The sequence below is a fragment of the Dicentrarchus labrax genome, unplaced genomic scaffold (assembly GCF_905237075.1).
Source record: "Dicentrarchus labrax unplaced genomic scaffold, dlabrax2021, whole genome shotgun sequence".
Classification (NCBI taxonomy): Eukaryota; Metazoa; Chordata; class Actinopteri; family Moronidae; genus Dicentrarchus; species Dicentrarchus labrax.
The window spans coordinates 29,429,108-29,573,286 of NW_026136706.1; the positions used below are offsets into that span (position 1 = coordinate 29,429,108).

General features: G+C 41.0%; 5 protein-coding genes and 1 long non-coding RNA gene across 12 annotated transcripts in view; 3 read left to right on the forward strand and 3 right to left on the reverse strand.

The window, feature by feature from the left end:
- Positions 1–3,543, forward strand: part of lcmt2 (leucine carboxyl methyltransferase 2) — an 11,697-nt gene extending 8,154 nt beyond the window's left edge. Inside the window, exons 12-14 of the mRNA XM_051403278.1 lie at positions 1,490–1,677; positions 1,769–1,904; positions 3,195–3,543. Of these exons, the coding sequence (XP_051259238.1) occupies positions 1,490–1,677; positions 1,769–1,904; positions 3,195–3,359 (489 nt within the window). The 3' untranslated portion in view covers positions 3,360–3,543. The remainder of the gene's footprint in view (positions 1–1,489; positions 1,678–1,768; positions 1,905–3,194) is intronic.
- A 26-nt stretch (positions 3,544–3,569) lies between these two features.
- crygs2 (crystallin, gamma S2) lies at positions 3,570–6,482 on the reverse strand. The gene is made up of 3 exons (XM_051403429.1): positions 6,361–6,482; positions 5,453–5,695; positions 3,570–3,941 (listed from the first exon to the last, which is right to left on the reverse strand). The coding sequence occupies exons 1-3, from the start codon at positions 6,469–6,471 to the stop codon at positions 3,669–3,671; spliced, it is 627 nt and encodes a 208-aa protein (XP_051259389.1). The 5' UTR covers positions 6,472–6,482; the 3' UTR covers positions 3,570–3,668.
- A 2,615-nt stretch (positions 6,483–9,097) lies between these two features.
- On the reverse strand, positions 9,098–17,016 carry tbccd1 (TBCC domain containing 1). Of its 2 annotated transcripts, none has more exons than XM_051403288.1 (9): positions 16,802–17,016; positions 15,439–15,503; positions 15,082–15,363; positions 14,669–14,827; positions 14,371–14,487; positions 13,673–13,922; positions 12,751–12,937; positions 12,140–12,670; positions 9,098–11,320 (listed from the first exon to the last, which is right to left on the reverse strand). In XM_051403288.1, exons 3-9 carry the CDS (start codon positions 15,304–15,306, stop codon positions 11,104–11,106), a joined length of 1,686 nt encoding a protein of 561 aa, XP_051259248.1. In that variant the 5' UTR covers positions 15,307–15,363; positions 15,439–15,503; positions 16,802–17,016; the 3' UTR covers positions 9,098–11,103. The 2 variants fall into 2 exon arrangements, with proteins under 2 accessions (XP_051259248.1, XP_051259247.1); XM_051403287.1 differs by having other exon boundaries at positions 15,082–15,348; positions 16,802–17,015.
- Positions 17,017–19,458: 2,442 nt separating this feature from the next.
- Positions 19,459–27,102, forward strand: dnajb11 (DnaJ heat shock protein family (Hsp40) member B11). Its single transcript, XM_051403324.1, has 10 exons — positions 19,459–19,652; positions 20,108–20,264; positions 20,987–21,084; positions 22,204–22,336; positions 22,446–22,588; positions 23,463–23,545; positions 23,634–23,691; positions 23,797–23,908; positions 24,070–24,229; positions 25,995–27,102. The coding sequence occupies exons 1-10, from the start codon at positions 19,579–19,581 to the stop codon at positions 26,057–26,059; spliced, it is 1,083 nt and encodes a 360-aa protein (XP_051259284.1). The 5' UTR covers positions 19,459–19,578; the 3' UTR covers positions 26,060–27,102.
- Positions 27,103–44,318: 17,216 nt separating this feature from the next.
- Positions 44,319–109,558, forward strand: satb2 (SATB homeobox 2). Of its 6 annotated transcripts, none has more exons than XM_051403745.1 (15): positions 44,319–44,340; positions 53,779–53,917; positions 66,434–66,649; positions 72,581–72,766; positions 83,704–83,830; positions 85,360–85,483; positions 86,153–86,255; positions 87,620–87,670; positions 87,757–88,343; positions 90,167–90,379; positions 91,941–92,027; positions 92,803–92,955; positions 95,100–95,294; positions 106,757–106,963; positions 107,094–109,558. In XM_051403745.1, exons 1-15 carry the CDS (start codon positions 44,338–44,340, stop codon positions 107,580–107,582), a joined length of 2,880 nt encoding a protein of 959 aa, XP_051259705.1. In that variant the 5' UTR covers positions 44,319–44,337; the 3' UTR covers positions 107,583–109,558. The 6 variants fall into 6 exon arrangements, with proteins under 6 accessions (XP_051259705.1, XP_051259707.1, XP_051259708.1 ...); XM_051403747.1 differs by having other exon boundaries at positions 106,778–106,963; XM_051403748.1 differs by having other exon boundaries at positions 87,757–88,271.
- On the reverse strand, positions 89,917–95,190 carry LOC127365565 (uncharacterized). The gene is made up of 3 exons (XR_007885231.1): positions 95,086–95,190; positions 92,768–94,469; positions 89,917–90,431 (listed from the first exon to the last, which is right to left on the reverse strand). It is a non-coding gene; the product is annotated as an uncharacterized LOC127365565 (long non-coding RNA).
- Positions 109,559–144,179: the final 34,621 nt, after the last annotated feature.

Here is a 144,179-nt window from a genome sequence, read left to right on the forward strand (position 1 = left end):
ACCCACGGACTGGACCTTTAAGAGTTTAAATGTGAACCAAACAAACAAAAAAAAATTTAATGAATATTCTGTTAACCGTACTATCAGCATGGCATGACCATTTTACAGAGAGGTCTTTTTTTTTTTGTGGCATATTTCAGTACAGCCACTTGTACATATGAGTTGTTGTTACACTCAGCTGCCTCTTTATGCAGGTCTCTGAGCAGTATCGTCTGTTGTTATGACAGGGCGTCAAAACAAATCTATTTACAAAAATGATATACTGTAAAATCTATTAATAAGTCTTAAAAAAAATGTAAACACACCTGACAGTGTAACAGCACCTACCGTATGCTAGATGTTACAGGGTGTCCGCTAGGCATAGGCCCATATGAAAATGTCAGGTCATGATTACATGGTCAAAATAATTGCAATTCATGATATTATTGCAGTTATTGTCAAGATTTACTTAAAAGTCTTAAAATGCCACAAAAACATACTGGAAGCACGTAACCTTACATTTTGTTAAGAACAAATTGCACCTCAGATAGGAACCTCATCTCCCTGTTCTTTAGTTTGAAATCTACACTATTTCCACACATATGCTTTAACCTTTTTTGTGGTCAATACAACGAGCAAGACAAGCCTTCAGCCATGGTGACAGGATTAGGATTTTGGAATAAGTGAAGATGTGGATTCCCCATTGTGCCCTTGTTCAAAATAAATCAAAGAAATTAATATAGGACTGTACGTTAGAGAGCTAGACAGCTTTTTCAAGTCACTTGTGATGATATTCACAATTATCCCAGGAAGGAAAATTCCCCACGACATACTTATCTCGGTGCTCTTTATCGTGATACCTGACAATATTGTACATCATCCCATCCCTAGTAGGGCTGTGTATTGGCAGGAATCTGGCGATTCGATACATATCACAATACAGGGGTTACAATTCAATATATTGTGATACTGAAAGTGAGGTGATATATTGCAATTTTTAAATGCATTTTAGGAAAACTATCCTAAAAAGGTCTTAAAAAGTCAGTTGAACCTACAGAACCTTTGTATTCTAATATCTCCATCATCCATTATATTAGTCATATAAACTGCTTATAAACCATTATCTCTCTCTGTCTCTGAGTACATGTTGTTGGCAGCTGCACTGTTAATATTTTCTGACTGTGGATCCTCTAATACGAGTACTGACTCAGTTTGACTTGTTATTTTCACGTCTGCTGATTTCTGACAGCAGGATATTCTTCCTTATGAAACTTGCCCACAAACCGAGGCAGCTTTATATGGTCATTTTAGGGTTGTAGATTATGCTAATGATGGTTGCAGAAATTAGCAATCTACAACAAATTAAGAGAATTTGTAAATCCAACTTTGAACACTTGTACGAGCTAACCTGGCAGGAAAAAGTATGAAAGGGTTTTCAGAGAAAGAAAATGTTCTTGTATTGAGACCCTGTGTGTGTGTGTGTGTGTGTGTGTGTGTGTGTTATTTACAGATCCCAGTAGAGGGCGCAGCTCCAACGGCCCGCCATTCCCACTCAGCGTGTTCACATCAGGGAGGTGTGGTGGTGTTTGGGGGACTAGATGGACGGGGAGTGCCACTGGGGGACACAGTGGTGTTAAGGCCAAGTGAGAGAGGCTTCTGCTGGGATAGAATAGAGGTGCAGCCCCCTCCTGTTCCCAGGTCTGTTGTTTTTCATTGCTGTCACATTCACACACCATCAGTTCAAATAAAACCCTCCACTAAAGAGCTGAAATGACTGGCTTGGTTTCAGGTATTCTCATACTGCCCATGTGATTGGTGGAAGGCTGGTTGTGGTTGGTGGAGTCTGGCTGCATTCAGACGGTGTACCAGGTGGTGTCATTATCAACCTCACCACGTGCAGCAGTGTGGAGTTCAGGCTGGACACGGTCAGTTAACATTTATTGGACCTAAGTGTCATAGATATATATACTGACTAGATGTCGCCTTGACTACCGCTGTTCATTGGAACGAATGCGTCAATAGAGACGCCATCTTGCAGCGGGGATCCACCCACCTTTAATGCATTAGCGTCAATCTAGGCAAAGATCTAACGAAAATAAAATCACAATAAATCGTCAAAATCTCGAACGATTTTTTAGTTTTTTTTGTTTGTTCCAACTGACAGACATGTATTTATGATCGAGTCCAGAGAAAATGTAAGCTTTTGATATTAATATAATCTACTTCAAAATGTAATGCCTAGTACTAGTAGGCGTAGGTTTATTATTCTTCCACTTAATAGTATGTGTATTTGCTTTTACACCTGTATTGTACTCATATCTAATGACATTCACAAAAAATCCGACCTAAAGGCTTCACAGCTCAATATTTCATGCAGTACCTTTTTGACGGTCGTGCTTTTATTTTGAAAACGTCACCGAACCAACCATAGCTATATATATACTGAAACATGAGACTGAAACAATATAATTTCATCACCAGAAATATACTTTCGTAACATTCAATATCATAAAACACATCATCACCTGTGAAATGTTATCCCTTGCTGTTGGTTTTTCATTTCTTTTGTTCGAACATCCATAAGCAGCACAACAGTCCGGCATCTTTACAGCTGATCTGAATGCAGGAAAACTAATTTGGCGCTTCAGATCCACGCTCCAAGATGGCGGCGGTTTTGACGTTTGCTTAGAAGCCCAAGGCGACATCTAGTCAGTATATATATCTATGCCTAAGTGTGACGTCACCCATTTGTTTGGGGTCTGGCATTATGGTCATTGCAATGACAGTTAGACAGAGCCAGCGGAGGTGACATTGGCATGTTCTAGTATTACAGATAAACATTGTTGAGGTGTATGAAGTGCAGCCTGGAGTCTCTGTAACAACGACAGAATTGCAGCTGTCTCATCTGAACAAACCAGTTGAATGTCGTGCAGCATTTAGTATAGTTTAGACATCATTCTATAGACTGACTTTCTCTCAGCACCACCATCTGTGACTTCCAAGTTTTTATCAGATAGGTTTGTGACTCTAATCCCAAAGAATATCCAAGTTTTTTTCTGGTGAATTTGCGGCTTTCATTTCAGAATAATTTATATTCAGTGCCACATACTCTACTGATGCATCAAGTGCTTTATATCAAGTCATTTGCTCATCTTGTGTAGATCTGTTAGACAAGATACTGAATAATACATCTCTCTGTGTTCTTCCATCTCTAGACCTCGGTACCCTGGCCTCTGATGCTCCACTCGTTCTGCTCTGAGCTTACGGACCCAGAGGGACCAGAGCTGCTTCTGATGGGCGGGGGAGGAAACTGTTTCTCTTTTGGGACTCACTTCAACCTTCAGCCTATCACTGTGGACCTCACACCTGTGCTGGGATGAAGTGGCCTCAAGTGTTTGTATGGAACTGTTATGCAGCTGAAATCAATGACTTAAACTAAGGACCCAAACTCTCACCATCAGACATCTCAGACAGGATGAAATGGATAAACCTGGATTATTTAGGACAGTTTCAATAATTCAAACCTGTTGAAAGTCTACTGTAGACATAAAATATCCAAAGAAATGCCTCATGTCTGCTTACTGGACAGGATTTTATTTGTGAGACCTCAGTTCAAAATTACAAAATAGTCAATCAAAATTATAGTCATAGCAGGTCGTTTTCTTTGAAGGTTTTGGATGAAGGTTAAATCATTCAGTGAAGCGCCTGAAGGACTGGACCGTGGGACAGACGGCACCCCAGTCGCCGGGCTGGCGGTACTCCCCCTTCTCCAGGAAGTACTGGCGCCCACGGTAGTTGGAGTGCTCATAGAAAACCCACCAGCCGTCGAAGACTTTGCAGGAGTTGACCTCCCTCCAGCTGTACTTCTCCAGAAGTGAGGGGCAGTCCTCTGTGGCCTCGAAGACCTGGCCCCCGAAGTCTGCCTTCTCATACAGCTGCATCTTGTACTGGGTCCCGCTGGTCTGGAAGGTGACGGGAAGGAGATGTTTGGGGGTATGGGAGTAGATGGCGGGGTTAAAGTGGAGGATAGGTGGAGAGCGGTGGTTAGTGCAGGGGGTTGGGGAAGAATGGTGAGGGGATGTGGGGTAAGAGAAACGGGGAAGGGGGGATATGTAGAGGGATTAGATTTGCATCTAATAAAAGGAAAATATGTTCGCAGTGCCCCATGTTTAATTGAGCCTTCTTAAGTCCCGCCCCTTTTTCTATATAATAATAACAGCTGAGGAAGCCTCAGAACCTCAGTCAACTTTTTTTTTTTTTTTTTTTGGATATGCTATGTGCTAGGCTAATCTGTGTTGAAAAGACAACCACATTCTGAAGATGATTAAAAGATAAAAGCAACATACATAGTCACATCCTAGGTAAGCTAGTGTTAGCAAAATGCTAGCTAATCTAAATCAATTGGTTGCTAGCTAATTAGGTAAGGTTTTGCTAACGTTACCTGTCAGATGGAACTAGTTAGATTCCCATGAGAGCAGCCCCTCCAGGTACTTTGGGATTGCATCAAGTCCCCGCCCCCTTTTAGGTGAAAGCAGTCCCTCTAATTTGACTGATGCTTAATGGAAACTCTAAGCTCTTTGCCAGTTTTTTTTATGTCATTGCCGCTCAACTCTGTTGTTATAAAGAAACAATGCAGAAACGCGATGACTTAGTCCTTTGAGTCTGCCTCCATCACAGTGGACGGACCTGACACATACATATTTCTGACATCTGACACTTTTCCTGCAGTTTCAATGTGACGTTACTGTAAACTAATTACATCGCTGTGGCGAAGCCAAACTGCCATTTGTGTTTATTCGACCATTTACTATGAAAACCAAACCAAACTCCATTCTCAAAGCGGGTGTTTTATGGTAGACCCATATTGTGGGTAGACCCACAGTGAAAAGTTTAGTTCCACCATCACTACTGATCACTCTCTGATTCTCTTCAATCCACAGACACACTCGGCACACGTCATTTACTCAGTAACATCATTAACTAACCTGTGATGAAGTGTTTGCCACAGACGGACACATGCTGTGATACCCACAGTTTAAGTTCCCATCACGGTGATCTGGCTCGATCTACCACATCAATGAGATAACTGACTTTAATCAAACACCGTCCCTCGTTGTTTGCTCACTGTTTCATGCCTTTCTAAATAGTACAAAACTGTACCATGCAGCTTGTACCAACTATATTGATTTTAGTACGAGTGGTGCCCCTGAATGTGCCTGCAGGCTGTGGGACGTTTGATCATACAAATAGTATGACCCTGACCCAGGTATTGGTCTACATTGACAAAGCCCTACAGTCACTGGTAGCATAAGCATGACCTCTTTAATGTGTCCATAAGTTTTACCCCCCCGCGCCTGCATACACTGTGGCTTTTAAATAAACTAACTTCTGAGTCATAAACCTCAACATCACAAAGTCAGCCCCTGTGCTCCTCAGCTGAGGGAAAACCCTCGGCATCATCAGCGGAGCTTACAAAGTGGATCATCTTGCAGGAGCTGAGACGGTCGTTGAGGCCCATCCAGCGCTGGTACTCTGGGTACTCCCCCCTGGTCAGGACATACTGGTAGCCCATGTAGTTGGGCCTCTCGTACACCACCCAGGCCCCGCTCTCCACCCGGATGGAGTTGCAGCGGCTCAGGTAGGTGTGGAAGTCAGAGCAGTCGCTGTCGCATTCATAGCGGCGGCCCTGGAAGTTCTTGTCCTCGTAGAAAACGATCTGGGGGAGAAAACACGGGAGTCTCAGCTCTCATCCAGATTTCACATGATCTGTGTTTGGTTCTCTTTCCTGGGTGGTTCATCTTAGAAAGGTCAAAGTGGTTGTGTTTGTCACTCACACTTTACAAAAAGCTTTTCTGACTTTGGAAAGCATCCTTTTGGCAATGTTTTCTCAACAGGTGGTGCAGCTTTAACTTCTAGCCATCAGGAAACTAGCCTGTCGAGTCAACAACCCAGAGACTCACCTGCAAACTAGGGCTGCAACTAGCGATTATTTTCATTATCATCATCAGTACATCAGTTTCTCAATCAATTTAGTTAGTCATTTGGTACATAAAATGTCAGAAAAATGTTGATCAGTATTCCCCAAAGCTCAAGGTGGCGTTCTCAAGTGTCTTGTTTTGCCCACAACCCAAAGATATCTAGTTCAGCAGGAAAAAAAATCACATTTTAGATCAGAGAATTTTGACTTTTCTCTTTAAAAGAATGTCTCAAAACAATAAATCGATTATCATAATAGTTGACTAATTGTCCTTCACTTGCAAACCAAGTTGAAATAGGTTCAAACTCCCCACAGAGAGGGTCATATACAGCCTTGTCCACTGCTTAAAGCCACACATTCAAACTTAGCATACATGCCACACTGATATCTGACTCTCAACTCACCCTGCCCATCCTGGATATAATGTGTGGTGTTAAGTGATGGTGGTTCCCCTGAGGTCTCGATGTTGCACTGGCCCCCTCATCGGTCCCTTTTATATCCCTGCTTTCCAACATTTATAAACAGCAACAGCAGAGGCGACAGGAGAACAATCGCTTTGTCATGAAAATGAGATCCAAAAATTGAGTCAGTGATTCTAGTGCTATTCAGTTTTTCCAGAAAAGCGAGGAAGGATTACGGCATAATGGCCAGGCATGGTAAGCGTCCATTGAACCCCACTTCTCTACTGGCTGGGTCCAGTGCCCAATCCCCCACCACTCACTCACCCCCACTCCAGCTCTCGCACCATGTTATACATGCCAGCTCCACCAGTTTGCTCCCACCTGGTGAGGACCTGCCAACTCATGACTTATCCCTGCCTTGTGGAAGAATCCAGATAGAGCAGTGTGCAGTGGGGAGAAGTATTCAGATCCTTTACTTAAGTAAAACTAGCAATACCGTATAGATATACTATCTATTATAAATACACTTCTTCCATCCAATATCTCACTGGAATAAAAGTACAGAAATATTATCAGCAAAATATATGTATGGGTCAAAAGAAGAAAAAAAAGGGCTCTGGTTGGTATATTCTTATATATTGTGATATATATTGCTATATTTAAGTGTGTTGGACTTAATGGCATCTAGTGGTGAATTTGCAGATTGCAACCAACTGAATAAAGCTCGTCTTTCAAGTGTGTAGGAGAAACTACAGTGGCTGCGGCTATTCACAGCCAGTGTTTTTTGTTTGTTTTTTTAGTGTGTCCGACTCAATGAAGAAAAGCATCCGCACACTCAAATCTGTGCAAAAATCTTACTTATTCTTCAAGGCAAAAACAGGCTGCAAGTGAATGCAGCAGTGCAGAGAGCATTACTTGATTAGCCTTAATGCAGAACAATCAGTTGAGCTTCTGTGGCTGGACATCAAGGGAACTGTAGTCCTGGGTATGATGGACTACAAGTTAAACAAAGTGTTGTTGTGCTGTGAATAATCTATGACAGACTATGTGCTATGTTTGATGATGGCTGAAACCTGGTGTGTACATAGCATCTATCGCTTTTGTTGCATATCGATGTACTTGTGTTTCTTGACTGTCTCTTGTAGTCCATCATTCCCAGGACTACAATTCCCTTGATGTCTAGCCACACATGTTCGACGGAGTGTTCTGCAGAAAGCTGACAGAATAACTAAGACGTTTGCACAGATTAGATCTGACACCAGATGAGCGATTTATTTTTCTGTGTGTAACATGAGTAACAGCCAGTGTTGGGCAGTAACTCATTATTAGTAACAATATTACAGTAATAATATTACGTTCCTCAGCAACTAGTAGTGTAACTAATTACTAATACACCCAAAAACGAATTACTAATACACCAAAAAATCATTAATTACAATATTACTTTTGTTGTCACAACATACTAATTTGAAATCCAACAATCCAATCACATCCTTGGATTCCTTTTTGTAATCATGGAGGAAATTAGTTTGGAAGATAGAATCACTGACATTCAGCAGCTGGAAATATTCCATTATTCAGATTTTTGTCGTAAGTCTGAATTTTGGGGAGAAAGGACACAAATACTGATTTGTGCGGAGCAGCAGAAAATGTATAGAACTAGTAGTGTAACTAATTACTGTTGGCAGGGAGTAATAACTAAAGTAATAATATTACTTTTGAAAAAATTAATGAACTTTTTTGAGTAACTATCCCAACACGTGTATAGTGTATATTATTTTAAATTATTTAAAAATAATTTAATACATTCTTGACACGCACCATTTTATTATATGAAACATATTTAGTTTGAATACAGTTTAAGTACATTCAAATCATTTCTACTATTGAAGTTTTGGAAGCTCAAATCCCCAAAATGTCAGGCGATGCAGCCGTTCGTACAAGTCAACACACTAAGAAATGTATTAAAAATCCTATTTTAATGGTAATAAGTTCAATAGTAAAATACCATTGCATGATTCTATGTTTGAAACCTTTCAAATAAACCAAATTTTACAAATACCAATCATTTTAAAGCTGTTTAGACAACTGAAAAACTTTAATCCAGCAGTTTGTATGTTATCAAATGTCAGGGTGGCATAACCTTACCATATTATTTTGAAGTCAACAGGTTGTAACCATTAACAGGATATTGCATCAACCAGACCCCAAGTGCCCTTTATGGCTGAGAGAAAAAGTTTGTAGATCTCTCTCAAATTGTGACAGAAATAGCTACTTTCAACTCATCGGTTGGCCGGTACCATGTCAGGTGGTACAACCAAGTTCACAATTTAAAATGTATACGTATGAACTTGTTAGCAAAGCCAAAACCTAACACAAGTGTCAAAGTGTTTAATTTGAAATGAGTTGCAAAAGTCAGTGGTGCAACTGCAGACTGTCACTGTGTGATCTGTAGTGGCAAACACATGTAGTGGGGTAACAAGTATTTCCTTGTGAAATGTAACAGAGCATGAAGTGGCTTCAAATGGGAATATTAAAGTAAAATACACAAATAAGTCATGGTTTTACTAAAGTGTAGTAAGTTGTGCTAGTCACATTCCACAACTGTCAGTGTTGCATAACCACAGTTACAACAAATAGTAGTCTGTATTATGATTGGAATTCATGCCTTTCAGTGTAAAGTTGATGTGTCCAAGGGTAAAGACAGAATATCTGAATATCCAAAACAATAAGCAAGAGCTTTATAGTCAAAACCTTTAATTCATTTGAATTTTTTTAATAATCCATACAAACTATATTGTGCTCTTCATATGGTAGCTGCATAGAGGTGCATGTGTTCAGATCAGAAGGTATGTTTTTCCAAGTAAACAACAGCAGTAAGACATTTTACAGTGTAATCAGTAATAAGGCTACGTTCACACTGCTCGCACAAGTAACACAAATCAGTTTTTTTGCTCATGTGTGACTCAGATCTGTTCTTTCATGACAGTGTGAACGGCACAAATCACATGGAATCTGATCTTTTCAATTCTGATTCAGGTCACTTTCATATGTGGTCCAAATCAGATACAGGTCGGATTTTTAGCAAAGTGATTCATGTAACTTTTATGTCACTCTAGATTGAAGAATGTGGGCCACACTTAACAAATAATGTCAACAGCCAAACAAAAGAAATCTGAACTGAGTTTTAAGGCTTGCAGTGTGAAAGTAGCCTTACACCTTGAAAATGAAGAGACACATCCCAGCATATTGAAAGCTTTTACAGTAAGTTCATCTTCCCTTAACTTCCTAAAACCAATAAATGCTGCCCTGAAGACACGTGCAGCGGTTCTGTTGTATGTAATGTATATCCCCGTCTGTGAAAATATAGCACGCTGTAATGAGTCTGAAGTACACTTTGGAGGTATTCAATTCTAAAAATTGTAATGGAGAAAAATAATCTTCATATAATTATACATATTCATACAGGTGAGTTCATACAAAAACAGAAATACATTTAGGCAACATCTGGCCACAAACTCACCAAAAGTTTGTTAAATTTGACCTTGTTTGGCACCTCAGCAAATCAGCTCTTTCGGCTGTAATGAAGAAATTAAAGGATAAGTGCAATATTAATTGTTGCTACACTCATGTTGACTCACTGTCAGAGCAGATATTTCACTTTGACAGCTAGTAAAAAACACATACAGTGATAACAATAATTGGGGAGAGGCAAAACAAACAACATGCATTAAGAGACAGCCCGTGGAGAGGGGCGTAGCAACAGGTACTGCTGCCCCCTTATAAAATGTGACAGGTAAGCTTGAGCGGTGCAATCACACACCTACAATAAATGATGTCCTTCCTTTTCTTCCTAATGGAAAACGCTTGATTGCTATTTTTTAAACATTAGGAATTCTATAACCTGAGCAAGTAACTGTAGGTGTACTAACATGTCCTTAATACCCAAAGTGCTCAATTGATCAACTACACTGTCCATCTTTAGATGCATGTGTCAGCATCGCTTACTGAGAATATACTTTTTAAAAATAGCGTGTAGTTTACATATGTGGGAAGAAATGGTACTCCATACTTTATGGGGATCACGGTTTTCTGAGCCAGTCTCCATGTTTAATATTTTTCGCAAGAACGTAAGCAGATTGTAGCCCTCAAACTGCATATCTTAATGTAGGTTTTAGAAATTATTATTACATTGAAGAGCTATTTAGGCTTCAAGAGAACACTGACACTTTTCTTCTTCTACTTTTATTCAACTTCATTTGTATTTCCTGTCTCCAAAAGATGACATTCGGCAGTAAACCCAAATCCAAGCTTTTTTTGTCCCTTTAAAACCCTGTGGTTACTTCACAATGCTACACCCGTGTCAAGTCAAAAGAGCAGTGTTTGGGATGTCGTTTTACAACATACCAATCCACTCCCTCCTCGGCTAAGACAGGTTAATGACTTAGCCTTCTCTTAAGAAGGACCAGTAAAGCAGCCTGTACTGGCCTTCCACTCAAGAATGAGTGGGACATAAGTTGCTATAAATGCTGCATCAACAGCTCTAGACTGGCTAGAGTAAGGTGTAAATAACCACAAACATACCGCACAATAATACTTCCAGCAATCAAACTCGTCTGTTCGTTAAGAACTAACAGGAGTTTCAAAGGTCAGTATGACCATAAGTTACCTGTATGTGTGCACTGTCACACTACGTTCATTTACGAGCACAATCATCCCGCTGGCTAACAAGTGTAAGCCAACAATTCAACAAGCCATAGGTGACTTTCCAACTGTCCGTCCAGTCCTCATATGTTTGCTATCGTTAACTTGGGGCCTGTCTGTTGCAGGACCATCAGTAGAGTCCTTTAAGGAGGCTATTGTGGGTGGGATAAGGCTGTCGAGTTCCTGCCTGTGCCCCGTTTCCAGAAGCCACTCATGGAACTTGACCTCCACCAGCTCCTGGAACTGCCGCTTCTGCTCCCTGGAGAACACAGACATGAGAAATCAGTTAGAACAGAAACAGTACAGAGGCGGGATGTGGATGAGATTAGTGTTAAAGCACTGTAATGTAGAAATCAATCTACGATGAGTTCCCTGTGCTGTCAGGGTCAGGTAGAGAGTAGAGCCCCCTCGAGCAAGTTTTCTGACACCAATGCCATCACTGAACTCCATAATATCTCTCCAGCTGAGCAGCTAACTCACATTCTAATTGATTTTTGGAATGGCTGTTCCATTCTAACTTTCCACTGATTAAAATAGCACACTGGACAATGGAACGGTAAAACTTATTTTCATACATGTAAGCATGGGATGATATGACAATATCACACGATTATCTTGGCCATAATAAGTGAGATTCACAATATTATCGTGATAATCATCAAAATATGCTTTAAATGCCCCAAAAACATACTGTAAACTTAAACTAGGTCCAAAATGAACTTGAATGTTCAAACTTTTACCAGCCGCTCGATATTTAACCATTGTTTTTTTGGCTGGTGAGCGAAGCAACCGGCCACTTTTTGCCCTGAAATGTCCTTATGTCGGTAGAAATGTCCTTCAGAGAAACCAAGAGAGTTGTACTCTTATAGTCTGGCTGCGTTCAGGCTGCAGGCACAAAATCACATGGAATCTGATTTTGTCAGTTCTGATTTGGTCCACTTTCACAATACGTAGGTTTTTTTTTTTTTTTTTTTTTACACAATTATCTGTTCTTCTACTTGAGTAAAGAATGTGTGCACTTGTCACCTCTTTATTTATTATGAATTATTAATAATGGTGTGAAGAGGGCCGGACTCACTTGTTCAGCCGGGCCTCCATCACAGTCTTCTGCCAGTTCTGAATCCTCTTCTGCTGGTCATCCAGTGCTGCCTGATACGCAGGAGGCAATCCCCCTGGCACCTCACACGTGTCCCCTTCCATCTGGAAAGGCACGAGCAGCGTGTGAAACTCAGCCGGGGGCAGCAGGCGGTAGCAGGCGGCGTCTGGGTTGGACGTCACGTTGAGGGAGGGGTTGACGAGGCCCTCGCTCCCCAGAAGCAAGGGTCGGTCCCAGGCATTGGGGACCACAGCCAGCCCCGCACTGGCCATATGATCCTCCATGGAGGGGTAGAACGTGTGGAAGGGCCCCAGTGTTATGTCTGTGTTTCCAGGTAGAAGCAAGGGGCGGGTGGGTGTCAAGGCGTGGATGGTGCAACATGAGGAGGCTCCAACAGCGACCCTGCCAGCCACGCACACCACCCGCACATTCTGACAGCTGTGGATGTGGATGCTGGTCTCAACAGGACCCAGGACCACTGTGCTGTCACGGCATTTGTCAACACTGACCGATCTGAAGGAGCATAAATGACAAAATCCATGACAGATGAACTGAGTCTACAGCACAGCTTATACTAATGGATGCTACCCTACCTGAGAGGTGAGAGAAGGTATATGAAGGCGTCTGAGCATCTGTGGATTTTGATGTTGGCACCGGTCAGTTTGTCTGAGGTTTTAGCCAGGGTCTGTTTGAAGACTTGCGACATCAGCACCATCTTACTGCCGGGTGGAGCCATGTGGGTGTTACGAGCTATTTTGGCTCTCTTCATGGCCCCCTCCACTGGAATGCAGAGAACAAGTAGTCAAATAAATGTAAACAGACAAAGTTGGAAACAGAACTGAACCACATTTGCATATTTATAGATTCCAGGATTTTTAATGAGGGAGAAGTAAAAGTAAATAACTTTAAGATTTTTTTGCAAAAATAAAAACATATCAGACACACATTATTGTCCCAAGCAGATTATTTGTATAAATGTCTTAATACATGTCTGAGGAGATCTTTAACACCCATACATCGCTGATAATTCCTCTGAGACAACGTCTCAAAATCACAGTACAGATTCATGATAAACTGCAATATACAACCTAATTCCAAAGCCAGTAGTGACTACAGACTACATTTAGTATGTTAAGGAAAAGCACCACAGATTTGATTCTGTTAGAGGTAGAAACACAACACTTGCTGTGGAAATGACATGACAAAATCAAAACTTTTGATTTCACATATTGATCATGCCTTAATTGGGTGGCAAACTTGATTTTCTTGTAAAAATGCAATCTAAAACAAATCTCAAAATTACGTTTAACATTCATTTGACATGTTAAATATCTGATCTACACTGGATCAAAGCATATATTATTGAAATTGAAGTTGTTCTGAATCCAATGGTGTGAGAATGTGATGTAACTCCTTACAGATTTTGAGATACACCCATTTATGTAACATACTATATTTTGTCACTTAAGGTTAAATGATGAAATTCCACTGTGGACATTAATGAGTTAAGGATACCTTGTTGAGCCCAGGCTAGTTTCTTGCCTGAGCGCAGGCAGGCGGTTATCCCAAAGGGGTTGAGTGTGAGGTTGTGGTGGAGACAGGACAGCAGCTTGTGCAAGGGGAAGGAGTGGCTGAGCGTGGAGTAGCCAGCTTGTGTCTGGAGTGGACCTTTGGTCAGCAGCCTGTGGACGGGCTGAACAGCCCTGCCTTGGCAAACCGAACCCTCCAGGAGCAGGCCCAAGCTCCGCACAGCCTCCAGGGATATCTGGCAAAACAAAGTGTAACATCTGCTACAATGCATCATAACATGTGAATGGTCATTTGTATTAAAGGTCGATTCAGTCAAAAAAATAAAAAAAAAAATATAAAAATCCAAGATCACATCAGCTAAACATACAGTAGCTATTCCATAGGCAAAGATCAAAAAGTAATATGTGTCATCACCCTAAAACAAGTTAAAAATCCTCAAACTAAATCCACTATTTGAATAAATTGTTTCTGAGTCATGGCGGTTATGTTCTAAAGCACAAATAAACATGGCCACAACTCTGCACAACCCTGTGAGAAGGAGTCAAATTCCTGAATTCTTGTTACCTACACAGCATTCAGTAGGTTGATTTAGAACTGTCAACATTTTGAACACAGCTTTAAACTATTTTTTACAGCCCTAGAAATGAAATGTGACACTTTAAGTGTGCTGACTGTCCACAGACCTGGCAATCTCTAAGGGCCTGTCCAGATTGTGACAGTTGACCTGGCTCCACCAGCAGCTCCAGAATCTCAGCTAGATGGCTTTGCACAAACGACAGGTGGGCCTGATCGTCCCAGTTCTGCTGAAGCAAACAGAAACAGCAGCAGAACTGTGAGCGGCACATCACAAAGGACGGAGCGATGAACATTTAAACTTAATAATGTAGATGCTTTGCACTGGGCAATAGGAAGTAATCAGAATAGAATATTGCAAAAAATAATGTTATCAGGCTGTATTTTGTCCTTCACAGGAACAAGGACCTTGTTCTGCGAGCTAGTCTTAGCCTCTCGGTCTGATGGAGAGGGGGAGCGAGTACGATGACTGGGCCACTCTTCACCAATCAGAGAGGTGCGCAGAGACACACGGTTCAGCTGCTGGATGTAGAGGAAGAGGAGGAACTGCAGTGTGTCCACAGACAACTGGAATGAACAGGAGAAAAAGAACAAGGGGTGAATATCAATGTCTAGTCAAATGTGAGAGCAGGGTTGCAGTAACATTAACCCCAGCCTGGGGCAAAACACAACAACAGAGCAGCACACCCTCATGAAAGAGTCAGACCTGACAGTTATCTGAGACGATGAGCTAGTATTACATTCTTAGGTAAACTGAGCCGTTTGCACACATATTCTTTAAATACATTTTACTCCATACTGTCTCTTTTTTTTTTTTTTACCTTGTTCCTTTGTTGGTCCAGCTCGCTTTTGGAAGAGCACTGGGAAAGACACTCTGCCCACTCCAGCCTCTCCTCTGGAGTGTGGCCTATGAGAAGGTCAAAGGTCTCGAAGTAGAGCCACGCAATGTCCTCTGGAAGCTGTAGCTTTCCACAGGCAATATGCCTCCACATGGGCCAGCCCAAGATGGGGAAGCAGCCATCCCGTGTTCTCACATAGATCGCCATCTTGCGAAGATAGTGCAGGCTGAGCTTGGAGGGGGGAGCCACCTATAATTGTATCGACTCCAAATTATTTTACAGCATTCACATCCACGGGAGAATATCTTTACATTAAATAGATGGGAAGAGTGTATTCACCTGCAGTGCACCCAGTAAGAAGGGTTCCATGCGCGGCCATATGCTCACACTGTCTGACTCCATGTCTAGAGAGAAAGGAAACATGTCGGACACATGATACACTGATACACAGTTCAACTGCAATTCAAATATGTGAAATTGAAATGAAGAATAAATCAATACTTTCTACTTTTAACTTTGCTTGTTTGACGTCCTACATCAATCGCGTCAGTAGATGTATCAAGGTGCAAAGACATCAGTTTCACTTTTACAGAGAAAAGGAAATACCATGAAACTTCAATTAAAAGCAGGATCCCAATTAAAGGCAGGTCTGCTTATCAGCCTGGTGTGGCTACCCATTTTGAAAAATGAAGGCACGTCTCAATTAGAGGACTGGTCTGGATTTCATAGAAGCTCTTTGGATGTATAAACCCCTTCAAAGCCCACCGGGTCGCCCGTTTAGGTAAGTTCTAAGCAGCTTAGTTCGCCTACACAAATATAAAATATTTTGTCAATATGGACATGCTACACATCGGTACATTGGTTAGATTCTCCACAATTTAATCATTCATTTCATTTTACAGAAACCATGACAAAATGATCACATTAAATATTTTTACAAGTTATATTAATATTGGTTTAAATAAACCATTAGATAGTATTTCCTATCTTTGCTGAACAAGAGTTTTGTGCAAAAGGAATTAAAGGCCTGTTCCAAATAAAGACAGGTTGTGTTCAATGACTGAAGCAAAATGAAAGCCCAGGATTTTAAAGCTGCAGTAGGTAATTTTTTGTCATATTCACTGAAACTTTCACTATATCCTGACAGTAGTACATGAGACAGATCATCTGTGATGATGTTAAACTTAGCATACTAAGTATTGCATTAAACCCAGCATTGCATTATAATGTTAAATGTTACATTTAGAGATGAACTGGGGGCGGGGGCAGTTGTAGTAAGGCTGACCATACAAGTGCACAACCATGATGATAACAAAAAGCTCATTGAAAATAAGCGTTTAACGTCGTGGCCAATATCTCCTGCAATGCCTCCATGACGCTTTGCTGCTGCCATGACAACCGGCAACCTGCTCGTGTCACCAACACCTGACTTGGCATCATAACATCAAGCTTGGCACGCTACCAGAGCGGACTCTGAGCTAAAACAGGTAGACAGCACACAAATATGCACAAAACTCACTGTGAAGGAATGTGAACGACAACAATGGCAGCCAGAGCAACCAGCGAGCTGCTGTTTATGCTCAAAAGTTAACTCCCCCAAAGTAGGACTCACCAGCCTAACGTTAGCTACCGTTAGCTAGCGAGGCTAGCGAGGTAAAGGCAGAGGGAGAGGGAGAGGGAGAGGGAGATAACCTTCTCTTACCTTCAGCCTTTGTCCTCCTGCAGACAACGCGATGTTCCGTCTCGATAGGTCCGGTCACTCATAAGTGAACGTACAGGTGAGACCGAGTCCTGAAGCGGTTCGCTGTGATTAGACGGAGAGTCTCTCCGGAACACAACTGTCGTTCTTCCTATTTGGCGCCCTCCTCTCCACCCAGACCTCAACTGACATCTGTTGCGCGCAGCTCGCGGGGGCGCGCTTCACCGTGCACTGAGGTACGTTTTCACTCAGTCATCAACTCTACTGTTTGTGCTGTCGTTGAATTCACGCATACATTTTAAACATTTTCAAGCAAACCAGTGCACAGTCAAGTAACGGGTGCTGTATTTGAAGGGAGAATAATTTAGCGATGTGTCGTTCGTGAACGAGTCGGCTCTTTGAGTCGGCTCCTTTAGGGCAGGAGTTGCATTCACTTTTTGTGAATTGCAAAGGTGCATTTCATTTATTTTATTGGCCTTTTAAAGGTATTTCAACAGGTACAAGTTGGTGGGTGAGCTATAATCTTTAAGATACAATCCCCATGGTGAATCAAGTCATTTTGAAGCAGAAAAAAAAACGTTCAGTGACAAGGTAGGAGCTGTAATCACTTTTTGGCAGTGAAGTTACACAAACAATTTAATTACTAATTACTATTACTCGTTACACTTAAAAAGTAATATTGTTACTTTAATTATTACTCCCTACCAAGAGTAATTTGTTTTATTACTTTTCGGCTACTTCCTACAAAAGTGGTAATTGTGCCCCTTCTCCACAGCTTAGGACAATAAATATACAGTTTTGTTTGTTAAAATCAAAGTAGTGCCGCTAAATGTGAGCATTTCCATCTTTCAAGCTATTTTCTTTTACAATTACAATAATCCAAGGGTCAGAAAATTAATTTACAGTGACAAAGGAACAGTTGTTATTACTTTCTGGCAAGTGAAAACTGCATTTCTTGGGTTTATAGGTATTTCTGGTAATAAGGAATGGACTGGTTATAATGCAGGGTCATATGGATAATTGTGAAAGAGATGAATTTATTTAACCCATGTAACCCATCCATAAATCATGTTAATTACAGCCTAGTTTTTAAATTTAAAGTGTCTCCTCTTTACACATTAATTTCATCCTCCCTGCAAACAATTTCATTTTTGTGGGATGTGTTTGAACCTTTTTGGGTTTTGTAATTTAGGACTCTTTTGAAGTCACAGTATTAAGACTAAGATTAAGATGTACTGTATTAATCCCGTATCTGAGAAATTATTTTTTTCACTCTTTTTTATTTTATACACACACAGGCTGAAATGCACACTCATGCACATGCAGGGCTTGTGGACATGCAAACATGGAGAGAGATGGTGGAGTGATGGGCCACGTTAGCAGCGCCCCATGAGCAGTTTTTGGGGTTAGGTGCCTCGCTCAAGGGCACCTCGGCAGTGCACAGGAGGTGAAACTAGCACCTCACCAGCTACCAGTCCACATCCCTAAACAAGCATATGAGATGCATCAAACATACAGGAAACCTCTATACCTACTGCTATTGCTCATGTAAATGTCATGCCGGATTAGTTACACTATAAACTGCAAATGCTTCTTTGGCCATCATTTTGATTCCTCGGTTAATACCACAGACATAAAGTTATGTGTTTATGCACGTTATGACTGTTTGTTCCAGATAAAAGCAGTTGATGTATTGGAGCTGCAGCTTTAACAGGCTGTGCATGCTCCTGCAGGCAGGAATAATTTTTTGACTGAAAATCCCTTTTTGGCATGACACTTGGTCCCGTTTGTGAACTGATTTTTTTTTTCTTCTGATCTTTAAAAAATAAATTAATCTAGAATTAAAGCTGCAGTAGGTAACTTTTATAGAAAAACATTTTTTTTTATATTTGCTGAAACTTTAACTATATCCTGACAGTAAAACATGAGACAGATAATTTGTGAAAAAATCAGGTTCCTCTGGTGATGTATGTGTATACATACCAATAGGTCAAAACACTGCTGAATTTGGCTGAATTTTAAGCCAGCGGTGGAACTAAATGAAGAGTCGTTTAAGAGCCTAAAGCAGCAGTAACCAACCTGGGCGTCGGGACTCCCACCAGGAGATGCCAGAGCTTCACAGTGGGTTGCGAGGCCTTACTGATTTTAACAAGTGTAAGGAAGCATAAAAAATACACATTCTAGGTCCATATCTCAGCATTATTATATTGTATGAAGGAAACTAAATGAAATTGTTTGCTTAGATAGTATTTATGATTGACACAATACAGTCAGAGAATTGTATGAAAAGTTCCTAAAACTATAAGAAAACATACTTTAGTTTAATATTAACTGGAAATAATCTGCTCAAAATTCAGCCAAATCTCTTGTTTTACACAAACGTCCTGCAGTGTTTGAGTTCATTGTACAGTCCATCAGTTGTTCTGTATTGTTAATATCCATAAAATATGTCACTTAGTCAGGGGTTGTCAGTTGACTCAGTGACAGAAAAAAAGCTATCCCTTAAGAAAAAAGGTTGGGAACCACTGCCCCAAAGATCCGGCTCTTATTGCCGGGCTGAGTGAAAAGATGTGGCTCACTGAAAAGTGCCGGACTTCCCATCACTAGAATGATGAATGTGTCTTTAATGGTGGGCGGAGTTTTGACCGAGAGGCGGATTTGCCGACGTCCAGTGGGTGGGCTCTCTCTGACAGGAGGAAGAAGCCTTGTGACTGGCAGCGGGATCCAACCTTCAAAAGCCGGCTGTTCGTTTTCTACTTCTTTTACAAACACTGGGATCTATGGCTCACAAAGGGATGAATCTGTGCAATGTATGCTGCCTGCTCCTGTACATGATCTCGGCGGTGCTTGCGGGGTGAGTCGGCTGTGCTGTGATCGGCGGTGAAACAGCATCGCCAGGTGGTACACATGTTTCACTGTGATTGGTCCAGACCGGCTCTACATGTGTGGAGAGGACTGGAGCAGGCTGACACACGGAGCTAACTTGCTAATAAGTGTGTCCTTGTGTTTTCTCCTATCTAACGTTAGCTGAGCATTTACACTCAGCGGCTACCACTTAGCATCGTAACTGCCTGTTTTAGTCCACTAGCTAGCTTGGTTAGCTAGGAGCTAGCCTTCATAGCAGGGAAACTAAACCGGCTTCCTTCTCAGTGACTGCAGCTGGCTGGCTGTTTATCTGAGTAATTCAGTCTGTAAAGGTAACAGCAGTGTTATCTAGCTACAGCTCCTCTTGTGTCTCTGTGTGTCTCTGTGTGTCTCTGTGTGTCTCTGTGTCACCCCTAACCGCCGGTACTTCCCTCTCTCCCGTAGGCGAGATTTTTATAAGATCTTGGGGGTGACCAAGAGTGCATCAATCAGGGACATCAAGAAGGCCTACAGAAAGCTGGCTCTCCAGTTACACCCCGACAGAAACCCGGACGACCCCAAAGCTCAAGACAAATTCGCAGACTTGGGGGCAGCTTATGAGGTCAGTGTTTTACCGTTGCTGTGTGCTTGATGCCATGTGATAGCTGAAGAGAGACACAGTTAGCTTATTTGGACTGTAAAGATAGTTCTGCTCCTGTAACTGTCAGTAGTGTTTTGTAGATTTTGTATGGGAATGTGTAATTGTGTGCGGAAGCGCCTGGGGAGCCGATACAAAAGTCTTTTGTAAGCTAGCTATTTGGTTGTTGTTGGAAACTGTACGCTCACTGTGATTGGTCGACTGTACCGTGTGGCTGCATTTCATTGGCTGTTGGTTAGCACAGCTGGCATTGAGGAAGAACAGACGTGGATAGGTGGGAGGGGATTCAGATAAACTCAGCAGGTGTTTCCGGATCACATTTTCACATTTGCAGTTCTGTGATTAAAGATAGAGGGAGTGGATGTATTCTGTATGCAAACACTACTGCTCTTGTAACTATTCTAATATTTATGGAACATATGGAAATATTTTGACTCAGTGGCTCAAAATAAATAATAAATATTTTGAGATGCTAAGTCAGTATTTTGAGAAAGTTTCTAATTATAATGACGTAACACAATCCTTTTTGTTTATCACCTTGGCAGGAATGGGCTTGCATAAATGTTCTGTTTTGTATTGTTGTTGTATTGGATTACATTGTATTGTGTTACTGGTTCCACATCTGTTTGTGAATAAAACAATGTAGAATTAGTTCGCTCTGTGACTGACAGGCTGTTTATTTCTAGGTTCTCTCAGATGAGGAGAAAAGGAAACAGTACGACGCTTACGGGGAAGATGGACTCAAAGAGGGTCACCATGGCTCACACAACGATATCTTCTCCAGGTTGGTTTCATGGGCTCAGATGATTTTATACAGGACAAAAAAACAATGAGATACTTAATGTAAGGTCAACTTAAAGGGATGCTGCTCCTAAAAGACAAAAAAAAAACCCTCACCTGACCGGTACTGTCCAGCTATGCAGATAATTTGAGAGATCCTTGTCTGAGATGTCATTCTCCACCTATATAAAATTGAGGTGAATAGAATTTTGTGTGTGGTGCTCACAGCCTTGAAAAACTGTTGACATTGTGTTCTGTGGATTATGGAGTACTGGGTCACACTGACTCCTGATTCAGAAAACCAATGTTCCTGTTCAGTTGTTTTTAAATGTGAGTCATCAATCCTTTGAGCAAGACAAACTAAGTTCCATCCCACCTCTATTGTATCGGCTTGGTAGAGAACCAAAATTAATTTCGACAAATGAAACCAAAACTAAATAGATCTAGATCAGGATAAAGCTAGACACCCTTTGTGATAACAGATTTTGTTGCAGTTTGGGTTTTTGTTTGTTGGGGGTTGTTTTGTAATTAGGGAGAACCAACCCTTCAGGGAAATTGCTCTACATGATTACGATTGTTTTTGGACAGCGTTCCCACGCATCCTGTAAAACTTGGAAAATGAAAGGGTTTGTTTTTTAGTCATGGTGAGACCTGGAAATTGATTTAAATTACAGATATCCTCAAAATAATCTATGCTGTCCTGGAAATTAGGTTTTTGTATTTTAGCCCAGGTCGTCTATGTAAACCTAGGTGCATATTCTGTTTGATACCCGACAGTTTGTAGAATAGGAAGCGCTGTGTGACATTTAACACAAAGTGTGTTTCCCAGACGTGAAGTGGAAAAAATTCTACTTGTGTCGCACTGCCACTTATGGACTGCGGCCAAATAATGGTTACGGTTAGAGGGAAACTGCTCCAGAAGTGCTCCACTGAGACCGCAGTGGAACAATGGGCTACAAACATGCTCCAACAAACAAGGATATTAAATGAACTGGCATTCAGTTGTGGCCAGATGTTTTAAGAAATAGATTCTAAGTCAAATCACAGATGAAACTGTGTTATTACCCATATGTGTACTTCTAAAAGAAAGTCTACTCATGCTACTCCTCCTCTTCCTCCGTAGCTTCTTTGGTGACTTTGGGTTCATGTTTGGAGGCAACCGGCAGCAACAGGACAGGAACATCCCCAGAGGAAATGACATTGTACTAGACCTGGAGGTCACACTTGAAGAGGTGTACTCTGGGAACTTTGTTGAGGTGCGGAGTAAAGCCTACGCTCATGATCCTGATTTTAAAGTTTGTAACACAAAGTGGAAATGGCAGTTTTTTTTAAAATAATCTTTTCTAAAATGGCTTTGTCTCACAGGTTGTACGTAACAAACCTGTAGCCAAAGAAGCCCCCGGTAAGAGGAAGTGTAACTGCAGGCAGGAGATGAGGACAACGCAGCTCGGACCTGGCCGCTTCCAGATGACTCAGGAGATGGTGTGTGATGAGTGTCCTAATGTAAAGTAAGTCCCTGCTTGTGGTAAAACTCTTATTGCCCTTAGTGTCCTCAATAATGCTGGGAGCATTGCTGATCATAGCAACTGATTTTTTTTAATACCCCAAATTTAACCCAGAATCTCCATCCTAGGAGAGCGATCCGTCCTGGAGAATCTACATTACTTGATTTCAAGGGTCCTCTTACTTCCCAGAAACTGAGATCTAGTGCTGCAGATCTCAAGTCCCTGTGTGTGTGTGTGTGTGTGTGTGTGTGTGTGTGTGTGTGTGTGTGTGTGTGTGTGTGTGTGTGTGTGTGTGTGTGTGTGTGTGTGTGTGTGTGTGTGTGTGTGTGTGTGTGTGTGTGTGTATATGTCTAGTGTATATTGCTTCTCTTTTCAACTACGGCTGCTCGTTAATTGGTGGTGCATCATGGTGCCGCCAGTGCTGGTGCTCTGTTTGTTCATGCTGACCAAAACGTTGGGACTTTATGGAATGAGATTGGGCTAACAAGCTAACTAATGATTTATGTAGATTAGCTAGCTAGTTAGCTACTGTTTTGCAAACATTAGCTAGCTAACTTGTTACCATATATATGTGTGTGTGGCTTTTGTCTTTTCAACATAGAGAGCCTAGCACATAGCATGTCTTAAGTACAGGGAAGGAGAGGGTTACCCAGGCTTGCTCAGTTGTTATTGGAGCACAGACCAAAAATGGGCGGGACTTAGGAAGGGTCAATTCAACAGCACCACAAACTGCAGCCTCCAAAAAGACCATACAGTTAAATCAACACCTCTCTAAAACAGCAAAAACTGAACTTTCAGAGTTGTAGTAACACTCATGAAAGAAGTTGTACAAACCTAATATCACAACATGTTTTCCATTATGTGTTGTTAACTACAGGCTGGTAAATGAAGAGAGGACCTTGGAGGTTGAAATCGAACAGGGAGTGAGAGATGAAATGGAGTACCCTTTCATTGGAGAAGGTAAATCTAGATAAAACTTAAAATAAATCTTTTTTTTCTTCTTTCTTTCTTATATTACCTGCTGCTAACATCTTATATGTGACCACAGGGGAACCTCACATCGATGGAGAACCTGGAGATCTACGTTTCCGCATCAAAGTGTTGAAGTATGAATAAGATTTACTCACTGTGACTTGTACTTTCTTGTGCTACAAAACAATATTAAATTAGTGACATACAGTAACATGATGTGGGGCTGCTTTTCTTTGTAGACATCCTGTGTTTGAACGCAGAGGAGATGACCTGTACACCAACGTCACAATATCCCTGGTGGAGGCACTGGTCGGCTTTGAGATGGACATTGTACATCTGGACGGACACAAGGTTCTGTACATGCTTGGTATTTTTACAGAACTGCATTTGTTATCCACTGTGACTCTTTTAGAACTCTGACTATTAAAAGTTGGTAAAGAGCCATAGTATGAGGAGCTCTGGGTTAACTGTGGCAGTCATATTGAACGGTTGGGTCTGTCTCTGCCTGACAGGTCCATATAGTGAGAGATAAGGTCACTAAGCCCAGTGCTCGAATGTGGAAGAAAGGAGAGGGTCTGCCAAACTTTGACAACATCAACATCCGAGGTTCCCTCATCATCACCTTCGATGTGGAGTTTCCTCAGACACAGCTCGACGACCAGCAGAAAGATGGTGAGAATGAAGTGTTCAAAGGACAGAACACCCCAAAACAGCCCCTGTTTTTCCTCTTCCCTATAGTGCTATTTTCTCCTCCATCTAGATTGTTCTGGTGTGGGTGGCTGTGCTTTATTGGCCTTCTCTTTAAGATAATGGAATCAGATGGCTACTGGTTACTCAAGATAATCCACAGACCTTGTTGTGAGCAGTTTCATGTAGGAACTGTTTTCTTTCTATGTAATGGTAAATGGACCTGTACTTGTATAGCGACTTTCTAGTCTTCCGACCACTCAAAGCGCTTTTACTCTACGGGCCACATTCACCCTTTCACACACATTCACAAACAGAAACCAACGCATTCATACACATTCATGCACATCATCGGGATTAATTCGTGGTTCAGTATCTTGCTCAAATATACTTTTTGTGGCGGGAGGAGCCGGGGATCTAACCAACAACCTTCCGATTAGTGGACGACCCGCTCTTCCTCTGAGCTATAGCCACACTGAAGGAAGTGTGTATCTAAATGCACAAATCCTTCTGCAGGGTGATACTGTTGGTGGGTGTAGTTCGGTAATAAGAAAATAATTCCTACGTGAAACTGCTCTCTGAACTGTCTCTTTAAGGACCGCATTTGAGAAAGTTTGCAGTTCCTTAATGACCAGTTATTTTACTTCACAGCTTATCTTAAAGAGAAAATCCCAACAGTTTGAAAGACATCGGCATTAACCAGGCAGATGCTATTGCAGTATTTAAAATGTAGGACTAATAGTTGTGATAACTAAGTGTTACTCACTTAAATAAATTAGTTAGCATCTGTTTTTAAAGTCGCTCATTTAAATACTTTGAAGTAGTTTGCCAGAAAGAAATGCTAAAAAAAAGATGTAGATTCTAACTTCTCTAATGTGAGAATTTACTCATTTTCTCTGACTTTGAATCTTTTGGGGGTTTTTAAATGTTCAGACAAATGGAGAAAATGTCTGTTTTTTACTGAAGTTTAACAGACTAAATAATTGATGAGACATACCCTCATAACAATAAGGTCATTAAGTCCAGGTGAAATAAAAAAGGTCATTTTAGCCCCTTAAGATTGTATTCTCAGTCATATTGTACCCCTGTTTAACAATGTATGCCAAAGAATTTACAAAAAACTCTATCGTTGTATATTTATATCAAAATCAATTTCAATCAATCAAAATCAGTGAATCCGTATTAGCCTACAGTCTCACTTTGATACCTCTTGTTTTAATGTCTTTCTCTGTCATCTGTGATGTGAAAACATCCAATTTCCACACAGTCTGTGTGTCCTGCTCATAGTTCACAGTTAGAGCTTTGTGGTCATTTTGAGGCTCGGTTTATGTGTATTAATGCAGCAGTCACCATTACGGAGGAGTTCTCCTCCTCCTGCACGCTCTGAACACTCTGAACCAACCATTCCAACATGTGAGAACACGTCTGACTCCTGCTGTGTGCTACGTGTGTAGAGGGACACATTTGGACAATGTCCCAACCTGATTTTGAGGTTGTTCGAAGTTCATATGTGAAAATAGTTTCACTTTTCGATGAGTCGGGGCGGAGCTGCAGCCGCCATTGTTAACACGTGGTAGTTCTTCTGTGCTGGTCGGCGTTTTTCTTCCTGTGACATTTAATGGCAGACTAGAATGTCCTTGGTATCGAAATATTGTTTCTTGTGACATCCCTACTTATATGATATTTGAAAATGTATATTTTTTAATTTGCTATGTTGCTGTTGTTAACAGTTGTTGTTCTGTCGTTGCAGGTATTCTGAGTCTCCTGAAGCAGGGCTCTGTGCAGAAGGTTTACAATGGGCTACAAGGATACTAACACACTGATGGACACAGCCTGGACTGAGTTATCTGCCACACACACACACGCACGCACACACACATCTTCAATCAACGGGAGGGTGCTCTGTAATTCTGGCCAGGGTGTATTTATTATTTTCAGACTGTTCTCAGGATGGCTTGAATCCAATTAGTTTTTATTGTTCTACGTTTTGACAGCAGATGTTTGATTTGAAGTGTATAAAACGGAAAGGATGCCATGTCTTTTGTTGTATGTTTTTTGTCCCTGCATTATGTTGTAATAAGCCTTTGGTTATTTTAAAATTCACCTATTTCTACTCAGTGTCTGTCTACTAATGTGTGGACCACTGTACCTCTCTGGAGACACTCATTCACTACATCTGCTGATGGTGCAGTAGCTCATCTACTGACAAACTGGACATCTGAAGAAGAAAATCCCCTACCAACTTTTGATCAACTCTCAGCCTGTGAGACCACCTGCTATTTTTATTAGTTTTCTGAATGTAACAGCTCCAACCTGTTGACTGATGAAACTGGTTTTTTTTGCTCTGGTCAGACTCCTGTTCAATAATACTTTGTAAATAGGGAAGAACAAAGCTCATCTGTTTGTTGTGTTTTAGTTTTCCTAATTTATGTTGCCTCTTACTTGTCTGTTTGCATTTGACACATTGTGACAGGAGCGCTGTGGGCACATTGCACAGCCCCCAGGTTCACTGTGACAAGAGTTGACCTCTTGGGTGAAACAGTGAAGTTTTATTGTTTTGGAGGAGTGGGGGGCAGTTTATACATCCTCCGCACCACTGTAGAAAAGATTTAGTTTCACACACCTTTGACACTCAAAGGGACTTCAGACAGCATCCCTCTTGCTGTTCCCGACTGGCGAAACTTTTTTCTTTTTTTATTTCCCCCATGTGTCTGTTTTTACAGTCGACTGCAAACGCTGCCTCCCAATTTTATGAGTATCATGGCCTTAAATGTGAATTATTTGGCCATTTTTACTGAGTGCGCCAGGGGTTAATGTACTTTTGACTGACTCTTAATAAAGATTTCTACAAATTCTGATGGCATGTCATACCCCAAATTTGCCAGCAGATGGCATCCGAGTCTAGTTAATGGCCATTAGTAAAACCTGACCTCCAGGGAGTGATGCAGCTGTTGGGTGAACAATTCTACCCCGAGATAAGCCTGTCAGGTTGCGATCAGGGGCATCTTAAAAAGTCAACAATCATTTAATTTAAAATGTTTTAAATTTAAAAACACATTTTAGGCCTTAAAAATGTCTTAAATAGGAATTTAACAGGTCTTAAAAATGTATTTGATTGAAGTTCTAATTGTGTAAAGTTGCATTTTCTGTCTGAATTTTAAATTTTTTATTGATCATACTGTAACAACTACAAGACCGAACTGACATGGAGCCAATACCAGATCCTTTGCACTTTTTTTGCCTGTATGGATGTAAAATAGGTCTTAAATTGCTCTCAGTATGGTCTTAAAAAGTCTTCAATTTAGCCCGTAGACACCTGCAGGAACCTGGATGTAGCCGTGCAGAAAGGGCTCCCTGAAATGTTGATCTAAGAGCTAAATATTCCCTCAAACATTTGAAATTACTGAATGACAGTTGTTGTCTTTGATCTGTCAACAGTTTGGGGGAATTGATTTGCTGCTGATATGAATATCAGTCCATATGCTGTTGTAATGTTGTACCAATGGCTCTGCAAAGGCTATGGATTGGATTAGTATAAACAAACAATTTGAATTTGTCATTTATATATATATATATATATAGTGCTTGTCAAGTGAAACACATGAAGGAAACACACAAGAATACATTCCCCATAGTTTGTAATAGGAAAGGAAATAAGGCATCTTGTGATATCTGTGATTGAGTTTAAAACCTGTGTGTGTGAGCTCTTGTACTTCATGTTTATGAGAACTAATTTTATATTTAGACCTGCAAATTGACAGAACATTTTTAGGGAAGTACATCTCATAAGGGTTAAGACAGTATCATGTGCTGACCCCAACAGCCTTTAACTTGAATTGATGTGTTTAGCCATTTGGGGGCAGTGCAGCATGGTGGAAACACAACATTGACAGATTATCACTGTATAGAGCTTAAGTTAACCGCCTGCTTACACATCCAGAAGACACAGAGCATTAAAATCATTCATTTCGGGCTGTGTCTCTGCCACATGCTGGTTATAGGTCAGATTAAATATCTGTCTCTCTAAAGCAGTGGGTATATCAGAGCTGCAAATGCTGCCTGGGGATTAAAAGCTGCAAAGTTGTGGGCCATAAAACTAAAAACAATGAGGTGAAAAACACTCCACAGAGGGGAAATTCCAAGTGGTACCATAATTCTCTGTGGCTTTGTTACCACAGGTGAACCATTTCACATTCCATTTCTCTTTTTCAGCAAAAAGAAATCTCTAATAAACCCACTATACACTACCTGCGCAGCACTGAACTGCAGACGGACACAGTTAGCGGTAAACATAGTGATTAATGCAGCCTCCAGTCAGAAACCAGTGTTTGTCCTTGTTCCTACAGTGTGCTGTTTGAATGCTGTCTGTGCAGAGTTTGACACTAGAAGGATGTTTTCACATTCATCTGCTGAAAGTGGAAAGTTTCTCTGTGCTCATTGAAAATCTGATTTTATGCCTACAAACACAATTTGTGACATGACAGTTTTTAATTAACAAACAGCAGGTAAACACACACAGGACATGAACAGACAATGGCAGGGGACACCGACAGAAAGCACGTATAACATAACAATGTTGTACCAGGTAAATACATTTAAAGTTTGCATAGCTTTCTTATGTTTAGATTGAGAACATTTTGGTTAATCAGTGTAAGTAGGATCAAATTGATGATGTAGTATTGATTTCTTTTGGCAGAAGAGTAAGAAACAATCTTCATAAGAAAAGCAATTCATTATTTTAAAAGTCACTTCCTTGACCACATTTAAAACAAAATATTTAGAAGGTAAACTTTGAATTAAAATTTGAAGCCACCAGTGCACATCCACTGAGAATGGACTTTACAGTGAAGTAGGAGACATCTTGTGTCCAGCAGGAAAACTTAAGAAACCAACAACATTTGTATATTCAGAGATTCTGGAAGGTTTAATGAGGCAGAAGGAGGAGATTACTGTTAAAGGATTTTAATGTGAAAGTTATACATGGTGGCGCTGTCTAAAACTAACTGTGTTTTTCTTTGTCCTGTGGCCTAAATTTGTTTTAGAGATGTTCTGCTGCTAACTAACAGACAAACCAAAAACATAGCCTCCTTCGCATTAGCAATAATCTAGTACTGAAAAGATTAGTCGATTAATGGCAGCAACTGACTATTCATTTATTAATCAGTCATCAATCTAGCAAAAACAATGACGCTCAGACTAAATTGCTTTTTTGTTTAACTTCATTCATTCATTCTGTATTTCTCAACAAATCTGAGGTGTTGCTGGTGATTCAGGGGTCTTGAACTCATTTAGACATTTTATAGACAGTTATTCGAAAGAATGATTGAGAGAGTAATCATAATGAAAAATGTATTATTATGTCTTAAGATTTGCATATTCACAGATTCTGACATTTTTAATGAGGTAGGAGTAGATGACACCAAGCAGATTACCTGTAGCCTGTATATATCTTAACACGTGTGTGGAGGGGGTCTTTCAGGTTAGGAGCAAGAGAATGCTTTATATCAATGATGGCTGTGTAACGTATCCTGACCCTATGTGTGACCCCTCAGTGGTATTAGTCTGTTTTACTGTAACATCTGTCATCTGAACACAAGTAACTCAGTTTCACAGACTCACTACTACTCTATCCTTGGCCCCAACACACACACACACACAACCCACACCTTGTGGGTGGAGGAGGGACTGTGGGTGGAAGGTTGTCGGGGAGTCTGTCTGCATGGGTGGAGCAGGGGATGTCCACAGAAACATATTCTCAATGGTTAGTTTATAGTGCGGTGAATGGTGTACACATCTGCCCACCAGTGTGTGTGTGTAATAATCTCCCACAATAGATATTGCATGTGTGCGTATTGTACATACAATATGTGCTCATGAATGTGTATGCATTCATGTGTGTGGCCAGTCTGTGTGTATAATGAACTCCCACAGAGATAGCAGGGCTGTGGTAAAGGGAGTTTCCTCCCTGGGTCCGCCGCACATCCCGTAGTCATTTTTTTTAGACTGAAGAGGCTCCGGAAAGGAGAAGAGAAGCTTTGTGATCCGGCTCAGATAAAACATCTCACTGTTCCACCTCACCGCTGAAGGCTCCAGCTATTACACCCTAATAGGACCAGTGAGACTCAGACCTTCTGAGACCACCAGAACACACTGTAACATAAATAACGTTATTTTAACTAAACAAAACTGTTACATCAAACATTTTAAGTAACACAAGCTCAATTTTTTAAGTTTAAAACATTCTTGATTACACAGCTTTTACTAGTCTTTTTAAGTGACACTAGCTTAGTTTTGTAAGTTACAGAAACATTTTCTTAAAACTACTAGTAAAAGCAACTTGATCAACAATGTTTTTCGATGTAATCAGTTTCAACATTTTTTTCAGTTAAATTAACTTTTACAGTCCACTGTAAGTTTCACAGTGCACATAAAGCATAAAGACCCACACATATGTCAGACTGCTCCAATTCTTATTTATTACACAAAAACAGGATGTGTTTTATTCACATTTAGAATTTTAGGATTCAGCACCTGACCTCCATGTGCTTCCACGTTGTTCAGCTCATATAAGTTGGCATGTGGATGTAAGGGTTAGAAACAGTATCTGAGGCGACTGTGTGTGACCCTGTGTATGAGATGTGGTTCCGGGAAGAGAGGGCAGGGTGAGTTATGTTGGGGATTTACCAATCATCCACAAATAATATCTTTTGACCGCTTGTAATTACAAATTGCAGAGCACACGAGGGCAGCATTGCCTCTTCAATCACATCCCTCCCTAAATCACTTTTTATTACCCACAACACTTACCAGAGGTCTGTGTGTGTGTGTACTTGTCTGTGTGTGTGTATGTGTGCAAAAGAACGCCTACACTTGCCAGTTGTTGATGCAGATAAGCACAGGGATCACACTTGACCCTGAGTGTAATGACTTATAAGCGTAGCTGCGGGGTTAAGAGACGCACAGGCTACAGGAGGGCTAATTGAGCAATCTGTGTGTGTGTGTGTGTGTGTGTGTGTGTGTGTGTGTGTGTATGTGTGTGGTGGCGCCAATGGGGTGTTTTGACCTACTCTGACTCGGCAGTGTGCTCGGTTAATGGTGCCTGACCTGTCAAACGTAGAGTATGCAAAGAGTACGGCTCGGAAAAAGACACCGGAGCATTACTCAGAGCAGAACGTTCAAATGTTAGTCGTTTCCCAATAAACTATGTTGTAATAAAATAGCCAGAAATCCAGGGGATCCTAGGGAGATTTGAAGCAGTTCTAAGCATGGGTGGATCTAGAGAAATATTCATGGGGGGTCCAGAGGGTGTCCTGGAGACTTTAATGGGGTGGCAGAAATATCTGCTGATTTAATCACAATCACATATATCATTATTTTCTTGGAAAATCCCTCAAATGAAGATATTTAAACTCAGAAACATTATTGTGGCACATTAGTAAAACACTGAATAGAAATATCTAAAGGTGGCATTAGAGATCAATGAACTCTTTTATTTCCAAATCTTCTGACATGTTTTTATTCATTGAACACTTAGTCTAAAATGTGTCCATAACATATCATTCAAATAATTTCTATGTTTTAACACATTATTTTTAAAATTAAAGTTAAATTTTACACCATTTGACACCAAGCAGCTGGGGTGGCCAGGCATTTTTTGCCGCCCCTCTAGATTTGCCCCTGGATGCCAGTATTAATGCCTCTGTGAAGATTCAACACTTCAGTAATGCTCTGATGAGGGGGTGTTTTCTTTCGACCTGAAAGACTGCATTTAAGTGAATCGTATCTTCCAAAACCTGCATGAGAATTTTGATGACAGTCAATGTTATGTATAGAGATTGTCTACAAATTATGTACCTTTAGTGCTTTGCTCTTGTTATCGAGACAAAATGGCGTATTATTGTAATGCTGTGCAGTGTATAAAAGGGCTTTTATTCTATTTAGAACTTTCACAGAAAAGGTGATCCTTTTTCCTGTTTGATTGTATATATTCCATGAATTTTCTTTTGGCCGCCAAACTAAATTCTCTTTCTATTTCTCCAAATAAACAAAAACAAATATTTACATTTTTCTTTCCGGACACATCAGTGTGTGTGAATTTAAAGCCCCCCTCCAGTCAGAAACCAGTGTTTGTTGTAGTTCCTACAGCGTGCTGTTTGAATGATGTCTGTGCAGAGTTTGACACTAGAAGGATGTTTTCACATTCATCTGCTGAAAGTGGAAAGTTTCTCTGAGCTCATTGAAAATCTGATTTTAAGGGGCGGGGCCTACCAGCAGGATTTGTGACATCACAAATAGTCAGGAAGTCAGTCCTGGTCCAGTATCAACTTGTACAGTGTGATGTAGAAACTTGAAGCCACCAGTGCACATCCACTGAGAATGGACTTTACAGTGAAGTAGGAGACATCTTGTGTCCAGCAGGGAAACTTTAGAAACCAACAACATTTGAATATTCAGAGATTCTGGAAGTTTTAATGAGGCAGAAGGAGGAGATTACTGTTTAAGGATTTTAATGTGAAAATTAGACTTTATTTGCATCAGATACACATTATTGTTCTAAGCAGGCTATTGTATATATGTCTCAATGCACATCTGTAGGGGATAGGGGACGGCAGTAGGTAACTTTTATAAAAACAACTTTTTGTCATGTTTTCTGAAACTTTGAGTATATGCTAACAAGAATTAAAGCTTTCGGAGCCAGACTGTTCATATTTGACCCCCTGGGAATGAGACACAATGATAAAATCTTCTTTCTTGGCTCTGATTGGTTGTTTTTGTTAAGGCCCAGTGGATTCTTGCAAATGCCATTAGGAGCACTAGGAGGAGCCAGAGGAACCTGATTTTTTCACAGATTATCTGTCTAATGTACTACTGTCAGGATATAGTATAAGTTTCTGCAAAAAGTTATTTTTATAAAAGTTGCCTACTGCAGCTTTAATGCTAAGATATTCCTATTACAAGACAATGAGTGACGCAGAAGTTAGCAGCTTATTTTCACTTGTATTGGTGACGTAATCAACCAGATATTAAATAATGAATAGATTTTAAAAGAGAATTCCAGAAAAAGTAGAACTCCGAGAACAAGCTCCTGTAATGAAATTGAGACCTTTCATAGAGAGATATGAAATTGGAAATGTCACCTTCACGAAGTTCATAAAAATCTGAAATCTGGGTTGAATTTGACCTCTCTGCAGGGAGGATGAATCCGACAGTCAACAATAAAACTAACCTGACTGTTTACAATGTATGTGTGTAGTTATCGGTGGCATTAAGCACCAACACATGCCAAGGCCAGGGAGGACAGCAGGAGAGCGAGAAGGAGGGGGGGCTCGAGCAGTGGAGAAAAAAGGACTCTGCCCGAAATAAGAAATGTTGATGGACAAAGCCTACAATTTGTGGGATTTGAGCATAAAGCAAACAAAGGGCAGCTTTTGTAAGGAATAATGCATGTCAGCCGTGTCCTTATCCCGCCACGGCTTTGAACACTGTTGGGGACGTCCATTGCTCCACTGTGTATGTCGTGTTGCTATATTAAAGCCAGTCACCTCAAAGGGAAAAGCCTCAACTATTCAACAATTGAATGGCGGGGCTCTCATTATGGCCAATGTGGGCAGGAAAAAGTGGCTTTGGGGGTTTTCAATTCAGCGACTTAAAGCCCTCCTGTTAGCCAGGACGAGCTGCTGTTTATCCCAATGCCTTTCTGGGGGCTAAACATAGTCAACTGTCATTATGGATCTCACTCTCTCTCCTCTTCTGTCTCTCTCTCTCTGTCCTCCCCCTCGCTGACATTTATTTATTTCTCTCCCAATTTTGTCATCTAATGACCCGTGTTGTGTTGTTGTTTGAAGGGGCTGATGGCTCTCCGGTCTCCCACATCCTGAGGAAGAAAAAAGGGGTGGCTGGGATAGTGGAGGGCGAGCACAGGACAAACAGTGCTGCAGACCACCTATATGGATGAAAGCCACAAGTCTATGGACAGCATTCCAGAGGCAATATAAAGCCGACGAGGCAGCGGCATACATGCCTTGGTGTGTATGTATGTTACTGCAGTCTGTATATGTATATGCCCCCCACCCCCTTTACCAGTAATCCTTCATAAGAGAACCACCTTCACAGTTGTCCTTTACAAAAGCATTTTTATTCTGCCCATCAGTGTCAGGGGTTTGGACGGTTGGCAGAGCAGCTTCCCAGCAGTTCCAGGCCCACATGAATAGGGGCATATTAGAAAAACTGTGCGCACAGTATGTTGAGATGATGTAAATATGTATTAGCTGGCGTGGGGGGGGGGGGGGGTACATGGTGGAGACTGCAAAGCGAGGTGAAAGCGGTCTTTGTGTTTAGAGCAGAGCCCTCTGGTGGACCCTCCCCTCAGCGCGGGGTTGCCCAGGCCCTGTGGTGGCGGATCACAGTTAATAACTGTGCGGTGGGCTGTCAGAGGCACTTAGCCTGACGCTGGGCAGGCCGGGCCAGGCTGGGCCCTCGTACACAGCCGCCTCTGCCTCCTGAGCCTGGACCAAAGCACTCAGCCATGAAGGAGAAGAGACACAGAGAAATGAGAGAGAGAGAGAGAGAGAGAGAGAGAGAGAGAGAGAGAGAGAGAGAGAGAGAGATGGAGACTTATACATGGATAGAGGCTGGAGAGGATGGACATATGAGGGAGGCAAAACAAATATGAATATTATAGAAAAACATTCACTTTGTGTGGATTCTTTCTGCAATGTCTAATGGGCATGAAGAGGGTAAATAACCGGGACAAGGCCGAGCTCTCCAGACTCAGCTCAGGTGTCTTTCCCTTAAGAGTTGTGTGCCAACCTTAATGCAGGACGAGAACTCAGTCCAGGATCAAGCGGAGAGGATAGGTTCCTCTGAAAACAATACTCACATCATGCACATGTGTACATCGTAACATCTGTGGTTGCTGTAAATGTTCCTCCTCATGGCCATGAAGAGATCCCTTCCATACATAGTAACAGAGTGAGAGACGGGGTACAAAATCCACAACACTTGTTTTGTACAAAAATGTATTCTAAAGCTAGGAGCTAGTATGAGGCTTCCTCAGTCTGGGTTAACCAGTCAAGTTGGTATCTTCCAAAGTTAAAGTGTTTTTAGTGCATCTCAGGGGGAAATCACAGTCCAAATAATACACAAAGAGGACCTAAAAAGACTTGATCATTGGAGAATATCTGCTTTCACACTGCTGAAGCCTCATATGAGCTCTGACTGAACTTTTTAAATCTGGTTTATAATGGCGGTGTGAGCCCAAAAAAACAGATTTTGCCAAGATTTAATTGCAATAACTAGATCAAAATGATGCAGAAAATACTACATCATGATGCCGATTAGTAAAAAGTCTGAATTCATACTTTGTTGGGCCTGTCCACAAGATGATAAGCAAAAAACCTTTAAAATGCTTGTTTTCTGAATGGAATTCTGAATGATCAGGGCTATACTAACTTAGTTCATAGTAAAGAACAACTGTTAGCTGGAATCGAGTAACAGACACATATTTCAAAGTTCAAAGTTGAATTTGTTTCTATTTGTGTCTTTGCACAGATCTAGTCAGGGCCAGTATGAACAGGAGGTACAACTGCAGCAACCAAAAACAGTTTTACTGTACTTGTGGGCATGTAAGTATTATTTTAAGATCATTTTAAGAAAATGTGAACCTGTCCTTCATACCTCACTTTGTCCTAACATGCTGGTTCCCAACATGGGGGTTCTGACCCCCACTAGGGGTCACCAAAGCTTTACAGCCCCCTGCCAGACCTTGATTTTAAGGGGTGAAAGAAAAGTTAAAAATATACATATATGTGTATATATACACAGCAAGTTTATAGCTCAGCATTTAAATAATTTATGTGTTAAACTTATATACAGATACAGATACTGACAGAGAATTGTATAGAAAGTTACTAAAAATATACGGATACCTCATCAATATTTACAGGAAATAATAACAATAAAGAAATCTGCTCAGAATTCATCCAAACTTCCTGCAGTTATTGTGTTCACTGTTTGGGTTCATTGCATAGTTTATCAGCTGTTCTCTACTGTTATTGTTATACTTTGAATATTATATGAAATATCCATAAAATATGTCACTGTCAGTTCACTCAATGATAGAAAAGAGTTAATGAAAACGGTTGGGAACCAGTGTCCTAATACAAGAGCCAATTGGTTAATGCTACAAAACACAGCCTGTGAAACAAGCTTCCACTGAACTACATCTAGTTCAGTTGCTTGAGAGGGACCACAGCACCATCTCCAATGATCAGCACCAGACGTTATCTGACCCTCAACAAAGTACCTCCACAAACTCTTATCTGATCCGTGCTCATAAAGCTCATACTCCAAATGAGGACCGTCATGGCGTCAACCAATGAAGACTCGTCTGATCTCGAGTGACGTTTTATTCCTTTGCCAAACAATACTTGTGGACAAACTGCCCTGTCTGTCAGTCTGTCTTGTCTGTGAACTCCAAAGTCCAGCTCATCCCTGTTGACTAGATTAGATAACCCGGTTTTAAAGGCAGGGACGCTGTTTGCTCAGTGACTCCTCTCTGGCCTAATAGCGTCTGATCTAATGAGAGATTGCAGGCTGCTTGTTGACAGTGGAGAACCACACAGCGTCATGGCAATGGCCAAACAGCACAGGGAAACAATGCAGGGCTGAGCTTTAGTACCTGTAATTACCAGATAAATATCAGCTTCTTTGCTTGAAAAAGGCAGCAATAAATATTATATACTGCCTTAATTACAGCTATTATATTGTCTGTATTGGTTAAATATGAAGGGTTCATGGAGACTGGACTAAAGTGGGTTGTTATCTTTATGTTTTTGGGTCCATTCATTCATTAATTACATGTAGAAAAATACGCTCAGCTCCCAGTTTATTAGGTAGGGTGCCTGTTTATTAAAGTGGATACACCCAGCTAAAGCTAAGGCAGTTTTATATAACTATGAACCCTGCCTTTATGAAGGTTTAAATGTTCAGTTTTGCTGAAACTGTTTTAGAGAAGTGTATATGATCACTCTGGACGATCTGTTATTTAGCCTAACCTCACTAATATAAATGGGGTGGACAAAATAATATAAATACCTGAGATACAGTATCAGCTAATACCTACGCCACTTTTAGCTCTGTTTTTGGTCTCTACCAACTCTTGAGAAAAATAAATGCTCCACTATGTTCACCAGCTAATAGCTAACTTTATCTGTCCGTCTGCAGCAGCTAGACAAGGACAATAGCTTCTTTTTTTTCTTTTTTTTGTTGTTTACATTTTTTTTGTTTTTTTGCTTCTGAAATTGATGAAAGCTGCAAGGGTGACCCAAAACAGCACAGTTGTGGGGTGGAAAATTCACACAATGAGCTGAAAATGCTAAAAATACTCTTTAGAGCAGAGGGGAACTGCAGTCAGGCGATAATTCTCTGTAGGCTCATCACTACGAGCAATGCTTTTCACATACACATAGTCATGTGATTCATTGTTGATCCAATGAAATATTGATTACAGCCTCTTTAAATTAGGCCTAAATGACTTAGTACTGGCGACGTGAATGTGAAACATAATTCAAAGCTTACCTGTTCCCCCCACTGCGTATATAGTCTCAGTGTGAGCGAGAGGGAGGGTAAGTAGTTCTGTTGCTGGCGTCTCTGGCGCTCTGTTTAAATCATCACTTCCTGTTCTCAATCCCCACGTCTGCTTATCCATCATTTCATAAGCATGCATGTGTATGTGGTGTGTTGATACGCTCGGGGTCCTATTGCACCTACTCCAGCCTCCCATGGGTGGTGGCGGTGGTGGTGGGCAAAAAGGGGGCTGCTCCCTCAAGACACCCCTCAAATTATGGCCTAATCAGTTAGCCCCAGGAGCAGACCTTCTACAGCTCCCAGACAGACTGACAGACCCCCAGACCTACAGCAACCTCATCTTACCCCCCCCTCCCGCCCCCCCGTCTCCCAGCCACACAACGCAGAGCCTGGCCTTGTCCCTGCAAAGACCTCTCTCCCTCTCTCTGTCCTCCCAGTGAGATAAAACAGGTCCAGCTTCGGTTTAAGGAAAGTGTCGGTTGCTCCTGTCCCTCACTTATCCACTCCTCTTGTCTAGTCTACTTTCACCTCTTGTATGCACACACACTTTGACATGCATGTACACACAGTCATTTGCAGACTTAGCCATGTTTCCATTCCATTCTGTGTGTATATTTTAACCAAATTTCAAGTTATTCGTAACAAAATGCAATTGAATGCTTGTTTCCATCTGCTACCGTTATGCGATTATTAGGAATGGGTTCACAAGATAATCAGTAGGTGGCACCAATTCTTCAGTCTGAAAACCAGAAAAAGTAGGCGCAACAAGTGTGGTTAAAAAGAGTGCCAGTTTAAGCTCAAATGGTGAAAATGCAGAAACAGGATGGAAATAACACATTGCTGTTTCATGTATTAATGTGAGGAAGGTTCCATTAGATCGGTGAGGAGGTATCCATGAGCTTGTGACACAGGCACTGGCGGTCAGAGAACTGTATAAAAAGTAACAGCTGACCAGTCATGTGAGTTAAGTATTAGCTACATCAGAACTTATTCAGATCATATTAAGAGCATTAAAAAAAAAGAAAGCTTTTTTTCTGATCTTAAAGTTAAAGTAAGAAAAGTCTAGATATTGCGAAGGTTATTGATATTTGTGGGTGATGGCAAGAATATCATGCATGCTGATATGTCTATTAAAGTAAATTAGAATCTTCATCCAAGATGATGAAATTGCAGAAAAATAGAAATGTATGGCAAAAAAATAATATTTTAATAAGTAATACTTATAAGTTATCCGTTTCAACAATTTTAGGGTTAAAATACTGCTTAAGAGTTAACCGTATTTACCGGCATAGTAAATGGAAATGGCATAATTTGAATTGATTGCCTTTGTGGGCCAAGTGTGACATTGATGAGAGGTGTGACTCCCCGCCTTGCACTGAAATGTTGAACATATATTTAAACGTTTATGCACATCTAAAAACTACCAGAAAGCTGTGGCGCATAAGAGGGGCACAGCCAGGCGTATTAGAGGAAAGCAATGGTTTTGCAGGCAATGAGTGTCTGTGTGATTGCCCCCTTAGACTTTAAGACTGATTATCACCCAGTTTTCAACTAGAAATCAATATTAAAATGTTTGTGCTCACTGGGAACCAGCACATTGGATCCAGAAAATAAATCCAATGATGTTGTGATCTCTGCCGCCAACTTAAATCCTCATTAGTGGTGCTTTTCACCTTTTTCTGATTTGAATGGTTTTACGCTCTTTTATGAGTTGAGTGAGCTCTGTGAATTTAACGTCCGTGAAACCAATTTGAAACCCACTGTATCATTTCAAAAAGTCTGGAAAGTAGAGCACTTTGTCATTCCTATTCCTGACACTAAAACTCAAAGGTTTCACTCCATTGAGTTTTATATATAGCATGAAATTAACAATGGCCAAACAACTGCTGTCCTGTTTTTCTGTTTTAATATTTACTGTTGCTGTAAAGTGTGTTGCATGAATCATTTTGCAAGCAGCAGTTCCAAGAAAGCATTGCAGTCATACTCAATAATCTCTCGGTAATAAAAGAAAAATAGCACCGTGAGAAATAAAACAATGTCATGATACCACTTTGGCACCTCGGTTTATGTCAACAAGTATCTGGCTTTTCCCCGGATCATTAATCTACACACACAAACGCACACACACACACACACACACACACACACACACACACACACACACACACACACACACACACACTTGGATCCACTGCACTAATGTGATGCTTTGTCAACTAAATCATTGCAACTCTACCCGGTTAATCAATGGCACATGGCAGGTTCTGGCAATGTCAGACCTTCACTGACTCCACCATTCCCCTCATCTGCGTTGTCATTCCCATTCCTCTATTACTACCACCCACCCCCCTCACACACACACACACACACACCATGTGGCAAACCAGACCACTCGCCATATACACTAATGCTTCTGTTCCCTCCAAGCAGCTCCATCCGTCATGTTCACCACGCTTAGGATTCCCATTTGTTTTCATCTCACAGCTTTTGCACAACACCACACACACACACACACACACACACCACACACACACACACACACACACACACACACACAGGCAAGTATCTGCATATGTGTGTTGTGTGTGTAAACTCAGACATACACACTATCACCTTCCCCGATCATTTTCATTACATTAGCAAAGTAGTATTCCCGTCAAATGCCAAAAGCAGCAAAGAAAAAATGCAGAGGAGAGCAAACAGGTGCTGTGTCACCTCAGAAAGAGAATGAAATACTGGGATTTATCACTAAAATGGGACATAGAGCCTTAGGATATTAGAGAAGAACCTGAGGACTGAGATGGAGGAAAGGATGGAAGGATGTGAAGGAGCTGTGGTGATCAATATCTGCACCGTGATTATTTGTACAGCAGTTATAAAACCATAAGGCCTGGCCCTGGTTCCTGAACATGTTGTCTTGAAGCCTATAAATAATGACTGATTAAGTGGATACTCTCCTCTTCTTTCTTCCCTTCGCTCTTTGTCTGTCTTACATGTCCAGCGTTCTGGCCTTCTCCGTCCCCCAATATGTTCTGTATTAGTGGATCTTTGTTGAGTGTTTGAAGTATGAAAATTAAGGAGGTGGGTGGGCATCCGACCACGATACTCAGAGGAGACCTGTGACGCACACAGAACTATCCTCTGACTCCATTAGCATACCTCTGCTGGCCCAGCTACAGTCAGCACAACTGCCTCTACAGCCCTCTTATGTGGCTGCTATTATATTTGTATGGAGGCTACACCACAGACGTATCTGGAGGCTAAGGCCTGTCAATTAAACACATCAAACCCAGTGAGATCTCTGACTGCGCTTTAAGGATGTCCAGATATAAGAGGCTTATCACTGGGAGAATCTTACACAACTCAATAGGTTGACGGAAAATAATCCATTCACCAAATTGTGGCTTAAATATTGTCCCCCTCCAGTCATAATCAGTGTTTATTATTGTTCCTACAGTGTGCTGTTTGAATGCTGTCTGTACAGAGTTTGACACTAGAAGGATGTTTTCACATTCATCTGCTGAAAGTAGAAAGTTTCTCTGTGCTCATTAAAAATCAGATTTTAAGGGGCGGGGCCTACCAGTAGGATTTGTGACATCACAAATACCATTGAAAGTCCATTCTTTTCCAGCCCTATTAGACCCTTCAGGATTCTGCAGGGTTTTGGGGGATTGTTGCAGTCTAAAATGCTTTTTAACAATTTTTCAAAAAAATTGCAATGCATGTTGTAATTTGCATATTCAGAGATTCTGGACGTTTTAATGAGCAAGAAAGAGGAGATGACTGTTTAGGGATTTTAATGTGGAAATTCTACTTTTTTGTGGAAAATGTTGATGATGTTTCCTTGTGTGATTACTTAAAATGTAAGGTTTGTTTCATAAGTGATAAATTCACACAAACTTTCTTTGCAAAATATTTTTTTTAATGTTTTTGTCTTTTTGGGAATATTTGTGCTTTTTGCTCTAACGTTTGTAAAGCAGAATTACCATATATTTTAACATATTTTCTTTGCAGGAAGATAGCTTACAGTGTTGCATGCAAGATTTAAAGGTCCAGTATTTCCATCTTTTCATATTTATCAAATCTCAAAAAGAGGACCAGATAAATGAAAACATTTGACCAGACAGGTGGTTCAAGGTAAAATAGAATCTCCATAAATGACATGAATACTAAACAGTTAGATAACCAGAGAATCAGTGATCAGAAAAAAAAAAGAAATACAAGTTTATTCATGAAAGGAGGAAATTAGGATTTGGGCTAAAATGTACAAAATAAATAACATTTTACATTTTTGTAAACTTGTAGGGACTGTTCATCAGCTTGACTCTCATCTGGTAGCTTCATTCTTCTCAATAATCTTTTAAACCAGTGGTTCCCAACCGTTTTCCTTAAGGGCCCATTTTTTATTATTTAGTAAACTGATGACCCCTGACTAAGTTACATATTTATGTTGTATTATGTTCAAAACTGTACAACTTACCAAAATAGTGAACTCAGTAACTGCAGGAAGGTTGTCTAAAACAAGTGATTTGGATAAGTTTTGGGCAGATTATTTCCTGTTTTGGGAACTTTTAATAAAATTCTTTGTCTGTATCTGTATTTTTTTAATCATTTCTCACAATCATACTTAATAGGCTTCTTTTTGACAATATTTTGTATTTATTTGTCCCTGACATTTGGCCATTGTTCTATTAGATAATTTACAATAAATGTACTCTTTTTCACAGAAGCAAACCAAATGCTGAGACATAGCACTACTGTATATTTTCTTACACGCCATAAAATTAAGAAGGCCTTGTGACCCCCCCATGAAGCTTTGGGGACCCCTGGTGGGGATCCTGAACGCCAGGTAGAGAACAACTGTTTTAAACTCTTCCACTGCTGGCAAACTCATGGCATTCGAACCCACAGAAACCGTATGCTTAATTCTAGCAATGATTTCAAAATGTTCTGAAAAAATAAAGCAAACAAAAAACAAATAAATAAATAAATACAATATTTTTTATATATATATTACCGTTGGTATAATGATGCAGCTGTAAAAGCAGGGCATCTTATTTGAATAGATTTCACTCACTTTCAACATCATACCTTCAATAAAGTGTTTGAAAAATCAAACACAGAATGTATGAGATGCTGTTGTTAAACACACTTTTTGTGCAGTATTTTCTTACCTAAAGGTCCAGTGTGTAGGATTTAGTGCGATCTAGCAGTGTGGTTGTGGATTGCAACTATGTTGCTTCACCCTCCAAGTGCGAGGGAGAAATTACAGTGGCCGCGAAATGCGCGGTTGGTTTGTCCGTTCCGGGCTACAGTAGAAACATGGCGGTTTAACATTGCAGCCTCCATAGAAGAGGAACTGTTCCTGCTCCCGCTAGATAAAAACAGCTCATTCTAAGGTAACAATAATGCAATGATTCTCATATTCAGGAGATTACGGTATACATTAATGAAAACATATCTATGAATATTATATTCCATTACTAACAATAGATCCTCCTCAATGTTACACACTAAACGGAAAACTGAAAGGCAATCGGAACCATTATGCTTCCCATTACCACTAAGCTCATTGTGCTGGGAAGATAAGTGTTGAGGTGGTTAAATTGAAACACTTTAGAAAATGTTATGTGAAAATTTTAAGAAAATTACAAATAAACCCTTGCAACTAATACTTTTTACCTCAACCTCGAAAGCCTCAAGCCATCTGAGCTTCACACCAACATGTTCATGCTGGCTCCCCTGAACATTAGAGGATAAAGAGCGCAGTAGTGGGGCCATTTGGGCTCCTGTCCTCCCTGCAGTGGGATAACATTTCACCAGTTTAGATTAGTTCACTCAGGGGCCCATCAACACATGTGGAAGTGACCCTCAGACGCCGCTCACAGGCCCGGTGACTGAGCTGTGTCTGTGTGTGTGTGTGTGTGTTGTGTGTGTGTCAGAGGAAGTGCACAGACCAGCTGATGCAGTGTGTGCTATGTTAACCCGTTCAAGGGCAGCATAGCAATAACAAACACAAGATCACAGCAGTGAGGTCACCTCTGACCCTGCACCCTCCGCACAGCCGGCCAGATCATTATCGCTCTGACAGCCACTCAGGAACTGGCCAACACACACACACACACACACACACACACACACACACACACACACACACACACACACACACACAGACTAAATAGTTGACAGGCCAATAGGCTGTCCCTCAATGCATGTTTTTAATCATTGACTCCCTTTAGAGAAATCACAGGGATTTACTTTGGGAGACAAAAGCTTCCTCATTGGTGTCTGACAGTAAATGATTGACATTTACTTTGAGTGCACAGGCTCCGCCCACCCAGGGGGGGACCTGCAAAGTGAAACCGTCCACTATCCTGCACCCTTGTTTACCCACAAGGCCGTTTGCTCGTCTGCGTCTTGGAGTTAGAGATGTTTGGGAAGTCAGTGACGCCGGCGTCAACCGTGGACGGCACGTTTCCAGAAGCCTCTTGGGACCAGCATGCTTCATGGTAGGAGCTGTATGAGTGTGTGTGTTGGGGGGGGGCTTATTGTTTTGCTCTTGTCCTGGTTTTCAGACTCAATCATTTGGAGCCCTTGCATAAATCGTTTTTTCCTGCTGACAAGAGCATCTGCAGCTCCACCTGCAATCTCCCTTTCTCATTCCCTCCTCTTTTATATATTCAATTTGTCCTCCCCTTCTCCACCTCCTCCACCACTTTCAAACCGTATCAGTTTCCGTTTCCTCCGAACATCAGCCTGCTCTTGACACGAGGCACTCAGGTACAAGAGGCCCGGCTGCCTGGTTATTAGTACAGACAGCTTGACGTGGGGAGTGCACGGGTTTGCCAGGGCGATTGTGTCAGCCGTGAAGCAATGTGAGCAGCAGGAGCAGAACGGAGGTGAATTTGGAGTGACTTTATGGTGTGTGTGTCAGCGTGTAGCCTGGATGATCATTTTATTTTACTGGCAAGCTTTGTAAGTGCTTTACTTGGTGTTTTTGGGAGAGAAACGAGAATCCATCAAGGGAAGCTTTCATGCTGTAAACAGTGGACTGGCAGAGAGAGTTGATTTCATTGGGGCTGAATATTAAGGGCCAAACTGCAGGATGAATCAGGCTCACCTTTTTGATGAGTTGACCCCAGTCGTCTGGGGCACTTTGAGAAACTCCTAACAGATTTAATACAACGCAGGTAGTCAGTGGTGAGTGCCTGGACAGCTCAGCTCAGCTTCTGGCACGCTGTCCGTTTGGAAGACAATCCCTCTGGAAGGTCAAGTAAACCCGCGGCCCCCAAACACTGAACACGCTTTCCAAACCTCATTACAGAGACCTCCGCTGTTTTGTTGCTCATGGGCCCCAATCACCCCCCCGTCCCCCTTCTTCTACAATTCTTTTCAAATGAGAATTGAATTTCTTTTTTTTTTCCTTTTTCAAAGTGTTTATGTTATCATTTGTAAATCTTACCAGAAGTGGACCATGAGGCACAAGAGGGGAACTCATACACAGTTTAATGAAGTATTTACAGATAATTCCAACTGTCAAATACTTGTGCCCAATGACATAGTGCAGAGTGCTGACGCTCACAACCGCCTCTCTCCCTGCAGCCTGCTCCCTCCTCGTTAAGCAGGCGGATTTGATTTCAGGTAAGAACTTATTGGGAGGGAAGGAGGCTGCAGAGGGTTGCCAGCGAGGGCCGCGGCTCCCACCAGAAGGAAAACAATCCTCAGTGTCGCGGAGCAGAGCTCAAAGGGCCCAGACGCTGAGAGGCTGAGATAGGCGTAAGGGCTTTATGGCTGCTGCAGAAAACACAACTTCTGCAGTTTGAGAGGAAAAGAAATGAATATAAAATCATTATTTTTCTCTTAATCAAACCTTGTTAAACAGCAGTGGTGGAAAAACAAAAATGAAATGTAGAAAGATTGCTCCACTTTCTATTAAGGCACCTTATCAACATAACTTGGCTTCATTAATTGTTAATAACTCAGTTACTACTGCTTTACAGATCAGTTATACGTCACCAAAAAGAACACATTTCCAGCTTGTGAAAAACCCCTTTGGCCAATTATAATTAAGTTCATAATCCAATCAATAAATGCTTAATAACTTGCTAATTAATGGATTTTGGTCTAGATCCTCAGTCAGAGATTATTCACAACCTGCACTGTAAAGAATTTAAATAAGTATAGTACTATTACAGTAAAAGGACATTAGTACTGTTGATTTTAAGCTGTTTTTACCATCAACAGAAGAAGTTTTGCCATGAGATGTTATTTTTTCCTTTACAGTCTGTAATATATAAAAAGAACTGCTCTGTATATAATCCTTTAAAATGCTGTAGAAATAAGGAAGGAGTAAGGTTTTGCCATGAGATATGACACTCTTTTACTGTTACAGAAACTGCATTTAGAGTTTACACTATTTTACTGTAATGGTTTGACAGTTTTTCACAGTAAAATCATATTTTTTTTACAGTCTGCCAACCCAAAGGTTTTATTATTAATGTCCTGTATAATAATAAAACTGATCAGTGAATCCTTTCTTAACCATTTCTTTTTTTTAAAGCCATTTCTTACAACTTTTTATTAATAGTTTCTTATTATTAATTGCTACCGGAGAAAGGTCAATATGTTGAACATTTCAGGTCAACATTTGCACACACACAAACCTTTGTTTGCTTTATAGATTCTACAAAACCTTCAATATGTACTGACATATTTCAATTAGAATCAGAATATCAGAATTCAAATAATGAAAACTATTTTATAATAATATATACAATATTAATACTTATTGACAAAATAATTAATACTCCTACTATAGAATAATAATAATAATAATGATAATAATAATAATAATAATAATAATAATAATAATAATAATAATAATAATAATAATGATAATAATAATAATAATAATAATAATAATAATAATAATAATAATAATAATTCGATTAGAGGCAGTGATCTCCTATAAATGAAGTTGGGTAGTGTGTGGATGTTGCCGGCGGTGTGGGAGTGAAGGATTGTGTGAAGGAGCAGTAATGGACTGTGAGTGCTGACCTCTGTATGGAAGCAATTTGGAAACGGGTTGAAAGTGCGGCAAAAGACAAATTAATCCTCGACGGAAACGAGATACATCCTTTAAAAACAAGCCATTTGAGCGCTTTGACCCGCCAATTACAGTCTTTAATCCAGCCGGTGGGATATTAGAGCACAGGCGCAGTAAAACCCATGAGGAGGATCCTGTGTGTGCTGCGTATGGGCCCTTCGATCTGTGTATTAACGCAGAGGAAAGTGAGCGCTAAGTTCTCCAATCAGGGAAACGACTGCAACAATCTGACATAGGTGTTCTGCAAAATATGTATTTATTTGTGCTCGGGTTTTTTGTTTAATAGTCTGTTTTGTGTCCCGCACCTGTTGTTCGTTATCCGTTAAGTTACTTTCCTTTTCAATTAAAGCTGAGTGTAACCATCAGCGCCTCATTACAGCGGAGAGCTGCGGGACGCACCAATTCAGTTCACCTCAGTAACAATAATAATAATAATAATAATAATAATAATAATAATAATAATAATAATATGTTTCGAAATTAAACAGTAGGGTAACAAGGAACACTTTATTCAAATTAAATGTTTATTGCATTATTATTATTATTATTATTATTATTATTATTATTATTATTATTATTAGCACAAACTGCCTTATTATTATTATTATTATTAGTAATATATAACCGAATTCTGTGGGGTTGCATTGTGTTTATTGATGTTATTAATTCAACAATACTACATCATTATGATGTTTCATTCTTTTGATGTTCCATGATCTATTTGAGTTGAGCTGAATATCCGTGCTCAGATCAGATCAGTGTCTCTCTCCACTTCCCTGGCTCACTTTCTATCTTAGCCTTGAAGGCCTCTCTTTTTATTTAAACACGACTTGTGTCACTCATCCTCTGCCCCCCACCAGTCCAACGCATCGCTCATATACGACCATGATTCAGTTATGGAGTGAAATGGCCATGTGAGGAGGTTCAAGACAATCCAATCTGGCTGATTTTCGTTGCGTTTCTGAAGCATCTGAACAGTTGGATTTATTAAGAAATACCTGATCTGCTATCAGCTCAGAGATCGGCTCAGACATCGGCTCCTGCTGTGTGTGCGGGTTCTTATCCTAAAGAATGAATCAGCATGTTTTAGTATCCCAGTAGAACATTTCTTCTTACCTGTGTTTCTGGTTTCTTACAAACAACAAACTGATTAAAATATGGGTATATGTGTATTGTATTTGTATCAAGAAGGCTTCCAGCGACCTAAAACCTGTCTGATGTGACGGATGTTGTCTCTGCTAAACGTCTGCCCCAGATGGACAGTCCTCTCTGGGGTTCATTTGGATCTGTCACTGGAGGGACTTAAAGCCCACACTCTGCTCCAATAGAACGGGTAGAGCCATTCTGAGAGGCTCCATCCGGCTCCTGCGTTAGTCTTTCCGATGAAGACTTTGGTGCCTCTGGCCTCGTCTTTCCTGTCCCCTCTGTTGGTTCTGTGTCTTCCTCTTCACCACACAGCCGCGCTGTTTGCACCAAACGATGCGTCCGGGTTCCTCAACAGATGTTCTGACAAATCACACGGAACCAAATAACAGACACATGATGTGACCTACAGTGGTATATAGGCTACAGGAACAGGTGAGTGGCAGAGCTCCTGATGGGGATTCCACAGGGACGGTTCAGAGACGCACTTTTGTTTTTTTTTTATCATCAGGATAAAAGTTGCAGGAGTTAAATTGTGGGTTTCTGTGAGTGCGTGTCCTGCATCCTTTGGAATTCGAGGTTATTTATTAAATGTTTGGTTTTGTCTGATCCAAGCCAGATACATTCTTCTCTAAATGATTCTGCTGACTTTTTGAATTTGAAATGAGCTTTGTGCCGGAGGCCGGCTCTGCTTAAACTCACACCATCACTGTGCGTAAACGGCCCGCTGCCTGCATGTGAAATATACAGAGGACTGTTATTATTGTCTTTCTTTGCTTTTAAAAAAAATGGGAGCGGAGGTGGGGTGGCGTATGCACACACACGCGCGCGCAGACACACACACACACACACACACACACACACACACACACACACACACACACACACACACACACACACACACACACACACACGCACACACTTACATTCATTTCCTGGAGACTTTCCCTAACCTTAAGCAGTGACACCAAAATCAGCTTTTTCCTACTTGGGGACACTTTTTATCCCCACTTGTCCCCAATTAACTGGTCTTTAGTCAGGTCAGATCTAAAGGGGTAGCAGTTTCCTCCTAAAAAATGCCTGGCCACCCCAGTTTGGTGTAGAATACTGTCACATTTAACACATTCATTTAGACTGATTTTAAAAATAATGTTAAAAACGGAAATTGGTTTAATGATGTGTCATGGCCACATTTTAGACTCATCGATGGGTTAAGTTAAATTTAAAAAAAGAAATGTATTTGGAAATAAAACAACTTTAAATGTTTCTATTTAAAATGTGCCAAAATAATGTAATATTCTTCATTTGGGGGATTTTCCAAGCAAATATTAAAATATGTTGTTTGTGATTAAATCAGCAGATATTTCTGCCACCCCTTAAAGGCCCCAATGCCCCCTCATTTCTCGAGATCCGCCCCTGCTTTTATTCTGAAATGTGTCCTCGAAGTCCCACACAGACACACTCCACTTACCTGTGCGGAAAATGTGCACACGGTAACCCTATCTGGCCCACATCACTCTCCATTCACTATCATGTTCTACTAGCAGAATCAATGATCAATAATTCACACCCGTCCTCTGGATTTGTTTTCCGTCGGGGCTATTTCAGGGATCAATATTTCATTCCGCCCCACGGTTTGATTTTTACGCCTGTTTGGAGCTCGTTCCTAGACTCCTAGTTGCCCAAGAAATGGAAAATAGAGAGACAGAGAGAGGGGGGAAGGAGTTTGGTAAGTGATGCAGCGGAGGAGCTCTGCAAGCAAACGATTCCCTACCGGGGCTTCAATAATTCAGCGCTCCTGCTGCGACCCAGAGTCTCCGCATGATGAGTTGAGATACGCATGATGCGGTTAGTTAACAGAACATTTCTCTGAGTAAATACAGAGCAGTGCATGTTCACAGCGCTCCCCGCTTCATTCTCCTCTCACCGGGTTTCAGACAAAACTCTGAATTCAACCTGACACAATAAGGCTGTGTTATACATGTTATCCTGATCTGAGACAAATCATTTAAATACTTACATATAGAGGAGAACATATGTCTGTAATTTATTTTATTTTTCCTGTTATTTTAGTTCATTTTTCTTGATCAGTGTAAACTTGATTCAATCGTCATAACTGCAGTGATTTTAGATTTCATCCAAAATACATTTTCATGGAATACACTGGATTAAGCAGAAATAAATGCATGACAGTTACAACATCTTCACACATTTAAAGCATCTTGTGAGGCAGCAACAGAACGAAATATTTATGGGAATCCAACAAGTTTCAAACACTGACAGGGGTGGATCTAGAGAAATATTCAGGGGGGGTCCAGAGGGTGGCATGGAGACTGAAATATCTGCTGATTGAATCACAATCACATATATCATTATTTGCTTGGAAAAGCCGCCAAATGAAGATATTTGAACTCAAAACATTATTGTGGCACATTAGATATAAATATCTATTAGAAATCAATACATTGTTTTATCATTTATGTTTTATTTATTCATTTCGGGTTTTAGCACATTTTTTTTTTAAATTAATCTAAATTTGTGTGTTAAATTTGACAAACTGGGGTGTTTAGGGCTGCCACCCATCTAGATCCGCCCCTGATTACTCCACTTCATCTCAAAATAATTGTCTATTATAAATCAAAATCAACTACAGATCACGTGGCTGTCGGTAAAGAGCGTTCTTCCCCTCCGCCAGAGGGGAAAGTTTGGAGCTGAATATCCCAAACAACCGCAGACACTTTGGGCTCCCCAGCCTGCGTGGTGAGAAATAAAGCTTTAAATCGACTTTAACGCTGTCTAACGAGCCCTTTACGGTGGAATTAAAATAACTGAGAGAATTCAGCAGACTTGTAAACGCCACCAACCCTCACTCCAATCCCAATCTGTTCATTTTACTGTACAGAAATTCTTTAATAAGATCTCTCACGCACAAACACACTCGGTTTGCCACATCGGTCCTTTTAGGCCTGCGTTTAATGCACACGTCTCTCTCACGCTGCTGCCTCGCGCACCGACATCATCATCACCGTCATTATCATATTTAATAATATTGACGAATGAGCAGAGAGAAGCGGACTGGCTCTCAGCCACCGTCTGCTTCCACTTAATCCTGACTTCACAGCAGCAGAGCAGCCAGGTGTCCTAACGCTGATAAACAGGCTTCATTAAAAGGTGGGTTAAGGCTGTTTTTTACGGTGTTGGTGGTGATCACGCTCCTGATGTAGTGCGCGAGACTCATGCCTTAATGTGACTGTAAATGTAAAGTGGTAAAGAGTCTTTAATCCTGACAGCAGAGCGCTTCTCTCCAAAGCAGGTTTTAATTAAGCCTCCGCAGCTTTCACCTCAGTCTGTTCAGTGTTTGTACCAGTAAACTTTATGATGGTTTTCATTTGCTTTAAGTCACACAGATTGTGTTAAGTTCTACCTGCTCTTGACCACGAGCTCCAAAAAGCAGGCCTTGAATCTCGTTCCTGGAAAGCTGCGCGCACGACTGGCGACGCACACACGCGGAACATGCTCTGTTAGCGGACCCCGCTAGCTGAACACCCAGAGGCCAGGACTAATCCGTCCGCGGTTACTCTCACAGCAACATACCGCTCCGAACTGCTGCCAGCGTGCCTGTGCGCATTTTCGGCACAGTTCACGGTGTCGCAGATGTGACAAACCTGTGGCTTCATTTGAGTTGCTCAACTCGGTTGCGCATGCTACTGTTAAAAATGTGCATGAAGGGCTCCCTTCTTGCAGTTTACTTTAAGGCCATAGACAGGCCTACAGTGGTACATGCAATCTGAGCCTCGGTACGTCCACTGAGACACAGGAGGAAGCTGCGTAAAAATCTTTCGAACAACATCAAATATTCATACACTGTGGTCAATCACAGCAATTCTGTCTCATTTTTGTTCAAATAAGTTTACATTTCTCACCCCCGTTAGTGGGTTAAACAAATACTGATGTGGCAAAAAGTGAAATAATCTCATCTGCATTTTATAAATATATAAATGATCCATGCCAATCTGGATCCAAATGCGCACAGGCCTGACGCACAGCTGGCAGCCGATATTGTGTAAAAACGAGCGAACATTATTACAGTAATCTGTATTTTCAGTATTAACTCTCAAAGCAGCTGCTATGTGTAGGATGTTCAGAGAGACACAGAGGGGGCCGCTCAGACAATGCGCACTGGCTGCGGCGCGCAGGACTCTGACCACAATGATGACCTCCTCACAGCTGCTGCTGGCCGACATGTAAACCAACATCCAGTGGGTTTAACACTGAATACTGAGGGCAGAACATTAGCTTGCTTTTTTCCATTTCTCATATACTGTGTGGAGGGTGAGGAGGGGGGGGCGGGTTTATCATTAACAGGCATCCCGCAACAGCGCGCACTGCTGCCATTGTCTAATGAGGACAGACTGAGAATGCAGAGAGAGAGAGAGAGAGAGAGAGAGAGAGAGAGATCATATCTGTCTTATTATTAGGCTACTTATTAACATGTATCAGCCGTGGACTTCAGCTTGGGCGGATTATCTGTGGGATGATACCGACGCGTGAAAGTATTAGAGGGGGGCTGATAGCAGCACGATAAGTTAGTGCTGCGTGAGGCAGAAATGTCCCACTCTGGAAAAGTATCAACAGAGCGCTCTATCTTTTTTTTTTTTAATGTCAAGGTCTTTCTGATAGTATGCTGGCCCCGGGAGGAAGATTTCGGTAACATATGGTTAGAAAATGATTACACTGTTTAAAAGTTAAAACAGACATTCTTTAAACATGTGAAGAGAAAAGAACTGAGTCTGCACAGCCCACGGACCAACTGTGGGTGCCCCCCCCCCGACGTGGAGGTGTTTAGAATAGCGATTTCTGAAAAAACAAAAACAAAAAAAACTTCTGATGGACACTTTTATATCACTCTCTGTGTCCTACAAGCGAGATCCGTCCCACCAAACGCTTCCATGGGTCAGATCCGTTCTTTTGGACGCCCCCTCTAAACTCCCTCCCCTCCCCTCTCTCTCTCTCTCTTTGTCTCTCCTCCCTTCTCTCCTCCCTCTATCAGTCAGTCAGTGCGCCCGTTGGCACAGGGAAGATTGAAAGTGACACAGTCTGATTGGAACCTGGTCCTCTGCACCGACAAAAGCCCGCTATCTCTGTAACTCACACACCGCCGCGCGCCTTTCGGTCAGCTTTATGTCCTTTTCTTCCGGGTTGTCTCACGTCTGAGCGTTTCCCCCGCGGCGTCGCGTTATTTTTGTGCTTTTCCCCCCTCTCTCTCTCTTCTTTCGAGGATGAAGCCACGAGTTAAGAGGACAGATTTGTGCCACTGAGCCGCGTTTCCAGCTGAGAGGCGGACAGACGCGGAAAGAAAAGGAGGACGGGAAAAAGTGCATCTGAAATATCAATATTGTGCGCGCTCAGGTCCGACAGAAGGGTCCACGACTCCAGGACAACTGTCTCCCTCCCCCCTCTCTCTCTCTCTCTCTCTCTCTCTCTCTCTCTCTCTCTCTCCCTCCCTCCCACAACTCCCCCACACACAGACGAGCATCCTCCGTCCACCTCCTGCGTCCCGCGTCCACCTCTCCACTCCACTCCGCCGCCTTGCGCACTATCGTCGCCGTTCCACCCGCCGCCCCACACCGCCACCACCTCCTCTAACTAAACTTTCCCTCCTTTGCGTCTCTCCGGTCCGGCTCTCCGACGAGTCCAGATTCAGCCCAGGACCAGCGGTGGTGATCCGCCCGTGTACCCAGGACAGCCGAACCACAGCCCAGCCCTGGATTCAATACTCCTGATCAATGGACAGAGCCTCCTCAGCGGCCAGCAGCGATTCAGACACGCCGTAAACAGTGAGTACTTACACACACACACACACACACACACACACACACACACACACACACACACACACACACACACACCCTTGTGTTACACACTCACACACACAGGCAGCATGTGTATGATAAAAGTGGCTGCAAATTATGATGAAATAGTTATAAATGATAAATGATTTAAAAAATACAAATAATAATTGATTATTATTTATGAGTGTATTATTCTATTAGTGTATTAATGTGTCAGTGACATTGATCAAACTAATACCAAACTTAATACAACTAAAAATGATTATTATTATTATTATTATTATTACCACCACTACTAGGGCACATATTATAGTTGTTAGTGCTAATGAGTCCATCTATCTTAAGATAATATAAGTTATTTCCATAACTATACATTAGCAATTCGTCATTTTTCTATAGTAATGATAGATTAATCTTTATTATCAGTTTTTACAAATTCAGGCATATTTAATTAATGTTGCAACTTCTTGGCTCTTTGGTGTGTCTCGAAGTAAAATGTATTTCCTTTACTATCAGTAGCCTATTGTTTTGGTGTTTTTTTTTTTCTTTTTTTTTTTTTTAACGAAATATGAATTGTATTTGAATTATTTTAAATATGCAACAAGATGCTGATGTGTCACCTATGAGTTCTTAAAGAGCTCAGCCTGTGTGCATATTGCAAGTTAAATATTTCAGGCTGCGTTTTGCTCCTTTTTTAAAGCTCTTTTGGAGCGTTGGCGGGCAGTATTTTAAGATTTATTGTTCAGAATAATTTACATCAGAGATTTTATATATGGCCTATTTATCTCTCTCTCTCTCTCTCTCTCTCTCTCTCTCTCTCTATATATATATATATATATATATGTGATATATGGGTGATTGGGGTAGTTGTGTGTGTGTGTGTGTGTGTGTGTGTGTGTGTGTGTGTGTGTGTGTGTGTGTGTGTGTGTGTGTGTGTAGATTAAAACACAGATAAGGTAAAAAAAAAAAAAAAAATTCTCTTTAGTAATAAAAAAAACAAGAAAAGGTTTTGAAAATGCGTCACAACATCAGTCCAGCGGTTCTGTCCGCTTTGTCACTTTTTAACTTTTTGAAAATAATAATGGCTGACCGATGACTGAGAGGTGTTACTGCTGTTACTGTTTAACACACTTTCAAACTGCATGTTCTCCAGCAAACGGGACAAACGATGAATAAAACATAGCGGGGGGACAGAGAGCTGTAGAACACGGTGCGGGTGTTTTCGGAAGCTGCAGTACAGAGGCCTTTCACCTCCGCGACACACACACCCAGAGCGAAGATAGCTTCACACAACAGGTGAAAATGTCCGGAAAACATCCAGGAATATGGAGAGACCCTAAAGCTCGGGTCTGAGCGGGGACTGGGCAGTGTTTGGGACTGAGAGGCCTCCAGTCTGCTCTGCGTAATCAGAGGAAACTCGAGCCAAATGCGTTTGGCTCCAAATGAGAACCAGTCCTTCTGCAGGCCGTCATGTCAGGAGCAATAGTTTGTCCTGCTTTAAAAGACTACAAATCACATCCTTGTGTACATTTCTGAATGAATTGTGAATTTTAAATACAAGTTTTGAAGTGTATCACAGACAGGGCAGGCGCTGGGTGTCCGGGAGCAAGGTGCCCGCTTTAATATATTTATTAAAAGCGTTTTATTCTCTTATTTCTGCTCTCTACCTGACAGCAGCTTCTACCTTCTGCCGTCGTCCTCTCTGATATTTAAAGAAAGAGCAGACTGACTCACGGCTCTCCTCTCTTGCAAACCCGCCAGCAGCAATCCAAACAGCTAATATGTTTGCAGCCTGTCAAACGCCAGCTTCCGTGCACAGAAATCTCACTTTAATCGGGATTTCTCACCTGAGCAGGTAAAGCGTGGCGAGTGGAGAATTTGGATAATCAGATGAATATTTAGAGACATTTTACACGTATCGGCAAGTGTAATAGAATGGATATGATTAGAATAGGCCTAATAATTAATAGAAATAATAATGACGGCACCGTGAGGCGTTATAAGCCAACACTGGCCGACACTGTACCCGTTTTCTCTCTCCCACAAGAGTCCATCAGATCCCCCCAGCACTAGAAAAATAACATACATAAATAAATAAATAAAAACACGGAATTCTTTGGAGGCAACCGCGAGGAAAAACGAATTCGTTTCAGCTGATGTGATGGGAGGCTGCAGGTTTCTGCTGGCCCGTCTCTCTGTTTAAAGTTTACTCAGATGTTAAAAAAGTCTGTCGGGTCGTGCAGGGGGGGGGGCATGTGTAAAGAGTCCGCGTGTCAGAAAGAGTGGGAGACTTGTGACTATTTTGTCTGGCTTTCACTGAACTGTAGCTTTTTTCATTCTGCCGCAAAGTGGCGAGGAGAAGATTTGAGGCGCTGATGGCGATGCGCAAATTATTCATGGTCGACAATTTCATGCAGATAACGTCACGTTTTTTTAGCTCGACTTTGTAGTTTTTTTCAGAAGCTGATATATTATTTTATTCCTTTAGTCTTTACAGGGTTGGATCTAGAGAAATATTCATGGAAGCACATTTTACATAATAATCATATGTGGAGCACAATGTGAATAATCGATATTCACATGTGGCTTTGAGACATTACACAGTTCATAAATTCACAGCATACAGGCAAATGTGATTTTCAAATATTTTTCAAATTAAATTTAAGTCATTGCATGTATTAGTTAGATGTCACATGGTATATCCAGGGGTGGATCTAGAGAAATACTCATGGGGGGTCCAGACGGTGTCCTGGAGACTTTAAGGGGTGGCAGAAATATCTGCTGATTTAATCACAATCACATATATCATTATTTGCTTGGAAAATCCCTCAAATGAAGATATTTAAACTCATTATTGTGGCACATTAGTAAAACACTTAATAGAAATATTTAAAGGTGGCATTAGAGATCAATGAACTCTTTTATTTCCAAATCTCCTCGTCTTCATTGAACGTAAGCCTATCACCTAGTCTAAAATTTGGCTGTAATAGATCATTAAATTCATTTCTGCCTGTTAACATGTTATTTTTAATTTAAATTAATCTGTTAAATTTAATTTGTCACTAGACTGGGGCGGCCAGGCATATTTTCTAAGGACGGCAGCTGCCACTCCTCTAGATCCACCCCTGGCTGTTAATTTCTTATTTATTGTAACTTCTTAAAGGTCAATTTCACTTTAACACAGTCTAACCAATCTCAATTCATTTAGAGCAAGAAATCAATAACATAACTTATGGCTGCACAATTAATTGGAATATTATTAAAACCACAATATGGAAAAATGTAATAGGCTAATTGCAGAAGCTACAATTTTTTGATAAAAGTGTGACAAACAGCATTATAATGAATTACTGTATTACTGCAGAGATTCCCTGACCTATAAATCCTGTTCTCCAGATTAAAGAAAACATGTGTTTCCTAAAGACCCCAGCAAACGTCACATCATCTTGATTTTAATCATTTTTTTCAGTGAAAATGAAAATTGTAATAAAAAATGATCACCCCCACTAATTGTAAATTATATCGCAATCACAATATCTGTCAAAATAATAGCAGTCTTTTTTTTACAGTATGGTGTCAGCACTAATCCAACTTCAAATCCTCCATTTCAGTGTTTCAGTAACTCCTCCAGTCTCACTGCCTCCCTCTGTGAACCCAGCTATCTGTTCACACGTAATATGGGTGTGTCTGCACTATTAAAGTGCAGATTAGATAGTGGAGGACCTCTGTGGGCAGAGAGGAGCTTCTCTAATGATGCTCCTCTCTCCGGCCGTGGGCGTCACTGCTCACTCGCAGATCTCCACAATGTCTCTCATTCAGCCCTGTGCAAGTTTCATCATCAGCTAAATTCATTCAAGACCTAATGTGAGTGAGAAACCTCTGGCATGTGGACGCTGAGACCTGAGCTCCCCAGCTCTCCCGCCCCCCCCTTCCACAGTTCTTCCCGTTCTGGTGAGGCTGGTGGGAGCTGTGGTGGATGGGTTTGGCATCGGTCCGTATGGGATGTTACAGCACTGTGCGAGCGTTTCATAAAAGCTGCATCACCCGTCCTGGACTGACACTATTTGTCCACCCTCACGCCCCCATGCTGTGTGTTTGCACCTCACACTCTTATTTGTCCCTGCTGTGAGTGGCTGTGTTCTGAGTCAGTGTGTGGTCCCTGGAAGTGTTAAAGCAGAGAGTCTGTGTAGCACGCTGGCTGTGGTTTGTGCGGCTTAGTGTCTGTCTGTGTGTGTGTGTGTGTTTAAGCACGCGTGTGCATCCTCTCGCTGCAAGGGCGAGGCTATGAACTGTTAACTCTTCAGCCCGTATTATCAAATGAGATGTTTACGAGACAGCCAAACATGTTTGCCAGGAGGCCTTCGTCTCGCCCCCTCAGCCCTGGTTATTTTCCTCTCTTAGTGTGTGTGTGTGTGTGTGTGTGTGTGTGTGTGTGTGTTTGAGCCTGTGGACCCTCTCCAGAGCTAAAAAAAAAAAGAAGTTCAGTCTGTGTGTTTGTCATAAAGGTCTCTCTTCCCATCACACCAACTCTCCCCACATCATAGGTTCTGGCAGTAACACATCTGATGGCCATAAACGGCAAATTCCACAATAATGTAACCTTCCCTAACAGCGATCATTTCTCATAAACAGCCGCATTAAAAAAAAAAGTTTCATGTTGTTCCCATTTTGTTTTTCAGACTCTAAAAAACAAACCCAGAGAATCAGCATTTCTGTGCCTCCTGAACGTCTTTGTGCTCACTAATAGTGACCGAAACATCCCAGCTTCATTATGCGTGTCCCTCCCTGTGCATACATGTATGTGTGCATTTTGATGCGTGTGCAGGGCTTTTACGTCACCCCACCTCCTCCCCGTCCTCCCCCCGCCTCCTTTTATCTGTGCTGCAGAGCCAAGCATTAACCAATAGCTTGATAACCTGGCTATAAAAGTGGATCCTGAGCGGGAAGAGCAGCCGTATCTGAATATTTTCCTATAGGGTCCAGCCCCTTTGCTATCAGTGCTAATAACACCCTCATAATTCACTCTCCCTCTTTCTCTCTCTGTTTCTGTCTGGTTTGCATGTTGAAGGCACAACCCTCCATTAAGCAGACACGTATCATAACGGTAAGAGAGATACCGGGGAGGCAGTTAGAGCAGGGGAGGCTCAGAGGACATGTAGTTTTGGTTCTTCAGCTCTGCGGCATTGGAGGTCAGTTTGTGTTTCTTGGTAACGCTTTGAGATCCATTGGTTTCATACATGTACAGGCTGAACATTTTATCCTGCAGTTAACTTTTCACCCACAGTAATCCCTGTTGTACTTCTTTTAAATCTCAGAGTCAGTTTCGGAGCTGCAGCGTTCACTGCTCTCTGTTTGCTGCACACTTATCACAATGGGATTACAGTGAAGACGTGTGTGTGTGTGTGTGTGTGTGTGTGTGTGTGTGGAGTTCTACAGTGCATCTTAAAAACATACAACCATTTTTCTTTTTACTGTTCTTCCTCCTGAATTTTTACATTTTGTGCCTGATCAGAGGACTGACATTAACACAGCTGGCTAAAAGTGTTTTTCCAAATGTGATCAAGGTGAGGTGGAAATAAAGGCACGAGAGAGAGTGAATGGAATAAAAATAAACGAAAAAATGTACGATTAGATGGTTCCTCTGCTGCAGTTCCCACTTTACACTTCTTTACACCAGTCATTACACTGTATGTCTTTTAAATGGATGGGACTACTAATCAGTGTTTGTCAGCCGTCTGATTTGTAGAGTTTAGACTGGCTTTGAATTACACGTTAGCCTCTGTTTGTGTGTGTTTACGTCTTTGAGCCGGACATATTGTTTATAGGTGTGTTTGTTGTCGTGTCCCTACTCTCCTATTTCTTTGGGTGTGTCCACATTTTTGCTCTACAATCTTGTCTTTGGCCCTCAGTGTGTATTTGTTATGTCTAGAACGTGTAATAATGTGGAATTTGATAGTGGCTTATCATCAAAACACGAGGTCCCAGTATCAAACAACAATGCGGGACAAACAGAGCAGAGCAGGTTTTTTTCTTTATATCTGACAGATTTATAGCAGAAATGTTTAAAGCCCCCCTCCAGTCAGAAACCAGTGTTTGTTCTTGTTCCTACAGCGTGCTGTTTGAATGCTGTCTGTACAGAGTTTGACACTAGAAGGATGTTTTCACATTCATCTGCTGAAAGTGGAAAGTTTCTCTGTGCTCATTGAAAATCTGATTTTAAGGGGCGGGGCCTACCAGCAGGTTTTGTGACATCACAAATGGTTTGGAAGTCAGTCGTGGTCCAGTATGCAACAGAATTCTGTGAGCTTTTTTGGGGGGGATTGTTGTGGTCTAAAATGCTTTTCTAACAGCTTTTCTAAAAAAAATTGCAACACATGTTGCGTTTTTTTTTTTTAACGATTAAATTGTGGGAGAAAGTGAAAATTGAAAAAAATTGAAGGCAACTTGCTCGGCTGAGAAGGGTAGGGCTGTGTATTTGCAAGAATCTGGCGATACGTATCACAATACAGGGGTTATGATTCAAAATATTGTGATATACTATGATACTGTTAGCAATATGATATATATTACAGAAAAATCTAATTTTAGGAAAACCGTCATTGTATAAAGAACACACCACAATATGCATAAAATCTGAGTAAAACAAAGTCTACTTTTGTTTCCAATTGTATTGATCACAGTGTCTGTAACATCCAACATCATAGCCCTCAGTTTACGTTTAAAACACTGCTATCTATTTCAAATGGGGAGTTCAAATACAAAAAGTGATACTGTGTTTTTGAGAATTGATACAATATCACAAAACAAAATGTGATATGTTTTGATATTTTTTAACACCCCTAGTAGTTTGTTGACATATGGCTCGATGTTTTGTGTGGGGGACTGCTATGATTGGTGAAACTCACAGGAAACTACAATGTCTGGTCAAATTTGCAGAAAAGTTGTTGTTGTTGTGACACGATTTCGAGGCTGCACAGAATTCACAGGGATTGGTTGAATTTGTGTTAATTCTTCCTGGAGGGACTGCCTTATACGTGTGAGTGTGATGTAGAAACTTGAAGCCACCAGTGCACATCCACTGAGAATGGACTTTACAGTGAAGTAGGAGACATCTTGTGTCCAGCAGGAAAACTTTAGAAATCAACAACATTTGCATATTCAGAGATTCTGGAAGGTTTTAATGAGGTAGAAGGAGGAGATGAGTTTTTAAGGGTTTTAATGTGGCAGTTATACTTATTTTTGGTTTTTTGCAGAAAACCCATATCAGACACACATTATTGTCCCAAGCAGACTGTTTGTATATATGTCTTAATACATGTCTAGAGGGATCTTTAAGGTTTAGGTATTTTGTTTTAAAAGACAGTGACGTGGCTTATTTTCACTTGTATTGATGATTTAATCAACCTGATCTTAAATAATTAACAGCTTTTAAAGAAGAAGAACTCGTAATAATTCATTCACGGCTTCTCTGAAAGGTATGACAGTTGCCCAGAGAAGCAATAAATTGAGAAATGTGTCATGACCCTCTTCTTATCAAAAAGACATTACATTTGGTTCCCGTCTCCATAGCAGATATACAACAGCTCCTTTTATCACTTCTTTATTAACTATTTGATAAGGCGTGTGATATTAACTATCATGCCTTATCAAACAATGCAATGCAGATGGATTTAGGAAATAGGTGATAACAATCACAGTGTTTGAAGACTGATAGCAGCGTTGGATTTTAGTAGCGGCTAGAGTCATTAACATGTGATGTACTGTACCCCGTCATACAGTTATCAAGTCATTCCCACATTTATTTAAAGACGGTCTTCAGGACAAAAGGTTGTTGCTCAACACACCCATAATAATTGCATAAAACAGATTGGCATTTATCAGCATGTGGATGTTATTGTGCTATTGTAATATCACACATGCACGTCCACCCAAGTTATTGTTTACATGTCATTCACGACATGTTTCAAATGAAAACAGGTAGAAAAAACAGAAAAAAAGAAAAATGGCAGGGATGTAAGAAAGTAAGTACACAAATCTGTGTCTTGGCTCTCTGTGCATACTCACAATCAATATATTATTCAAAGCTTTATATTACCCGATTTATGTAACGCTTTGCTGCAACGCCAGTTGTAAGAAATGCAAAAAAATCTTCACATCAGCTGCAGGTTGGGTTTAAGATTTTTAAATTCTTCAAAAAGAACCAACTACAATGATTGACCGTATGAAAATAATTGGACATTATGTTTCCCTCCCCTGAGTTAATAATGTTTTTAGGAACCCTTGCAAGAAGATCCTTTACCAAAGTAAAAGTGCCTGATATATTATTATATAAAATAATATGAGTAGAACTTTAACTAATAATTATTTTCATTAGCTATTAAACTCCCTTGATTAATCTATCAGAAGATGTCAACTTGTGTTTTTCACTATTTTCTAATATCTAAAAATGCAAAGATGTTCAGTTCACTAAAGAAAAGCAGAACATCACAGTTGAGAAGTTAGAACCAACAAATGTTTGACATTTTTTGCTTAAAAACATTAATAACGAAAACAAATCAGAATCGTTAATTTTAATCGACCCTAATTATTAGATTGTTCATACTGATGCATCAGTGTTAGAGCAGTGAGAGCTACTAAACATACAGTTAGCTAGTTTAGTTCACTGGTTCCAACTGTCTGTTTTCATCTTTTAGACTTTTTTCTAATAAATCATAGACAAATGAAATTAGAAATTAGAAAAATATTTTTTGGTCACAAACCAAAATGTTGGGAACCACTGGTTTAAATAAACAATGATTTGCATATGGTTCTTTATGCACAATGTGAAATGTAACAAGTAACTAGAATTTTCAGATAAATGTAGTGGATGAGAAGTGCAATGTTTTCCTCTGAAATGTAATGAGTACAGTACCATAAAATTGTACTTAAAGATTCAGACATGTATTAAGACATGTACATATAAATAGTCTGCTTGGAACAATAATGTGTGTCTATGTTTTTTTCTGTAAAAAAATCAAATGTCACAAATCCTGCTGGTAGGCCCCGCCCCTAAAATCTGATTTTCAATGAGCACAGAGAAACTTTCCACTTTCAGCAGATGAATGTGAAAACATCCTTCTAGTGTCAAACTCTGCACATACAGTATTCAAACAGCACACTGTAGGAGTAGGAACAAACACTGATTTCTGACTGAAGGGGGGCTTTAAAATAATGGAAATTTAGGAAATTTTTTGTAATACTTTACTTGAGTTCCCTCTTTTGAACTGGGTATTTATAGGCAGTATAACACAGGATTTAGACACTGTAATGTAGCAGATATACCGGGCATATTTATGTGTGAATGACATCCTATTAAGACTATATGAATAATATTTTGCATTATTTCAACTGTGTTTTACTACATTGTCATACTTTATCTGTTTATATACCAGAATCCATGTATGTGGGCCCACAGGAGGAGATATAGCTGTTAACGAATACATTGATAAACACATACAAATATACTTAATCTTGACATGGTAATGATTCGATGAGGTAATAGTTGCTGTTGTTGAAGAGAGATGTCTTATCTCAGCAGGCATGGCACCAGTGAGTGAGGGTTGGCAAAAAAACAAACAAAAAGAAAAACACATTGCATGATGAAACTCTTTATCTCTCGGGCCAAATACCAAATGAAATGTAATTGACGCAGGATATGTTCAGAGATTAGATGATGCTGGGAAACTGTGAGCATGGGTGTCCCAGGTTAGATGGTAAGATGTCGGCAGGGCCAGGTCCTGATAGGGATCGTCAGCAGCGAGTTGGGACCTGTGTGTGATACAGGCAGATTTCCCTGGAGGATTATTTTAAAACAAGAGGTGAAAAATGCCCAAAAAATAACTGACCTCAACAACCTGTCCCTTCCCCTTTACAAGGCAGGTAAAGTCTTGCTCATCAGTGCACCGAAGAGCAGCGTAAATTGCAGCTGACAGCAGCCAGTGACTTTCTTTCAATGTTCTATTATATTCAGTTGTTCTTTATTGTAGCTACAACATTGTTAGTGGTTGGATTTATTTGCAAAGCCTCCCTTTTTCTCAGCAAGCCTCACATTGTGAATTATTGCTACCACTCGACTCACATTCAAACCCATTGCTTTCCACTCAGTGTAACTCTTTGAACTTGTTTTCTTTCTCTCTTTTTCTGTAAGCCACTTTTATTAAACTCTGCCACTGACATTTTTGGCCTCTTCGCCTCCCACACTTTTTAATCACGCCAAAGCTAATGTTTTTAATTTATTATTCATTTTGAAATTTTGCCTGAGCTCTTAATACTTCTCAGATCGGGAGTTTTTTTTTCTTTCATTCTTGCTGTGGTGGATGGTGTTTTTCAGCTGTGTTATTGTGTAAGAGCGAGAGTCGGTGCAGAAGGTAGAGAAAAGGCGAGGGGGGGAGGAAAAGAGGAGGACAGAGAGACACCACCGCACAAAAAAACATTGTCTTTTGTTCGGAGTTACGACAGCTGGAGCAGTAAAAGCTGCAGAAATATTAAAAAGGAGAGAGAGAGTGGGGGGGGCTTGCAGTTTCTAATCAAGCGCTGTGGAATATGCCACGCTCAAACAATAACCATGGATTCTCCCTCATTTGTTCTGGTGAATTGCTGGCCAATGTCACTCAGTGCAGAGACCCTCTGTGTTTTTCCACTCTCAAATCTGGTCACTAACTTGATTTCCATACTCCGATATAAAAAAATCCTCCCATGCTTGCTCTTTCTCTGCCATTTTTCAGTTTCTAATCTCTCTCTCTCCGCTCTGAGGGTCACACATGCTGGCAGATATCGTCCAGGGGCTCGTATGTAAATAAAAGCAGTCCATTTGGCCTGAGCAAGCTGGCTATTCTTTGATACGTTGGCGCGTGTCCCCTGTCTGGCCTGGCAGCGTTTCTAATGCCATTACCCTGTATTAGCCATTTGGCTGACGCTCCCTTATCAGGGGATGCCGACCCCACAAGGCTCACACTCTCATGAATGTGTGTGTTGGGGGTAGTGGCCACGTGTGTTATGGCGTATATGTACTCATACATATTAAACACAAACATCCTACACTGTCACAGCCTGGTTCTCAGCAAACACTGATAAAGGACTAGGGCTGTGTATTTGAAGAGTCAGTCGATACGATATGTATCACGATACAGGGGTTACGATTCAATATAATGCGATATATTGCGATATTAGGAAAACTGTCACAGTCTAAGGAACACACAGTCCAACATCAAAGCCCTCAGTTTAAGTTTACAACACTGCTATGTCAGGTGGGTGTTCAAACAGAGAGTTAATACAATATCACAAAATAAAAAATTGCAATACGATATTTTTCTATAATTTTTTACACCCCCTATAAAGGACTGTCTCTATTTGTTTATAATGCACTTGCACTTTTTGCCCCTTAAAGGATACGTGTAAGGTTGGTGTTATTCTATGTTTCTCTCATCGTCAACAAATTCAATGAAAAGACCAAAACCAATAATGTGTTAGTAGGCCACTTGATGCTTTTTGGTTTCCCTTCCCTGTCTGTGGATCTAGTTAGTGAAAACATAAATCTTTAAAAATTGGTCACAAATATGTAGTTTCATTATTTAAAAAAAGCCTAAGCTATGCCTAACAACTGGGCACCGTAGTTTTAAACATCACTCAAACAGGAGTAAAGAGCGCATATTACATGAATAATATGTAACATTTCCACATCAAATTGTCTAGCTTCTATATGTAGTTGAGTTGTGTCCTTCCATTATCCCAAATGTTTCCAACAATGTTCAAACTCAGAGAAATGTGTCATTTTATTCAAGTAACGCTGCGTTTCACTGGTCGCCTGTCAATGGTCAAGTGGTTGTCTGCCAGAAGCTGTCATACACTGACTGTTTATCCAGTCTGAAGCCACATTTTTACCATCCACTGTTTAGATCTTGGTGCTTTTTAACTCTAGATTTGAACCGGATGAAGGATTTTAGTCATCGGACGTTGCAGCAGCTCTGCTCGCAGCCCCTCCAGGACGTCCTCTGTCTGCCCAACAGTGTGGGAGAAACAGTGATTGTTAAGGTGGAATGACTTTATTCAGTGTTTTAATCAGCGGGTCTGTTTGTTTTGGAGAGGAGGAGACCTCTGTGGATCATTGGGCTCCTGGTAGAAACCTCCTGAACCGTGAATACTGAAGGAATCCTAACCTGGAGAAGCTGACTGCAATGACAACACTGGTGGTGAAGACAAACAACTCCCATCAGCAAACTTTGTCTTTTGTTGCTGTTGTACGTTTAATACACATTTGGTGATCTAGTGAGCAGGGGAGCTACCGAGTCATAGCAACACTTGTTCAATACATACATTTTGGGTTTTTGTCTTTTTAATTTGGTTTGTTGATGATAAAATAAAATATAATATCACCAACATGGTACAATAGCTACATTCTATTTATAACATCCACTTTCTGCTCCTCACACACAGTCACAACTTTATTCCCTTCAATCTTTTCAGACTCGTTCTCTCTGGCTGGAGCTCCTCTGGGGGTGTGGAGGAGGATGGAGAGAGGAGGGGAGAGTCCCATCACCCAGGACAGTCCTGAGCGGAGGGGAGGCAGCCCGGACCTCAGTGGCCTCCCACCACCAGGGAAAAAGGGCCGGTTGGAGCTCAATGGTAGCCCCACTGGGCCACGCATACGCCACAACGGAGCCCCACCAAGGCCCTTAGGAGGTAAACTCATCAAAAGATGCATCAATTTTATTTATTGTAGGAAAATATTTTAAAGCGACAAACTCAATATAAGTTCACTTGTTTTTATGCACTTTTTTAATTTGCACATAGAGACTAGAGTGGAAACACCAGAAAGTCTAAATAGATATATATCGCAAAAAGGTTTTCAACGTAGGCTGAGGTGGTAAAGGTAGTGTATTGATAGGAACGGTGACAAAGTGCAGCGGAAACAGACCCAAGAATAAATCATCACGTGACTGAAGAGACGAAAAATAGCAGCATCCAGAAACATCAGATCTGTGTGCAGCGATTAGACTGTAGCATTCCTCAAATTAAGACATGAAAGAAAGAGAAATTTCACATTCTCTTTACATTTTGCACACCGTTTCTGTTTGTTTGAGGTCTGCCTGGAGCTCTTTTATCATCTTGTTAGCGCCACCATCGGTTTATCTCCATGCGCCCAACTGCTAATATTCACATAGAAAGGAGCATTAATCCTAATTTTCTTTTGTAGATTTTATGTACAATTTTGATGAAAACTTTTATAAAATGTGGTTGATGAGTTAAAAAATAGAATATTGTAAGGGATTAACAATAAGCTAATAATAATATATAATAAATCAGTGGAATCATTGGATTTGTGGAATGCTGCATTTTTCTCAAATAGAAAAATCTGGATGATGGCATGTCAGAACAGCTCTTGCGATTTCACCCAGGTGTCAGAGGTTTTTGAGCTCTTATGCACCCAACCCAAAGCCAGCTTTTGGCTGTGCACTGAGCCACATCCTGAGGTTGAGTTGAGTTTGGCTCGGTGCGCTGTGTTGTAGTGTGGCAGCGCTGCTGGGAGAACCCGAGCTGTTTCTGCACTGTTAATCTATAAGTCTGGGGGGAACTGTATAACACAGGCTTACCAAATAAAGGAGATTGCTCCATATAAACAAGATTTATACAACTCACTCTGGGTTATCGATCCCTGCTCTCATTGTGAAAGTTGTTTCTTGTTTATGTATGTGTGCATGCATGTGTGTGTGTGCACTTATGCCCTCTGTCTGGGTGTTTGTGTTGCCATATGTTTGCAGAAATTTCTCCGGTAATCTCTTACACTCTGATTTTTGCCTGACAGTTTAGTTAACAGTTTTAATTATTTTTCATATTACAAGTTTTCTGAAATGTTATATTCAAATATACAAATGATAAATTTTCTACCCAAGACCAAAAATCTGAACATTGAATGAATTGGATATTTCTTTTAATCACTTCATAAATCGGAAGATGCTTCAAAATCCATAAAAAACAATACATTATTACCATGTTTTTAGGGATACAATGTGATATAAATCAGGCTGTGAATGATATATGAACAAATCCCTCAGAAAAACCCTCCAGAATATAGATAGGAAGAAAACTGGAAGCTTTGGTGTATGTATAAAGTGAGGTGGAGATTTCTGGCTCAGAGTTTAAAAAAAAAAAGATATGTATTTGAAAATTCACTCCAGGTGAGATATCTCCATGAAACTTCACATACTGATTACTTATATTACAAGTTTTCTGAAATATTATGTTTAATTATGCTAATTAAGAATGATCTAATGCTAATTTTGGGTGAAATCTACAGACACAAACAGACAAAATGTAGCAAAACAAACAACTAAATGTGTATTTTGGGTGCTTACTTTCCACTAGTCTGAAAAGAACACATGTTATATATAAAAAAGCAAAATCCCCAACAAAACTAAATCTCAAAATTGACCACTGCATGAAAAACACACGTTTTGTTTGTAGTGTCTCGCTTTATTGAAGAGCTTAACAAATCAGCAAGGAGCTCAGATTTAAAACCACAGTAAGAGGAGAAGAAGAGAAGAAGAAGAAGAAGAAGAAGAAGAAGAAGAAGAAGAAGAAGAAGAAGAAGAAGAAGAAGAAGAAGAATGTGTTGGAGTGAGAGAATGAATGAATGTTTGAATGTAAAGAAGAAACTGTTTGTGTGTGAGAAAAGTGACGAGGGACGGAGGGAGGGACGGTGAAGGAGGAAGGAGGAAGGAGGAAGGGGTTTCCTGTGCTGAATGGATGGTTGGCCTGTAATAATGACGGGTTGTCTTTGAAGACAGGAAACTCAACGTGTCTCCTCCAAACCACACTGCTGCCACGAGGAGGGGGCCACACACACACACACACACACACACACACACACACACACACACAACATACAGAGCAGTGTGCAAACACAAACGCACAGATTTACATGCTCACACACACACCATACGTCCACATTCACAAACTTGTACGCTGTGACACTTACACCCCAGAAATGCTGCCAAAATACACACCCACTTACGCTCCATACACACACACACGCGCACACACACACACACACACACACACACACACACACACACAGACATATCTTATTTTAATGTCCCCGTTCACTCATCCCCATACATATTAGAGGGATTAGAGGTTTGAGGCAACATCACATCATCCAAACCAGATCATACAGTCAGCGGGCAAATCACAGGACACTGGATATAAGAGAAGACAGACTGAGGTGGAGACGGACGATAGAGCGAGATAGAGCCAGAGGGAAGAGGGTGAGAGAGAATGGGAGAGAGGGAGAGAGGGGGAGAGGAGGGCTGGTCGGAGGGAGCTGCTCTGTGTTGACAGTTATATTTCCCTGTTGGGGGAAATTCACTTACTTGAATTGGCACGGTGCTCCAGTGTGTAATTCACTCCATGAGAGCCTGGAGGACTGGGAGCAGAGTGATTAATGAGGAGGAAATAGAAATATAGGAATTGACTGATTAAAACAACGGGTGGGATGGATCTCGGTACGTTGGGGAGGGGGGGCTGCTAATGCTGCATGCACCTTATGTGTTTGTATGGAGGAGAATGTGTGTGCGTGCTGGGAAAAGGAGGCATGTGTGTGTGTGTGTGTGTGTGTGTGTGTGTGTGTGTGTGTTTGGTATTGTGTGGTATCCATGCGGTAAAACACATTGCCATGCCCTGTATTATTAGTGCTGGGACGCTGCCTAATGCTCTCACTCCATCATTTCTTCAGAGAGCTTTAATTAATTGCCAGTTGACAGGTGGCCCAAAACCAAAAACCTTTTAGGAAAAAGCTGATATTGGAGAGGAAGGATTGATATTAGTGCAGGGAGCCAGAAGGACGTGGATCTTGCGAGAATATGTTGGAATTGGATACTTATTGTAACCAGATACTGAAAACACTGAGGAACAAGTGATTGTCTTGATTTAAATGTGCCTGTTTATAATGTAGAGCTAAAGGGGATGCTAATGCATTAAGATTGTAATAAACACAATGCATGTACTGGGACAGAAAAATAACACCAACATAATAAAAGATGGCCCAAAATGGAGGATGTTTGTTTGTAGTCCAGCCCAGTCTCGCGCCAAAGTGTGTAACAGACCCGCCGTTCCACTAGATGAAATTGTGTCAGTGTCACGTTTTGCCTCGCCTACACGCGTGTATGAAGGTGCAGGAGCAGCAGTAGTATAAAGATTGTTTGGAAGAGGATAGGGTGGATGGATGGCTTTAACACACTTATCACTTTCACCCAGGAGACTGCTGTTTGAGTCCTGTGTGAGACCAATAGTTGATTTTGTGTGGTACAATCTTTTCCTAACCCTAACCAAGTAGTTTCGTTGCCTAAACCAAACTGCGACCTGAGCAAGCTTTATTTAGTATAACCGCAAGTTGCACATTTATTATTATTTTTTTATTTTTTTACTTTTTAAGCGTTTTATTTACCCCTTCAATTTACCTCCTGTTTGATCAGCCCAAAGGCCAGCATCAGAGCTTGTCCAACACAAGTTTCCAGTTCAATATATGAATTAGGAATGAGTTACCCAATGCTGTGTCCAACGGACATTATGCAAAAAAACATCTTTCCACCTAAAACGTTTCCTATGAACATCCCATCCACTCTTAACATGATTTCACAGAACATATGCATATACAGAGCCAAAATAAAATAGTCCCCCTTTCATTTTCATTGTCAAAAAAGCCATTTTATTCAATCAACCGAAAAGAAAACATTTCCAGTAAAAAAGACAACCATTGCCATGAAACCAGAACTATTTCTTTTTTTGGAGTGTGGAAACGAAAGAGCGTTTTAATATAAATGAATGACACACTCAAACTTTTAATAATGATAATTTACATTTCTGTTGTAGAAAAACTTGAGAGATCCATTTTTTTCTAAAGAAGAAAAATAAATTTTCTCAACAAAAGATTATGTGTTTGAATTTGACTTAAAAGTTAAACATCTTGTGAAGAGAGCTGCCTTGAAATTTTGAGTTTTGTCACTGTTTCTTTTTTACAGTGAAGAGGCAATTGAAATAAGTGTGTTAACTGTTTCCTTTCATTAGTTTTATTTGCCTCAACCTCACCAAACCTTAACCATAATGGTGGTGGCAGATCAGAAAATGAGTCTATGAATGATTTTTCTAACTGTGCCGGGAAGGCGCTGGCAGACGGTGTCATCCTGACGAGATGGGAAATCGCTCTTTTGAGTTTTTTGTAAGGCTGTTTTGTCATTAGAGGACTAGTTGAGATTGGCAAGTCCCACATGCCACTACCTAATTTTGCTTGAGATGGTTAGTTCAAGTACAACACCAGTTCTGGGTAGGCTGCTGTATGTGTATTGCTATTGCCTGTAAGTTTGCGTTTTGCGTCTAACTGCTCTTGTATAGTTCCCATTTATCTATTCTTATTTTATTTTATACACTTGGAATCATTTATTTTCTTTAAAGGTGCTGTGGGTGATTTTCTTTTGTGAAAATAAGTGTTAATTAGCTCTACATTGTGACAGCCATCACTGATATAGAGAGTTCAGTCAGTCACATGGTCTCCCAGTCCCTCCTTCCTGCAGTAAACAGAGAATACACTTCCTGGTATCCTGTTCCCACTTTATCCAATCAGGAGAGAGAACTCCACAAAGAGGCGGTCCTCAACGGCAGGCAGCAGAATGTCAGTGCGATGACGTTAGGAGGAGGGAGGGGACTGCTAACTGGACAGGAAGTTAGCCAAAATGCTGATTTCACTGATAGCACCTTTAACATTCTCTGTTTGTCTGTGCTTATGTCTGTCCTTATGCTGCTGTAACACCAACAACTCCCCTCTTATCTTATCTTACACAAGTTCTAGCCTCGTCCCTGCAGCGTAGTGGTGAGCCACATGTCTGGACTCACCAGTTACATTTTTTTTCTGGATTTACTTGAAGTTGTTGCTGTCAATAATTCATTTAACTGTTCAAAACTTCCACTTCCATACAAAGTGGTCATGGCGTTTGTCCTGGTCTGTGTGTGGAGAGAGCCCCATCCATTTCTAAACTGTTAAACCTTTCTGGAGAAGCTGGTTTGGCCTGAATTTGCATCTTGCAACTCATTGTATCATGTAAATTCAAGTTTTGTTTTGACCATAAACCTCTGTATAACCTTTGTCAACTGCATTCAAATTCAAATTTTACTTTAAATCCCTCATTTACGGTTCTGTAAATTGTTATTTTTTTGTTATTAATTCCTGAATAATGAAAGCAGCAGTTTTTGTCAGTCTAGCTCTTTTGTATATTTGTATAATCTTTGCATATCTGTTAGGCGAGCCATTCTTATGACTGCCTATCTAATAGCCGTTAGATTAAATGTCTGGACATTTCCAGCAGACATTGAGCAGCACTGTTACAGTCCATTTAGGAATGCATATTGTTTGTTTTATATCCTTGCTTGATTGTGGCTTATTGAGAATTTCAGGTGTTGTAATATTCAACAATGTACAACAAAAAGGATGAAGTGATTACAAGCTTCAATTCAATCCACATGTTTGCTGTCTGTGAGGGATAAACTGTGTTGTGATCACAGACAATAAAAGCCAGACATTAAAAGAATCTCCTTGTTGTTTTCGTCCTCCTCCTCGAACAGGTCTGATGATTCCAGTCTTCTGTGTGGTGGAGCAGTCGGATGGAGGGATTCAGACAGATGGATGTGAGGGAAGAGAAGAGCACGCAGAGTTTGTCCTGGTCAGGAAAGATATCCTGTTCTCTCAGCTGGTGGAGACGGCTCTGCTGGCCCTCGGCTACTCCCACAGCTCAGCTGCACAGGCCCACGGTCAGTCAGAGAGACACTACAAACACTGCGACACCAGTGCTGTCATATCTCTTTATTCTTCTCATAGTTTAAAAGAAATTAATCTTTCAGATTTTCAAAGTAAAGTGTGATTACAGCCCTTAGACATTTTGCAAAATTGCATTTCAAAATTCCTTCAAGTTCATCATATGTAAAGTACTAAACATCTACTGTATGCGCTTGAAATGAAGAATCTTTTAAAACAAATAAATTTTTACCATGCTGCTACTCTCTTACTACCAACTAAGTGAGCACAAAACCAACTGAATATGATCTGTGAATCAACATTGTGTCTGACAGGGACGGATATCAAGTGCAAAGTTTTGAGAGGATAGTATGATAGAAGTTGTGAACCTACAACAGGAGCTGTGTCCCTGAATCCAAGCCAGCTACAGCCTGGCCTCATGATTTATAGTGTGGCCTAGCATGTTGTAGCAACAACAGCTCACCTCAGGATATTATATGCTCATATAGCATCATTTTTAAAGCATTATTTATGGGAAATAGCTTACTTGCTTTCTTGTTGAGAGTTTGGCGATAAGATCGATATCACTCTCATGTTTACACTCAATGTGATGCTACATATGAAGCCAGATAGCTTAGCTTAGCATAAAGACTAGAAACAACGGAGAAACCTGTCTAAGAGTAAGTGTTTTCAGTGGTGACAAATTTAAATGAAAAAGAAAGAAAACAGCAGAAGAAGCCGATAGCTAGCCGTAGTAGAAATAGCCATCATCACCAAACACATAAAGGAGCACCACCTACAAAGTCAAACCTCAGACAGGAATACCACGCAAATGGACTTTGCAGTAGTGGACACAACTGTTTGTTTGAGAAGCACAAAAAAGAAGTGCTTAGCAACACTGATGCTGCCTGAATCAATAAAACATAGTTGTACAGATTACCAACTTTTTAGCCTTGGCAGAGCAATACAGAATAACAGTTACTATACTAACATTTAAATAGCTAAATATCTGAGGTCATGCTGCCTCTTTTTGTTAGCAAGAAGAGGGTTTCATCAAGGCCATTAATAACAGTCAGGATTTTCCAACCGCCAACTGTCTCACTTTGTAAACTATGGCACTACTGACTCAGAATTAAATGCAGCTTAGGGGTCAAGACGAGAATGATCTTTGAGAGGAGACTCTCCCTCTAATCAGCGGCCTGAGAAGAAAACTGGATGTGAGATGTTCTCTTTAGAGCAGACGCTGCACTGTTACGGTGGCAATAAGCACAAGAATGTTTCAAAAACACAACTAAGACACAGACAGGGCCTGTAAAACTCATTAAAGACACAACAAAGAGCTGGACAGGAATGTCTCCGCAAGACAAAAATACATTGTGTGTTTGTGTGTGTGTGTGTACAGTATGTGTGAGAATGTTTATGAAGCAGAGGAAAAGAAAAACTGTAATTTATTGTTGCACACATGGTAGTCATCTGCAACAGGACAGTGTCATTTACTGCTGTCTTTTCTCAAGTATGCAGAAAATTCCATCTGGGGAAGTTGCCTCACATGGATATGAAATGGTAACAACAGAGCGACAGTGAGCAACACGGCTATTGCAATAGACTGAAAATGGTGGGGGATCCCCATCTGTTTGAGATCTCGCTCCAGTATTTGTGTGTGTGTGTGTGTGTGTCATCCCCATCAGGTCTCGTTCAAATTAAGTCTGCAGACCCATGAGCATGCAGACATGGTTCTTTGAGATTGCATGTGTGTGTATGTGTGTGTGTGTGTGTGTGTGTGTGTGTGTGTGTGTGTGTGTGTGTGGGTGGGTGTGTGTTCTCCCCATCTCATAAACACACAGGTAATCCCTTTACTGCCTCAAGGCCAACAACCCTTATCAGACCTCCAGCCCACCTGAAACAGGCCGTGTACTCTCGACCTCCGCCTCTCCGTTTTCCCTTAACAGGCCCGACTCACATCCAGCAGAGCAGCGTGCCAGCTGAACAGTGGTCCCGTCTCACAGCAGTCATGTTCTTCAGTCTGTTACATGTTGAGCTTTTAATATGATATCATTCAGGGTTCCCATTAGCTGAAAAAATGTTTTCCAGGAACTTTTAACAATTAAGACAGTGCTATTTAAATGGACGTGAAGAGTGACATTTGGGTGCTAGAAATCTGCCTCAAGATATCCTGATTTTAACCTGAAGTCTGGCTTCACTTATTCAGTTCAGCAGGTTCAATTTCAGCAATTCATTTGACTTATTCTCTGATAGTCGGCATTGTAGGCAACACAAAAGCAAAAGTGTTAAAGAGTAACTTTTAGGGTTGAGCGAGTACTAGGCTTAAAGCTGCAGTAGGACACTTTTATACAAATAGCTTTTTTTCATATTCACTGAAACTTTCACTATACCCTGACAGTAATACATGAGACAGATAATCTGTCTTCTCAGTGCTATTTACAACCAACCAACCAATCAGAGACAAGATTGAGTCTGATTGCGAATTCAAGCTACCAACCCAAAGCCAACCTGACGTGACACATCTGGGAATGAATTCTAAATGTTAGCTACTGCAGCTTTAATGTACAACTTCCCAACTCGATGTACGACTCCCATTTATGTCAGATTTATTTAAGCCCCACCCATTCCAACAGATACAGATAATTTAGTTGGTTGAACATAATGCTAAAGAGGTTAGTGTAGATGCTGCTAGCATCAGTTCTATCAGAACTGGAGATCATTTTCTTCATCGAAAGAAGAGCTTCGTTGGTCTGATTGGTTGAAGGTCGCCTATGATAGACAGTGATAGACAGATGGTTCATCCAAGTGCCTGCCCTTTTCCACAGGGCAGTTTCCAAAAAACACTTCCCAGATGGTTCTGTTTAACCAACCATCTGGCACAGTCAGGTAAATATTTTCTACCATTTAGGATAAGTGATACTGCATATTCTACACACCAGCTAAATGGCTGAGGAATTGTAATGTGGCAACATCACAAAAATAATGTCAGATGGGGCAGGAGTCAACAGATTTTAAATAAAAAGAAAGAAACCATAAAATGATTACCAAAACTGTAATCTAATTAAAACATCCATGAGAAGTCAGAGGACGCGGTTGCAGTGATAGGTTGCCAAGTTTCCATATCTTAAGAATTACTTAGTTATAGCCAAAAGAGCAAAAAATAGACCCCAATTGTAATAGACATATGATATTTTAAAGGTCCAATGTGTAACCTTTAGGAGGATCTATTGTCAGAAATGGAATAGTATTCACAGGTATGTTTTCATTAGTGTATAATCACCTGAATATGAGAATTGTTGTGTTTGTTACCTTAGAATAGGCTGTTTTTATCTACAGATTGCCTTCCATGGAGTCCACCATGTTAAATTGTCATGTTTCTACAGTGTTTTCTACACTGGCTCCTCTGGCGTTCGTATTTTTTGTGCATTTTGCGACCACTGTAGTTCTTCCTTTGTGCTTGGAAGGGGAGGTGGAAGCGTCTGAGCTGCGACCTGCAATGACGCTGCTAGAAGCAACTACACACTGGACCTTTAACGGATTGAGGATAATTAATTGCCACAAAAAGGCTGCTTTAAATGATAATAACATTACAAATCCTTGTAATCCTTCCAGTATAACCATTTATCAACTCATGCAAAACTGCAAAATTCAGACCTGTAATTGAAAGCCCGTTAAAGCAAGTTAAAAAAATAAACACACAGATACACATGATCCTTAAGCGATGGCCTAAAATAGCCGGCTAAATTCTATGGCTAGTGTTTGCTACGGTTTGCAGATGAATGCCATTAGTAGCACTTTTAGCCTCAGTGTTTTTGCCAAGTATCAGGGGAGGTCTCTCTCTGTCTGTCTCATCAGTGTGTATGGAAAACAGCGAGCCACAATGGTCCCCTGTCCACATCAATGCACTCCCCCCTCTAAAAGCACCACACCAGGGGCTTCAAAGGCGAGACTAAACGGGACATCACAACTCAACACAAACAAAAACTCCAAGAATTGACTTGAACGCTGTTCACTTACAGCCTGTGTGCACAAAACTCACTCACGGGCACATAAACATACTTGTAAACTTTATTTAACCCATGCAAGGATGCATTTGCATGTGCTCACACTAAAGCTCACATACGCCTGGAGTAGAATACCTTGTAGTCATGCAGTATCACAGACAAAACACACACACACACACACACACACCCTTCCCCCCAGCTTCTCTCAAATGAATACTTTTTGTTTTTTAAAACAAGCGTTTATGTTAAATGAATAATTTCTGGCTTAAATTATACATTTTTCCCTTGCGGTCCACAACCAAAATTACACAGAGTCCCAGCTATTTTCTCCCTGTTTGAATTGTGTCCTGCATTCTTGTGTCCCAGCGGTGTATTTAAAGTCCCCGCCGAGGACCACGGCCTTTCTTTAATTAGCTTAGCCCAGTAATTAACTGGGAGATATTGTTTATTTCAATTATAAGGGTCTGAAGGCTTTTATAGAATGGATGGGAGCAGACCTGTACTTTACGGCTTTAGTCAGCGAACAGTTAACAGTGGTCAGTGAGAGAGAGAGACAGAGAGACAGAGAGAGAGGGGGTAGAGAGAGCATTGTTGCAGTGCCACGTCTAACAGGCCACAAAGGGTCACTGCTGCAGACCATGTCAGCACACTACTGGACTGAGATCAGACCTGTTGTCCATTGTAGTTCTAGCAGAGTGCTGTTACATTTTGGGCACCACTTACAGCATTCTTATCTATTCAAGGCATACTTTACTTAATCCACAGATTTATAATATATTTAAAAATCAGTGGACTAAGAACATATTTTGAGTTGCCAGGTTAGGCTGGTAATTAAATCTTCATACATTTCTCTGTAGGTCACTTTTTAGTTTATCTTAAAGGATAGCTCTGGTTCCTCAAAACCAGGGTCTTATTTTTGTACTTTTTGCCATCTTCCTATTGTTAAAAATAATACTGAACCCACCAAGATAATTGCTGAGAAGACAGGGAAAGAAACACAGGCTGTCAGATAATCATAAATGGCTTTAAAGGGGTACAGGATGGTCAAAATCGATATCCTGACTTGTATTCCAGTAGGTCAGCATCCAAAAAATGCTAGATCTTACAATTCCCATCATGCACCTGAATAGCATAATTTGTTGACTCTCCCTATCTGGTACTCTCTGTCTTTTTGCAGTAGCTCAGTCTGTAGATACTTGTCTTGGGAACCGGAGGTTGGTCAGGTGCCAGTTCACCTCCTCCACTGCTGAGGTGCCCTTGAACAAGGGACAAAACCCCTAACTGCTTCTGTGGCGCCGCTATGTGGCAGCTCATCACTCCACCATTTCTCCACATTGTCTATAAGCCCTGTGTGTGTGATTGCATTTCAGGCCTATGTGCATGTAAAAAATTATGGATTAATAAAGTAGATCTTCTTCTTTCAAACTCTTGCCACCAGATTGTAATTCTAATTCCTATTAAAGGACTAGTATGTAGGATTTCGTGGCATCTAATGGTGAAGTTGCAGGTCACAACCAACTGAATAATGCTTCCAAATGTGGAGGAGAAACTATGGTGGCCCTATTTAGAGCCATTGATTTGTCCCATTTGTCTGGGCTCCCGTAGAAACAAACAAATATGGCGGCCTCCATGGAAGAGGACCCGCTCCCTCAGTAGATAAAAACAGCTCATTCTAAGGTAACAAAACACAATTACTACATTCAGGTGATTATACACTAATGAAAACCTACCTATGAGTATTATTTTCCATTTCTGACAATAGATCCGCCAACATTTTACACACTGGGCCTTCAAGAATAAGGAGTATTGCACATAAGGAGTCAACTGAACTTCGTGTGTGAGTGCCCCTTTAAAGAACAACCAGCCTAGCCAGTGGTGTTTGGAGGAGAAAATGAATCCGAATGGCAATTACCCAAACTATCCATTGTAAAAATTGATCTGCTGTACTTGTGGCAGTTGTGTGCACAGTTGATGTGTGCATGAGGGGTCGTTGCCAATGTTCTGGGCGTGCTCCCTCTCAGATTTACCTCAGAATAAAGTGGTTTAGATCATCTGTTGGCTTGTTTACAACCTGTCTGATTGTCTGATATGTTATTTTGCCCCACCATGAGATCCCTATTTTAAAGTAAACATAAAAGTATAAAGCTGAGGATGAAACTAGCTAAATGGATTTTCGCAATGTGGAAACTTTTATTTGTGGCTTATTACTGCTCAGCGAAGCATTCAAAATGACAAAGTAACTGTTAATAAAAACTTGCAAACACTTAATAAAGTACGCCTTATTAGAGCCTCTCACTGCTGCCATTGTTCAAGCAGCATTTCAGCAAAGAGGAGCACACCCTGAAATTACGGCATGACAGATTTTCATCAAGAGGAGTTCCTCAGAGCGTAATGATGGACGATAGGGGTGAGTCAGGCTTATAGGGTTTACCTCAGTGAGTGCCAGGGGTGGAACCTGGAACCAGTTTGAAAGAAGCCCCCGCATGCGTGCACAGGCTGCTGCGACCATTAAGACTTATTCTAGCATGGGACAATGGGATTACTGTGTGTACACGTGTATTTGTGGGTGGGTGTGTGCGCGCGCGTACAGGCATCCATGCGTGCAGGCCTGCGCGAGTGTCGATGAGAGGAGTCAGAGACATCAGTGTGTGTTTGTGTATGGACTTGCGTTTGTGTGGATGGGCACACTCAGACATGAGCCAAGCCACCAGCCGGCCACATAAAAGCATGTCTCTGGGAGGTGGAATTTTAATGTGGAAATGGGAACAATGATTTCTACTTTTAAATGTGGACAAGAAGCAGAGCCCATTGAACAGCAGACCAAAAATGATGGATCAATTATTAATGCATTTACCGTCACACTGTGAGCGTGTGAGTGTGTGTGTGGGCGGTGCTTGCATGCAAAGCCGGTACATGTACATGTCCACTTCTCTGTGTGCTGTCATGTGTCCTCTGTGAGTTTGTGTTTGTCTGCTTATTCACGCGTTTGCTTCCACCCAGTTTGGCATTAGTGAACTTGTTATGTCTTATTTTCAAACGTGCGGATGCTGCATGCTGAAGATAGCCAGTCGAGAGAGCTTCTTTGTGTGTATGTGTATGTGTTGTGTGTGTGTGTGTGTGTGTGTGTGTGTGTGTGTGTGTGTGTGTGAAAGAGAAAGAGACAGAAAAAGCAAGAAAAACGAGAGGAGGAAGAGCTCAGTGTTTTCCTCTCTGTCATAAAATTATCTCAGTATTTTATTCCATCTCTTTAAAAATACGTTTCATTACATCTTGCCTTACAAAATAATCACACAAACAAAACCCTTTTGCATGTGGAATTCATGTTGTCACGTGTGTGATATTTTATTCCACATGTGAGATAGAGTAACCGTTGAAACCTTGTTTCAAATGTGATATAACCAGGGGCGGATCAAAAGGGGTGGCAGCGGTTGCAGCTTTCACACCTAAAATAATGCATGGCTTCCCCAGTCTTTTTTCAAATTAATTAATTATTTCACATTAATTAAGATACATTTTTAAAATAACATGTTAAAAAAGAGAAATTATTATTAGAATTATGTTTTATGGCCACATTTTAGATTAAGTGATAGGTTAAAGTGCAACAAATAAAGTGAATGTCCACCAATGAATAATTCCACCTTTAGATATTTCTATTCAATGCTTTACTACTGTGCCACAATATGTTTTTGAGTTTATGGGAGCTTTTCTAGGCAAATATTGATAGATGTGATTGTTTGTGATTAAATGAGCATACACTTCTTCCACCCCTTAAAGTCTCCATGACACCCTCTGGACACCCCATCAATGTTTCTCTAGATCCACCCCTGGATATAACATGTGTTTTACTTGCAGTGACTTAAATTTAATTAGCAAAATATTTGAAAATTCCATTTGCCTGTATCCTGTGAATTTATGAAATGTCTCAAAACCACATGTGAATATAGATTTTTCACATGTGAAATTGTGCTCTACATATGATTACTATGTAAAAAGTGCTTCTTGTGATATGCTGTCTTTAAGTTTAGTTTTAATGTCTATATTTTACTCACATACATTTGACATTGCATACTGTAACTAAGCTTTCATGTTAAAAAAGGAAATTTTCATGTGTAGCAGATGAACTAAAACTACTGTTATATATAGCTATCTCTTTTGGTTTGTGTTCCTAAATGTTGCCGTGGTGGTCTTAGGATGCTCTGAGATTGCCCTGCGGGGTCCAGTCCATTCTGCTCATAGTGGATTAAATGATACTCCCCCCTGTATGACCAGATAATTAAGAACACAGCTCGGCCTGACTGCAATCACAGATATAACTGAGATATAAACACAGTGGAAGAGAACAAAAAGAGGGAATGCAAAGACAGACAGAAAGAGAGATCAGAGGGGTCTGCGGAGAGGAGAAATCTGAAGAGGGGAAGAGATGGGGGGAGGGCGAGAGTGAGGAACAAGAGGACAAACAGAAAGAGAGAGAGAGAGAGAGAGAGAGAGAGAGAGAGAGAGAGAGAGAGACTTCTCAGGACCCGTCTGGATCTCATTTAGAGGATAGTAATGCGATTAGCTTTGTTTAGTTTTCACAGCTCCAGCCAGTCCCCATGAAAGACCTCTGAGAGTGTGTGAGGGTGTGTGAGAGTGTCGTGGAGGGTGAACGAGTAGGTGAAGTGTATATTTTGTCTTGTGTTTGCATGCCTTTTAGTCTTCTTAAAGAGATTAAACTTAGTTCAGATCAAGAGTGATACTTACATTTGATGGCGATGCAGAACCACAGAAATACAAATACCTGCTAATTAATCATAAACAAGCCTTTAGACATAAAAAGCTCTTTTCTGTCTGTAATTGTGGATGATTGTATGGTTAGCTGTTGCACTGACAGATACAAAATACACAAAATATTAGATACAGCTAAAATACAATTTAACCAATCCAAAAGGAGCATTTGTTTCAGGACTATGTCCATGATATTGTGTCCTTAACCCTCAGACATGTTTAATGACAATGTGGTCGACAGTTATTCTTAGCAACCAACAGGGCATTGTTTCAGCAAAGAAAAGGCTGTTTAGATTTTAAAATATTATTTAAAGCACAATATAAGTTCCATTCACCTCTATTATATTTGGGTGGCGGCTAAAGTTCCACAAGCAGCCCTGTCTCCTAGACATGATGTATATATATACTACTAGATTGCACTGTAAAACTAGATACATTCATGTAACTCAAAAAATTGTTGAAACTGATTACATCAAAATTTTTCCCGAAAACTAAACTAAATTTTGTAAGTTAAAGCATTTTTGATGAAGTAGCTTAAGTAATTTTAAGTGAGAATGAATTTAATTTTGTTATTTTTATTTACTTTATATACTGTGAAAACAAAATACCATGAATGTTTCTGTAATTTACATAACTTAGTTAGTGTCACTTTTTTAACCTAAAAAAATTAGTTTCTGTTACTAATTTTGATGGAATCAGTTTCAACCATTTCTTAAATCAACTTATCTAGCTTTACAGTGAGCAACAGTAAATGTGTTTTTAGGGAAAAGTAATGCCAAACGGATTACATTTTATATTTACATAATAAGGAAACGTTGATAATTAACTTATCTGGAAAGTCACAAAAATGTTGATATTGAACGAATCAGTAAAATGTTTACTTATAAGCTGTTTCATTTGTTTTCCACCAAACTCTTGCAAAACGATCCACTTGTAGTGACTACAACATTATTTAACTGTCAGCAGAGACTTGAGACGTAAGATTTTTTAATAACATTTAACCGAAATCACGATGTTGCTGGAGTCTGGACTCGATCTCCAACAGCGTTACATAGATTTAGTGTTTCAAACAATGTTGTCTCTGAACATAATCCAGGCAGAAGAAAAAAACATTTGTGATATATAAATGTAATTCATCTAATTCATTTGTTTCCCCACACTAAGGATAAACCCTCGTGATCTCGTTTTCAAGGGGGTCTTTAACACAGATATACAGAGAATTCAGTATATAAAACAAAACAACACAAATACACTCACACATATACAGACAGCAGCTCTCCCAGGCCTAAACACTCCCACACACTATGCCCCCCTTGCAAAAGGAAAAGCCAAAATACATACACCATGCAGAGCTGTATACACATTAGGTATAATTTGAAGCAAGAACAGGTAGTTTGAGGGTAAGTAAAAATATATGTCTTAAAGAAATTAAAGTAGGTAATAGATCTAATTGAACTGGGCTGGTTGTTCCAATCAGATGGAACTTTAAATCTAAAGGCACCTCGCCCAGGTTCTAGGGATGAAGAAAAAAGAAAACTCAGTATGCCTTACACTATATGATGTCCAATATGGAAAACACATTTAAAAATCATATCAGCTCTTGCAAGACAACATCCACTCGTAGCAACTAAAGCATGATTAACATCTTTTATGGTTAAGTGCTTAATGTTAAGGAAACATTGTGACTTGAAGCTTGACACAGGACATTTAACCGAAACCAGGATCTTTCCCTAACCTTAACCCTCGCCTACACCTAACCACATGCAGGACTCAGGACCCAGTCACTACTGCCAAAGTGCTGCACTTTGCACGTCCACCATACAAACCAAACTTAATTTCTTTGAGACAGGGTTGAAACTGTTCTTCAATCACTTCATAGTTTCCATTCAGAATATGCAGTGAGGCAAAGAAAAACACTACCAGGGCGGTTTAAGAGAAATATTGTTTTTTTTTTTTTTAAATTTAGAATTTTTGAAGTGGTTTTAAAAATTTGATTGCCAGGTTAAATGATAAATCCAGGCAAGTCTGGCATAATTTTCTCACATTAATTATCTAACAGAGGGTACGGGGTACCAGTTAACAGAATATAAAGGTATATCTGCGTTGTTCTTTTTTATTTTTTTCCTTTTTCTTCTTTTTTATTTTATGTTAACACGAATACAAACTTTGTTCTCTCTGTCTAGGCATCATCAAGGTGGGAAGGTGGAACCCCATGCCCATCCACTTCCTGACTGATGCACCAGAGGCCACAGTTGCTGACATGCTGTTGGAGGTCTACCACATGGTCACACTACGCATCCAACTACAAAGGTCAGATTGAGTTTTAAAAGTGAGATGTCACAGGTTACAGTTGTCCAGACATATCTGGATGGAAATTGTTGGAATCATCCATTCATTAGAGTTCACAGGAAATAGTTTGGGGCATTTCAGAAAGTAGAAATGTTTGCATCCTAAATCAGTGGCTCTCTGCTCCCCAATGCTCTTCCATTTAATATGAAAAACAACATCTGAAAGAGTGCATGTCCATATTTTATGGACACAGTGAGGCTTTTAAACACTGTGTGCGGTTGCTCTGAATCAGGTCCGCTGGGCGGCTGATGTCATTGCAGCTGATTGCAGTTCAAGAATTTACCATATCTATCAAATTTGAAAGCAGCAATATTGAAACACTAAAGCTCCAGTTAAACAACCCGGTGGGGATATATCTATTATCTGTCTCCGTTGGGGAGAGTCCGTGTGCCAGGAACTTCTCGTTCCCTCGAAGAAGTGAAGCAGGATCTTGATGGACAGATAAAAACAGATAAACTCCAGATGAGAGGATTATTATTGTTATTGTCTTGGCACATACCAGCCAGGTTTGTTTACGTGTTTATGTGTGTATATCCATGGCAATGGTTGAGCTCTGGCACACTTTGTGCTCAGTGTCGACATGATTTATTTGAGGTTCAAATTAAATAAAAATAGGAAGATTGCGGGACGGTACTGTAGTTCTGTACAGGAAGTGGTGGTCTGAGGTTGTGGTTAATACAGGATGTTTGAAAGACCAGTTGGGTTAGGGGTTAATTTGGGGTTAAAGGAACATTTGACATTTTTGGGAATTATGCATATTCGCTTTCTTGCCGAGAGTTATTTGCACTACAGCTCAACCAGTCTCATTTGTTTAATACGTACAAAAAGCAACAAGTTGTGGTTTTAGGGTCAGGGTTATGTGTCTGACCAGGAGATATTGCCAAGCAACCAGAGGACACTTCAGGAAGTCCCGGCCAAAAATCTGCCAAAAAATGACAATGATAAATCATAGGATTAGGTTATAGTTATTGTTATTTGTTTGATTTCTTGGTATGTAACTATAGGCCTTTTTCACAGCAGCCATTTTGACAGGAAATAATAGGGTAAACACAGGTGTTACCAATGATACTAATTAAGGTCCTGGTTATGTTCAGCTCAAACTGAGTCAGGTTGCTGCTATTGGCTCACTAGAAAGGCTCTGCTACACTAAATGGAACAGAACCTTAATCTGTATCATTGGTAACACCTGTGTTTAATCTACTATTTCATGTCAAAATGGCTGCTGTAGAAAAGGTGTATTGTAGGGGATTATAACTATTAAATAAAGAGTATAGAACTAGGCCTAAAAAACTATTTTTTCTTCCATTTTTGTCATGATGAGGTTGGACTTTGGACGAGAGTGGTATTGGTGATGAATATGGTGTAGTGGTTATCCAAAACATCCGAGATAACGCTGTGAAACAATTCTTAAGTTTATTCTTAGCCCTTTTGTGTCTCAGCTTCTTACCGAAAGATGTAACTGAGACCCTGTGTGGATTGTCTTGTCATAGTTTTTCAAAGCTGGAGGACCTGCCCTGTGAACAGTGGAACCACGCGACTGTCAGAAACGCTCTCAAAGAACTTCTGAAGGAAATGAACCAAAGCACTCTGGCCAAAGAGTGTCCCCTCTCACAGGTAACAGGCTCTAGCTACACAATATCCCCAAGCTCACCTTCACATCAAAATCACGGCCCGGATCAGAGAACTGCTTATCCCTTCAATAATCCTTTATATTCACTCTGTACGATGTTCCTTACATGTGATTTCAGTCTATTTCACTGACTAGAGCATCAGGTGCTCTTGCTAATGACTAAAATCAGTTTCAATTAGAATCTTAGAACTAATCCTACATGCATTGTATTGATTATTGTTACATTTAATCAAACTCAACCCAAAAAATTAAGAACTGTCTCCTCATTTGTGTCAAACTCCCCAGCTGCATGTTTAGCCCTCTATCTTGGTCTCATAATGACTGGTGTATGAGATTTATGTCTATGTGCCTGTGTGTGCATACTGTGTTTAAATGGAGCCCTGGTGGGAGTGTTGATCGCGGCATCAATTGCAAGCATGTGTGTGTGCGGCTGGAGATTCCCTCTCTGCACTGTACTGGCTCGAGTTTCCATGGGTGGCTTCCAATCATGATTAATGTTTGTCTATTTCTATTGTGTGTGTGTGTGTGTGTGTGATTGTGTGTATGTGTATGTGTGTGTGTTTATGCGAGCATGCCATGTGGTAGTTGCGTGAGTGTAAGCATTTCATATTATGTTGGTTATTAATTATCTTTCCACTCTCTTTCTCTCTCAGAGTATGATTTCCTCCATAGTGAATAGTTCCTACTATGCCAATGTCTCCACTGCCAAATGCCAGGAGTTTGGTCGTTGGTACAAGAAATATAAGAAAATCAAAGGTGAGCTGCACATTAGACAGTGGTCCAACTTCCTTGAATGCTCTTACAGTTGACCAGTGGTTCCCAACCCTACAGGCTGGGACTCAAACAAAGGGCTCCAAAATTATGAAAATCATAAAAAGCTAAACTTCTCTCTAATATTTGCTTTTTCTTGGGGAATATTGTAGTTTTACCTCTAAATATGAGATCTGTGAAGAGAAAATCCCCTTTTAATGACTGATAGTTGTGCGTTAAAGGTTATATATCCAAAATTCACTTGCCACACTAGTAAGTAAAGTCAAATTCACGAAAACCATCTTTGCTGGTCTTTCCAACAGTCACCAATGCTGGTTTGGACGAAATAAACCCTTAACTTACAAAGTTAAATGCGAAAATATTTGCAAAGTGTCTACAATGACGGCAACGTAAGCTGATCCTTGTGGACAAATGCACCGTCAAAGTACGTCTACTAAAAGTTGTAGTTTTTGCCACTGACAGACTCTGATTGTTACTCTCAGTGTCTGACAACTTTATGGAAAGGCAGAGATAGACCTTTTCTTTAATCAGAAACAGCCATAATATAGCTGTTGCTTGTCATCAGACTCCATAGAAAAAAACTGTAATTTTACCTCACAGCATCATAACTTCAGTCAGGACAGCAACAAAATAAAACCACTGTTCCAACAATCACCAACACGAGTTTGGTCAAAATAAATCTTCAATTCACTGACATTATCTCTTATTCACTAAAGACACAAGGCAGAATTTACGCCACCACTCTATATCATAAAGTAAACTGTGATGAATATAATTCAAGCATGCTATAGCTTGATGATATATGATACATCAATTCAGTGCTGCATTGGTGCTTTCAACTGGTGATATCTGACTCTGGACTATAAATTAATATTAACTTATGCTGCAGGCATCTATGACGGGACTTCCGTTAACTTCTTGCATCAAGTATAAATCAAGCTTCAGATATGCAACCAGTGATGAAGGGTAAAAGTAAACATAAAGGAATTGTGAACTGACCAATGCAGTGACATGGTCCTTTTACCTTTCTCAAATATATCATCTGTAATGACTCTTCTCCACACAAACGTGTAAACGTGTACAAAACAAGCGCTCACTGCTCTCTGATTGGCTGCAGCACATGTCAGTCATGGCTAGAAGCTTAGGCAGATAGGTGTAGAGTGTTGGACCATTTGTCCTAGCACCATTCAAACTCAACTGGACAAGCAGAGGTTTTTCCTTACAATGAATACTTCTTTTCTGAATGTGCAGTTCTAAATAAATCCATTTTGGTTATGAGCCTCAAAGTTAACTCTTTGCCTTGGAAACAGCCGTTTTGCTGATGTTTTATTCTTTGTTTTGTTGAGCAGTGGATTACCTGGAGAAGATGTGGTCAGGACGAGATGCTACTGACATCAAAAGTAAGGAATCTTACCTGTCTTTCTGACACTATGCCAACGTAAAGGTGTTTTGTTTGACCACACTGACTGTCCCTTCTCCTCTCCAGTAGAGAGAGACAACATGGCAGACTTCTGTGTGCTGGGTCAGAGACCTCCTCCTCACTTGGCCGGCCTGGCCCAGCTCAGTCACCTGGGAGCCGGCAGTCCCCTCCTCAAGGCGGGATCTGGAGATCCGCAGGCACCCTCTCAACCACCTCAGCAGCCTCCTCCTCCCCAACAACAGCCCTCGCCCCATGGCCCCCTCCACCACAGTCCTCCTCTCCGTACAGGCCAGGTGCCTCCTCCACCCCCACCCCCGCCTGGCGCCCTGCAGCCCCTGCTGGGGCCAGGTGGGCTGCTCTCCCCCCAACTCTCCCCACAGCTGGTACGTCAACAGCTCGCCATGGCCCACCTCATCAACCAGCAACTAGCCGTTAGCCGCCTGCTGGCCCATCAGCATCCCCAGTCCCTCAACCAGCAGTTCCTCAACCACCCGCCCATCCCTCGGGGCTCATCCAAAGCCGGCGACCACCCTGGGAGCAACCCCTCGGCCGCTGAGGTCTCCTCTGAAATCTACCAGCAGGTCAGAGACGAGCTGAAGAGAGCTAGTGTCTCCCAGGCCGTGTTCGCCCGTGTGGCTTTCAACCGCACACAGGTAGGAAAACAGGACAGATTGTGGTCAAGAAGGTTAGGAGAAAGTGTAGTTGGGAAAGTGTGGTGGTACAATGGTCAGAGGAAGAGGAGGAGCAAGGTGATGCTTCAAGGAAGGGAGAGGGTAGTTTCAGATGGCACAATAAGTTGAGGATGGAGATGGAGAAAATCTGAAAATGTATATATTGCATCCTGTGGTGGCATTGTGTTAGGCAAGACCAAAATATCCCTCTACTGCTTATTAAGCTACATGTTTTCAGACCAAACGGATCATAAGTCTCGTTCCCTACAACATATCAGGTGAGAGGAGATAATTGCCGTATTTGATAGAAATAAATGGAAACTGATGTCACTGAGACTATAATTTTTCACGCAGGGTCTGGCTAATTTTGTGGTCACCCACCTTGTGGTATTTTCAGTGGGATTAGCAGTAGCGTGACAGGGTAGCTTGCTGGGTCATTGAGTCTCCTTCCCCGCCCTCGCAGCAGCACAAACACCTGATGCATTCAGGGTGAGCTGAACTGGTTACTACACGCCCCATTAGATCATTGTAATGGGAGGTAGCTCATGGAACTACTGGTATAGGGGCCAGGTGTGTTTCAGTGAGTTTTGCATTTGTGTGTCTCTGTGTATGAGTATATGTATTTGTATGCTAATACTGTATATCTAAGGTTTTCAGTTTTTACGCTAAAAACAAAATGCATTCTTTTAAAAGGAGTAGGTTAATATAAACTGATTTTATAAGTACCCAAGTACAATCTAAGTTGAGGTACTTTATTTACTTTATTATTTTCTTGTACTTTTTTCTTCACTGCATTTATTTGACAGTTTATTAGTTATTTTACAGAGTAACAGTTAATAAAATACGATAATTTGCTATGAATCTAATCTAACCAACAGTACACGTGGCGACCAGTTGATTTACAGATATTTTATTTGCAACTTTTTTGCTAATCATCAGAGACATTTTTTCATTGTTCCAGCTTATTGAATTATTTCAATAATATAAAGTTATTTTTGCTGTTGGTTGGACAAAACAAGCATTCTGAAGGTGTCACTTTGAGCTTGTGTTGTGTAATTGTGATGGGCATTTATCACTGTTTTGTTTTTGTTTTTTTTTACTAACGAAACAAACAATCAATCAATTATTGTAAAAAGTAATTTTTAGCAGATGAATCCATAATTAAAATAATCATTAGTTGTAGACCTATACCAAATAATTCAAAATGAGCTCCACCTCAACCAACTACAACAGTTAAATCCTAAAATCTAATGATATCATCAGTCACTGGGGACCTTTTTATACTTTATACTTAAATTACTTTTTCTTTTGTAACATTTACAATGCGGGACTTTTACTTGTAATAGATTGTTTTTACAATGTGCTATTAGTACTTATCTAATATCTGAATACTTTATTTTAGGTATAACAGGTGCTTTTTCAACAATGACAGCTCAGAAAATCTAATGATGGGAAATCATGAGGAAACTGTGAAGTGTAAATAAACACTTAAAGGAATAGAATCCATTTATGCAAGTAAATACAAAATGGTGCCAAATGGTTTGTGCCCCAAAGATTTAACCAATTTTTTATTAATCACAATAAAAACCGTGGGCCCAATTCCCAAGCCAAGCAACAACAAATACCCAATCATCCCTGTTAAGAAGAAAACATAAAAGCATGCATTTGGATAATCCACTTCAATCCAAATCCGTTTGTCTAAGAGGAATAGAGGTTTGAACTTAATGATTATGGAGACATTATAAAGCAATAACACATCCTTCTTCACAAAGTTCATAGTGCAGATGTGTGTCTTTATCGTTCAGGGCTTGCTCTCAGAGATCCTGCGGAAGGAGGAGGACCCTCGCACAGCCTCGCAGTCTCTGCTGGTGAATCTGAAAGCAATGCAGAACTTCCTCAACCTGCCTGAGAGTGAGAGAGACCGGATCTACCAGGAGGAGAGAGAGCGCACCATGAACCCTTCAGTTGGCCTTCCTGCCTCCAACTCCTCCAACCCCAGTACTCCACGCCTCTCGCAGGTTAGTGTAGTGTAGCTAGTAGGGCCCGCAGTCTGTTATCACTTAGACATTTCTATGAAAGGAAGGAGGAAAACAGTGAGATTTGTATGAAGGATGCATGTCATCCAGCCTAGAAAAGAATGGACTCTTCCTAAATCCTGCCTTTTTTTTGCTCTGTGCTCCACAATTGAGCAAGCCTCCTTTCCTGTACGTAGATATGCTATTAGCTAGGCTAATGTTAAAAAGATAAAAGATTGAAAGAAAAGAAAAGATCAAATAAAAGTGGCATATATATATACACTGTATAGTCACTAAATAATATATATCAATCATTTGCTAACATTAGGTATCAGATGTCACTAGCTTCCTTTCTTTTTTTCTTTTATCTTTTCAACACAGACAAGCCACATAGCTGCATATATATATATATATATATATATATATTTATATATATATTCACATCTTAACTAACTAATAAAAAAAACTCAGTGTACAGTAATATACAGAGCAATGCTAGAGTGGAATTCAGTTCCCAATCATATTACATGACAAAATAATATATATGGTTTTAAAAAAATACTAAAAGAGCTTCAAAGGAAACTAGGTCATTAATAAGTGCTCTTTGGTGTAAGAGGGTCTCAAAGGGTAATCTGGTGAAATGTTGATACTTACTACTGATACTAATACTGATATTTTTGTTACTTTATGATACTTTCAGTCGGAGCCAGTCTTTTTATTGTTTTTGTTTTTTGTGTTTGTTTATAGTGTGTTAATTCTTATGGTTTTATCTACAGTATATGTGCGTTACGATGTGTTATGTCAGTGCACTGTACTGAGTAATGTGAGTGTGTGTATTTGTATATTATTTTCATCACGTAAATGTTATGCAGAAGCTAATGGGGATCTTAATAAACAAACAAGCAAACTAATATACATCAGTTGTTAAATAACTAGTTATATCTGATAATGTTGGCATAATGCCAACTAACTAGCTAGCTGACGAGTGATGCAGATTAGCTAGCTAGTTAGCTTGCATTTTGCTAAGATTAGCTAATTTAATTATATATATATATATATATATATATAGGGGGCGGGACTTAGGAAGGGTCATTTGGAACCTCTCAGTTCACTTTTGATGCCCAGTGGGCATTATCTGGATGCAATCGGATAGACCTACAACAAACCAGAGCAACGTGTGATGAAGCTTAGATGGTAAATGAAACTTACCAAATTCAAAATAAAGTACGGCAAACTCATCAGGTTCTTCTTTTAGAGAAAATATACAGTCCAGTTTGTTTAATACTGGCGTGATAGTGGATTCAACAAAAACAGTTCATCAATGGCAGCCATCTTAGTTGTTTGCCTCAACATCCAATAAGGTCATATTAGATAAAACTGATTGTGGTCCCGACCCGTTCCAGGACTGGTGGAAATTTGTCTTCATAGGCGACAGATTTATCTGCCAGAGAATACATAGCATGATCTTGCAGATACATCTAGGATCGCAGGATACGTGTAATAACTGCAATGCAAGCATTTGATTGTAACATGCCAGGTGTCTTGTGTGTGTGTGTGTGCATAGAAAGTGTGGGAGAGGAGTTTGGATGACCAGATAACCCCTGATACCTGGGCCTCCATCTGGAAGAACAAGACTAAGATCTCCAACTCGGTGAGTTATCTACAATCTTTAACTTGCCCCCGCAAAGTAGACAGCAGCACGTCATGTTCTATGTCTAAAAACTTACTGCATGCTTTTTTATCTTAAACAAATTCCATTTATAATGGAAAAACCACTTCAAAGCTATCATAGGAGCATATTGTAAACATAAAGGACATTATACAGTATTTGGACATTTCTTTCCATGTGTGCAGAACAATTTAGCAACATCAGTGATAAGGCGTTCTCTCTGATGTCAGGGCAAATGGCCATTTGAATTTGTGCGCTATTCTTATTATGTCTATGTAGAATTATCTCAGCATCGTTTACACTGAGGGAATGTAAGCTAGCCGGTCTGTACATGTCTTGTGGATGACTTCAAACACTGTGTATACAAGCTTTCTGAGAGCCAATACATGTTCATTCAAACAGAAACAACAAAGAAAGACAAAAGAGAAGGACTTAATGACTTTGATCTGTAAACAAAATTCATGTGGAGACGTGCGCTGCAGATGTGCAGCTGATGCTCATACAGGGAACACTGCATCTCTGTTCCTAGAGCAACTTGGCCTGATCATCAGCTGATAACTTTTCCTCATATGTATACACACTATTTGCTCTTGTGGCGAAATCTCTGAGGCCTTTAGTAATAGAGGGTATGCCTTTATGATATTTCCTCTCATCCAAACTTATCTGATAGCTTCTCCTCGTAAAACATTAACCACTCAAAAGGGACTTTCATTCCTGCTTACTGTGTGTTACATTATGTCTTGATCCTCCCTCTCAGCCGAAGCCGCCGGGCCCAGCCCCTGACCTCCCGCTGAAGCTGGAGTCGCTGGTTAACATTACATCGGGAATCTACGACGAAATTCAGCAGGAGATGAAGAGAGCCAAGGTGTCCCAAGCCCTGTTCGCGAAGGTGGCCGCCAACAAGAGCCAGGTGAGGGAATCACTGGGAAAACAGAAGCCATTAAAGGTCAAATCTAACATGGCGGCGTCTGCAGATAGAAACGGCTCATTCTAAGTTTACAAACAATTCCTATATTCAGGTGATTATACACTAATGAAAACATGCCTATGAATATTATATTCCATTTCTGACAATAGATCCTCCTAACTGTTACACACTGGACCTTTAAGTTGTTCCGTTTTGGACCAATTAGATCTTTAATTTTTTAGCACAAGAAGATATTTTCTGCTTGATAAATATGTGAATCAAAACAGTTTTGAAAAGCTTATGAATTCCAGAGCTAAAAAAAACATCAAACTGCAGAGACCAAAGTTGGAGCACTGCCTCGACTTGGTGATCTGCCACACTGTACACATTCCCAGTCATCAACTGTGTCACCTGTCACTTGGCTCGTGATGAAAGTTCTCTGCTGTTTTGTTTTCTCAGAGCTTTGATAACTATTTTAATGTGCTTTTGTTTTGTCTTAATTTTTAATTAATCTGAAGTTCTATGCCTTGAAACCGGACTTTTTAAGGTTTTCGAAAGGGGAAATCCTTTTTTTTTTTTTTTTACGACATTTGCAGACTTTTTGTATGTATGTCTTCATACATGTCTGGTGGGAATCTGTCAGAAAAGAAGAATGAATTGAAAGATCATCATAAAAGAGGACTCATTTCCTACATTCAAGAATTCAGGGTTATTGAATTCATTTATGACTCAGGGTTGTATAATGGAATTCAGATTGTAGTTCTCTTTATACTACTTGTACAACAAAAAACTGTAATGATTTACAGTAAAACTGATTAATAAGCCATAAAAATAATAAATACCATTTTGAATAATGAAGTGCTGAGCATTAATGTAAGTTCAAGAAAGTAATGCAAGTAAGCCAGCATGAACACCAATAAATGAAGCTAACTTAGCTAGCAGGATAACAACTGCATTCAACAACAACAACAAAAAACGTGAGAACGTATGCATCGTGAATACAGTGTGTACACGCGTGTGTGTGTGTGCGGTTAGAGAGGTCCCCCAGGTTGGCGGGTCTGGGGGTGGCTGAGGGTCACGGCTCAGCGCACCCATCTGCTGCAGCTGGCCACAAGGACAGGGAGAGAGGAAGAGAGAGATGATCAGGCTATTAGTGGTGCATGCTGCCCGAGGTGGCTGGTTGAACACAACAGCTGGTGTCACAAACTGAACCAGTCTAGCAGACATAATTGAATCTTCTCCATCTCTCCTTCCCCATCTTCCTCTCCTGCGTTTACCTCACACAACCTGCGCATTTTCAACTTTTCAACTTTTTTTTGCTAAATTTCATTTAGTCTCTCATATTTTTCTTTGTATATATGTTATTTCCCATTGTATCCCTTGATACTTTGTCTTGTCTTTTCTCTCGTGGTGCTTTTCATCCTTCTTCCTTATCCAGTGCCATGGCTCGTCGGTATGAGGGTGTTGATTCTTTGGCTCCACAGCTGTGTAGGGCCCATGGCAACAGAACCCCCCTCCTTCAAAATAATAAAGACAGGTTTAATGGAAGAGTCTGACATTTTGGGAAATTCACTTATTTGCTTTGTTGCTGAGAGTTAGACGAGAAGATTGATACCACACACGTGTGTACAGTAAATATGAAGCTACATCCAGCAGCAGGCTAGGTTAGCTTAGCATAAAGACAAAACAGTTTATAATCCTGCACACAGCCACTTAAAATAACAAATCACATTCAAAATGATAACAAAAATTGTCTAGCTGCCCAGGGACAACAGAAGAAAATTAGCTTTAAGCTAACTCCTGTGCAATTACTTTTAATTGTGCGCTGTCCCTGCAAAATAAACAAATAAATAAAGTAAATATAACATTGATTAGTAAGTTTTAGAGTTGCCCGTTGGTGGATGGTATTACCTTTGGACAGAGCTAGATTAGCTGTTTTCCCTGTTTTCAGTCTTTGCGCTAAGCTGACTGCTAGCTACTGCTGGCGATAGCTTCATATTTACAGTAAAGACATGAGAGTGGTGTCAATCTTCTCCTCTGCCTCTCAGCAAGAGGAAAATGGAACTTGTACATGAACATTTCCCAAATATGGATATCCCTTTAACATCTGCCTAACTCCACCTTTACCCCTACCTTCTCTTCTCCAGGGTTGGCTGTGTGAGCTGCTTCGGTGGAAGGAGAACCCCAGCCCAGAGAACCGCACTCTGTGGGAGAACCTGTGCACCATTCGGAGGTTTCTGACCCTGCCGCAAGCCGACAGAGACATGGCGTACGAGGAGGAGTCCAGGCACCATCACACCGAGAGGCTGCACACTGTCCTCCACCTGCCACAGGACACACAGGTAAGAACCAGACGCTCAAATCTCCAAGTCCAGATGGACACATAAATTCGACAAAGACAATCTCTGTCAATCATCTCATCCAAGTCTCGCCCAGAAAGCCAATAATCGTTTTTCCAAAATATACTCCTTTAAATATATGTGCTCTTCTTGAACATGGTCCTACCACACAAGACATAAATATGTTCAATAACTTCTTCATAATAAGAGCATTACTCACCACACACAAACACAGATTGAAAAGGTTGTCCCCAATGGTAGCAAGGGTTGTTACTGAACATACTAAGAGCATTCCACTATCATGACTGAACACACACCTGTCCTTATTAAGTCTCTATTACATTCATTTGGTATAACTATTTACTGTACTGTTTGATCTAGCTGTGTGTGCACATGTGTTTGTGTCTGTGCGTGCCCCAGTGGAACGAAGAGTAAACAGTGTTGCTGGGTGGTGTGGCACAGGAGGAAATGCCCCATTAGTTTTTGAGGAGGGAGGCGGAGGCTGAATGAGGGCTGAGGGAGATCAATGCAGGAAATACACTGACGCGTTGGCCTCTGTCATTACTGTAACCCTCCCACCCTGACACACACCCTGAACCCTGTTTGTCTCTCTTAGTCTTTTTATTACTCTCAAGCCCTATAGATAACACTTTCTCTGCTATTCATTTTAAGCAGAAGACACCACAGGCATATGAATATTACAAAAAATATGAAAAACCATCTTTTCTCACACAACATACACATCTTTTGTTTTGCTGGCTCTGTACTCAGTACGTTGCATTGTTTTGAGGTTATAGTGCCGAGCTTCAGCAGGATGTTTACATCCACATCAGATGAGCAGCGTAGGAATTTTAATCTTTTACAAACCCAAAACCCAATTTTAGGGTTTAAATTAAGTTGGACAAATGTAAAATAAACTTGTGAAGTTTGTAAACTATGTTTAATATTTGGTTGTAAATCAAGTCATTAGCAATTAAAACATGTTCATTTAGATTGAAGTCAGGGGACGTGTTACAGACACTTCCTATCTTAAGTCTTAAGTTAAGGTCGGAAGAGTCTATGATAGGGTTTTTACCATAGTGGTATTACTATCTTATCTTACTTCACTCTATCTCTTAAATACTGACAGTTCAACTGTATGAAAGAATATTCTAATAATAGCCACTTTTATAATCAATAATGTATCATCCAGTTTAAAACCAATGAGCACATTTGGAACATGATTGGTGGTGTTGTTGAAGGGGTACTTGAGTTCATCTGAAAGAACAGATTTGGAGGAATTGTGTGAATAAGTGAATACAAATTTTGAACTTTTCCTTTTGATTCAATGTGCTGGGGTCCAGAGCAACAATACCAGAACATGTGTCACTTTTCTACAACTGCACTGTAAAAGGGTCAAAGTTCAGGGTCAGCCCCACAAACTGAATTCAGTGCCTGCTCACCAGCAGGGCTGAGGCCCGAGCCCAGGTCCTCCGGTTGAGAGATAGTCTGTCTAACCACCAGCCCACCCTGCCCCCGATGCAAAGCCATTATATACCACATATAGTATATAACATATGCCATAAATCAAAAACAGGCAAATGCTGAAACTTCCCATTTAGCATCCCGACATGAATCCTACAGTATGAGGTTGTTTTGCGGCTCCACCCACCACCGAGCAATTTCTCCCTCTTCCCATTCAGAGCGCTGTATTAAAGGCTGATGGGAAGACGGGCAGGAAGTTGTGGTGGCACCATTAACACATTCCTCTGCTCCTCTCACACTCTCAGCAAAGATTAAAAATAAAGTTAACCCTCATAACACCCTGGTTGTAACCCCCTCCACCGACCCCCACCCACCTCCAGAGACGCAGAGAGATGAACTGTGGTGAAACACTGGTGATTTATTAATGGGAAATGAGGTGTGTGCGTGTGTAAATATGTGTGTGTTGTTGTCTTCAGACCCCCCCTCGGTCCCAGATGAAGCTCCCACCAACCTCAGGCTCCAGCCAGCCTGCCACCACAGACCACACATGTGTCCCATCTGCCACACATGCACATATACAGCGTCTCACACTGATAGTCGGTAATGTGAGCACTCTTTTGTGTTGTGGACAATAAGAGGGTTTCTAAAACTCTAACAACCAACCACAGAATACACATGAAAAATGAATGTGGCGCTGAGGCATAGCTGTACAGTTAATCCGCACATCAGCAATGTGTGTGTGTGTCTGGACTGGTCCGTATGTACAGTAGCGTGAGCCATTTCTGCATGTTGGGGGTTCTGGGAGATCTCTGGCTGTGTCACAGTTTTATACAGTATTAAGTCTGCAGGTGTTGCGTGTGTGTCTGTGTGTGTGCATGTCAGTAACCTCAGCAGCTTCACATTTCTCCATGAGCGACAAGGTCCTGGTGCTCGCTCTGCAGCTCTTATTCATACGGCTTTAGCAGTTAAGTGCGTCCCAAAGCTAATTTGGCACAGTCTGCCCTTATGAATAATTTCTGTATTGTTTTTGCTAAATTGATTTCTGCCGCAAGTCTGGGGGTGTTTGTGTGTGTCCATGTGTGTGTGTGCATGACCGCTCACTGTGGCTGAGACCCCAGGAGTGGTGGACTAGAACAACAAGTAACAAGCACTGCGCCCCTCCTCCTCTCTCTTGTGTCTCGGTTTCAGCCAAAGGTGCTTCACTGGCATCACGGACAAATCGCTCCTAAATGCCTATGTCTTTTAAACTCCACACCCCGTTGTGTAACTCAGACTTCCTGTTAAAAATGTGAAATCTTCAAGCCCAAGCCAAGAAAACACTGATGACCTCACCAGGTATTATTTTCTCCGAGTCTGGAAAGTTCCCACCAGAGCCTTTAAACAACAGTTCGCCAGAGCTTCCCATGATGAGTAAACTGATCTTGATGTGTAAAATCAGTGAGTGCCTCTTTAAAAGATCCCATGATTCTCCATAGACTGGAAAAAGGCCCGACCTCTTGGAAACAAATCTTTATAAAACTCTAGTGTTTATATTCAGTGATGGCTGAATTCCATTTAGCTGCTTCAGCTTCAGGGTCTCGGTATGCTGAATCACTGTCACACTATCATGGCTTACTGGGTCACGGGTTAGCTTTTACATATGTTAGTGCAGGTTGTCCATTTATTGTCATTTGGTGGTTCGATCCTCGACTCCTTGTGTTCTCGAGTAAGACACTCAACCCCAAGTTGCTCCCAATGTATCAATGTGTACTGTATGGGGGAAAACATACAAAGACAAAGTTTTACGGTTAGCCACCTTTACAAGCTTTAACTAAATAGCCAACTTAGCATTAGCAGCTGTTTACTTACAAGCCTAGAAGAAATGTTGCGAGTTCAGCATCAAACTTAATTTCGTTACCTGCCAAGAGCTGTCACCAGCTGTCACCAGCAGGGGAAAGCAAAGCCAATGTTAACTCGTTTTTCTTCAATTTCTTTAACTTCTTTTTTGGCACGGAACATGGTTTCTTTCCCTCGGGCGACACTACTTCTTCATACATGTTGTACTGACGGCAGACTGGACACTGCAGTGACTCACTATCGTCTCTTGAGGTACAAAGTGGTATTACGAGACGGGACGTGCTGACTAGCTGGTGTATGCTAACTTCAGTGGATATCTCTGCAACACAATACGTCAAAACTGTTATTTCTTCACATTCTGTTGATCATTAAAATCATTGCTTTAAACTAAAATTTGTTGATATTGCTCCTTTAAATACTAGAAAACCAACTATGTATGCATCCGCATCTGAAAATAGTCCCAAACAAATACTCCTGTTTGCGCAACATTTGCTAAAAAGTACAGTGACCAGCTCTGAAACACTTATGCCTTTAGTAGGAACCACTGTGCTTGGGTCAGAGTGACAGAGTGAGGGTCAGAAAGTTGGAAATTATTGAGCCGGATTAGCGCAGTTAGTTTTGTTCTTTTTGAAAAATGCCACATAAATACCTTTTTTATGTCATTGTGAAAACATGATTTGCTGCAGTTTTTTTTCCAAAATATAATTTTATTTGTTTGAATAGCTGACAATTGTTGTTTGTGTATTTAGAGAAAGTAGCTGCCTCTCTTTCTACTGTATGTTTCCCTCTCCAGCCTTCAGTGCATCCCGGTGGCCTCTTTTTCACTGTTGCAGGGTGGAGTTTGGGCTCTTTGGCAAACCACAATTAAGTTAATTGTTTAATTGCTGATAAGTGGAATGAATACCACACACAGTTTGAAAGAAAAAAATATGCAACAAGGCAAGTGCGTGCATGCATATACACATATGACCACACAAACAAACACGCACACACACACACACACACACACACACACACACACACACACACACACACACACACACACACTCCCAGCTAGCCTCAGTAACATTACGTGTATACAGTTATTCATCAAAGAAACATTATTTTACAAAAAAGGGGAAATGTGCCGTGACTCATGTACTCCCTTAGCATGGATCCAGTCCTCATGAATTGCAACCACACACACTTATTCAAATACAAGAGTAAGAGGAAGAGACAGACAGACAGACAGATGGAGAGAAAGAGAAAATAAAAAACACACAGATTAACAAGAAAGGTAAAGTTATGCACAAAACTAACAGAAAAGTGATTTTTCCTTCATTACAAATTTATCTTTGTGTTAATGGTGTCTCTGGTGGCGCACTGCCCCCCCAGTAAAACACAGAAAAAGAGAGAGAGGGGGGGGGGAGAAAGAGAGTTAGAGGCCCTGGAGGACCAGAGCTCATTAAGGGGAAGATGAATATTTCATGTTCTATAATTCTTTCATAGTTCTGCGCCGTAATTTGCCTTGATTTACGTTTAAAGGGAAACTTTTTCATTTTACTGCAGTGCACTCACAGCATTGCCAGGAGAGAGAGAGAGAGAAAGAAAGAAAGAGAGAGAGAGAGGGGGAAAGAGTGAGACAGAGAGAAGAAAAAAGAGAGAATATTTTCAGGAATATTGAATCATGCCATGAGAAGAGCTGGTCTGGCCGTGGGGCTCCAGTGCTTGTGGTTTTGGGAGAGCGGGCTGTATTGTGTTGCTCTGAAGTGACATGTAGTCTCTTCCAAAGTGTAATGGTCTGAGAGGGAGGAGTGAAAGGCAGAGAGGGAGGGACCAAGGTGAAATGGACCAAATATACTGTAAGCTTCTACTGACATTAGCTACTAGGTTTGAACTTGTTCAGAAAATAAATTACATGAACGTTTTTTTGTCAGTGGGAGAACTGAATGGAAGAGTCTGACTTGTACTGTGCAGAGAAAAGAATGATTATAATATTGATCTTAAGCGTGACTTTCAAGCAGAGAGGGCACACATATAGTGACACCACAGTGTTATACAGCTACATTCAAAGTCTTACTTGAGTACATGTTATCAACCAAATATACTTACAAGTACTCATGCAAAAGGGCATTTTGCTTTTTGTAGTTGGTCGGGCTGGAGCTAATCCTAACCATTTCATATATTGGATACTGGATAATTTATATTATGTTTCGTGAGCTAATATATATTGTATGTTAAAGGCACAATGAGTAGGATTTGTCAGTTGCTTTTTGGAAACCCATGATTCAAAACTGGCCCCTTCTCCCTGTCTCAACAAGTGAGAGAGAAAGAGCAAGAACAGCTTTGCTGAGTGAGCTAGAGAGTGAATGAAGAGAGGGAGCAGCATTAGTGGGAACAAAGCAATGAATCCGAGTAATAAAATGTTATTTTCTGATTGTTTCATGGTGGTTACATTCTACAGCACAAATTAATGCAGCCAAACCTCTGCACAACCCTGCGTGAGGGAGCCACATTGCCAGATTTTGTGTGAATGCAGACACTTCATCCTATCCGGTTTGACTGTGCTCTGCATGTGTGGCTACGTTTTTATAGAATCTCGACCTCACACCCTGTGCACTGCCCAGAGATTGATGCTCAGAAATGACCCAAACAGGGAATAAAATATGAAAAAGCAGAAGGCAGGGTCTCAGACACCGCAACACTTTTGAGTGGGTCATAAGTGATGATTGAGGGGGATAATTGTTGTATGAGCCTGTGGATTTTTTTTCTGAAAAATCTTACTCTCTTCAACTGCAAAGCAACTAGTAACTATAGGTGTCAAATAAATGTAATGGAGAGTATAAGAACATAACAGTTTAAACTTGCATAAAATGAAAATACTCTTTACTAAAATTTACTTAGTTACATTTCACCAGAAAAATGACAGCTCCTAAAAAACAAAAATACCTTCAGTATGTTTACATTTTCCTGTTGTGGTTGTATGAATTATAAAATGTGTCCAAGCAAAGGTTGAAGATTCTTGAAGAAATTGTAGGGCCTGAAAAAAGGGTGTGACTTTGAAACGGGAGACCACTGTTTCTTATGAACAGTCAGCGTTTACTTTTAGCTCTGACCATGATCTTTCCCTAACCTTAAACAAGAGGTTGTTTAACCCAAACCACCATCTTTCCCTAGCTTTAACCAAGTAGTTTTTATCCCTAAACCTAACCAAACCTTAACCATGGAGGTGGCAGGTCATATGAATCATTTTGCGACAGTCATGTTCACTTTGGAAGGCAGCTAACAATGTTGTCCTGCCAATGGGTGCACAGGATCAGGAAATTTGGGTCATTTTGTAAACCAATGACACTGACTTTTTTGTCATTTAATCTGGAGGACTTGTTGGCAGTGTCATTCAGGGGTGTGGCTGCATTTCGAGGTAATTGTCCCTGGGGTGTAAGAACTCTCCATGACATATGACTAAGGCTCACTGGGTTTCAGTTTTTAATCATATTTACTAAAGGAGCAGATCAGTTTAATGATTGTCACCTGGATTTCCCCACACACCCAAAAGTCATGTTGCTGCTGTAAGAGGACACTGATTACTCACTGAGTGCTCAGAAAATGCTTACAGTAAGAAAGTGTAGAAAATGGAGGGTCCAGACTTTTGCACCATTATTATGGCTTACAGTTTATTACTTTAAAGGTGCAGTATGTAACATTTAGGATATTCTATTGACAGAACTAAAATATAATATATAGAAGGTATTGTTTTCATTAGTGTTCAATCACCTGAATATAGCAATTGTTGTGTATTCGTTCCCTTAGAATTAACCTTGGGCGCCTTCCTTGGACTCCGCCATGTTGAACCACCATGTTTCATTAAAAGGAAGTTTTTCCTGGCTGCTGTAGCCAAGTGCTTGCTCATGGTGGGAACTGTTGGGTCTCTGTAAATAATGTTATAAGGAGTACGGTCTTGACCTGCTCTATTTAAATGAATTGAATGTTTTTACAGTACTACTAGACTTTCGAGTTTCGTGACCACTGTAGTTTCTCCTACACACTTCACAGTCCGTTTTCATTCCAAGGTTATCAGACATGAGTGGTGTTCAGTTAGTTGCAACTTCACCACTAGATGTCGCTAGTCCACTAGTCCTTTAAGCATCCATGTCCAGACTTTTGAAATATAATTTTTTTTAAATCACCCACTATGAAGAATTCAGAAGAATTTCTTAAAATAAATGGAAAATAATTCATCTCAATGTTAATGCTTGTTTTAAAAAAAATCTACTACTACTAATTTACAGACTGTAACAGACAGACGGCAGAGGTTGAAGAGCTTCAGTCAGCAGGGTCTGAAAGTGTAAAAAGTGTGGAGTGACAATGAGAGGGAAAGCAGTGAGAAGGAGTGGAGGAAGAATGAGATGGAGGGAGGTGGAAGTGGAGGACACAGAGAGGTGGGCTGGGCTGGGGGGCTCCTGGCATCCACCAGTTCAGAGGCCTGATTTGGATGTGGAGTCATGTTGGCTTGGCAGAGACCCACTTCATTAGTGTCCTGATGCATTAGAACTGAGGCGAGAGGGAGGAGGAGGAGGATGGAAGAAGGAGGGAGTATATTAGAATAGTAGAAGAGAAGGAAAAGACAGTAAAGGGAGAAAGAAGAGTGTGAGCACAGGGGAAAGAGGATGGCTAATTGAAAGATGAGAGAGTCTTTGGAGATAAACTTTGAAGGAGCCAACCAGTCCTGTGTGTTTGGCTCTGCTCTCTAACATCATCATTAGTGCATGAGGGAGACCAGGCCCTGCCACCAGTGCATGCGTGTGTGTGTGTGTGTGTGTGTGTGTGGCGATTGATCCAAGAGTCCTTGCTGTCAGCTCAAATAAGCGTACGAATGATGTAGGTATGTGAATGGGGGAGTGTGGGTGGGTAGGTTTCGCAATCCCCTCCATGATTTACCCTCAATTTAGTTATTAAGTGTCTCAGTCAGTTTGTGTGGGGGATGTTTGTGACTGTGTGGTCCTCATTAGGGCAGGGGTAGATATCTTTGTTTTGCTGTCTCTCACTCTCTTTGTCGTTGCTTTTCCAGTATTCTTACGGCCTTCTCTCAATATCTAAAACTGTCACTTTACGTGAAAGAAACAGAAGATTGGGGGAGGGAGAGAGAAAATGTCAAAAACAGGAAAAAACCTACTGAATTCCTGTAAATTGGTCATCCCCCCGAAAATAAAGCCCCCACGAATGAAATCGGAGCAATTTCATGGTCTGGCCTGCCCTCAATATTATTTAAGTAATACCCTGTTATTATTGAAGAGAGGGAGAGAAAAGCGAATGACTATTATCTTTATGTGGGTCCTTTAATTTTAATGCGCCACAGATTTATAGCTGGGCATTCCAGTGGGGAGGCCCCTCCCTGCTCTTAAAGCGAGCGGGCGGGACACGACCGCAACGCTCTCACAACAGCCACTACCTTCTTACAAACAGCCAAAGTCCCCACTTTCCGTCCCAACACTTCATCCTGCCCTCCTTGCTGCTGTCAAATAGCTCTCACACTGCACAGTCCTGACAGGATCCCTCTCTGTCAGTGAGAGCTCCACCTATCAGAATAACAAACATATATCTACACTCACCCTCATTGTCTCTATTTATAATCTCTATTTTTCCCATTCCAGCCCTTCACACATGTACTTTTTAAAATCCTGCTTATAAATCTTGCTGAAAGGCTGTCAAACACTGAGCTCCGTGTGCCAAACTGGATACAAATACAAAATTACTGAACAATCTGTGTTGATAAATCTGAAATTCATCCTTCTCCAGTAAATGTGCACTTTTATCAAATAGTTTACCAGCAGCAGTAAAAGTAAACTTATTTTTGCCCAGTTCTGTCAGGCAGTGTTCAGACTCTATATGACTCATTCCTTCTTTGCTGAAACCGATTGACCAATCAAACAGATAAAATGTAAAGACAAATTAATAACCAGGCAGCCAATCAGGAAGCTCCACTGTCAAGCATTTCAAAAATCAATAATATGTTGATGTAAGCCAATAAAACACAAAGAAAGAAGGGCTTTTGTTTAAACATATCATAGTAAGTCCATAATATTATTTGATTTAGCTACTGAATGTTTTGTTTTTCCCACCAAATTTCCATGTCATTATTTCTCTATGGTTATGTATTCCAGTATTATAAGTTAAATTTGATGTGTAGTAATAACACCTCTCAACTCTAAAAAACAGTGATGTGACCTAGCGGAATATGCCTCTATATCTATATTATATTGGTTGGCCATAGAATGTTATTATTTGCTTAACAATGACAAGTAGAGTTCCCCAAGAATTGATTCTTGAGCCTTTTCTGTTCAATTCCTACATGTTCCCAGTAGTAAGAATTTATTCCTCATAGCTATGCAGATGATACTCAAATTTATATTGTTGAACTGTCCCATAGAATCACTTAACAAACACACTGAGCAGATTAAATGTGCGTACATTGGCTACAGTTAAAAGATATAAAACAAAAGTAATTATTTGGATGTTTAAGGGGTTTTTGATCATTGTCAGATCTGCACTAGCTAGCAGGGTGACATATGAATGACATATGATTGATGTTGTATTACTTGTTACATTTCAAATTGCCCTTTTATTTTCTTCTTGAAAGGTGCATATACACATGAACTTGCCTTTTTTTATTTATGTGCACCCTAACTTCTGAAACTAAACCCACACTTGCGCAACATTATTCATTTAATAGATTTATAAAAGCAGTTTAATTTACTTGTTTGCATTTTTCCTCTCATCCACATTTAAAAAATAACCACAGCACTTGTTACAGACCTAAGTACTACTCCAAAATGATTACATTGCTTTGTCCTCTCTCCCCCTCTCTGTCCCTCTGTGGTTTTGAATAGGCTGGTTAAACAGTGATGAGGTGTCATAAGTTTGTAAATAAGAGACTTCCTGGCAGACAGGTGGTTGGCCTTTTACTAGAGCTAATCTTACACACATTAGGTCAAAGGTATACTGGACGCAGGACAGTATGAATGCCAGCCTTGGAGCTGGTTAATAGAGTGTGACACTCTGTGAGCTGTGAAACACTTGTTCTCACCCTCAGTTCACCTTGCAGCCCTGGCTACTGTGTACTAGTCGGGGGAGCAGGTCACTCGTTGTTTTATAAGATGTGTTGCATCATACAGGGTTATTGACAGTTTACATTTGGAACATAATATTTTATTTTTGATGTAAGATAAAGAAGTAATAGAGTATGATACATCTGTTTAAATTACACTGGATTTAAGTAAAATAAAGTACATAAATATAAACCCATCAGCCATAACATTATGAGCACTGACAGTTTAAGTGAATAACACTGATTATCTGGATATCATGGCTCCTGTCAGTGGGTGGGATATATCAGGCAGCAAGTGAACATTTTGTCCTCAAAGTTGATGTTAGAAGCAGGAAAAATGGGCAGCGTGAGGATTTAAGCGACTTTGACAAGGGCCACATTGTGATGGCTAGATTACTGGGTCAGAGCATCTCCAAACCTGCAGCTCTTGTGGGGTGTTCCCAGTCTGCAGAGGTCAGTACCTATCAAAAGTGCTCCAAGGAAGGAAAAGAACCGGAGACAGGGTCATGGGCGGCCAAGGCTAATTGATGCATGTGGGGAGTGAAGGCTGACCCGTGTGGTCCGATCCAACAGACGAGCTACTGTAGCTCAAACTGCTGAAACAGTTAATGCTGGTTCTGATAGAAAGGGGTCAGAACACACAGTGCAGAGCAGTTTGTTGGTATGGAGCTACAGAACATTATGACAACCAGGGTGCGCAGGTGCTCAGAATGTTATTGATCGATGTATAGTTATATATGTATTATTCCAAAATAAATTAAAGCTGCAGTAGGTAACTTTTATAAAATTAATTTGCTGAAACTTTCACTATATCCTGACTGTAGTACATGAGACAGATCATCATTTGTAAGAATCCACCAGTTGATTCTTGCAAATGCCATTAGGAGCACTAGGAGGACCAGATATTTTCACAGATTATCTGTCTCATGTATTACTGTCAGGATATAGTGAACGTTGACAAAAAGTAATTTTTGTACCTATTGCAGCTTTAGGTAACAGGTTGCCATTCATTTCATTATTGTACTTTGAATGAATTCCTGGCTGCAGTCTTGATCAGGGGTCACTGTGCCCCATTAATCAGCTCTTTTGTCTTTCTCGTCAGGCACTTCACAGGCCACCCCAGGCCCCGATGAAGGAGCACCGTCTGTCTCCAATGCGCGAAGAACCATTACCTCCCCCGGTGAACGAGGAGGGGTCGCAGAATGTGGGAGCAGGAAGTGCAGGCGGAGGTCCACCTGGCACTGTTGGCAGTGCTGGGAACAACAAGAAGCCACGATCACGCACTAAGGTACAGAACACGTTGTCTGTTCAGGACCCTCATCAGAACCGATTATTAAGCATTTTGGCATGTTGGTCTGTTGGTTCAAATTCACATTCTCTATCTATGTGTCCATCCTGAATCCTGGTTGTGTATCTAGATTTCCCTGGAAGCCTTGGGTATCCTACAGAGCTTCATTCAGGATGTTGGACTATACCCAGACCAGGAGGCCATCCACACCTTGTCAGCACAGCTTGACCTGCCCAAACACACCATCATCAAATTCTTCCAGAACCAACGCTACCACGTCAAGCACCATGGCCGCCTCAAGGATCTGGGTGAGGGGGCCGCCGCCAGTGGAGGTGTGGATGTCAGCGAGTACAGAGAAGAGGAGTTGCTTTCCGGCTCAGAGGACCCAGAGTCCAGCGAGGATGGGGCTGAGGAGATGTTCCAGTCCACAGAGGGGAGCGGTGTGAGCGCAGGGGGGCTGAACCAGCTTCCGGCCTCCTCCAACTCCAGCCAGTCGTCTTCAGGGTCCAATGTTGCTCAGGAGGACGGCAAGGACAAGGGGCATGGTCGGCCCTGTGGCCCACTGGGACCCGGGAGCTCTTCATCCAGTCCTAGAGAGCAGGCTGAGTACCAGAGGTAGAGACTGACACACAAAGAGAAGACAGAGAAAGAGGGAGAGGGAGAGAAAAAAAGACAAAGAAAAGGTCTATGATGATGAAGTGAGGAACTGGTCATGAATTCATGGAGGATGGCTTCATAGAAACTGCGTGAGAGGTGAAAGAAACCATTAGGCCGAGATACATCCCTGAAACGACCAGACACACTTTCTGTGAAAACCTGATTTGTGGTGTGAAATTACGACTAGGTACGACTATTGCTGCTCATGCCTCCAACCTCCAAACAGACACAAACACAAAACAAGAACAGAACCGTCTCTTAATCAGCCAATCGCCAGAAAAGGAGCACCGAGGAGGCGGGATTTTAGTGGCTTTGGCCGGAAATTGTTCTTGCTCATCCTTCTCTAAAGTCTGAGCACAGTCACATACGACATACTCCTTATACGCTGGGTTGATTTTGCCCCGCTGAGTGACATTGATAGACTGGATCAGGGGGGCCTTCCGAGACCTCTGCAATCCTATAAATCCTCAGGACACACACTGATGTTGCTAATGCTGTTGCCTGCCTGAGATCGTGGATCATCTACGAGCTTCATTTCATTGTGGGAAAAAAAGGAAATTACCACTCCATGTCCTGCCCCCGCCTCAACGTTGCACTCCCAGAATCACCACCGGCCCTACCTAGCACTTACTGTTCACAAAGACACTGATATTTTGTGGATGTGATGCACTCCCCCCCCCCCCCCGGCTCCTCTCAAGGCTCACAAAAAAGAATGACTCAAAAGAAGAGCAGTGGACAGTCTGGCAGGAGGACATCAAGAGGATGTGGCGTGGAGGGACACTCGGGGCCTGTGCGCCCACGGCTCTGAACCCTTCCTGGCACCACCCGGGTACGTGTGGCGAGAAAAAAAAGTGAAGAAAGGAAGGACAGAGCGGAGATTCAGCAACCAAACAATCAGTCACTTTATGTGCGGTAGTCCACCCTCTTCCTCTCCTCTCTCCATCTCACTCTCTCCCCCCTTTTCCTCTCTCTAATTGGTGCCCACAGTCTTGTGTTTCACCACACCTACCCGCACTTAAACTTCACCAACCCTATTTATTGCTATCTTTATCCATGATTATTATTATCATTATTGTTATTATTGTTGTTATTATGGTTAGAATTGCTGTCATCACGTGCTATTTTTAGTTTTTATTTCCATGGTTTTAAATATTGGTTTTCAGAACTGGGCGGTTGTTTGGGTAACAAGAGGCATTAAGAGTGCTCTGCCCTGAAAAAAAAAGAGGAAGAAAAGGAGCGGGGAGTGAAGGAAAATAAAAACGAAGCAGTTACTGAGTGTTATTGGGTAAAAAAAAGTCCTGTCATGTTGTATTATGCCATTTTTTTATAGTTGTGTTTCCCAAAAATAGTAGATAGGACTTGTTGAGAGGAGAAATAGCTAAATACGAAAGCGAAACTGTGCTGTTTTAATGCAGTTGATGACAATCTACTCTTTTGAGCCATTAAAGAAATGTGGCAGGTTTGACTCTTCACTTTTGATGTCTGTAAATACCCAACACGGGATAAATTGTTATTGATATACTTTTATTTCTTATTTTGCTGAGTGACTTTAAATGTTTGAGCCAGTTTGGGGTACCAGAAGAGTGCTGTTTTTTTTTCCCTCCGGACAACTCAGTGAAATCAGTTAATTTCATGGTGCCAGGCAAATTCAATCACAAGAGTATTTAAAGATAATGTTTTTTTGTTTGATGTCTGGTGCAGTTGTGTACAAGTATACAGTATGTTCAAAAGAATATCTGAGAATGGATACCATCTCTATCCTGATTGGCTGCTACACTCCAACAGATGACCTGCCTTCTAATTATTACGCCAATCATGCCACATGATAATATTGTGCTTTTCTGTATGACAGGAATCAGGGTTAGACTCAAATGCAGTTCCAATGAAATCTTAGTTCATCCAGCGTTGAAGTGAATTAAAATTTGTGAATTCAAACAATGACCTGTTTTTTATTTCTGTGGCATTATTACACTTTTTACAGATCCTCATGTACACAAAGACACACTAATTGTAGCTGGGTCAGGCCTTCCTCAGAGCCTGTCAATTAAAGGTCTGTGTAAAGCCACAGGGGCTGGGGTTTCTAACAAGTGCGTGGGGAGGGACAGTGAAACTCAGCCAGCGCTCTCTCTCCCTCATCCCGCAAGATTAGAGCCACTGGAAGCTTTACCTAGCAGACATCGAAAACAATGAGCCTGTCCAGAGAACGAGTCCCGCTGTCACTGGAATTCACCGTCTTCATTATTTTAAACAATATATGGAAACAGAATGTACATGTCCCTAATGAGCAGTGGAATTACATATATAAACACAGACTTCGGATAGATGTCTGTATATACAAAGCTAACTAATTCTGGTGTATTTTGGCCAATTATTTAAGGAATAAGAGACATGATATTGTATATTTCTATAACTGTCAGCAAATCCCCTGAAAAGGCCAAAACCAATCCTGCTTTAGTGCAGGGGTCTCAAACTTTAGTTGGTACTACAAGAAAATGCAATACTCTGAAAATATTTTCATTAATAACGTCACATTTAAAGGTCCAGTGTGTAACATTTTGGAGGATCTATTTTCAGAAATGGAACATAATATTCATAGGTATGTTTTCATTAGTGTATAACAGTGCCTGAGTAGAGGCATTTCTGAATTTTGTCCATTAGTACCCTTACTTCTTATTTAGTACCGGATCATGGCCGTACCCAATATTGAGGTATTTTTTCCAAGCTGTATGTGATGAAAGTCGCGTAATAGTTGCCTAAGAGTAATCTTACTTTGATACCTCAAACATAGTGTGATATAAGTATAACATGTGATGGAGAGGAGAGAGGAAGAGTATGTAATTACCACAGAGATGTTGTCTTTGGACCTTATAGGCTCAACTTAATAACAATCGAAATACCATCATAATTATAGTGTAATAATTAAGTAGCATTGTATAAATATGTTATTGTATAACACACATTTTGCTTACATTTACAGCTTGAGACACATTTGTATAATTCAAATCCAAAATGATTAAATTATTTTTATTTACACTGTTTCCTTAGCATTAAACGCGTAAAAATCTGCCCTGAAATATCCTTGTTAAAATAAAAATGATACAGACCACCACGGTTAGGGTTGTGTTGGGTTAGGGTACAGGCCCATTTTTTGGTCCAATTCAGGTACTGGTGTATAATCATCTGAATATAGGAAGCATTGCGAGATTCTTCCATAGAGTCTGCCATGTTGATCCGCCATGTTTCTACAGTAGCCCTGAAGGGACAAACCAATCACTGGCTTTAGATAGGCGCATTTCTGTTTTTTGCAAATTTTGTGGCCTTGTGTTAAGAAGGGGAGAGAAGGACAACAGATGAAGCCCTGAAAACAAGAAGAAATAAGTATATATATATAAAAAGAAGGTCTAAATAGCTGGTTATTGTATCTTAAAGTGTTTCTTAAATGGGAATAAACAGTGGGGACTATTTCCAGCTACAGATTTGGTGCAGTAGTGACCAGGACAACAATGGAGGTATATGAAGAAAAACATTGTTTTATAAAAAGTGTTAATCATTTTCTACAACAGCTACGCCCTGTTTTCAGCAGATTTGTTGCATTAAAATAGAAAGCAGGACAATGTGGGATTGATTTAAACTAAACTACAGACTGTGTGTTCATTGTAATTAAGGAACATGTCATGCAGTGCAACAGTGTGTCGCACCGACGTGTTTATAACAGTTTTGAACAACAGTGGAGCTCCATGCCACAGAGGAATAACAAATATCAGGCACTGGCTACACTGACACTACTAGTTAGTATTATTATTTTATTGTTAGTTTTGGTCCTTTCTGTGGATTTGCAGGCAGTAAGGAAAATATAAAATATCACCAGACTTGTCCTTAAAGGTTTAACATTGTTCAATGGAGCTATGGGTTCAAGCAGCTAACCTAAAACAACAGTTTAAACAATTAAGCAGATTCACTGCTTGGAAGAAACAACATAGTTGCACATTTTTTTTAACATAGGCTAAACATTAACTCAATTCAATTAAATTCAATTCAATTCAATTCAATTCAATTCAATTCAATTTTATTTGTATAGCGCCAATTCATAACAGAAGTTATCTCAGGACACTTTTCAAATAGAGCAGGTCTAGACCGAACTCTTTATAACATTATTTACACGCTCCACATCTTTGCCCCTTGTGTAAGGACTGCCAAGATGGGGACGGCCTGAGCCGATCACACTGAGCTTCACGAGTCTTCAGAAACATTTATTTTGTTAATCTATGCTTCAGACGTGTCTGTGGCTTATCTGTTTGAACTGCTGGATAACATTTTTTTTTCTTTTAATTGGTGACTTTAAAGGACAAGCGTGTGGTATTAAGTGGCATCTAGCTGTGCAGCTGCAGATTGCAACCCACTCACTACAGCCTCCTCTCCCAAACATGAAGGAGCCAGTGTTTGGTTTGTCCGCTCTGGGCTACTGTAGAAATAGGGCTGACTCCATGGAAGGCGACCTGCAGTATCTGCAGATATAAACAGCTTATTCTAAGGTAACAAAAACACAATGATTCTTATATTCAGGTGATTATACACTAATGAAATCCTCCTAAAGGTTTAAGAAACTATCTAGATACAACTGAATCAAATTCTAAACAGACAGCCCATGGACCAGTAACCCGTCAATCAGGAACCATGTGGCATCCCTAAAATCAACTAAAATCAAATAGCTCATCTGACAGGCTTACCTCAAGACTATCAGCTACACACACACACACACACACACACACACACACACACACACACACACACACACACACTTACTCCAATTACCTCTCTAAATAGTTTCAACTCTGATGAGGTGTGGCAGGGTAGAACAATCTTGGTGTTTAACCTGCCACTAGGGGTTGGGTCAAGCATTTTGTGTGTGTATGTGTGTGTATGTGTGTCAGTCTGTTGGACTCCTTCAGTCAACAATAGAGCCTAAGTGTTGGTGATGAGCCGGAGGGTCGAGGTCTTCCTGCAGAAGCGTTTTCCACTCAGCTTGTCTTCTCTGACTGAAGACAATCAGCTCACGCTGTGACTCTGCCACGGTGGGATAATTATACCTGCTCTCCCCAAACCTTGCCCTGAAATAGCCCCTGTCTGTACCCTGCTGTATTCTTCTGGAGGTGAGGACTGAGCTAACCAAGCTATAAGAAGACTTAAATAAAAAATGAACAGAATTTACTGGGGCTTCTTGAAAGGGAGCAGCTGTTCGAGTTCTCTTTAGCATCCGTTTCATTGGTGCAGTTGATATTTTCATTATCCAGCAAATAGAAACATGTCATCTATTTCTCCTTTTCAGCATGAATCATTCTTCTCTGAGAGTTTATGTTTAGCCGTCCAAGTTAACCTTGGAATGACTCGTTTCATGATGTTCAAAGGCTTCCAGACTATTTCAGAGCGCCTTGTCTTTTGAACAATGTTGTGCATTGTGTATAAACTTAAACAGGGCTTGGCTTGGGGGAGGAGGGGGGAGGGGCAGGCTGGGCCGAGTCAACTACGTGGCCACAGGAACCAAATATTGCTTCATTTGTACATGTATGCAATCAAAGAAAACCAGGAATGGAAAAAAAATACTTCCCAAGAGGCTGTCTTGGGTGGAATTTACTGGAAATTGCAGATGACAATGCAGCTTCCTATGTTTATACAGTAAAGAAATACACTTTTAAAAGCACTATTACCAAAGACGGGTGTTATGGATGTTCCACTAAATGAAAAAGTAAGCTTTGACAAGGCACTGCCTGGCCAACATGCAACAGTCAATCTGCTGAGCTTTCATTTAAATGGTCCAAACTAATCAGCCTCAAACTCAGTAAAGGAGAATATTATGCAAGATAAAGCTAATAAGTGGCCAACAACACACTCTGAATGGTAATGCCATTCAAACCTGCCAATTCTGCTGCAAGAGAACTGGACAGGAAATAGCATTACTAAGGAAATAAACTTCATTAAACTGACGCCTGGTCTCCTCAAAAGTGATAAACACTGAGCTGCACTTTTTCCTTTTAATGCTCCAAACTCATCAGTCAAAAACCCACCAACAAATATTATGCCAAATGAAAGAGGGTTTTAAAAGGGGAAACAACTTAATCTGAATGGAAATGCTATTCTCACCTGCATACAAAGTTATTTCTTCACACTGATGACATTTGTTCCAGTAATAATATTAGTGGGCCTGATTCTTTTCTCCCGACTCCATCTAATGACGGTTACTAAAATGCATATTACATCTATAAATGTGTTTGTGAGAGCATTACGGGGATGGTGTACAGTACGTGTGGAAGCAAATGTTTATCAAGATGAAGTGAACTGAATTTACTAGGAACGACAGTACTTATATAGAAACTAGAAAAAGTATGACTATTACAGAGAGTAGCACTGCAGCAATCATCTTAATGCAATTGCTGCAGCTCTATTTGCAACATAGAATGGTTTACAATCTTAAACTCAAAAATTATACCCGTACAGTCAAAATTTCAGTGTGTAGGATTTAGTGGCATCTACTAGTGTAGTTTAAGATTTCAACTCACTCACTGGTTTGTCATTTTTGGGCTACTGTAGAAACATGGCAGCCACCACGAAAGGTGACCCGCACATCTGTAGATAAAAATGGCTCATTGTGAGGTAAAAAAAAGATTCTTATATTCAGGTGATTGTACACTAATGAAAACATACCTATGAATATTATATTCCATTTCTGACAATAGATCCTCTTAAATGTTATATATAATAAAACATATAATAAACACATTGGACCCTTAGGAGTCATATACATGCCACCAGACAGGCAACAGAAGGTTGGTTTTTACCCACCAAATGCTTTGGAACCTAACATTTGTAGGATGCTATGCATATATCGGGATTTCTAGTTTGTGATGGGAACTATCTTAAGTTTTTATGCACTTATACAAAAGAAAATGTTTCTTTCTGTCTTTTTTAAAATATAAAATATGTTATGCAACCAACAGAGACAGCTCCCCCCCCACACACACACACACACACACACACACACACACACACACACACACACACATAATTTATGAAATGTTTACTTTTGATTTCTCATTAATCCAAAATCCATCCACCTCCTGAAGTGGACCTTCGTGTTCTTTATACTAAGACCAGGGGTGGACCTAGAGAAATATTCATGGGGTGGCAATCACATGTAACAATATTTGCTTGAAAATCCCCAAAATGAAGATATTTTAACTCAAAAGCATTAGTAAAGCATTAAAGTAAATACATAAAAGTGAAAATGTGGCCATAACAGATCAAAAATCTAAATGAATGTGTTAAATTTTACAGCTTTTGACAACAAACTGGGGTGGGTTGGCATTTTCTAGGGGTGTTTTCTAGCTGCCACCCTATGCCACCACTCTAGATCCACCCCTGACTACATCACCTGACTCGGATGGTTTTACACTACCTCTGACAGTGATGTGTTCACTTACTGTTGTCAAGGATGTATTATTGCCACTGTTTAGCTTAGGAAAAAAAGGAACAAACTACACTGACACTCATTGACTACGAATCTTTGAACTGAACTGAACTGAACTGTGAATGAAAAGATTTGACTCAGCAAAGTGGTTTGTGATTTCCACCTCCATATCAGAATGCTTTCTATCACTCCTGCTTCTTGCCACCGCCTCGCTGTGCCCCCTATTACACTATAACACACAGCCTCTCTGCTCTGCAGCTTTGCGGTAAGCACCTCTGGTTTTCATTCAGTACCACCCGTCCCCTTCTCCTTCCACCTCATCCCTAAATCTCCTAATTCAACTCATTATTCGCTCAATTGGTGGGCTTTAACCCCTCCTGCCTCGGGTCCTATAGAGCTGGTAGTCATTAGCAGACAGGATTTGTGACAGAGCGGAGCAGGGGGTACCAGGGCCCAAACTCTCACACACACACATGCAGTGTCATAAAGCTCCTGAAGAGCCTGCGGGGTGTCGCTGCAGTTAAACACATATCAACCTCCCAGTGTTAAACAGCGGGTCCGTCAGAAGTTGGATGGGAGTCAGGTCTGCTTGGTTAGACGCGGCAAGACCACCCAGAGGTCTGTGGTTCTCCGAGATGCTAGCTGTGAGTCTGTGTGCGCTTGGCTGATGCGAGCTGAGCATGCGCCTGGGTGATGGCTTCTGGGAAGTCTCTGGGGAAACCAGGGCCACTAATTTGACCTCCTTTTGAAAGGATTGTTTTTTATTTAGAAGGCAAATTAAGCTTTCAGGCAATTGTTGTTGTCCATTGGCAGAAGTGATTACAGCCATGGTGATCCTCTTCGTCTGGATAACAAAAAAATGCGACAGAATTTACTGTTTCTTGGGACTGATTGGGACAAAAGTTGATGAGATAAATTCACAGTGAGTGTCACAGTAAGTGGTACAACAAGTCCTCCAAATTAAACAACAAAGTCGTTTGTCATTACCCTCCAGAAAGACACATGTAAGTGTTTTCTATGGTCAGGACATCATTGTCTGTGCCTTCCAAAGCTGTTACAAATCATTGTTGCACAAATAAAACTGGTTTCAGATCTGACACTGCTATGGTTACAGCGTCTATAATCAATATTTTCATATTAACAACGAATCAAAGGACTACAGTATGTGTTATGTAAAAGGTTTTTTCCTATACACAATGACATGACAGAATGAAAAGTGTGAAAACATTTTCTCCAGCAAAATTACCCTTTTGTATGATCAGAATTTGATCCGTTCAGCCAAATAACATGTGTTTTACAAGTCTAGATGAACTCAATGTATGATGTATGATTCAATTATTTTATGTATCTGTGCAAATGTTGTTCATTTCTAAAGTTGTCTCCTACTTCACTGTAAAGTCCATTCTCAGTGGATGTGCAGTGGTAGCTTCAAGTTTCTACATCACACTGTACAAGTTGATACTGGACCAGTACCGACTTTCAGACTATTTCTGATGTCACAAATCCTGCTGGTAGGCCCCGCCCCTTAAAATCAGATTTTCAATGAGCTCAGAGAAACTTTCCACTTTCAGCAGATGAATGTGAAAATATCCTTCTAGAGTCAAACTCTGCACAGACAGCATTCAAACAGCACACTGTAGGAACACTGAGAAACACTTACACTTTAAAAGGTCCAGTGTGTAACATTTAGGAGGATCTAAGAGGAATATAATACTCATGGGGTGGGTCCTCATGCTATGTTGAAACGCCATGTTTCTACATATCCAAGAACGGACAAACCGTATCTGCAACTTCCCCACTAGATGCCACTAAATCCCACACACTGGTCCTTTAATTAGGGTAATGATGGAGGGCATTGTTCGAGGCAGACAGCCACCCACCTAGAACCGAGGAGTCTGTCCGAGGTTTCTGCCTCTTAACAGGAAGTTACCAAGTGCTTGCTCATGGTGGGAATTGTTGGGTCTCTGCAAATAATGTTATAAAGAGTTCGGTCTAGACCTGCTCCATTTGAAAAGTGTCCTGATATAACTTCTGTTATGAATTGGCGCTATACAAATAAAATTGAATTGAATTGAATTGAATTACAAAAACATTGTCTGTCGGTCCCATCTCAAAGTTATCCTCCACCCTCTGGCTCTATGACAAAATCCTACTATTTCCTTATTTGCTTCTGATGGACAAGAGTCTTAATTCCAATAGAGGTAATAACACTAGAAAGTAAACATATGTCGTTTGACTTATCCCCATGTTTTTCTTGGACAGTCTCAAGGTATGAACTTCATATAAAGCCTTAGAAAGTGGGATGTTTCAAGCGTGTGTTTCTGCGTGTATATAACATAATCAAATGGTCATAGAATAGAAAAGGTTTTCAGATTTCTTTGGCCCTTGCTTGTGTGTGTGTGTGTGTGTGTGTGTGTGTGTGTGTGTGTGTGTGTGTGCAGGGGAGAGAGAGATTGACAGGTGTATCGATACCCAAGGCCCCTTAGACAGCTGTGAGGGCATCACTGCAGGGTATTAGGCCTGATAGAGGGATGATGAGAGAACATTAGAGGTGAAGGGGGGAGAGCGGGCACAGCTGTTGCTGCTAACTATTATTACCCACAATGCAGCATCAGAGGGGAGGCTCTCTGTGTAGTGGGCTCACACACCTGTGGCCTCCCGCTGTGCTCAGGAGGTATGTGTGGATTCACTCAGATAGTCTGTGTGGGTCAAGAACATGCATATTACTGGATATTCAAGAATGAGCAAGGTACGTATACACATTCTATGACCGACCAATCACAGGAAAAGATTTTCTTGCATTAATACTGCGCATTTTTCCCATTAAAAAGCTTGTCAGAGCTCACAGCCAATGACCCAATAATGTCCAGTGATGGAGGCAAGAGGTGCAGATGTGAGAATAGTAAACGGGAGAGACGTGACTTTGCATGGAGCGATCTCCCGCGGGAGCTTCGCCACTATGGGCAGCTGGTGGGCTCGTGGCGTGGCAATGCCGTACTTCAACACTAATGCGCCGAAGAAACAGAAGGCAGCGGTAGTAGTCACTTGAGGGGCAACATGGAAAAAAACAGTAAACAACAGCAGACATTCAATTAGCCAAATGTTACGGCGAGATTAACAACCGCTTGTCAGGACTCAGCCTTTCATTGGATCCTCAGCGAATATGGCTTGTGACATTTCGAGCTGATCAGAACACTTTCAGATGTTTCTTGGGAGACAGAGCAGAGTACGACTGGAAACCGCAGTTGTGTTTGTTTGATTGGACATGTGTGTTTGAGAGAGTTACTCCATTTGGTATGAAGCACAGACTAGAGCCTGCTGAAAGCTGACAACGAGGCCAATTCGTCTGTGAAACACTGTGTAAATTCAAAATGGCACGGGTCGCATGGGGTCAGATTTGTCTTATCCAATCTGGGTCTTTGTCAGGCGAGATCTTCAATACGAGAAGGCAAACAGCTGCTGTGATTAAAAATAAATCACACTCAGCATTTCTCTAAACCCTGGAATAACTAATCTGGACTGGGACATGAAATATACATGAGGGCAAATGTAATGATTTCATCCATCAAAGGATTTACTCAAACACTTTAAACCAAAGTCTTGGATACACACTGAGAGAGAGGATTGTTCCACCAGAGCAGCATCCAGACAGTGATGAAGATAATATTAGTTTAAGGAGACACCTGGGGAAGAAGTCACTCAGTGTTTTTCTGAGGTTTATTTGTGCTGGTAAAGGTTGTATTATGGAGGTAGCTAAACTACATGTGTGTTCATTTTTTAAATCAAAAATGGAAATTATCTCACAAACATTATGGTTTACTAAACATTTTAATATTAAAGACCCTGGAGGAGACATAGGGAATACACTAATGATTGGGCTGTGTCCGTCAAATGGAGATTGGAGGTCCCCATCACCCGTCACCTCTCCCCTGGGCGCAGCTCAGACTGTGATGGTGGGTGGGCAGGTCTGCACGCTGGGAGAGCAGCTGCAGGTGTGTGTCGGACAGTGCAGCCTGGGGCCGTCCCTGGGTGCCAGCTTCCTCCTTGCCCAGCACTGATGCTTCCTGACAGAGAAGCTGGAACAACTGCTGGAATGAGGCAGCGATGAGAATAGCAAAACAGACCTGGTGAGCAGAGACTGTTGCTAACGTACAAACTTCAGTCCATGTCGAGTGATATCCCTGTTTTGATAGTGATTTGTGTAAAGAGGAGCAATCACAGTGTTGTGGTTGCCAAATACAGATGCGGCCAGCAGTGTTCAGTTACTTGCAATCTGCAACTTCACCACTAGATGCCACTAGATCCGACACACTGGTCTTTAAAGTAACATAAATCATGGGGTAAGTGTGCATTTGTCACTATATGAGACTTCCTGTAGATTTTGTGTGTCAGCATGTAAATTCTGTAAAAATGGCTTTAATTGGCAAAATTTCACTAATGTCACTTTTACAACCCACTGTCATTTAGTGTAACATGCTTTGTTTTACTAATACTAATAACATTAATAATGGCTCTGTTTTATTCTAGTGTTCCAGTAAGTGATGACATTGAGCCAGCATGCACAATACCAGGCCCCTAAAACTGAAATTTCTAAATGGAATTCAGCCATTATTCATTTTATTCATTATACTCATGTGTACTCAATGTATTCCATTAAAGAGGCGTACCAGAAACGAAGTGTGAAGTGAATAATATTATTGCAAAAGAAAACATTTCTGATTGTATTATTAGACTTTTAGTGGTCTTGAAGTAGCAGATTATTTAAACCTCACTGTCTCACACTTGTCCTTATATAATCTCATGTCTTTACATTAATCGCCCAAAAGGTGACAGGCAGCATGCTGTCAGTCAGTAACTATTTGTTTCAGCATTTGCAACTGTTGGGGGTGAATTCTCATTAGGCATTAACTGCATCAGTAGCCTATTGAGCAGCATGTCCTGCTTGAATGGACATCTGTCACTTATTCCCTCTGTCTGTTTATCTTAATACGTCCAAACGATCAGTCCGCAGATTGGCAGAGCATCGGTGTCCTTCCACCTCTGGTTTCCAGCTATTCATACAGAACCAAGATAAACAGGAATCATTCAAATATTTACTACTGTGAAAATAAGTAATGAGCGTGGTGTGTACACTGATGTAGCTGTGTGTGTGTGTGTGTGTGTGTGTGTGTGTGTGTGTGTGTGTGTGTGTGTGTGTGTGTACATAACTAAAATCATGATGAGCATGCAGCCTTTACATTGCATGCATCTTCCTCCCCAAGAAATGATCGTTCGCATCGTATCACATATTTTACAGAACACACACACACACACACACACACACACACACATACACACACTTGCAGACATTAACATGGGCACAAAGTGTATTCAATATTCATCATCACAAGCTGTCACATAATGGGCTCCTTCCGTTGAAATAGTTAAACAGCTGACAGAGCAGCACACAAACACACACACACCACACACACACACACACACACACACACACACACACACACACACACGTCCTCTGCAATGAGAAGATGATTTCAGGATACAAGAGAAGAGAAGTGAATAGAACAGGAGAGAAGAAGCTTGCCCTGGTGGTCAGGTATCAGGTAGTTAGTCATGTACTAAAGTAATGGACAAGTTAAAAGGTTTTGACCTGATGTTGGTGCTATATGAAAAGTGAATATCACCAAAGTGATTTAACCTGAGGGGGGCATGAATATGTGGACCAAATGTCAAGCTAATCCGTCCAATAGTTGTTGAGATTTTTCAATAAATACACCACATACTGTCCAGAAACAACAAACACCTGGTCATGGTTTCCAGATTACCAGAGTCATTAGAACTCATCCTCTCTGGAATTTGAATATCTGTGGCACATTTCATTAGGGATGGGCGTAAATTCACTGCATTACTCGCTATGAAATAACTATAACAGGATAGGACTACTTCTTTAATTCTCTTTAATTATTTAAGATTGGAATTATTTTCAGATAAAAATAAAAACAGAAGCCTGAACAGTTTGTCCACTCTGATATACTAACTTGTCTTCAAAAGCTAGGTTTATTAGGCTACTGTATTTCTCATTAAATAAAAAATAAATGATACAAATAAATAATTCACAATTTACAATTTACACTTGCAATTTAAGATTTAGAATCTTTAAGATGAAAAAACAAATGTTCGTGTTCAGTTTTCTTTTTCCTGCACAACAACTTGAAACTTTCAATATATCCTGACTGTAGTACATGAGACAGCTACTATCTAGAGTCAGTGTTTAGTTAGTCCATTCTGGGCCACTGTCACAACCACAAACATGGAAGTTCAACATGGCAGACTCCGTAGAAGAGCACTCACTTCCTCTGTAGATAAAAACAGCACATTCTAAAGTAACAAAAACACAATGATTATTATTACCAGGTGATTATACACTAATGAAAACATATCTATGAATATTATATTCCATTTATGACAATAGATCCTCCTAAATGTTACACACTGGCCCTAATGTGTAATTGCAGTGTGTGCTCTGTGCAACAAACCCCTCGCACAGACACTCGCTTTTCTCCTGGAACATCCCATCTCTTTTGTGTCTAAAACAAACAACTCCAGTCGCCGGTCCTCTGTAATAAAATAACCTGACTTCAGTCACATTTTGTACCATAATGCCAATTTCTTCTTTCCTCTGTATCAACAGTAGAAGCTGGGAGAAGTTTGGCTTTGTGTACGTGTCCCACCTCAGGTTTCACCTCTGCGTAAGAAAGGTGTATTAGCTCACCTGCTCAGCAACAATACCAGCCATCTCCACTGTCACGCTAAATTAGCCTTCATTGGGCACGTACATAAATGCACGCGCACACACAGATGATACGAGTGATTGGGTGATGACAGCGGCGATAGGACTGCACCCCTGTCTGCTAGGTAACGATGCCTGTCTGTTGATGCCAGCGTGGATAACATTCACAGCTCTGCTCAAAAGTCTTTCATCCGCTCCCATCTGGACCAGGACACATACAAACACATACAATCCACAGATTTCCTGTCACTTTGTTTATGTTTTCCAATGCTAACCTTTATCTCATTTTACTGGGAAGGCTGGGATGATACAGGCCCGGAAATAAAACCAGAAAGGGCTTATCAGTGCAGTTTCTAAGGATATTTCATATATACTATAGCATATATTTCAAGCAACCTGTGAGTGAGTCATTGTGTCACATAGCAGGCTTGTTTTAGTGGTCCGCACCACTGGAGATCTGGAAAAGACTGCCGACCTGAAGGCCAGATGATATCACAGGCTGGAGTGATGTGTTGTGATCGGTGACTGCTGGAACTCAGCCACAAGTGACACTGGATATGCTGAAGGTGAGAGGGGTGAAGCAGGAAAGAAAATGAGGACTGAAAAAGAGAAACAGAGGACTGAAATGTTTTTATTATTTTCCAAACTTTCCTGGATTTGTTTAATGCCAACATACCGCTGCCATCACCTCACCACTTCAGTACGTTTCAGAAATGTTGCAGTTTTACTCCTACTATGAGTAACTTTTTAGATCAAGATTTTACATTAAAATTATTAATTTATAAAGTACAGTGCATTGTAGGTTTGTTACAGGTGTGTAACATTTAGGAGGAAATGGAATATAATATTTATAGGTATGTTTTCACATTGTGCATAATCACCAGAAAATAAGAATTGTGTTTTCATTACCTTTAGAATGAGCTGTTTCTATCTACAGAGCGAGTGGGTCCTCTATGACCGCCATGTTGAACCACCATGTTTCTATGAAAGCCCAGAATGGACAAACTAAACACTCTAGATAGGGCCTTGTGCGTTTTTGTGCACATTTTTGCTAGTAAACTAGTGGTTCCCTTACAAAAAAGTAGTTTCTGTTTGGGGCCCCTTGTTTCAGATGTCCATGAGTCGCTAGCAGTTCCACCAAAGACTTCTCAAATGGTTTCATTTAAATAACTGTCCAATATGGAAGCCCATTTCCGCCAATGTGAACTAATGACTTAGTATCTCAAAATAATGACTTTGTGATACTTGGTCATTATTCTGTGATACTAAGTCATTATTTTGTGATACTAAGTCATTATTTTGAGATGCTCATTCAATATTTTGAGAACGTTTCTCATTATAATGACTTTTCCTTTTTTGTCTTTCATCACATTGAAGGAAATTTGCTCCCATAGTTCCATACCCAAAGAGGACAAATTATTTCTTTCCCAGAAAAGCCAAGATTAGAGTAACATTTAAAAAATGAATACAAATGTGTGTAGCACATTAGTTTTTTCTTCTTTCCTACTCCATTATTCATCTCAGAACCCCCCAGATTTACCCCTTTGGAGGGGGTCCAACCTCTGTTCTGACTAATCTACCTAAGTGTGCATGAAGCAGTAAAAACTAGTTACGTCTCAACCAGCTACAACAGTTAAAGGCTGCTCACACATTCATGGATCTTATAACAGAGAAAAATGGTTCCTGTGAGCTTTATAAGTACTTTTACTTTTGATACTTTTTTCTCGTAATACTATTATTTTAAATGCAGAACTTTTATTAAGTTTTTTAGTATTTTTAAATCCTTGTACTGGTACTTTTATTTTTGTCTATGAGGTCCGGTATGTTCGATTAAATGTCATCTAGCAGTGGGGTTGCAGATTGCAACCAAGTGACTACCCCTCGCCTCACCCTCCCCTTTCAAGCATGCAGGAGAAACTGTGCTGGCAATGAAAAATGCAAAAGACCCTATCTACAGCTAGTGTAGCTACTGTAGAAACATGGTGGTTCAACATGGTGGAAAACTAGCCTGAAGGATGAGTGCCATTTCACATTGTGGCCAAACGGTGTTTGACATTACAACAATGGCTTCCATCAGGTGATTGACAGAAAATACTTTTCCCAAAAGCCTACATTGGTAACCTGTCAAGCATCAATGAAAACATAGCTATGAATATTATATTCCATTTCTGACAATAGATCCTCCGAAATGTTCCACACTGAACCTTTAAGTAAAGGATCTGAGTACTTTTCCCACCAGGTCACTGCAGGTCAGCCATTTTGCTCACTAATGTGTGCGTTTGAAGGTTGATGAGTATGCTGCACAAGGAAGTCATAATTACACCTCCACTCTTATGCCTTACTTTTCTTTTCCCTCAGCCCTCTCTGTTTTACCTGCTTCGTCCTCTCACTCTCCTCCCTCCCTCTTCTTGCTTTTCTACTTCCCTTACTCCTCCCACACTCCCTCCCTCTCTTTCCTTTAACTAGGCCGTGCCAGTCAGTGGGATCAGGCCCGGGCCTCCTAGCCTCGCCTCCCAGACAACTGCAAACAATTAGGGAAATTAGTGGCTCCAGCATCACCATCAGGAGGCCTGCTTGTTTATAATTTAATCGGGGCGCATGTCAAAACAGTCAGAGCTTGAGAGAAACAAGATGCGTCGGCGAGATGAAATTCAAACTGCCAGCCAGCTCAAAATATTAGGACTGTTTGTTTAATAGCGTGCGACCAACTGGGTAAAAGCAAAATTTGGAGGGCAGCAAGATGAAGGAGGGGGGAAAGAGTCAGAAAAGGAAAATACTAATGAAGAAACGAGGAAAGAAAACAGCATGGGAAAAAATGAAGATGTATTAATTTAGTTTTTTTTTTAATCCATTCCACATTTTGAGAGTTAACGCATTTTGTTTTTTTCGGCTTCTCCATTTTTCTCTCCCTCTCCGCCCCCTCCTCCGTCTGTCTTTCACTTAGCAGTGCTCTGGGAATTTCAAACGCTTGGATCTGTGCCGCCTTTCAAATTCATTATAAAAGCTTTTTGCTAACTAAATAGAGAGAGGGAGGAAGAGAAAAAAACCTGCCACATTCATTTCTTAGCCCCCGTGCTCCCTCCTCCGTGCCCCCTGACAATATATAAATAAACTAGAGTGACCTGATTGAGATGTAAAAGGCAGGGAGTTAGCACTGGGACCCATACATTACTTCCCAACATTAACAGTAGTCTACTCAGCCGACACATGGTGGTGGGAGTATGGCCCCTGGGCAAATGGTGAGGTTAGAACTAATGCCCCCCTCCTTTAACCACTTGCCTGTGCCCACACCCTTGGAAAGTATGGGCTACGGTTGGCAGCGCGATGATACTGCCACAAAACTGACATATTTCACATAGACGCTCCCGGATTGTGGTATCCGTTAATGTAAAGAGTTATCATACTCAGACCGCTTCTTTCCTGCACAGATTCAACTTTCCCCCAGCACTCCAAATGGTGCAATGCTCCTGGCTTTTCCCAAAAAAGATGCTGAAGTAAATCCAAAACTAGAAATGTAAAGGTCTGTCAAATCAGAAAACTGTAGCTTCTGTGCTTTACAGTATATAGTGTGGAGTAAGTTATGCATCACAATGGAAACTTGAAACAATATATTTTTAAAAGGGATGGAAAAATATAGCTTCTAAAATCCAAAGAACATTACATTCATTACTCATTACGTTTATGAACAAAAGAGACACAAAAAGAAGCATGCCATGGACCATCTACAAAAATCCTCAAAGATACAACATGTTGTCTTCACTACCATTGCCGTCATTGCAGTCAGCTGCTCCTGGCTAGGATTCCTTCAGTGTTCATTGTTCAGAAGTAGGGATGGGGCCGATCCGATCCAGTATCGGTATCGGGACCGATACCAGCGTAATTCACGTATCGGAATTTCACGATCCAACCTGCGCAGATTTCCGATATCAATGAGCCATGTCTGCGCTTTAACGTTGTCTGCTGAAATGACTCCACAGGTGATTCCTGCCGGCCAGTCTGCTAGCTGGCTGCAAACTGTGGAATGGATTTCCTGAACGGAGGCGCAGCTCAATGAGACACAGAGTTATGAGACACGCCCCCGCTCAGCAAATCCATTCCGCAGTTTGCAGCCAGCTAGCAGGATAGCATTGAGCAGCATTGTGGCTAGCCAACATGTCCGCTGTGTGGAAATACTTTACACTGGAAACACCGCAGAGCAAGACAGCAAAATGCAATGTTTGCAAAGCCGTAATTCAGAGACGCGGAAGCTCCCTTGCGTCGTACAACACTACGCACGCAATCAAACATTTAAAAAAGCACCACACGAAACAGCACGAGGATTTTTTAGGCGAGCTGTCAGGAATCACTTCTAGAGTCATTCCAAAAACAAGGTAAACTCCAGGCAGACAACGTGAAAGCTAAAGGGATTACCGAGTGTGTGTGTGTGTGTGTGTGTGTGTGTGTGTGTGTGTGTGTGCGTGCGCGCGTGCGTGCGTAAGATGTTTGCAGTTATTGCACTTTTCTTATATTTCAGATAATTGACATTTTAAAACCTTGATTTGTTGATGCTACAAGAGCCAGTGCTTGTGCTGTTCAGATGCACACTGTTTTATTGATAGTGTGTGTTTAAGATGTTTACACACTTTTTTATATTTCAGACTCAAATATTTGACATTTTGGGAATTTAATAAATATTGACTGCAATCAATTTGAAACCCTTACAGTTGCATATTTGTTTTCAGGATGGGATTTTTCCTTTTAACAGGATTTCCTGTTTTTCTGACTTTCTTTTCTGACCTTATACTTACCTCAAGTTGCCTTTTGGGACATACATGCATACATACGTACATATCATACTTGCCTGTTGAGAGGAGTTTATTTCAGCCTCATATAAAATCAACAATAATGCTAATAATAATATTAAAGCAAACAGAGCTCTGGTATCGGAATAGTATCGGTATCGGCTGATATCCAAATTCAGGTATCGGGATCGGATCGGAAGTGAAAAATGTGGATCGGTGCATCCCTATGCAGAAGGTTTCTACCGGGAGACTAAAACTGATTAACTGATAAACCTGTAAAAACACAGTATAAATCACTGTTTCTCCCACGTTGTTGGACAGACAAAAGACATCCAGGAGGGGCTGCGAGCCGAGTTGCTGCTAACGTTAGCTGTTTCTCTCTTTTTCTAGAGTTAAAAAGCACCAAGATCTAAACAGTGGATGGTAAAAATGTGGCTTCAGACTGGATAAAAAATCAACATATGACAGCTTCTGGCAGACAACCACAACGCTGACGCATACATAAAGGGGATATGACGCCATTGACAGGCGACCGGTGAAATGCAGCGTTACCTCAATAAAATGACAGATTTCTCTGAGTTTGAACATTATTGGAAACATTTGGGATAATGGAAGGACACAAGTCAACTACATATAGAACATAGAGCTAGTGTTTATAGACAGTTTAATGCAGAATTGTTCATATTATAGCTTTTAACTGACAGACGGACAGTGAGCCGAGTATAGATGGAGGGTGAAGGGTGAGGCTGATAGAACCCTGACGATGATGGTCTCAATGGAGCATCATTAAGCTGATGAGAATCAGAACGAGGCAGTAATTGGTGATAAGCTGATGTATGGTGAAAGTGATCCAGAGCCAGGGATCATGATAGCAGAAACACAGACCAACACACACACCCTGAACACTTCAGTGACAGACAACCCAGCAAGCAGACTGCGAGGCTGGCAGACATGCAGGGTCCTGGTTAAAGAGCATTATTCAGAGTACATGACTGCATGCAGCGCGGCACCAAACGGCTCTCATTACGTCAGTCTGCTAGCCTGCTAATTCGCGTTCCCCCAGCTACCTCGGCCGGCCAGTCAGACAGGCACACAGGCCCTGACCATCAGCCGCCAGTCCACGCAATCAGCCGCCTGCTATCAGCTCTCTAATTGGATCAGTGGCACGAATGTGATTACAGCAGGCGTATTTATTTACATAATAATTATTACCGCCCCCTCCCCAGAGGAGCCAGGGGAGAATGCCAGGGTCTGGGGAGAGATGAAGGGTGGGATAGAAAGGGGGGAGTTGGGGAGGGAGGGAGGAGGTGGACAGTGGAAACAGCAGGAAGCATGAAGAGTCTTCCTGTAGCGAAAGACAGACGGACCAGAAGACAAACAGCGGAAGGATGAAAGTGAGGGGCAGATTCATAAGAGATACAAAAATAATGTACAACACCACAAAAATATACAGAGCTCGAGATGTGAAAGTACAAAGAAGAGGACAGTAAAAACAGACAGTGAGGACAAATCACCTTGAAACAGGCTGCAGTGTGTATGTCCTGGAAAAGGCAAGCTCATCTCCTTTTTTAAAAACAGGGCTAAATTACAAATCTATGAAAAAAGTGTATGCTTATTCTACATAAACTATACAATCTATTAAACAAACTATATTTACTTTGGTATTTTTTTCATACACAGATATGCAACGATGATTGCTGGGAAATAATTATAGTGATGTTGTCCAATGTCAAGTCTCTATTTTATCACAAGATGAGACGATATGATATACGGTAGCTAGGGCCCACCATAATAGTGTGCACTGGGGGTTCTTAAGGTTGTGTTCCATTTAGATCAAACAGAGTCAGGGTGCTGCTACTGTGCATGTTGGCTCACTGGAAAGGCTACTCTAAATGGAACGGAGCCTTAATTAGTATAATTTGTAACACCTGTGTTTACCCTACTATTTCATGTCAAAATGGCTGCTGTGAAAAAGGTCTAGAGCCTACTGTTTCTTTATTTCCATGTTTTCTTCGTGGATCAGCAGCTGGTGAGGATGTCATAACTTTTGAAACATTGAAAAAGTCAGCCAGAGATGGCATTTTCATCCAGCTCATGGAGCTAAGCTTAGCATATGTAGCTAGCTGGCGACAGTTTATAAAATCAGCCAGCCAAGGCCACACTGTAAAAGGGTATTTTTACGGTAAAGCTGTGGTTGCCAGAACTTTACAAGAAGTTTTAAATAACATTTTATACTGTCACAATAAAAGGATATTAGCACTGTTGAGTTTTAATCCATATTTTAGTGTATAAATAAAAGTTTTTACCATCAATTAACAGTTTTTGTTATAGTCGGTAGTTGCAAGAAGTTTTCTCCTCCCTGGTTACCCTCTCTCTTTCTGTGTGTGTGTACTGTGTTTGGACTCCTCCCACTCTACCTGATTACCTGCTCACCTGTCTGACTGCCCAGACCTGCCAGCCATCAACTCATCAGTCCTGCAGTATATAAACTCTGGTTCTCCATCCACTCTCCGCCAGATCATTGTCTCTACAAGCCTGGTAGCAACTTTCTTGGCCAGTTGCTGTGCTGTGAACTTTAACCTTGTTTTTTCCCGTGCCTCAGGATCATCACCTTCACTTCAGCTACCTGCCTGCTCCTTCCTATCTGCCGCGCTGCCTCCATCTTCAGTTCCACTCTGCTTGGGTCTCAGCCATAATCCTCTCAGCACTGCCAGCAGGCGTTTCACATCACCATTTCATTCCCTGGTTCTCAGTAAAGCCTGTCTCTGGAAATCGTAACCGAGTTTGGATTCTGCTTGTGGGTTCCTCTGTTTAACATAACAGTTTTGCCATATGAAAAACCATATTAATCCTATGACAGTGGTATGACAGCCTATGACTAGCAGTACCATGCTAGAACGGAAAACTTAAGCATAGCAGTAACTAAGGGGTGTGTAGCAAATGTTTAATGGTTGTTTGATCAACAAAAGCCTTTCTCACAGAATTGACTGTGTTAGTGTTGAGTGTGTGGTCTGAGTTTAGGCTAACCAGATTATCATGCAGGTAAGGAGAAAATGGAACCAGGTTATCCATTAGCATGTTGATACAGGGATCTCAGTTATTGCAGTCGCTGTCTGGGGATGCGGTTTGGCATAGCGCCATAATAACATACTGTACAAATGATGTACACTGCACAACAGTTGCATGGACAGATTAATTCGGTCCCATAAATTCACAGAGTGGGAAAGGGCTTTCCGTACTCCCTCAACAACATGGATTTCCCATATTGCCAATGGCTAGTGATGTGATATGTCTTTACTGTTTGAACAAAATTTAGATACATTTTGCCCCCTAGAGAATCCTTCTCCAAACTCAATATAAATACAGCTCTCTATTTCAATAACAGAGGCAGACAGAGAGAGACGGAGTGAGACGGACAGAGAGGGATGGAGGGACTCTGGGGACACAGTTGCGTTTACGTTTGCTGCCATTGAAGTTGTCCAAAGCCTGGCTTTGCTTGCCGCTTAATGGTGCTTAATCACAGAGCTCCTAAAATAGGCCATTATATCAGCACTGAGCTCTAGAATTACACAGAGCCCTCAGGGCCTGAACAACAGAGCTTTTGTTAATAAGCTGCCATTAATCAGATCCATTACGGAAGCCATTGGTCCAACATGCAGCGCCGCGGTTGATAAATACCTCAAGAATAAAAAACAATTTACTCACCTAGTCTAAACTGCAGTTGATATGCGTACGTGTGTGTTACTGTGTGTGTGTGTTAACGCAGCGGCTGGGTGGGACAGGAACCACGCAGGCTGACTAAAGACACCCAGAGGACTGGTAGCAGAGCCTTTGTGGAGTAAATATTCCTTGGTGGGTTGAAGATAGAGATTAATACAACGCACTGATTATTACAGAGCTGAAACAGCAAATATCTGCTAACCTCATTTCTGGGACTGTGTTTTTGATTGTGCAGGGTGGAGCTTTTTCCTGTTACTTGATGATGGACACCCATCAGGCGCTCGTTGTCACCACAAAGGCTCCTCTGGGGGCAAACATTGTCCACGCTAATGGGGGTTAATCAAATATCTGGCAACCGTGCTCTCACTAACAGCCGCTGAAGCCGTATGAAATTGCTTTTGCACTATAAGCCATCGATCTGGTCTTTTCAATACTTGTAATTAACTGACCGCTAACACAAGTGTAAACAACTAATTCAAATGCGTGTTGACTGCATCATTTTGTGCTTTAATATCAAAGGATGTGATTTCTCAGTTCTCACTGTGTTACATTTTATACTGTCACAAACTTTCACCCACTGTTTCCTTTGTAACTCAGTCGGAGCATCATGTGCATGCACTCATTACTGCCACTCCTGTTAATCAGTTGTGTCTTTCCCATCAATCTCTCCCTCCTTTCACCCCCCCCGGTCGTTCTCCCCACCCTATCCGTCTCTCTCCAGTCAGCCAGAGACAGACGCGGGGCTTTTCATAGCAGATAAAGCCGCTAATTTCATTAATTATGAACCAATATGTTACAGTGTATGTGTGTGTGTGTGTGTGTGTGTGTGTGTGTGTGTGTCTGGAGCAATGGGGGGGATTGGAGGGTCCCTTGAACTGGCATCTGGTCCACTCTGGCATCCAGGGAACAAGGGAATAGAAAGGAAGAAGGGAAAGACAGCAGTAGAAGGAGAGGGTGAAAATAAGAGAGGTGAAGGACAAAAAGTGACAGGAAATGGCGCTGCAAGAGGTGAGGATTAGGAAAAAAATAGGAAAAGGACATAAGAGGCCAGAGTAGAGAAAGTCCGAAGGGATAGAAAGTGACAGTAGAGCTGCAACAATTAGTCAATTAATCAGTTTAGTTGTCAACCAATAAATTAATCGTTTTGAGTCCTTTTTTGTTGAGGCAGATGACCACCCACCTAGAGCTGGGGACTGTCCGTGGTTTCGTCTTCTTTTTTTTTTTTTTCAAGTTTTTCCTTGATGCCGTCGCCAAGTGCTTGCTCATGGTGGGAACTGTTGGGTCTCTGTAAATAATGCTATAAGGAGTTCGGTCTAGACCTGCTCTATTTGAAAAGTGTCCTGAGATAACTTCTGTTATGAATTGGCGCTATACAAATAAAACTGAATTGAATTGAATTTTAAGGGGAAAAAAATCTCTGATTCCACCTTCTCCTCTAGTTTTTTTAGTCCTCTATGACAGTAAACTGAATATCTTTGGGTTGTGGACAAGAAAAGACATTTGAGGACGTCACTTTGTGCTTTAGGAAACACTGATTAAAATGTTTCCCCAGTTTATGACATTCTCTGGCCCAAACAGCTAACAAATGAATCGAAAAAAATAATCTTTAGTTGCAGCCCTAAGTGACAGTACAACAATGAACACTCTGAGTTCACTGTTGAAACACTAATATATAATATCTATGTGTACACATGTACAACATATTATTATTATTATATTATTATAATTATTATATACTGTTATTAACAATAACACTACCATCATACCATCAGTACTATTACCACCATCTTGCAACTACAACTTCTTTGCACCTTACTTACCTATTATATCTTTTTTATCTTTTTTATCTCAGTATTTTATTCTATTGTTGTATTTTATTCTATTGTATTTTATTGTATGTAAATGTACCTGGCTGCTATGACGACCCAATTTCCCTTCGGGGATTAATAAAGTCTATCTATCTATCTATCTATCTATCACCCGCGGCGCTACCATTGGGCCCGTGAGTATAGTGAGTAGTGAGTGATTTTCATTCTAGCTGTTCATCCAATAAGCAGCCTGAGGAAAGCTTTGAGTGAAAGCTTCTCAGCCAATCAGCGGCTTCTACCCCACGTGTGGACTCTTAAGCCTGCCTACAGGCTGCATCGTCACCAGCAAGTGATCCAAAGAAATTAATGACGTTGGCGCGCAAGCTTTTCAGACAAGCTCAATGAGACAGACACAGACGGTAGCTATTAGCTAATATGAAACGTCAACATGGCAAAGCAACGCAGCTTGTTTTCATTTAAATTCACCAAGAAACGCTCCGAGGAGCAGGAGGAGGAAACTCCTGCCATTTTAAGTAACGTTACGAGTGACGAGTTACCGTCCAGCTCGGCCGCCCTCTCCCCATCAAGTCCTCCCATAGCCACCCCCTCACACCAGCAAGACAAGTAACAGTTTGGCTAACGTTAACGTTGGTGTCTGGCTGTCTGTATGCACATTTTCTGGAGGGAAAAATAATATTGGCAGTAGGCAGAGGTAACTTATGATAGCGTTTTATGTGCACTGAGCTGAGGACAGTGACACAAGAGCCACACAGGTAGGCTACTGAGTCGCTGTCCTCAGTGCCACAGAAAAGCGCTGAAACGGAAATGAAGGGGAACCCGTTTTTTTGGGGGGGGCTTATTTTAACTGGCCCATCCAGTTTTCTGGAGGATCTATCCATCTATAAGGTCAAGTCAGCAGCAAGGAACTGAATACTGGAGCAGATGGCTCAACAGGCACATATATACAGTACAGTACTGTATGTTTGACACTGTGGTATGACTTTTATGATCTGATTCATAGGATCAGTTTTTATGAGATCTCATTGCTGCACGCGGACTGAAACAGCTACTGTACAAAGGTGTTGACATTGTAAATGAGAGGTGGTAGCAGAAAGGTTGCAGCAAATAACCATATATGATATATGAATATGATTTAAAGTGTAATTTCCTGTTAAAACCAAAGCAAGAAATGTACCTTTTAATAAGTTTTGTCTTTTATTAGTGATTGCACTTGTAAGTAAACTATGGCAACACATTTGATTTGATTTGATTCAACTTTATTGTCATTGCAAGTGCAGGTACAAAACCACAAAATGCAGTTAGCATCAACCAGAAGTGCAAAGTAGTAACGTGCCAAGTAATTTACAAACGTACAGAAATATGTAAAGAAAAAGTAATAATAACAGAATAGATATATGAATGAATATACTTGCAAGATATTTACAATATGAGCAGTATTAACAGAATAAATATATAAATTAAGATATTTACAGTATGGGACTGAGACAATTCAGTGGAAGTTCAGGGTGGTGGGGGGTCTCCTCGACCCAGAGTTTAGCAGGCTGACAGCTGATGGAAAAAAGCTGTTCCTGAGTCTGCTTCAGGAACAGAGAGACCTGTAGCGCCTCCCAGAGGGGAGGAGGGTAAACAGTTTGTGTCCTGGGTGGGAGGTGTCCCTGGTAATGCTGTGCGCCTTCCGCAGACATCGCTTGCTGTGGACAGCCTCAATGGTGGGGAGAGGTGAATCGGTGATACGCTGGGCAGTTCTCACCACCCTCTGCAGAGTTTTCCGGTCCGAGGCCGAGCAGTTTCCATACCAGACTGTGATGCAGTTGGTAAGGATGCTCTCGATGCTTTAGCGGTACTAGTTCACCAGGATCTGAGGAGTAAGATGGGCCTTCTTGAGTTTCCTCAAGAAGAAGAGACGCTGGTGAGCCTTCTTGATCATGGTTGAGGGGTCCAAGAGAGGTCCTCAGAGATGTGGACACTTGAAGTTGGGGACACGCTCAACCTCGTTTCCGTTAATACGGATGGGGGTGTGTGTGCCGCCATTCTTTTTTCTGAAGTTCACAATGATCTCTTTGGTCTTCTTGGAGTTGATGGCCAGTTTGTTGTTGGCGCACCAGGTCACCAGGTGCCGGACCTCCTCCCTGTAGTCCGCCTCATCATCGTCAGTGATGAGGCCAATCACCGTTGTGTCGTCCGCAAACTTGATGATGGTGTTGGAACCATGTACAGGTCGTCGTGGGTGAAGAGGGAGTAGAGAAGGGGGCTCAGCACACAGCCCTGTGGGACACCGGTGTTCAGGGTTAGGGTTGAGGAGGCGTGGTTGTCTAACCAAACAGATTGGGGTCTGTTGGTTAGAAAGTCCAGTATCCAGTTGCAGAGGGAGGTGTTGATGCCAAGGTTGCTGAGTTTGGTGATCAGACCAGAGGGGATGATGGAGTTGAATGCTGAACTGAAGTCAATGAACAGCATTCTCACATAGGTGTTACTGTTGTCCAGGTGGGAAAGGGTGGAGTGTAGCGCTGTAGAGATGGTGTCTTCTGTACTCCTGTTGTGGCGGTAGGTGAATTGGAGGGGGGTCCATTGTGGGTGGTAGGCTGGTTTTGAGGTGAGCCAGGACCAGCCTCTCGAAGCACTTCATGATGGTAGGGGTTAGTGCAACAGGGCGGAGTCATTGAGGCTCGCTGCAGTTGTGTGTTTTGGCACCAGCACGATGGATGTGGTTTTGAAGCACGTAGGGCCAGTGACAAGTTGAAGATGTCAGTCAGGACCTCAGTCAGCTGTCCAGCACAGGCCCTGAGCACACGTCCAGGGATGCCATCAGGACCAGCAGCCTTACGTGCATTAGTCTTGCTCAGAGCAGCGCACACAACGATGGTGGAAAGTGTGAAGGGTTGGTGGTCTGCAGGGAGCGCGGCCTTAGTCGCTACCTCCTGGTTCTCCCTGTCAAAGCGAGCATAGAAGTTATTGAGCTCGTCTGACAAGGAGGCATCGCCGGCTGGTGTGGTAGCGTTGGTTGGCTTGTGGTCTGTGATGGCCTGGATGCCTTGCAACATGTGCCGGGGGTCGGAGTTGTTGTTGAAATGCTCCTCTATCCTTAGCTTGTGGCTGTGCTTGGCCTTCCTGATGCCCCTTTTCAGGTTAGCCCTGGATGTGCTGTAAGCTTGCGCATCACCAGATGCAAAGCTAAAAAGGACAATACATGACAACAATACAAGTTTCAAAACAACATCGATTAGGGGATTTTTCCAACTTTAAAGCTGCAATAGATAACTTTTATAAATAAATAATATATAATAATATTAATATAATATAATACATTTGTGCCATATTTGCTTAAACGTTCACTATATCCTGACAGTAGTACATGAGACATAAGACGGATAATCTGTATCCCTAATGGCATTTGCAAGAATCCACTGCTCCTGAGCAAAAACATTGGTTATTGGTTGTGTTGATGCAGACATGGTGGATTCTTACAAATGCCATTAGGAGCAGTAGGAGGAGTCAGAGGAACCTGTTTTTTTCACAGATTATCTGTCTCAGGTACTACTGTCAGGATATAGTGAAAGTTTCAGTGAATATGACAATAAGTTATTTTTAACTTACTGCAGCTTAAATGGGATGTTAAGGGGTTAAAGTGAACTTTAAATTACAGCATTATCACCAGCCTAGAGTGACAAAGTACCAACATGTTTGTATATAGAAGGATAAATTCACCAAATCCAAGAACAGACTTGACAACTCTGATAACAGACTCATCACATTGGTTTGTTTTTTCACAAAAAGACTAAATCAAAGCAAGACTGACCCTTTAATCATCCTTATCATTACTGACCACTCACACTCAACTCGCAGGGTCACCAAATACTTGTATTGTGTGATAACCTTGCCTGTGAGCCACTCTGTGTTTGTGAATGTTCGTGTCTGTGCCTATATGCTTGTGTGTGTCCCTAACAGGTGTGTCCCTCACGCTAGACTGCCTCCTGCCTCTTAGCGCAGTCTTTCTCCCTCAAACATACATGAGCTCGCGCACACACACACAGCAGCCTAATCAGTCGCGCTTCACGTCCAAAAGATGGCACAGTGTGAGATGGATAAATAGCAGAGGCGCATGTGTCGTTGGTATTAATAGTAATTGTGTGTGTAAACTGTTTCACATCAGCCCACTCTATTACAACAGCTGCCCTGCAAATCACCACAGGCTATGGCAGCTGATGACTTGTGTGTGTGTGTGTGTGTGTGTGTGTGTGTGTGTGTGTGTGTGTGTGTGTGTGTGTGTGTGTGTGTGTGTCAGAGTAAAGAGCCTCCATAAGCACATCCACATCACAAAGGTGTACGGATTCATGTGACCCATGTGAGTTTTATTTGACAAAGTGCACTTTCATCGGAGCATTATTACCATTTCATTGGTTGATAAATAGTGGTTTAACGGTCAGGATATTGAGGGGAAGCGACAATATTGGATGGGTGTGTTGTGTGACAAGAGGACAGCCCAGCAGGTTGTTAAATTGTACTCATAAGCCAGCAGTTAAATGTTGGTTAATGATGCGCCCAGAAGCACAGAGAGACAGACAGCAGAGCAACCTTTGGACTCTGCAGAGTGTCCTCAGGATAATCCCTGGTCATAAATATCACCCTATTCACTCTGCACGTACACACAACCATGAACTAGCACACTATAAACTAACTGCACACACACACACTTGCTTTTTGTCCTACATGTGGAGAGGTCCTGTGGTCATAAGGGTCAGTGGTGGTTGTCACAGTCGTTGCTGCGCACAAACACAAACACACACACCTCCACATCTCCACCGCCCTGGCCACAGACGCCTAGCCATGCCTCATGATTAGCATTGCCTGCTCCGTGCTTTTGTTTTTCGCTTTGTTTGTTTGCCACTGTGCAGAAATATTTCTGTGGAATCTAGCGTGATTGCACCATAGGTCAGCAACACCCATCTATTACAGCAAAGAAGAGCCTTGTATTTAGACTGCCTCAGCGGCATCTATATTTGTCAGTGCATGCCTGGCCGGGGCCAGACACAGGCCCCGACGCTCCACTTTACTGCCGAGCTTTCCCCACACATTCCAACAGCCATCACGATACACGTCTAAAACTGGCCTGAAGATGAACACCAGTTCCACAGATCAGTGTGTATGTGTCACTGCATGTGTGGAAAGTCACATTTATTTGTAGCTTTATTCAAGTACAACTTTGAGGTACTACTAAAGTATTTACATTTTGTGTATCTTTATTTCTACTCTAAATATTCTACTTACTACTGCATTGCATTTTTCAGCAGTTAATTATAGTAAGATGTTACACACAAAACATATGATAAACTCTGATAATGTGATGATGTATGATGATTAAACACCTAAAAAGGATGAAGTAGTACTACTATAATATAGCTGGACCATCTAAAACAATACAGTGCTGATTACAGTTTACACTGAGAGTGCCATTATGCATAATGACTTTCACTTGTCATATTTAAAGTCCTCCTCCACTCCAAAACATTTTCCTTGTTCCTACAGCGTGCTGTCTGAATGCTGTCTGTGCAGAGTTTGACACTAGAAGGATGTTTTCACAATCATCTGCTGAAAGTGGAAAGTTTCTCTGAGCTCTGTGCTCACAAATCAGATTTTTAAGGGGCGGGGCCTACCAGCATGATTTGTGACATCACAATTAGTCAGGAAGTCAGTCCTGGTCCTGTATGCAACTTGTACAGTGTGATGCAGAAACTTGAAGCCACCAGTGATACCATTAAAAAACGAGGATAGAAATCTCCATGTGTAAATACCAAACTGCCCAAAAGACTACTATCTGGCAAATCATCTTCAATACTCTCACTACAACCAAGTCAATAATCGCAATATCCTTGGCTGGATAATGACTCATATAGAGATTAGACCTTCCAACTCCTACTTGGTCTGCTTAGAGGAAATTCTGCCAAATTACAGGACGCTGCCTGTGAAGAATCAGGTTTAGGGAGTAACGTATTACATGTAATTGAGTTATGTAGTCAGGATACAAAAAACGGTAACTGTAATCCATTACAGTTACAGAAGAAAATATATAATTCATACATTTAGTAAAATTGTTGTGTATTTAGCAGGATTACAATTTTAAAATACATCAGTTTTTCTTTAAAATGATTATTAAAAATTAAAAAAGAATAAATCAGTAATTTCTAATTGATGGAAAAGACAGGTATCACACATCCAGATCACATATTCACACAGGGTTGACTGTAGTTATAGTAGCATTGCTAACTTGTTATTATTATTATTACTAGTATTATTACTACGGTTACTATCATTACTATTGTCACTGCTCATTGTCCCCCTTCGTTGTTACCGTCACCATCATCTTTTTCATGTTCATCATCATCAGTCACTACTATTGGTGTAATTGTTGCTACTGTTGTTGCTGTGCTCTGTCTGTCTGTCTGTCTGTCTCTGTCTCTGTCTCTCTCTCTCTCTCTCTCTCTCTCTCTCACCCCAACTGGTCGAGGCAGACGACCACCCACCTAGAGCCGAAGGATCTGTCCTAGGTTTCTGCCTTTTAACAGGCAGTTTTTCCTTGCCCTTGTCGCCAAGGTCTTGCTCATGGTGGTACTGTTGGGTCTCTGTAAATAATGTTTTAAAGAGTTTGGTCTAGACCTGCTCTATTTGAAAAGTGTCCTGAGATAACTTCTGTTATGAATTGGCGCTATACAAATAAAATTGAATTGAATTGAATTAATACCTCTGTGTTTTACTCAAGTTCAGTTTTTTTTACACACTCTACCTGTACTCAGCACTTTTGGATTTATTACATGTGTTTGTTCAAACCAAACCAAACCAGCTTGCCGTGGCGTGTACATGTGTATAAATTGTCATCAAGGTGCCATCTGAGCTCATGACAGCTGAGGAAGAAAAGACTTTGCAGCAGTTTTGGTCGCTAAAGAGTGCCTGTGTTACTGTATGGCATCAGTGCCCTGCCCATTATCGCCTCACACAACCCAACACACTCTTGTTTACCATGTTTGCAGGCGCTGATTCCATAAATAATGTAGGATGATAGGGAAGTGAGGGAAAGACTGCGTGAATGCACTTTTTCTGCGTTGGTGTGAAGCGGAGTTTCTCTGCGTGCGTAGGTGTTCACATGTACTGTATGAGCTCGTGTGCATCCAGACACAAGTTATGAAGATTAAAAACTGAGCAAAGAGAGAAAATGTGAAGGTCAGAGAGGGAGGGGGTAAGAGCAGAGGTGAATTGAGCAAATCATCACTTTGACTTAAAAACGCACTCATTATGTGCAGTCATGAATAATTTTGTACCAAAACACTAATTTTGCATTAGACTTACAGTGCACTGATTCGGCAGCTCAGGAATATTCATACACTCGTGGGGATTTTTCTATCCACCACACTGTGTTTTTTCCCATTTAGTGATGCTTTCCTGGCACAGTGAATATAGGTCATATACGCACCGGGCTCACTGGTGGCACTAAGGATGGCGCTGCAGGTCTCCAGGCGACAGCGCCAGTACCAAGGGAGTCCCCTCTGCAATGGCTTGGCTTGTGTACTCACACACACACACAGAGTGACTAGCACACCATGCTGCTATTAATACAGCCACAGCCATTTTAATATTTAATTGCGTTGATGGACTGCATCTGTGCTGCTCTGTGATGCAAACATTATTATACATACTAAGTGGCTTAATTGTAATTAGAGCTGAAAATTTAATTAAACTCAACAATAAAGGAGATCACAGCATTTTTTTTTTCTCCTCAGCAGACCCTTTCCTTCCCCCTCACTGCATTTTAACTCCTTCCACACTGCCTCGCTACGGTTGGTTGGTTTCATTACAGACAGTGTCAGACTGATTGAGCTGATGTTTTTAATCCAATGCTTCAAATACTACAGGTCAACAATTAAAGCATAGCATGGCTTAAAGGTCCAATGTGTAACATTTAGGAGGATCTATTGTCAGAAATGGAATATAATAATCATAGGTATGTTTTCATTGTTGTATAATCACCTGAATATAGGAATCATTGTGTTTTCGTTACCTTAGAATGAGCTGTTTTTATCTACAGAGGGAGCGGGTCCTCTTCTACGGAGGCCACCATGTTTCTTATCAGAGGTCTTTTAGCTTTGTAGTTTTATTTTGTTTTAAATTCAGTTTACTTTCCAGAATAGGTTTCTTGGTTTCAGTTTAGTTTCTTTTCTTTTCTTTTTTGATTGTTTTGTTTTTTCTAAATTTCCGATTAGGTATTACAATACAACCACACTGACTCAACGTCATGTAGACATACCAGTATCATGCTTGTTGTGTTGACAAATTTAATCAAACAAACTGACAGACAAAATACATTTTTATTTTAGTTAGCTTTGTAAGTACACAGTATCGGTTCAGTTAATTTTCTTTTTTCTCTAAAGTCTAGTTTTATTATTTTTTCATTTAGTTTTACGTTAATTTTAATAACTTTGGTTTCTACAGTAGCCAAGAATGGACAAACCAAACACTCGCTCTAGATGGAGCTGTTTACATTTTTGGCGAGTTGCCCACCTTAGTTTCTCCTACATATTTTAAGGTAAGGGAGTTGCAACTATTGCTATCTGCAATGCCACTAATTCCTACACACTGATCCTTTAAGCCTTTGTCCTTGAAAAGTATGAGGAAAACTTTTGCCGTATTATTAATTGTTTGAAATCTAGAGCATCTTCTGCCTTATGACCAATTAGAGGAATAGTTTGAAATCTTTGGTAATTTGCTTTAGTTACAGTCGGAGTTAGCTGAGATCATCAATATCAAGCAGTATCAATTTTCTCACCTATAGCTTTCAGTTACAAAGCCAATAAAGGTCCATTAATCGATTAATTGCTAACTATTAAGTAAACCAGCAAATATTTTAATCAATTATCGTTTCGACTCATTTTTTAAGAAAAAATGTCCAAATTATCTGATTTCAGCTTCTCCAATGTGAATATTTTCAACTTTCTTTAGTCCTCTATGACAGTAGACTGAATATCTTTGGGTTGTGCACAAAACAAGACATTTGAGGTACTTGTGCTTAACTGATCAACATGTTCATGTTGCTTGAATTTCCCTCGGGATAAATAAAGTATCTATCTATCTATCTATCTATCTATCTATCTATCTATCTATCTATCTATCTATCTATCTATCTATCTATCTATCTATCTATCTATCTATCTATCTATCTATCTATCTATCTATGTTTCATAATTTTCTGACATTCTATGGACCTAACTAATAAATTAATCTATAATTAAAGTAAAAGTTGGTTGCAGCCCTAATCAAAATGTGGAACTACTCCATTAAAACAAAGAAACATAAGATTGCATCTTCTTATCCCATGTGTCTAAGAGTTGTGTAGAGATTAGATGAGTGACTTTCACTTATTTTTAATTCAATTTCAATTCAATGCAATTTTATTTGTATAGCGCCAATTCATAACAGAAGTTATCTCAGGACACTTTTGAGAGCAGGTCTAGACCGAACTCCTTATAACATTATTTACAGAGACCCAACAGTACCACCATGAGCAAGCACTTGGCGACAAGGGCAAGGAAAAACTGCCTGTTAAAAGGCAGAAACCTAGGACAGATCCTTCAGCTAGGTGGGTGGTCGTCTGTCTCGACCAGTTGGGGGGGGGGGGGGGGGGGGGGGGGGGGAGACAGACAGACAGACAGACAGACAGACAGACAGACAGGTGCACAGCAACAACGGTAGCAACAACTACACCAATAGTAGTGACTGATGATGATGAACATGAAGAAGATGATGACGACAACAGCAACGATGGGGGACAACAAGCAGCGACAATAGCAATAACAGCAACTGCAGTAACAACAATATTAATAATAATAATAACAATAATATCAGTGATATTAGCAATGACAGTCAAGCAGGACCATGGTAGGAGGCTCCACCAGGATCCATGAGAACCTGCGAGACGAGAAAGCACAAGAGCTCCGGGGAAGAAGTGAAGTTAGTAACATGCATTAATGGGACATGAATGAGTGCAGAAAGAGAGAGAGAGGAAGAGAGGAGCTTAGTGCACCATGGGAAATCCCCCGATAGTCTAGGCCTATAGCAGCATAACTAAGGGATAGTTCAGGACTCACCTGATCCAGCCCTAACTATAAGCTTTATCAAAGAGGAATGTCTTAAGCCTACTCTTGAATGTGGTGAGGGTGTCTGCCTCCCGAACCACAACTGGAAGCTGGTTCCACAGGAGAGGAGCTTGGTAACTGAAGGCTCTGGCTCCTGTTCTACTTTTAGAGACTATAGGAACCACAAGTAGTCCAGCATTCAGAGAACGTAGTGTTCTAGAGGGGTAATAGGGTACTATGAGCTCTTTAAGATATGAAGGGGCCTGACCATGAAGAGCTTTATAGGTGAGGAGGAGGATTTTAAATTCTATTCAAAATTTTACAGGGAGCCAATGCAGAGAAGCTAGTACAGGAGAGATGTGATCTCTTTTCCTAGTTCCTTTCAGTACTCGTGCTGCAGCGTTCTGAATTAATTGGAGCGTCTTAGGCTTATTGGGCCTGACATTTTAGAGGCCTCAAATGTCAAAATGACCCATAATTTTGCAAAAATAGGGCAAAATTTGAGAAAAAAATAATACTTTGTGTAGGTAAAATATATATTTTAATATTTTATATCTCATGCCATCCATTAGGTGTTCTGACACCCCATACTGAGAACCACTGATCTAGGGCACTGTCAATACATAACAATAACTCAGACTTAAAACTACAGTATATTAAATTGAACACACACACACTGTAGATGCCTGCAGCAGTGGCCGTCTGGTGGTGTGTGTATTATTCATCATGAGCAAGGCGTGTTGGTGCGGAGTGTTTGCGGCCTGGTGTGTAAACAGCTGTGTGTTGCTTGACATGCTTTTGCACTCTCAGCTCCGCGCTAACCGGGTCTGTTGGTACTGATCAGACCAGAGCTGAGGCGACAGGACAGCCTGCCAAACAACTACTGGCCTGGCCCTGCCCCGCCCCCCGTCCACTCATCACACACACACACACACACACACACACACACACACACACACACACACACACACACACACGGAGGATGCAGGCACTTAAATTGTCACATACTCTGACAGTCCCTCACATACGGATAAATATGAAACGCAGACACATAAACACACAAGCTGAGCCCAAGTAACAAATCAACACAGCCTTACAGTAATACATAAATAAATGAACAGGCCTCTCCAGTCTGTCTTGGTTTTTTGCTTCAAGTTACAAGAGTCCTCTCAAGCTGCAGGCTCTGTGTCTGGAGATAATAGTTGGGTGGAGACCAGAGGATATTTTCTTCAATAAACTAAGAACAAAGACACACCAATTTCATAAGGAGTAATGTGGTATCTTAAGATCGTATATAAACAAAGTGAGAGTTTATGAATCCGAAATCGCTGCAACTACAAAGTCCACAACACTGAACATCTTGAATTTAAAGTGCAATGTTGTTTTTTTCCCATTTGCAGCACATTATCTTCTTAATCCTTTTAGTTTGGTGTGACATAAAGAAGAGAACAAAGGAGAATTACCTTGCATAGTCATCGCATAGTCCTTCTGCAGAATATATGTGTGTGTGTGTGTGTGGTGATTAATCAGCCCATCTGCACAACTGGTACAAAGACTGCAATTAGGCCAAGCAGGCCATCAGCATGGACACCGTCAAACAGCCAGGACCCCTAGTAGGAGTTCCTACTTACATGAAGGTCAGCTCATCACTCCCACCTTCTTGTAGAGTCAATTTACAGGAATTTTCTTCCCTTTAACTGTAGTTAAAGTAAGCACTGTCGCGTCTACATCATATATTTAATACTTCAAATACTAAAAGAGAAGAAGTGAAACAGAGTGAGAATGACTCAAACCGGGAAACAAAGAGGAGAAGATTATGTAAAAAGGAAAAATGAGGAAAAGGGGAAGTTAAATTGAGAAAC

What these genes read in the sequence shown, in the direction of transcription:
- crygs2 (XM_051403429.1), bottom strand. Translation starts at nt 6,471, where the DNA reads ATGTTGGAAAGCAGGGATATAAAAGGGACCGATGAGGGGGCCAGTGCA. An exon ending in TTATATCCAGGATGGGCAGG is followed by an intron (nt 5,696 to 6,360) that starts GTGAGTTGAGAG and finishes TTTCTCCCCCAG; the next exon opens with ATCGTTTTCTACGAGGACAA. An exon ending in CCTGCAAGATGATCCACTTT is followed by an intron (nt 3,942 to 5,452) that starts GTAAGCTCCGCT and finishes GTCACCTTCCAG; the next exon opens with ACCAGCGGGACCCAGTACAA.
- tbccd1 (XM_051403287.1), bottom strand. Translation starts at nt 15,501, where the DNA reads ATGGAGTCAGACAGTGTGAGCATATGGCCGCGCATGGAACCCTTCTTA. An exon ending in ACTAGCCTGGGCTCAACAAG is followed by an intron (nt 12,938 to 13,672) that starts GTATCCTTAACT and finishes TCTGCATTCCAG; the next exon opens with TGGAGGGGGCCATGAAGAGA. An exon ending in ATGGAGGCCCGGCTGAACAA is followed by an intron (nt 11,321 to 12,139) that starts GTGAGTCCGGCC and finishes TGTGTTCTCCAG; the next exon opens with GGAGCAGAAGCGGCAGTTCC.
- dnajb11 (XM_051403324.1), top strand. Translation starts at nt 19,579, where the DNA reads ATGGCTCACAAAGGGATGAATCTGTGCAATGTATGCTGCCTGCTCCTG. An exon ending in CACAACGATATCTTCTCCAG is followed by an intron (nt 21,085 to 22,203) that starts GTTGGTTTCATG and finishes CTTCCTCCGTAG; the next exon opens with CTTCTTTGGTGACTTTGGGT. An exon ending in GATGAGTGTCCTAATGTAAA is followed by an intron (nt 22,589 to 23,462) that starts GTAAGTCCCTGC and finishes TGTTAACTACAG; the next exon opens with GCTGGTAAATGAAGAGAGGA.
- satb2 (XM_051403745.1), top strand. An exon ending in CTCAGCTGCACAGGCCCACG is followed by an intron (nt 72,767 to 83,703) that starts GTCAGTCAGAGA and finishes CTCTCTGTCTAG; the next exon opens with GCATCATCAAGGTGGGAAGG. An exon ending in GAAATATAAGAAAATCAAAG is followed by an intron (nt 86,256 to 87,619) that starts GTGAGCTGCACA and finishes TTTGTTGAGCAG; the next exon opens with TGGATTACCTGGAGAAGATG.